Source organism: Cornus florida, unplaced genomic scaffold (assembly GCF_030987335.1).
Source record: "Cornus florida cultivar Cherokee Brave unplaced genomic scaffold, ASM3098733v1 CherokeeBrave_3.0.0_Hap2_Chr05, whole genome shotgun sequence".
NCBI lineage: Eukaryota > Viridiplantae > Streptophyta > Magnoliopsida > Cornales > Cornaceae > Cornus > Cornus florida.
Genome location: NW_026775575.1, coordinates 14433509 through 14577687, shown reverse-complemented (window position 1 = coordinate 14577687; position 144179 = coordinate 14433509). Strand labels below are relative to the sequence as shown.

The 144179-nt window shown below is 36.1% G+C and overlaps 2 protein-coding genes across 2 annotated transcripts; one reads left to right on the top strand and one right to left on the bottom strand.

The window, feature by feature from the left end:
* Window positions 1-4871: 4871 nt before the first annotated feature.
* Window positions 4872-6137, bottom strand: LOC132309041 (uncharacterized). The gene has a single exon (XM_059807393.1). It carries the CDS (start codon window positions 6135-6137, stop codon window positions 4872-4874), a length of 1266 nt encoding a protein of 421 aa, XP_059663376.1.
* Window positions 6138-42269: 36132 nt separating this feature from the next.
* Window positions 42270-89216, top strand: LOC132306136 (histidine-containing phosphotransfer protein 1-like). Its single transcript, XM_059803382.1, has 9 exons — window positions 42270-42367; window positions 44888-45018; window positions 45118-45186; window positions 61713-61784; window positions 76103-76175; window positions 86097-86172; window positions 87589-87669; window positions 88503-88783; window positions 88918-89216. Exons 1-6 carry the CDS (start codon window positions 42308-42310, stop codon window positions 86136-86138), a joined length of 447 nt encoding a protein of 148 aa, XP_059659365.1. The 5' UTR covers window positions 42270-42307; the 3' UTR covers window positions 86139-86172; window positions 87589-87669; window positions 88503-88783; window positions 88918-89216.
* The last annotated feature ends 54963 nt before the right edge of the window (window positions 89217-144179 follow it).

Here is a 144179-nt window from a genome sequence, read left to right as displayed (position 1 = left end):
TTTTTAGTTTTTCCTTTTGATGGTGGAGAGACTTCTTCATTGGAAGAGGAAGAAGGAATAGGATCAGCCTCAATGGTTTCTTCAACATTTTCAGAAGAGTCTGATTGATCTGAAAGAGCATAAATATGCTCATCCTCAGATGTATTTTCTTCATCAGAGGAGCTGGAGTCGGCGTTTGGTGTGTAACCAAAGTGCGTAAGTAGATTCTCATTTTGGAGTGAGATCTGACGCATTCGCGTGATGATATGGGCGCTTTCGTCGAACGTGAGTTGTGGGGTGACGTATAGAGCTTGTAGGCAGTTGAGCTGATCTATGATGCTGTCATAATCTTCGCGTTTGTACGTAGAAGAAGAAGGGGTGGAAAAAACCTTAAGAGTTTCGACCTTGTCTTCATGTCCATAAAACAAAGGTTTCACTTTGTACCGGATAGAGTGGGTAGGTGTGTTACCAGTGGGTTCAACTGGTGGAGACTGAGTATCGGAGGGAAGCGCAGAGTCCTTTGCTGGAGGATCCGGTGGATCTGGAGGATATAGATCAGACATTTTAGCTTTTTAAAGTTTGGCTAAATCGATAGTCATTTGATTAAGTTGTTCCTGAAGGGCTGCATCAGGAGTAGAGGAAAGAGTGAAAATCTAGGTAAGAGTTTCGAGTTTGTCATTTAAGGAGATTATGCCTTGTTGGACATCGTCAAAAGAGGAAGCCATATGGGTGTTGGTTGCCTCTAAATTGTGTTGGAAATCGATTTTCCAATCGGTAACCATGTCGACAAGAAAGTTGAGTCCTGCCCCGACTTGGGTAAAAGAACTAGGTTCTGTTAAAGTAAAATGGGAGATATGGCGATAATTATCGTTATGCTGGCCGGTAAGATTTCGAATACAGTTTACAGAGCTATTTTGTGCCATGAGAATAGTGTTTCTGATATCGAGAGAACTGTCGTGGTGCCTAAAACCAAAGGGTCCTGCAAGCAGCTTTAGAGATGTCTCAAAAGTTCAACAGACACAGACATAAAAGCATAAACAGGATAATCTGGGCTTTTAACAGTAATCAAAACATAAGAGCACTATAACTTAACCACAAAAATAGAAATGAAAACTTTATTAGAACTTACAGTGGTCCAGAATCGTGATAGGCTCTGATACCAATTACAAAAGCATGCGAAAAACACAAATTTTTACAAGGGGTACAAACTTGAGAAACAAAACAGAGAAGGAAAAACAGATGCCAAAACCATTGTTAGGTTTGGGTTTAAATAACATTACAAAAGGTAAACAGTTTGAGAGAAGATAAGAGAGAATCTTTTCTTTTACTGTTTGAAAAAGAGTGTCGGCAACTTTCACTGTTGATGAATAGTGTGTCGGCAACTTTCGGCTACTTTAGCTTTTGGGAAAAGGAGACTAAGACATGTCTTCTGTCGTGTGCTGGATCAGGGTTGCAGTCGATTGGAGAAGAGTGTCGGTTATCCTTCCATAGCATTGATGATATTATGGAGTTCATATTCATCAAGTGGAGGGGTACTGGCAGGCGACTGTGCATCAGCAATATCCCATTCAAGATTAAGACGTTCAGCACCATCTTTAACCCTAAAGGGGATATCAAGGGGGGTTAATCTGACGATATCTTTTAAGAACTCAGTCGCAGTCCGGATCTGGTGTTCACCATCCATCTCGGTCCCATAGTAACAATACCTTTGATACACTCTATAATGGTAAACATGTTCTTAAACTAGACTTCTTTATCATTCCAGGCCTCGATTGGTCTATGGATCCTGTTGACTGGGGATTAGTTAATAAACTTACTTTTTCCTCTCATGATTCTTATCAGACGTTTCCGGCTATGATAAAATCTATGATTTACAAAGTCAGTCAACACTGGCAATACAGTCGTCACCTAACGTTCTGGATTTCCAGTTCCATTGGGAGTTACGAAAAAACTCGTTTCTTTCAACCCTATCAGATATGGTATCTCAAGCTCACCGACAATGATGAATATGAGCATAGCAAACTTTTAAACTCTGAGGAACTCGCCAACAGTATTGATCCTTACTACTTTGAAATCCACAGTTTCTTACACCTACAAGACACTGCCTGACGAGTCCTTGATGGTTCCTATTACAGACAGGAGCCCATCTTTTATTGTTGTGATGGACGCAGACTCTTCATCACTACAATTCGTTGTTACTATGGGACCGAGATGGATGGTGAACACCAGATCCGGACTGCGACTGAGTTCTTAAAAGATATCGTCAGATTAACCCCCCTTGATATCCCCTTTAGGGTTAAAGATGGTGCTGAACGTCTTAATCTTGAATGGGATATTGCTGATGCACAGTCGCCTGCCAGTACCCCTCCACTTGATGAATATGAACTCCATAATATCATCAATGCTATGGAAGGATAACCGACACTCTTCTCCAATCGACTGCAACCCTGATCCAGCACACGACAGAAGACATGTCTTAGTCTCCTTTTCCCAAAAGCTAAAGTAGCCGAAAGTTGCCGACACACTATTCATCAACAGTGAAAGTTGCCGACACTCTTTTTCAAACAGTAAAAGAAAAGATTCTCAACAAGGTCAACGCCAAAAAGATGCCCTTTTAAATAACTTCGATAAGCTCGATGGCGTTTTAAGAGGTTTTGTCAAAATCCTTAAAGAAGAATTGGTAGGCCACACAGGGGAACAACTTCTCACTGATGATGCAACATGTGCTCTTTCAAAAATCGAATTATGCAACATATGCCAATTTCCAGAATACGTCAAATTATTTACTAAATATTTTAGACGCCTCCCACCTAATGCGATTGAACATTGGTTACCCCAATTCTTTCACAAACTCCCAAATCCTTGGGATGAACTTGCTGCCAAAGGCTATCCAGACTTTCTTGTTCGGATTCAAAAACCTGATAACATCGGTTTTCGTACAAATTTTGTCTATCGTCTCATCAACGAAAAATGTCTTGAGACCAAAGCCAAAAAACAGGTAAAAAACCAGATCAATGGCACTGCTGAAGGACAACGCTGCTGCGACAAGATTCTCCAAGAAACCTGGAAAATCGGTTGTGCTCCATATAAGGCTACCCCTGCGAAACGCCACAAACAACGTAAAACTTTTCGTTGGAAACAATGGAAAGGACGGCGCCCTAAAGCCTCCAAGAAGTATGTTACACAAACTCCTTCTCAAAAACCATTCAAGGGCAAAAAGACCAAAGGATCCAAGAAATCCTCCAAAGCCTCCAAATCCATTGAAACCAAAAAGGACTGTAAATGCTACATTTGTAATGAAGCTGGTCATTACGCCAATGCCTGCCCCCAAAAGGGCAAAAAAGCTTCAAAAATGGTAAAACACTTACAGACAGATAACCTCTGTGTCGTTTATGGTAGCGATATCACCGATCCCTCTACCATTTTGTATGAGCTCTCCAGTACAATTTACACTAGCGACTCGTCTAGTATTACCCAAAATTCTACGGATAACGATTCCTCAGATATAGAACAAATCTGTATTGGAAGACCAGGATCATAGAAATTGTTAATTTCTGTAATATCTGGGGTTTGTGAAAACATTTTGTGAGAGGCTTGGCCCACATTATAGAAAACGGTTTGGGCTTCTATAAGTGTGTCATAAGCTTTAAAGCAAGAACCGTGGAAGGAGCGAAGCTGCTTGTGACAGTCGGTCCAATTCTCATAAATGCCAGGTTGGTGGCCTGCAAAAAATTCAGACAACATCTGAGTTCCCTTACTGCCCTTATAGCTGAACAGTCAGCTATGACAACTGAGCTCAAACAGCTCTGCATACAAAGTTGTCTTTCTATTGACTGGGAAAAAGATTTTTCACTCTCTCAAATAAATTGTTTTCTTAAGCTCGCCCAGTTAATAGGAGAACAAGATTTTCCTAACAATACGTTTGCCAAAATCAACCGTATTTGTCTTCTGGAAAAAGCCAGAGATATGTTTCCACCCGATATCTTTCGGTTCATTTATCGACAGATTGAAAATCATTATGCTATAATAAAAACCTATTATACCACTTACCATGAGGATATCAATACCTTTGATACACTCTATAATGGTAAACATGTTCTTAAACTAGACTTCTTTATCATTCCAGGCCTCGATTGGTCTATGGATCCTGTTGACTGGGGATTAGTTAATAAACTTACTTTTTCCTCTCATGATTCTTATCAGACGTTTCCGGCTATGATAAAATCTATGATTTACAAAGTCAGTCAACACTGGCAATACAGTCGTCACCTAACGTTCTAGATTTCCAGTTCCATTGGGAGTTACGAAAAAACTCGTTTCTTTCAACCCTATCAGATATGGTATCTCAAGCTCACCGACAATGATGAATATGAGCATAGCAAACTTTTAAACTCTGAGGAACTCGCCAACAGTATTGATCCTTACTACTTTGAAATCCACAGTTTCTTACACCTACAAGACACTGCCTGACGAGTCCTTGATGGTTCCTATTACAGACAGGAGCCCATCTTTTATTGTTGTGATGGACGCAGACTCTTCATCACTACAATTCGTTGTTACTATGGGACCGAGATGGATGGTGAACACCAGATCCGGACTGCGACTGAGTTCTTAAAAGATATCGTCAGATTAACCCCCCTTGATATCCCCTTTAGGGTTAAAGATGGTGCTGAACGTCTTAATCTTGAATGGGATATTGCTGATGCACAGTCGCCTGCCAGTACCCCTCCACTTGATGAATATGAACTCCATAATATCATCAATGCTATGGAAGGATAACCGACACTCTTCTCCAATCGACTGCAATCCTGATCCAGCACACGACAGAAGACATGTCTTAGTCTCCTTTTCCCAAAAGCTAAAGTAGCCGAAAGTTACCGACACACTATTCATCAACAGTGAAAGTTGCCGACACTCTTTTTTAGTTTTTCGGAAAGATAGAGCAGATGTTTTTTATGCTCATCTCTGGTTTTAGAGAAAACTAAAATATCATCTATATAAACTACCACAAAATCTTTAAGATCATTAAAGATAGAGTCCATCCAGCGCTGATAGATCTGAGGTGCTGTGTTCAGACCAAAAGGCATAACAGTCCATTGGTAGTGACCGTGAGGAGTACTGAAAGCCGTAAGTGGTTTAGACTTTTTTCGTAGTTTGATCTGCCAAAAACCGGCTTTACAATCAAACTTACTGAAGATAGTGGATCCGCGAGTTTGATTAAGGAGAACATCTTTGCGTGGGATAAAATATCCATCAAAGATGAGATGTTCATTAAGCCGTTTATAGTTGATTACCATGCGGGCTTTTCCTCGTTTGAGTTCACTATGGTTTCTTACCATAAAGGCAGGGCTACTATGTGGACTTCGAGTACGCTCTATGAGTTTTTTCTCAAGGAGATCTTGAAGTTGTGCATCAAATTCATCGATGTCACGGCGCAGATAGATCATGGGTTTAACCCGAATGATGACATTGCGATTTTTGAGTTGTAGTCTACAAAACCGAGGACTTCTTTTCCACAGGGTAAGTGGATTTTCAGCGAAGTTTTGTCTGAGGGAGTTATAGAGCCAATGAGTGTCTTGTAGCACTAAGGCGTCAGAGTCTCTTTTAGGTGGAGAAAATTTTTCATTACAAACAGAAGCTAAGTTTTCTTGGATTGGAATTTCAACAACTGTTTGGTCTTTCTGGGTTAACGAAATGGTTTTTTCGTTAAGTTGTAAAGGAAGATAACTGTAAATAAAGTTACATCCTAGAATGAAATCACCATGCATATATGGGAAACATAGAATCTTTGGAATAATGAATTTTTTATCATTAAGCCAAATTGCCACGTCTTTGGCCTTAAACTGAATCACATTTAAAGGTGCTTCGGCATCAATGCCTTGAACCCCAATGGGATGCTTCATTTGCTGCCATTTTTCGGATGGCAAAGCATTATAGTGGCAACAACTGGTAGTTGCACCGGTATCTATTAAAACACAGAGGCTATAAGGTTTATAGCCTTTGAAGTTAAGAATGCCGTTAACATAAGTATACTTCCGTTTTTTGCCTTGCGACGGAGCAATCAGAAATTCGTCTTTTCCGGTGCGGAAATGGAAGAACTTGGCAGAGTTTAACTGATGAGTTGATCCAGGCAAGAAAGGAGCATTTTGCGAGGTCATAGGGGTTTTACCTTTTTCTGTCCAGGTGAATCGTCGGCGAGGAGGTAGCTCGACTGACTTTCGTGGGGGAAGGATTTTGTCCCATCCAGGATTTCGTTCAGATACAGAGCGCTGTAGCTGGGGTTGTTTTGCTTTATTTGTAATATAAAGATTAGCTCCAGAAGCTTGTATTGTGGCGACAGTGGGTTCTGATCTATGATGCTGTCATAATCTTCGCGTTTGTACGTAGAAGAAGAAGGGGTGGAAAAAACCTTAAGAGTTTCGACCTTGTCTTCATGTCCATAAAACAAAGGTTTCACTTTGTACCGGATAGAGTGGGTAGGTGTGTTACCAGTGGGTTCAACTGGTGGAGACTGAGTATCGGAAGGAAGCGCAGAGTCCTTTGCTGGAGGATCCGGTGGATCTGGAGGATATAGATCAGACATTTTAGCTTTTTGAAGGTTGGCTAAATCGATAATTCTTTGATTAAGTTGTTCCTGAAGGGCTGCATCAGGAGTAGAGGAAAGAGTGAAAATCTGGGTAAGAGTTTCGAGTTTGTCATTTAAGGAGATTATGCCTTGTTGGACATCGTCAAAAGAGGAAGCCATATGGGTGTTGGTTGCCTCTAAATTGTGTTGGAAATCGATTTTCCAATCGGTAACCATGTCGACAAGAAAGTTGAGTCCTGCCCCGACTTGGGTAAAAGAACTAGGTTCTGTTAAAGTAAAATGGGAGATATGGCGATAATTATCGTTATGCTGGCCGGTAAGATTTCGAATACAGTTTACAGAGCTATTTTGTGCCATGAGAATAGTGTTTCTGATATCGAGAGAACTGTCGTGGTGCCTAAAACCAAAGGGTCCTGCAAGCAGCTTTAGAGATGTCTCAAAAGTTCAACAGACACAGACATAAAAGCATAAACAGGATAATCTGGGCTTTTAACAGTAATCAAAACATAAGAGCACTATAACTTAACCACAAAAATAGAAATGAAAACTTTATTAGAACTTACAGTGGTCCAGAATCGTGATAGGCTCTGATACCAATTACAAAAGCATGCGAAAAACACAAATTTTTACAAGGGGTACAAACTTGAGAAACAAAACAGAGAAGGAAAAACAGATGCCAAAACCATTGTTAGGTTTGGGTTTAAATAACATTACAAAAGGTAAACGACACAGAGGTTGGAATTGAATGCGAAATCAAATAGTGGAAGACTTGGACATCATAGCTCGGATTTCTGCCAAGACAAGGCAAATTTGGAGCTACTAACCCCCAGTCAACCTACCCAACACGCGAACTTTATAGGGCTAATTTGGAGCTACTAACCCCCACGCAGTCTACCCAACGCGCGAACTTTTGACTTACAGGACTCTTGTCCACGTACTAGAGCCAATCCCTAGCCATCACAGCTTAACAATGTCCCAAGCAACTCTAAAATAAATAAGTTAACAACTTATATACATATTAAACAGTACACGAAACTACCTTCATGCACAAGTAGGTTGTAACCACACAACACATGCTCTAAATCCACAACAACTATAGGATGACAATGTCGAATCTTCAGAGCGCGATTCGTTACGCGCTATAATAATATCACATGTCGAATCTTCAGAGCGCGATTCGTTACGCTCTATAACAATATAATCCAATATTGAAACATAACTCATAAATCCATTATAAGTCAAAAGTCATGCTTTAAACATACTATCAATGTCAAATACATGAGTTAATCTATAATACAATATAAACGGAATTTAATCAATAAACTAATTAAATTCCCTAAGTTTCAAATCTCAATCAAATGGCCTCCAATTAATACATAATAAACAATATAGCATGATCATTACATACACCAAATCAAAACACGATTTAAGCCATAAGAACAATAAAGTGGAATTTAATTAAATCATGATAATCAAATCCCTAACTTCTAAAACAACATCAAATGGTTCCAAATGGTTCCAGAATACGTCATAGTTATCACAAATATCAAGTTAAACACTTAATTAGGCCAATGGAACCCTTAATTAGATTTTGATTAATCATTTTAATTAAAATCTCTAGATTATCATACTTGTCCAAATGCTCTCAAAGTAAAGTGTGTTAAACAACATGCCAAGACATGATTTAAAAGCATATCACAAGTCAATTTCATGCAAGGTACGGCCATGGGATTTAATCTTTCACAAAAGATAAATATTAAATAAAATATGCAATTTTTATTCAATCAATACCAATTTAATATATGTTAATAAACATATTAATACATAATTTTCTAGCATGACACAATTCAAATCAAAGTTATATATCATTATGAATTTTAAATCTTATACAAAGAAATAAAAATTACTAACTTTCTAAATTTGATACAAGGCATACATATAAGTTGTATAATTATGAGAAACACTCAATACAACACATATAAAATCCTAAAACATTTCCTACCTCAATTTGAGATGAAAATCTCAAAACCACCAAATGGAAACTGCTCTGAATCCGACGAAACTTCTAGGTTTTGTCAGGGACTACACCGTGCACATAAACCCCATGGAAGCCCCATCAAAATCACAACTTGACTTCAAACCCAAACTCAAAGAATGGTCAGAAATGGGTTCTAATAAGGGTGAAAGAAGCGCGTAGTCAACACGAACACTAAACGCAAAAGCCCTTCTATGTTCTGACGAAGGAATGAAGCTCAAAAGAGGAGAGAGAAGATAGCAGCCTCCCTTGGGCTGCCATGGAAGCTTCAGGTCGTGCAAGAGAGTGGGAAAGATGAAAAAATTTAATATCTCACCCCCCTTTTATAGAAATCTCAAAAAGTGCCTTGAACGGGCCCCGCCGGGTCTGAAAAAGTGAAATTTGAGCAGACGCGCTCAAATGACAAAACTCTATGAACAAAAAAGATTCAAAATGAGAAAATATGAATAACGGAAGAAACTGCATCAAAAACTGACTCCCGAGCAGAAAGTTATGCCCCAAACAAGTTTGGCGCTAACCGGAGCCAAAAACCCTGATACTGGAAAACAACGACCAGAAGGAATTTCTAAGAGTACACGACTAGATGAAAAGTGAAAATGAATCCCGTACAACGATCCAGGCTCAAAACAAGGCATTTAGCAATAACTTTCATTAATTGCACAATGGCCCCTCCAAAAAGTGAAAACTGCACTAATGGCCCAGAATGAAAATATCTTCCAAAAATATTTTCTTAAAAACCCCTAAAATAAAATATCTTCAAAATATATTTACGAAAAACACCCTAAGAAAAGAAAATAATTTCAAAGAACTTTGCATCCATGCCCCTATGGATACCGGGAGCAACCAGAGTACTTTCTTGCAAAAGTAAAGATACGTATTTCGTGGAAACCACTCAAGATGGAGATACATGAAGTCAAAAACCAACTTCGAACACAAGAAGTGTGGTTACGCCAACAAAGTGTCAAACGGGGAAAAGACAAAATAGGGAAAAGGACGAAATAGGGAAAATGACGAAAAGTCAATAGTGTCGAAAAACGAAAAATGTGGAAACGACTCGGTCCTCAAAGGAAGTTGTCAATCCACAGAAAAGAGTCTCAGAAATCACTCCAGAGCACTCGAGAAGACACTAAGCGAAGAGGAACTGAACTCAGAAAGGAAAGACAACGGAAAAAAAATATCCGTGAAAATCCGGGTTATTACAACCTTTCCACCTTAAAGGGATTTCGTCCCCAAAATCCAGCCCCAACCAAAACAAAAAGGCGAAACGAGGATAACTACGGAGTACATCTCCGAGTATCCCACACAACGCGATACAAAAGCAATCCCAAAGCTGAAAGACAACGCACAAACCAATGTCATTCGCACCCACGTACTAATGACAGGACAACCTCTCAAAAGGAAGGTGACTAAATGGCCACCGAATAAGTCAGAACTCACACACAGAACCCAAGGTGAGACAAAAGAACAGAAGATAACAACCGTAAACATCCCTCTAGATGAACCATCATACCGATCCAACAACGACCACCAAAAGATCTCCAAGATAACCACGTATCATATCAGGGTACTGAACAAGATGATGCGGCAGTACGAATAGCGACCCGAACCCGCCCACGACGTACTCAAATGTGTGGTAGCAATGACAGTGCCTAGATCTCGCCCACACTTACTCGTCAGTAAGGTAGCATCGACGGCAACTAGTACTCGCCCACAACACACAACTTTGTACGATAGCATGGCAGTATAAGGCACTAATTCATAACCTACCCCCCACTAGGTCTACCCAAGAAACCTCTCGATACAAATGACATCAATGTCAAAAATGATCATTACCAAAAGCACTACGGGGACTAACATTTTGTACCAGAGTTGAGATATGGTCCAAAGATGTCCAGTCGGACCATCCTGGCCAATTCCAAAACTCTGACAACAATGCTATAGGTACCGCTATGCTTAAGGCCTTAAATCCTCAATACAACAAAACCAACATCTCCAATGTCTCAAAATACCTCTATTAACAACATTAATCAGGAATCTAAAATCTGACAGATAAATCAACCCCACCATGAATCAAAACGAACCTCAATACAAGACATTTCATCGAAAGTCCCACATATCTCCCTGAAATAGATCAACTACAAAACTACACCGAAATCAAACATCAGATCCACATCCCTATCACGGATAACTAAATCCTCAAAATACAAATCCACCAAGTGGCACACACATCAAAATGCCAACAACTAAGGTCACAAGATGAATCTCTCAAAACCATGCTTGGCAATACCAACCTAAATCAAAATTCCTCAATTTCTATCGATCCATAAACAACCACTAGAACTACGATTCCTCAAAACCATGCCTAGTTATAACTAGGACAAGAAACTCCACAACAAGCCATATCCAACAGCGATCCTCCAAAACTACTCCTAAAAGTTAACCACATCTAGACCTCCAAAACGGAAACAAGTCTCTAAAAGACATTCTCAAAAGAGTATCGAGCTCACCTCACAATCAAATAAATCCTCAATGATATGGACACAAGTCCCCATAAAATGATATCACACCAATTAACTCACTCTGAGCACCACAATTTCGTCAACAACCATAGTAAAAACTCCCCAAGGAAGACATGAAAGAAAGGGAACCACTAGTCCTAAAAAGGACAACACCACAACCCCATCTCTGAAATGAAAGACAACAAGGTCAAAGACTTCACCCCTTACGTGGAAGTAAGTCGACCAAAATTCATCAAATCCTCACCAAGGACTCAAAACAACAATGGTGATCCTCACGGACTAACCAACCAAGAACTGTGCACAACACAACGAAAAGAAGAGACTCACTCCTTGTAAAGTCTTTAATACAAACCAAGAAAAGAGAAGAAACCCTATCCTCCTACAAGTGTCGATATGACAAACACGAAAATGGAGCATCCTTCCCACCTTAGGAAAGTGGACAGCTCAAAATGGAACAAATGTGACAACTCCTCTACAAGGAATCTCACAACGAAACTCTTACGGAAACCCACATACATACTACGTGCGACTGAGGAGAAACAAAAGGGAACCCAAACTTGGAAGTCATGCATGTGACAAGGAATACAACTACCAGAAAGAAATCTACTCACATAGATAAAAATCAAAGGTACATGCAACACGTCTCCACGTAAGCACAAAAGCATGTCATTACAGCATAATAACAGTATGGCATCTCTAAGCATATAAGGAAGGCATGCTAATGCCACACAACAAGAAGGCAAATGTGGATACACCTCCATCTACTCATGCATCACAACATCATAAATCATACTACTAACATGGTAGTAAACGAAACTGCAAAAGACAAAATGATGCAACAATGAACCCTATGGACATCATGTCCTAGAGTTTCTAAGCAAAAGGAAGGACCAGTCCTAGCCATTGTGACAGCCCAAGGTTTTTTTTTAACCCGGTGCGTCAGTGATGAACCAAAAGATGACCCGATAATAGATCCGAATTGCGGAAGCAAAAGATGAAACGACATCCCTAGGGACACAACATGTCTCTAGAACACCAAAGAGACCCTCAATGAGATCATGGAACCCAAAGAAAACAAATACGGAAACAAGATCTCAAAAATGGACAAAAGGAACCCAAGGGTAAAATGGTCATTTCCATCCTAAAAATGAGTACTACCAAGCACACCGTTGGAAAGACAATGAAAAATAAATGAATTTAGACTCAAGAATCACTTGATTCGGAGTCCGGACGGCAAAGATATCAAATCTTAAAGTCGAAGGAAGAAAAACCCTATCCCGATTCGAGCCAAAAACTAACACCCCTCCACTAAAAACTTGAATAACTTGAGCTACCAAAGGAATCTGAAACTCTAATTGGTATCATTGGAAAGCTTATTTCGATGTGGTCAATTTAGACTCAAGAACGGACCAATTTGGAGTTAAAACGAGGAAGATATGACAATTTGAAGTTGGAGGTGCAGTGCTGAACCAAGACACAAAAACACTTTGTGAACAGTACTTTGAGCGCTCGAACTTAGGACTTTGAGCGCTTGAACAGTACCTACCCGAGGCCAAAACTTTCTGCCCAAACTTCGAGCGCTCGAACTCCCATTTAGAGCGCTCGAACTCCTGTAGCTGCACCTGAAATGCGACCTTGAAATGCCATTTTGAGGACTTTCTGGGACTTTTTGGGAAAAAGTTGTGAAGTAACCCGCCTTAAAATCATGTTTTCTGGTCAACCATGTCAAGACCAACATTTATTTTTCAAGTGAAATACCAAAAATGCCCTTGAGGTCTCATTTAGCAAAAATATGTAAATGAATGCTACTCTAAGTGTTCATTTCTTCAAGAATGGTGTTGTGTGGTAAAGTGAACATGCACACAAATGTAAAATGAGAAAACGCATGTGTTCTAATAGCTCATGGTCACATAACATGTCATATACAAAATTACAACCTGTCAAACCTCGAATTCTCATCATTTCATAAGACAACTATGGGATTAAACTAGCATACATGTGATATAAATGTATATGTCACTTGGCCTCATGTATGCATACAAAATAGACATCTTCAAGTGTTCTTAGATATACATTACACATCAAGGAAGCCATTTTAGCTTTTACAATACCATACATCTATGGTGTACAAAATTAACATCCAAAAAGGAAGGCATGCTAAACAAGTGCATGTCAATATACAAAAATGCTTCAAATAACTCAAAATCTTCTAAGGATGATGAGCATCCAAGAACATGGTCTCTTTACCTGAAAAATAACCCAAACCACTAGGGTGAGTAATCAAGTTACTCGTAGGAGAAGCATATGCGTATACCCTAAAGTTTCAATATCATTGTAAGATTAATATAGACGAATACAATGGAGCATTCCACTTAACGTCTATGTTCAAGGTGTTCTAAGGGATCATCTTAAGCTAACTTAAATGTTTCTTAGCAACACAATATCAAAATGGATGTACTTAGCAATATCAAACCGCATATAACAAAATTTACAAGTTACAAATAGCATTGATTGTCAACTTGGAAATGAATGCGAAATCAAAAAAAGTAGGATCCTTGGACACCTAAGCTCGGAATTCTGCCGAGACCTCAACGGTTATTCCGGGCATTAACCCGCAGGGAAGACCACCCTAAGTGCGCACTATCTCGATTGGGGAGAACTCATACCTCCCGCACTAGAGCCAAACTCTAGCCATGTTACTAGTAACCATGTCCCAAGAGAATCCAAAGTATATATCAAGTTCAAAACTTATATATATATAACAAGGCATATAAACCACCTTCCATGCACAAGTACTTTGAAACCATACAAACCATGTCTTAGGGTTCCAAGTCTAGAATGACATGATAGATGACAAGTTCTTAACATGATATTATACACAAAACAATATCATTAACTTATCAATTTAAGCATGCCTCAACAATAAGCCATATATACTAAATGTTTGCATTTTAGCAAATAGCTTCTAAAACAACCATGATTATCAATAGTAGTACACTAGAATGTAGGATTTCCATCACAATAGCATGGTAATTCAAATCATTAAGAATTCTATACAACTTCAACAATCCTACTCAAGATATATACACAACATACATGCTTGATGAATGAAATCCTAAGTCAATCATAAGGATTTCCTATAGTATGCAATACTACAATTCTAAAAGCATGTATACAATATATATTAAACCCCAAAGGATTTCAAAACACTTAGAAAATAAACATACTACCACCCCTACCTCAATAGAGAATTGTATCTCTATAATCCAAGCAACCAAGCACTAAATGGAAAACAAGCTTAGGGTTAATGAAGAGGAGAATGAGAGGAAACTTTTACTAGTTAAGGTTCTTAGTCTAAGATGAATGGAAGGGCACCAAAATTGAAGAAGAAAGCTATTAACCAAGCTTTTCTCCAATGGTGGCTAGGTTAGAACTTTGAAGAACTAAGGGAAAATGAAGAGGATAAGTGAAAAATGGTGAGTGGAAGGGCTAGAGATCCTCCACTCACTATGTGCTCTTACACTACCTCTCTCACACACACAATGCAAGACTAGATCATGGCCTTACACTTGTCACTAATCCAATGGTTACATGTGCACCAATCTAAGGCCAACATATGGATGAATCTCCACCCACCAAATGTCAAAAGATCATGGTGCCAAGTCTCTTCACGTAAATGCCAACAAATGGCTCCATGAGAGTGTGACACTTGTCACACTTTCCAAAAATTACAAAATGGTCCTTTTTCAAAATATTTTCTAAAATAAATTACAAAAAGGTCCCTCAAATGAAAAATAATAATTTTGCATAATTACACTAAAATCCCAAAAATTATGTATAATTACACTAAAGTAAGCATTCATGCCCTTTATGAAAAATAAAAGCAACTAGTATGCTTTTCAATAAAAGTGAAAATACCAATGTCATGAAAATCAAGTATCATGAATGCATGAAAAACTGGAATCAAATCCGAGCACCCGAAGTGAGGTTAAGCGAGGAAAAACTATAAACGAGTAAAAGACGAAAAAAAAGAAAATCACAAAAAATGAAAAAGGAGGAAAAAGTCCGGGTCATTACAACCTACCCTCCTTAAAAGGATTTCGTCCCCAAAATCGAGCTGTACCTGAAAGAGAGAACAAATGGGGATACCGAGAGCGAACCTCCTGCTCGAGCTCCCAGGTAGCCTCCTCAACACCATGATGTCTCCACAAAACTTTAACCAATGGGATGGTCTTGGTCCTCAAAACCTGCTCCCGTGAATCAAGAATCTGGATTGGAACCTCCTCGTAGGTTACATCCTCATCAACAACAACATCAATCCACCGTAAAACATGCAATGGATCCGGCTCATACTTCCTCAACATGGATACATGAAAGACGTCGTGAACTCTATCCAGGTCTGGCAGTAATGCCAAACGATAAGTAACTTCACCGACGCGCTCCAAAATCTGAAATGGCCCAATGAACTTAGGAGACAACTTGCCTGTCTGTTTAAATCTCAGAAGTCCCTTCCGTGGAGAAATCTTGAGAAAGACATGGTCCCCTACCTCAAAAGATAAGGATCTTCTCCTCTTATCAGCATAACTCTTCTGCCTGCTCTGAGTTGTAGCCAACCGCTGCCGAATCAACTTGATCTTCTCTGTAGTCTCAATGACAATGTCGGGACCCAAGGCGACTGTATCACCTACCTCGGTCCAACAAACTGGAGATCTGCAAGGTCTGCCATACAACGCCTCAAAAGGTGCCATGCCAATACTGGTCTGGTAACTGTTGTTGTAGGCAAACTCAACCAAGGGTAAGTAGTCCTCCCAACTACCCCCAAAATCCAAAATGCAAGCCCGTAGCATATCCTCCAATATCTGAATGGTATACTCTGACTAACCATCAGTCTGAGGATGGAATGCCGTGCTAAAGTGAAACCCTGTGTCAAGAGCCTCTTGAAAACTCTGCCAAAAGTGAGACGTGAACCTGGGATCCCTATCCGAAACAATGGATACTGGAACCCCGTGAAGCCTGACAATCTGCCCCACATACAGTCCACTAAGTCTCTCTGTATCGTCCGTCACCGCAATAGGCAGAAAGTGAGCCGTCTTAGTCAATCTATCAACAATGACCCAAACGACAGCATTCCCTGCCTTGGATCTCGGAAGTCCCGTCACGAAATCCATAGTGATGTGCTCCCACTTCCACTCTGCCACTGGTAGTGGTTGCAACAAACCTGCTGGTCTCTGATGCTCCGCCTTCACTTGCTGACAAGTAAGGCATTTAGCCACGAATTGAGAAACATCCCGTTTCATACCCTTCCACCAAAACTGTCTCCGCAAATTGTGATACATCTTCGTACCACCTGGATGAATTGTGAGTCGAGAATGGTGAAAATCCCGAAGAACAACGTCACGACAAGACAAAAGGACAAACATCCTCCCCTTGTACCTAAGACCACTGTCTAAATGCAAGGTCCAACCCTCTACATTCCCGCCGCCTGAAATCTGATCATGGACGGACTTCATCTCCCCATCCTCTTGCTGTGCCTCAATAACTCTGCCAACAAGAGCCGGTTGAACCACAAGGCTAAATAAAATAGCCGGTGAAACATCCTCATACAACTGCAAACCAAGATCTACAAGCTCTTCTAGCATCTTCCATCTGTGAATGGAAATGCTAGCTAGAGTACCTCGTGACTTCCTACTCAATGCATCCGCCACCACATTGGCTTTCCTCGGATGATACTAAAACACAAAATCATAGTCCTCCATGAACTCAACCCATCTGCGCTGTCTCAAATTCAAATCCTTCTGAGAGAAGAGATATTTGAGACTCTTGTGATCGGAGAAAACTTCGAACTTCTCCCCATACAAATAGTGTCTCCACCCCTTAAGGGCAAAGATAACTGCTGCCAACTCCAAATCATGTGTCGGATAGTTTAACTCATGAGTCTTCAACTGTCGAGACCCATAAGCTACCACCCATTCAGTCTGCATCAGAACACAACCTAAACCTTCCCGTGAAGCATCACAATAGATCACATAACCCAAACCACGTTCAGGTATGATCAATACTGGAGCTGATGTCAACCTGACCTTTAACTCCTGAAAAGCAAAATCATAAGCCTCATTCCATATGAACTTGACTCCCTTGCGAGTAAGTCGAGTCATTGGTGCCGCTAGACGAGAGAAATCCTGAACAAATCTCCTGTAATAGCCGGCTAGGCCAAGAAAGCTCCGAATCTCAAACACTGTCTTCGGCTGCTCCCAATCCATTACAGACTCAATCTTTGACGGATCCACAGCAACACCGCCCCCTGACACGACGTGTCCAAGGAACTTCACCTCCGGTAGCCAAAATTCGCATTTCTCAAACTTGGCATACAATTGGTTATCCCTAAGGATCTGTAAAACTACTCTCAAGTGATACTCATGCTCTTCCCTTGAAGCTGAGTACACGAGAATGTCATCAACGAACACCACCACAAACTTATCAAGATAGTCACTGAATACACGGTTCATCAAGTCCATGAAAGCTGCTGGAACATTGGTCAAACCAAATGGCATCACCAGAAACTCATAATGGCCATATCGTGTACGAAAAGCAGTCTTGGATATATCCTCATCCTTAACCCTTAACTGATAGTAGCCCAACCTCAAATCAATCTTCGAAAAGCATGTCGCTCCCTTCAACTGATCAAACAAGTCATCGATCCTAGGCAAAGGATACCTGTTCTTGATCATAGCTTGATTCAACTTGCGATAATCGATGCAAAGTCTCAAAGACCCATCATTCTTCTTCGCAAAAAGAACCGGTGCTCCCCATGGTGAAGCACTAGGATGAATAAAGCCCTTAGCTTTCAAATCATCCAACTGACCCTTCAGTTCATCAAATTCTGCCGGTGCCATACGGTACGGTGCCATAGAGATGGGTGCCGTGCCGGGAATGACATCAATGGCAAAAACCACTTCCCTTAAAGGAGGTAACTCTGTCAGTTCCTCAGGGAAGACATCAACAAACTCCTCAACAACTACCGGAAGAACATGGCCTAAATTGTTATCCTCGTCAACTAGCAAACTAGCCAAGTAGGATCTGTGGCGACTCCAGTCACCAATGCTGAAAACCATTGCCGGGTGGGAATCGCTTCGATCTCCCACAAAATGGAAACAATCTCCCTTGGGAGTGCAAACAGACACCCTCCCACTGAAGTAATCGATCGTAGCCCGGAAGATTGACAACTAATCCATCCCAAGAATGACGTCAAAACCCGTCATGTCAAGAACAACAAAATCGAACTCCAAAGTCCCTCCAGCTATCTCAATAGCACAACCTCGACAAACACGATCCAAAGACACTGGACCCCCTACTGGTGTGTCAACACAGAGAAAACTATCCCAAAGTGTGACCTCCAGACCCAATGAATGTGCAAATGATGCAAAAATGAAAGAATGTGATGCACCCGTATCAACAAGAACTCGTGCCCAAGAACTAAAAACTGGAAAGATACCTCAAACTGAAGAGGTGCCTGCGGAAGCATCCGCCTGTGGAAGAGCGTAGGCTCATCCCTGAGTCCCTGAGCCCTGATGTGAATTGCCCTGATGGCCTGACTGATGTGTAGAAGCAGTAGGTGTAGAACCTCTGGCTGGATAAGTGCCAACTAGCGCCACTGCCTGTGGTGCCTGAGGAACTCTGAAACCAGACTGAACCACTGCAGACTGTGCCGGTACCATCTGTGAATCTGTGCCACTACGTGACTTATTCAACAACTTTGGACAATCCTTCCTGAGATGACCTGGCCGCTTGCAATAGAAGCAAGCTCCCTGCCCTATCTTTGTAGAAACTGAAGTCTGACTGGCCTGTGCCCGAAGCTATGGGCAACGAGGCTTGATGTGCCCTGGCTGCTGACAATGGTAACAAACCACTCCCTGGGTTGATCCCGAAGATACATGAACTGTGGGTGCAGAATGATTCTGCTGTGATGCCCCCTATGAGTGAGTACTGTTCCCAACCTTAGCCTTCTTCCACTGACTCCCGGAAGATAATGGATTATCTCCACGAGGCTACTTGCGTGAACTCCTGATCCGTAACTGATCCCGTTCCTCTACTTCAGCTAGCATAGCCCTCTGAACCACCTCTCGGTAGGTCCTCAAATCAAGAATTGAGACCCGTGGCCTGATATCAAGATGTAGCCCATCCTGAAACTTCATTGCCCTGGCCTCGTTTGTTGCTACCATATCCTCGGCATAACGAAAGAGAGAAGTAAATCATGTCTCATACTCAATGACACTCATAGTGCCCTGATAAAGACTTGCGAACTGTGTCCTCATCTCCCGCCTCATAGCCCTAGGAAAGAAGTGCTCGAAGAACAAACCCCTGAACTCATTCCAAGTCATCAACTCAACATTATGGACATTGGTCATAGAACTCCACCAGATATTTGCATCCCCCATGAACAAAGAAGCAGTCAAAGAAATCCTCAACCTGTCTGTGGATACCGCCATACTGTCTAACTTGCGAACCATAAGGTCCAACCAAGCTTCTGAGACTAGCGGATCTGAACTCCCCGCAAATGGATCAATCTTGACCCTCTGAAGTCACATAAAGTACTCTAGCGCCTCATTGACAGTCGGTGCCGGTGCCGGTGCTGGAATCTGTATCCCTGCCACCTGTCTGAGTATCATCTCCCGTAGGGATTCAGCAATTCCCTGAGTGATACCCTGAGCTACTCGCTCCTCGTAAGTCTGTGCCCGCGGTGGATTAGCATCCGCGCCACGAACTGGAATCCTGGGCCTCCCCGGACCCCTCGTGAACTCTGTGTCAGCCAACTGCTCCTCAATGCCCTGACGTGAAGACTCTCCATGCATGACAACCATGATTCTAAACGTGTAAAAGAAAGGAAGCCAACAATAACACAAGTTATTATGACTAAATGCAACTCATACTATGAATGCAATGAAGCAAGAAGCAAGACTAGGTATGCAACATACTATCATGCTAAAGCAATTAACAAAAGCTTCTTAAATAGTTAAGCACTTAAACAGATAAGCATACATGTTAAACAAAGGCACTCTTAACCACATAGGCATATAAGCACAAAGACATGTCATACGACTAAGCAGGTTATCACGAAACATCTAAACATGTTATAAACTCAAAAGATGTTATCAAAAGCATGTGAATGCATCAAAGTACATCAACAAAAGCATGATATGCACCCAAAACCCATCGTCCTGAGGTGTTCAAACCTAGGAGCTCTGATACCACTTGTGACGGCCCAAGGTTTTTTTTTAACCCGGTGCGTCAGTGATGAACCGAAAGATGACCTGATAATGGTTCCGAATTGCGGAAGCAAAAGATGAAACGACATCCCTAGGGACACAACATGTCTCTAGAACACCAAAGAGACCCTCAATGAGATCATGGAACCCAAAGAAAACAAATGCGGAAACAAGATCTCAAAAATGGACAAAAGGAACCCAAGGGTAAAATGGTCATTTCCATCCTAAAAGTGAGTACTACCAAGCACACCGTTGGAAAGACAACAAAAAATAAATGAATTTAGACTCAAGAATCACTTGATTCGGAGTCTGGACGGTAAAGATATCAAATCTTAAAGTCGAAGGAAGAAAAACCCTATCCCGGTTCGAGCCAAAAACTGACAACCCTCCACTAAAACTTGAATAACTTGAGCTAACAAAGGAATATGAAACTATAATTGGTACCATTGGAAAGATTATTTCGATGTGGTCAATTTAGACTCAAGAACGGACCAATTTGGAGTTAAAACGAGGAAGATATGACAATTTGAAGTTGGAGGTGCAGTGCTGAACCAAGACACAAAAACACTCTGTGAACAGTACTTCGAGCGCTCAAACATAGGACTTAGAGTGCTCGAACAGTACCTGCCCGAGGCCAAAACTTTCTGCCCAAACTTCGAGCGCTCGAACTCCCATTTAGAGCGCTCGAACTCCTGTAGCTGCACCTGAAATGCGACCTTGAAATACCATTTTGAGGACTTTCTGGGACTTTTTTGGAAAAAGTTGTGAAGTAAACCCCCTTAAAATCATGTTTTCTGGTCAACCATGTCAAGACCAACATTTATTTTTCAAGTGAAATACCAAAAATGCCCTTGAGGTCTCATTTAGCAAAAATATGTAAATGAATGCTACTCTAAGTGTTCATTTCTTTAAGAATGGTGTTGTGTGGTAAAGTGAACATGCACACAAATGTAAAATGAGAAAACGCATGTGTTCTAATAGCTCATGGTCACATAACATGTCATATACAAAATTACAACCTGTCAAACCTCGAATTCTCATCATTTCATAAGACAACTATGGGATTAAACTAGCATACATGTGATATAAATGTACATGGCACTTGGCCTCATGTATGCATACAAAATAGACATCTTCAAGTGTTCTTAGATATACATTACACATCAAGGAAGCCATTTTAGCTTTTACAATACCATACATCCATGGTATACAAAATGAACATCCAAAAAGGAAGGCATGCTAAACAAGTGCATGTCAATATACAAAAATGCTTCAAATAACTCAAAATCTTCTAAGGATGATAAGCATCCAAGAACATGGTCTCTTTACCTGAAAAATAACCCAAACCACTAGGGTGAGTAATCAAGTTACTCATAGGAGAAGCATATGCGTATACCCTAAAGTTTCAATATCATTGCAAGATTAATATAGACGAATACAAGGGAGCATTCCACTTAACGTCTATGTTCAGGGTGTTCTAAGGGATCATCTTAAGCTAACTTAAATGTTTCTTAGCAACACAATATCAAAATGGATGTACTTAGCAACATCAAACCGCATATAACAAAATTTACAAGTTACAAATAGCATTGATTGTCAACTTGAAAATGAATGCGAAATCAAAAAAAGTAGGATCCTTGGACACCTAAGCTCGGAATTCTGCCGAGACCTCAACGGTTATTCCGGGTATTAACCCACAGGGAAGACCACCATAAGTGCGCACTATCTCGATTGGGGAGAACTCATACCTCCCGCACTAGAGCCAAACTCTAGCCATGTTACTAGTAACTATGTCCCAAGAGAATCCAAAGTATATATCAAGTTCAAAACTTATATATATATAACAAGGCATATAAACCACCTTCCATGCACAAGTACTTTGAAACCATACAAACCATGTCTTAGGGTTCCAAGTCTAGAATGACATGATAGATGACAAGTTCTTAACATGATATTATGCACAAAACAATATCATTAACTTATCAATTTAAGCATGCCTCAACAATAAGCCATATATACTAAATGTTTGCATTTTAGCAAATAGCTTCTAAAACAACCATGATTATCAATAGTAGTACACTAGAATGTAGGATTTCCATCACAATAGCATGGTAATTCAAATCATTAAGAATTCTATACAACTTCAACAATCCTACTCAAGATATATACACAACATACATGCTTGATGAATGAAATCCTAAGTCAATCATAAGGATTTCCTATAGTATGCAATACTACAATTCTAAAAGCATGTATACAATATATATTAAACCCCAAAGGATTTCAAAACACTTAGAAAATAAACATACTACCACCCCTACCTCAATAGAGAATTGTATCTCTATAATCCAAGCAACCAAGCACTAAATGGAAAACAAGCTTAGGGTTAATGAAGAGGAGAATGAGAGGAAACTTTTACTAGTTAAGGTTCTTAGTCTAAGATGAATGGAAGGGCACCAAAATTGAAGAAGAAAGCTATTAACCAAGCTTTTCTCCAATGGTGGCTAGGTTAGAACTTTGAAGAACTAAGGGAAAATGAAGAGGATAAGTGAAAAATGGTGAGTGGAAGGGCCAGAGATCTTCCACTCACTATGTGCTCTTACACTACCTCTCTCACATACACAATGCAAGACTAGATCATGGCCTTACACTTGTCACTAATCCAATGGTTACATGTGCACCAATCTAAGGCCAACACATGGATGAATCTCCACCCACCAAATGTCAAAAGATCATGGTGCCAAGTCTCTTCACCTAAATGCCAACAAATGGCTCCATGAGAGTGTGACACTTGTCACACTTTCCAAAAATTGCAAAATGGTCCTTTTTCAAAATATTTTCTAAAATAAATTGTAAAAAGGTCCCTCAAATGAAAAATAATAATTTTGCATAATTACACTAAAATCCCAAAAATTATGTATAATTACACTAAAGTAAGCATTCATGCCTTTTATGAAAAATAAAAGCAACTAGTATGCTTTTCAATAAAAGTGAAATACCAATGTCATGAAAATCAAGTATCATGAATGCATGAAAAACCGGAATCAAATCCGAGCACCCGAAGTGAGGTTAAGCGAGGAAAAACTATAAACGAGTAAAAGACGAAAAAAATGAAAATCACAAAAAATGAAAAAGGAGGAAAAAGTCCGGGTCATTACAGCCATAAACTATCTCCAAAAACCAATACGACATCAACCTGTCTCAAAACAAATGTCAGCCCTTACCACAATGGTAAGACTCTAACAATCTAACTCCAAATCTAGAGGTGACACTACAAGTGACGCTAACAATGCAACGCTCTCTTTACCCGAAACATCAATCAATCGACTTGATCCCAAAAGCGTCATCACTCAAGGAGAACTCCAAAGAAAATGACAACTATAGCCATGCCAACAACAACCAAATCAATCACCACGACTGATCCCTAAAACAACCACCATCATCATCAATCAAAAGGACAACGCCTATCAAAACAAAATCGACATTGATTCCATCCGAACTGCACATATAGCATGCCAGTACGGTAGCATAACAGTGCCATGCACCAGCCTACAAACGTACCCGCCCATGAAAATTGCAATCTCAGAGGAATCTTCCTAAACAACCAAGGATCCTAAGAGGTCCACAACTTCATCATGGCCCAAAACCAACAAATCCAGTACTACGGCTACGCATAATGGCTCACCCCACGAGAGCCTAAACAAAAGGTGACCATCCACCTATCCAAAGCCAACGCTAGGTCAACAATGACCAAAACTACCATGAAACCAAACTGACAATTGCTAACAACATCTAAGAAGAGTGCCTAAACAAAACCAAAACACACCAAATATTGCACTAAGTGCAAACTCACCAAACAACCCAACCTCGAGTCAAACATCCGTGACTAATCCCAAGTCCTATCAAATACGCAAAACAATATGCATATACAAATCTAACCTAGCATACATCAATAGCCATGCTTCTTATACTAGAATAAAATCATGCTTTAACCAAACGATATACTACATATACCACCTAGGCACATAAACATGTTATCAAACCAAAACATGTTATCATAAAGCATATAAACAAATAGAGTATGGCAACACAAGCATGATATGCACCCAAAACCCGTCGTCCAAGGTATTCAAACCTAGGAGCTTTGATACCACTTGTGGCAGCCCAAGTTTTGTAAACCTGGTGCGTCAGTGATGACCAAAAGATGACCCGATAATGGATCCGAAATGCGGAAGTGAAAGGTAAAACAACGGTCTCTAGAGATACAATGCGTCTCTAAGACACCAATGTGACCCTCAATGAGGTCACGGAACCCAAAGGAAACAAATGCAGAAGTGTCGTTTCAAAAACGGACCAAAAGAACCTAGGGGCAAAATGGTCATTTAACAAAAAGTGGATTCAAGTGCTATCGAGCACACCGCTGGGAAGACAATAAAAAATTAATCCTAATGGACTCAAGAATTTCATTATTCAGAGTCCGGACGAAGGAGAAGATCAAAAACAAAAATGATGTCGTGGCGGCCCGACGATGACAACCCACCACTACTGCAACTGAGAGTAAAAACAGGCATATAAATGGACTTTTTTGGAAAAACTCAAAGAAGAAACCCCCCCCTAAAATCAAGTTTCCTACCCTATTCGCAAATGGAAACAAAAAAAAATGCATTATAAAATGCCCAGAATGCTCCCAAGAAAATCAGGTCAAGAGGAAAAAAACTAATCCGAACTACTGCCCAAGTTTTTGAAATAGGGCTTCGGGAGGTTTTTAAATTGTCTAAATTGAAAATTCAATCTTAAAATGCACCCACAAGACCTCCGAAAGTTTCAAATCGGTCGTGACGATTTTCAAAAAAAAGTCGATTAATAGTACCAACTACATTTGTACTAAAAATTTGCAAAACCTGGCAGCAAGGATTTTCTGAAAAAATATGGATTTTTGAGAGCCAAGATGATGTTTTTTGGAAAAATAGAAAAAAGAAACCCCCCTCGAAATCAAGTTTTTTACGTGACTCACTTAGAAAAATGAAAAAAAAAAACTCATTGTGAAATACCCGAAATGCCCCTGTAACAGAATAGGGTCAAACTAAAAAATATGCAACTTTAGGTTTTGTTTCATCAAGGAAGGTATTGTTTTCCAAAGTGAGCATGCAAGTGTATGTAATATGATAAAATAGATGTGCTACAATGGCCTATGGCCTCATTACAATACATTTACAAGATTTGACATGTCAAACCTCCAAGTTAGGAAAATTACATTTCATAGACAAATCATGAACATGTTAACACTTGCATGTGAACAATAATGCTTCTAAAGAAGCTCAACTCAGCAAATCACCCAAGCAATTGCAATCTCCAATCTTGTATCCTGTACCTGAAATATGCCCCAGTATCGTAGGGGTGAGTAACATAAAGCTACTTGTAGGAAATGAGAATGCATCGACCTAAAGTTTTACAAGTTGCATGATTTAATTATTGTGGTTCATTCCACCTAACGTCTATGTCAAGGTGAGACTTAGGGAGCATCCTAGCTACCTAAGATCATTTCTAGCATCAATCACCTCATTCATGCAATTTTAACAACATAGGGTCATGCTTGCACAAAGCAACAACATAGTGGTTCTCAAGGTTATCAACTTGAAGTCTAAAATGCAACATCAACTAAATATAACAATTTAGCATAATTAGAATATCTAATACCACACATCAAGACATAGATTCTCTAGGTTATCAACTAGCAATCTAAAAGTGTGAAATCAACTAAATATATCAATTTAATACGGATGTACTTAACAACATCAAATCGCCAATTACCAAAACCACAAGTCACAATTAAACATTGGTTGTCAACTTGGAATTGAATGCGAAATCAAATAGTGGAAGACTTGGACATCACAGCTCGGATTTTCGCCGAGACAAGGCAAATTTGGAGCTACTAACCCCCAAGCAGCCTACCCAACGCGGGAACTTTATAGGGCTAATTTGGAGCTACTAACCCCCAGGCAGCCTACCCAACGCGCGAACTTTTGACTTAGAGGACTCTTGTCCCCATACTAGAGCCAAACCCTAGCCATCACAGTTTAACAATGTCCCAAGCAACTCTAAAATAAATAAGTTAACAACTTATACACATATTAAACAGTACACGAAACTACCTTCATGCACAAGTAGGTTGTAATCACACAACACATGCTCTAAATCCACAACAACTATAGGATGACAATGTCGAATCTTCAGAGCGCGATTCGTTACGCGCTATAATAATATCACATGTCGAATCTTCAGAGCGCGATTCGTTACGCGCTATAACAATATAATCCAATATTGAAACATAACTCATAAATCCATTATAAGTCAAAAGTCATGCTTTAAACATACTATCAATGTCAAATACATGAGTTAATCAATAATACAATAGAAACGGAATTTAATCAATAAACTAATTAAATTCCCTAGGTTTCAAATCTCAATCAAATGGCCTCCAATTAATACATGATAAACAATATAGCATGATCATTACATACACCACATCAAAACTCGATTTAAGCCATAAGAACAATAAAGTGGATTTTAATTAAATCATGATAATCAAATCCCTAACTTGTAAAACAATATCAAATGGTTTCAAATTAACATATGCTAGAACATAAGTCATAGTTATCACAAATATCAAGTTAAACACTTAATTAGGCCAATGGAACCCTTAATTAGATTTTAATTAATCATTTTAATTAAAATCTCTAGATTTTCATACTTGTCCAAATGCTGTTAAATTAAAGTATGTTAAACAACATGCCAAGACATAATTTAAAAGCATATCACAAGTCAATTTCATGCAAGGTACGGCCATAACATTTAATCTTTCACAAAAGATAAATATTAAATAAAATATGCAATTTTTATTCAATCAATACCAATTTAATATATGTTAAGAAACATATTAAAACATGATTTTCTAGCATGCCACAATTCAAATCAAAGTTATATATCATCATGAATTTTAAATCTTATACAAAGAAATAAAAATTACTAACTTTCTAAATTTGATACAAGGCATACATATAAGTTGTATAATCATGAGAAACACTTAATACAACACATATAAAATTCTAAAACATTTTCTACCTCAATTTGATATGAAAATCTCAAAAGCCACCAAATGGAAACCTCTCCGAATCCGACGAAACTTCTAGGTTTTGTCGGGGATTACACCGTGCACATAACCCCCAAGGAAGCCCCATCAAAATCACAACTTGACTTCAAACCCAAACTCAAAGAATGGTCAGAAATGGGTTCTAATAAGGGTGAAAGAAGTGCGTAGTCAACACGAACACTAAACGCAAAGGCCCTTCTATGTTCTGACGAAGGAATGAAGCTCAAAAGGGGAGAGTGAAGATGGCAGCCTCCCTTGGGCTGCCATGGAAGCTTCAGGTTGTGCAAGAGAGTGGGGAAGATGAAAAAATAAAATATCTCACCCCCCTTTTATAGAAATCTCAAAAAGTGCCCCGAACGGGCCCCACCGGGTCTGAAAAAGTGAAATTTGAGCAGACGTGCTCAAATAACAAAACTCTATGAACAAAAAAGATTCAAAATGAGAAAATATGAATAACGGAAGAAACGGCGTCAAAAACCAAGTCCCGAGCAGAAAGTTATGCCCCAAACAAGTTTGGCGCTAACCGGGGCTAGAAACCCTGAAACTGGAAAACAATGACCAGAAGGAATTTCTAAGAGCACACGACTCAACGAAAAGTGAAAATGAATCTCGTACGAGGATCCAGGCTCAAAACAAGGCATTTAGCAATAACTTTCATTAATTGCATAATGGCCCCTCCAAAAAGTGAAAACTGCACTAATGGCCTAGAATGAAAATATCTTCCAAAAATATTTTCTTAAAAACCCTTGAAATAACATATCTTCAAAATATATTTACGAAAAATAACCCAAGAAAAGGAAATAATTTCAAAGAACTTTGCATCCATGCCCCTATGGACATCGGGAGCAACCAAAGTACTTTCTTGCAAAAGTAAAGATACGTATTTAGTGGAAACCACTCAAGATGGAGATACATGAAGTCAAAAACCAACTTCGAACACAAGAAGTGTGGTTACGCCAACAAAGTGTCAAACGGGGAAAAAACAAAATAGGGAAAAGGACGAAAAGTGAATAGTGTCGAAAAACGAAAAATGTGGAAACGACTCGGTCCTCAAAGGAAGTTGTCAATCCACAGAAAAGAGTCTCGGAAATCACTCCAGAGCACTCGAGACGACACTAAGCGAAGAGGAACAGAACTCAGAAAGGAAAGACAACGGAAAAAAAATATCTGTAAAAATCCAGGTCATTACAACTAAACATTCAACTATACCAATGTATTCATCTAACCTATCATTTATCAAACCATTCAATAATAATTAATTAGGAACAAAAAAAAAAAAAACATTCAATGCACGTTCAAAAACTTGCAGAAACTGGAATAGTTAATGCACCAAAATAATCATCCTAAACAAAACCCAGTTTCACCTTCAGTAAAGGTACCACTTTTACCAAAATAAAAACCCATGTACAACCATTTTCATCAACTACAAACTAGAGTTAAACAGCCTATACAAGTCTTCCTAGTAAAAAAGTAATACCAGTTTCATCAACTCCAAAAGTAGTACTATTTTTACAATCATACACAAAAGTAATTGTTGTATTAATTTAAGTCATACCATTCAAAAAAGTTATATTGCTAAGATTCCAAATTCCATCAATAGTCCCTGCAAACTAGCCAATAAGTAATGACCTGGAGCATTAAACAAAGTATGAATAAGAACGCAATACAAACTGTCATAAAACTCAATACAAACTGATGAGCGCTGAAAAGTGGGCATTTAAACCCCTTAAGCTCGAGTATTCTAGGACCTTTATCTATCTTCTTTTTTTCCATTTTAGATTAATTTCGTGTTAATGCCCTTTTCAAGTGCTTATCCCCAAAATAAGTCAATTCAGCCAAATTAGAGCTTAAAATAAGCTATCTCAAGCTGAATAGAAGAAAGGAGCAAAAAGGAGCAAAGTGGTGGAAAAACAGTATGGTTAGATCAATCAAACATACCTTCGATTGATCTCACTATGATCGATCTAGCCTCGCCAAGATGGATCAAACCCCTTGTCTTTATCTTCTTGAATGTCTATCTTCGATCGATCTAACCTTTATTTCAATCGATTGAAGTTTTTTGATATTATCCCCACCTACCACTTTTGTCTTTTTCCCAAAATATCCCAAAAATATCTCAGACTTGTCCTATTCCAGAAAGGCGCTACCAAGGTTTGATCGATCCAGCCAAGTTTTGATCAATCTGTCCATTCTTCGATCGATCTCATCACAATTCGATCGATCGAACTTCCTCAAATGCAAAATAAAACAGAGTCCAGCTCATTTAAAGATAGCTCGTGGTGCAATCATTGAGAGGACCCTAGTGCACAAGACCTGACCATTTGGTGTAACACTTGAGCTACCTATATAAGGATTTTGAGCCATTTTTGATCATATATTATACACAAGAGAAAAGGAAAGAGCCTAAAGATAAAGAGACATACACTACTTGGGAGTTCTTCTATTCATCTAGGGTTTCCATCAAAGAGAAGATACTTCCTACCATGGAGATTGCCCTTGAGGGTTGGATGACTACATCAATGAGTGGCTAAACATCTTCTTGGGGCTAAAGTTAGCCCTAAGCATGCCTTCTAGATCTTGATGGTTGGTATTTTAAGGGGATTTGTGTTGTAATCATGTCTTGACACTTGATTTATATATGAATCTTATTTTCACAATGATTTGTATTGTTTAATACTTCCAATTGATCATTTCATTCTATCCATATGTCTATTTATGCTATAATAGATGTTCATGTGTTCATCTCTTGGTTTTATGATATTGATACATGTCTATGTGTGTTAATGCTATAAATCTAGAGATTGTCAAGGCATAGTGCTTAAATAGAATACTCTTGTGGTTTGTTTAATGGTTCATACTCATTTCTTGATGGATTATGCCTCTACCTTAGTTTAATTAGTTTAATTTTCATGCCTCTAGCTTAGCTGTAGTGTAGTTGCTTTATTTTCCTAGATGTGAGGACAATCCATGCTTATTGTTTGATGTTCCATACTTATGAATACAAGTAGTAAAATTCTCTAACTTGTTAGTGTGTGATTGTGAGCTTAAAGGAAGGAATAATGGCTTAGTTAGATATATTGTGCTATTCACTACGTGGTCTAGACAATGTATGCTTAATTAGTCAATCCATACTTGTTGATTCAATCATTCACACCTCCTTGTATTGCAACACATATTTCCCCTCATTCGTAACACATTGAGTATCTAGAATGGTGATGTTTAGTGGTGACCTCTAAATCCTAAGAGTCCTCACTCTTGTTCTTTACCCCTTTATTTACTTTAGTTGCTTTATATTGAATTTATCTACATTGTAGTTTAATTAATCAATCGAATCATCTTTTGATCACTTGACCTACTAGTCCGACCTTATTTGCATAAAATTTTGCCCTAGATCCCTTGGGACGATCCTTACTCACCCTAACTATATTAGTAGTTAGAGGAAGTAGTGGCACTTTACAAATTTAAACTTGGCCACTCTATAGCACATTTTAGTTGGTTGCCTACGACACACACCACAAACTGTCATAAAACTAAATGCAAACTGTCCTAAAACTAAATGCAAAAATGGAAAAAATAAAATAAAATAATGCAAATTGGCCAACAAGTAATGACCTGGAACATTAAACAAAGTATGAATAAGAACTCAATGCAAACTGTCATAAAAGTAAATGCAAACTATGAATAGGAGTCCTAAAAGTAAATGCAAACTATGAATAGGAGTCCTAAAAGTAAATGCAAATATGAAGAAAAAAAAAAAAAAAAAAAACCTCCTGTGCATATCACCTAGCAATGCCCCAATAGTCATATAAAGGTAAAGTTCAGACCCTTAAAAAAAATTACATTCCCTTTGCGGAGACTGGATGCTAACTTTCAGAAATCCAAGCTAAAAGGCAGTTAAATTTCCCTCTCCACAATATGTTGGGCTTGTTGGCATATGAAGTATAAAAAAAAAATAATGCAAACTATGAATAGGAGTTCTAAAAGTAAATGCAAATATGAAAAAAAAAAAAAAAAAAAAAAAAAAACCTCCTGTGCATATCACCTAGCAATGCCCCAACAGTCACATAAAGGTAAAGTTCAAACTCTTAAAAAAAAATTACATTCCCTTTGCGGAGACTAGATGCTAACTTTCAAAAATCCAAGCCAAAAGGCAGTTAAATTTCCCTCTCCACAATGTGTTAAGCTTTTTGGCATATGAAAAAAAAATAATAATAAAAATAAAAAATAAAAAAAATAATGCAAACTGTGAACAGGAGTCCTAAAAGTAAATGCAAATATATATATATATATATATCAAAAAAAAAAAAAAACCCCTCATGTGCATATTACCTAGCAATGCCCCAACAGTCACATAAAGGTAAAGTTCAGACCCTTAAAAAAAATTACATTCCCTTTAAGGGTGTACAAAAGAACTGTGGAACCATGAGAACCGAACCGAACCGAACCGTGGGCTTCGGTTCCTGTTCTTACGGTTCCGGTTATCCCGGTTTCAAATTTAGGTACCGTGGGCATACGATTCCGGTTCCGGTTCGTGGGAACCGGTAAGAACCGGAACCGTATATATATATAATTTAATTATATACTAAAGAGTAAACTGTAAAGACACTTAGACACATGAAAAAAAAAGCATGAAAAACATACTTTTTTTAGTTTTTTGCCCTAAATCTCTCACTCTCTCAATCCTCGACGCCACCTCTCAATCTCTCATCTAAACAGACTAACCCTAACTTCCCTAAGCTAACCCTGACCTCCTCTGACCTCTCATCGCCCTCGCCTGAGTCGCCTCATCTCATCTCCTCAATCCTCATTGCCCTCGTCTGCTCTCAAGTCTTATCTCAAGCTTCCTCGTCAATTCAGTCCATATCGCCCTCGCCATCTCAAATTTTATCATTAATCGTCTCCGACATAGACACCTCGTCCCATTACTCAGCAAGTCCTTAATCGATCTGTCACATATGTTGGTTTTTAAACTATTATTTCTATCTATTCCTTTTTTAATATCACTCCTATCTCATATTTCTCATCAGTCATTCGTTAGAATTTCAGAATTTCATATTTCAGAATACAATTCAGTTTATTATTACCATGGATGGGATGTAATATTATATAATTTAGATTATCAGACTTAAGTATCAGTTTTATTTTATGTATTATGTATTTATTTATATTTATATTTTTGATATTGTATTTTGTTAAGTGTTAAGTAATGGAACACTACTAAGTACTGATTCAGGGAACAAGTTGAACAACAGTGTTATAACTTACAATACTACAACAAGAAAAAAAAACCAAACAGTTAACAGTTCTCATATTCAGTTCCGGTTCAGTTCCATACCTATACGGTTTTGGTTCTGGTTCCGGTTCCAACCGGAATCGTAAGGAACCGAACCATGTGCACCCCTAATTCCCTTTGTGGAGACTAGATGCTAACTTTTAGAAATTCAAAAAAAATTTTAATGCATACCTAATACCATCAGTTTTGGCTGTATTGGGTGGCTTATGATAGGAGAGTAGGCAAGTCAACAATTTGAGATTGTGTAACATTAATAACCTGTTAATACAATTTTGACTAAATAATTAGGTCATATCAAAGGCATAAATAATATTATTTAATGCAAATAGGGTGTTTAAGCACAATATATCTCACTAGCTGTGACTAGAACATCTACAAAGTTGGAATTCTCAATGTCAACACTGCCCAATGCACCCCTTCCTTGTGATGTCGGTCAACATTGCCCAATGCACCCCTTCCTTGTGATGTCAGTCCACTGCTACCACTGCCCTTACCACTGCCAAATGCACCCCTTCCTTATGTTGTCAGTCCACTGCTACCACTGTCCTACCATTGCCAAATGCACCCCTTCCTTGTGTTGTCACTCCACTGCTACCACTGCCCCAACCACTGCCAAATGCACCCTGTGTTGTCGCTCCACTGCTACCACTGCCTAATGCACCCCTTCGAATCCCTCTAATATTCCATCTAACAATCCCATCACCTCTCCCTTGTCTAGTCCATGTAGCTCTTCACAACCAATCATATACCTCACCATTGAGTTCCTTTATACTCTGCGTATGTTTCTCAAACTCAGGTCTATTGAATGCATTTGCAGCATTCCACACCATTTGCTTTAACTCCATGCCTGGATATTTCTTCTTAAAGTTCTCATGCAAGTGTCTCACACAAAACCTGTGATCTTGACCACCATCCAAAGATGCAAGTGTGTCCACCAAGCCCTAAAGATAACATATAAAACAATTTCTCTGTTAGCTTTACATATAAACTACATATGAGTACATTTGAACAGAATAACTGAATTGCTTCAAAAAAATAAATAACAAATTTACCTTCGGTCTGTCTGAAATCCAGGTTATTGCTTTGTGGGGACTAATAATAGCTATCAACTCCTCTATGAACCAATTCCAGCTGTCCTTAGTCTCTGCTTCAACAACAGCAAGTGCAATGGGATAAAAACTACTGTCCCATCTCTACCAACAGCACTAAGCAGAATCTGATTATAAGGAGTCTTCAAAAAACACCCATCCAATCCAATGAAAGGCCTACAACCCTCCTTAAACCCCCTCCACATTACATTTAAAGAGAAAAATACTCTCTCCAATCTTATTGACATCCTATTAGGCTCCAACTTTGCCTTTACCTTGCAAACACTACCACGATTTGTCTTCATTCCAGGGGTAAAATATTCTCTAATTTTGGAAAACTGGTCCTCATGGTGACCTTCAATAATCTGCAAGGCCTTCCTCTTTGCCCTCATCACTTTGAACCTAGACACTTCAATCTCCAAGTTATCAGCAACATGGTGTTGGATACCATCATTTTTCCATTCAGGTAGCTTACTAAATTTGTGCACATACTTCTTTACAATGTAGGTGGAAGTTGCTTGCCTATTTATCTCAGCTTCAGGGCAATCAGGATCATGAGGTTTAATTGTACTTAGCTCAAAGCTGTCATTTCCTCTCAAAGAGCTATGTATCCTCCATCCACATCCATTCACACATATAGCAGTGACCCTTATTCTTTCATTCTTCTTAAACCTTATGTTATACCTGTTAGCAATAGCATGCTCTCTCAAAATAGCTTTAAATTCTTTAGCATTGGCAAACTTCATGCCTATAACCAATTCTTTGTTCCTCTCATCCCTTGCAATTTTGGTTTTTGGTTGTCTAGGTACACTATTAATCTCTTCATCATCAGATGCACTGTGAATACTCCATAACTCATCATTTGGTGCATACAGGGACACATAATCCAATTCCTCATCATCCACTTCAATATTACCAAACTCATCTTTCTCAGCATTCTGATTTTCAGCATTGCCATCACGGTCAGCATTCTCATTCTTAGCATTTTGATTTTCAGCAATGCTATCACTGTCAACATTCTGATTTTCAACACTGAAAATACTGTCATTATTAGTGTTAACTTCTTCTTCGACTGATCTAACAGGTTCATTATCCTCTTCATTTGGCTTATTGACATAAATGTGGATCAGTGGAATATTTTTGTATGTCTCAAACATAGCCATCATTCTTAGGTCATTAAAAACTTGTAATAAATGCCTATGGATAGGATCCATGTAGAAAATCTTGCTGTGTGCATTAAAAGAAGGCTTTTAAGCATGCTTTGAAGTTCAATATATGACATTGTATCACTGACCACATTATTAACAACTCCTAGTCACCTCCAACATACTTGTTACACTTGTCGAAATTGCCCGAATGATATGCAGATGAATTAAATGACTTGTCTTGATCTACTAAATAGTTACAAAGTACACAACACCACTAACAATGAGTAAAACTCTGAAACTATCCATGCATATCAGAGCGGGATCTATAGATCTGTCATACAATATGTATGACATGGACACTAAAAAACATAGTTAGTATACATGTACAATAAAGAACAATGTGGATATTAAAAAACAATATAGTTATTATAGACATGCAATATTAAAGTCAGTACACATGTATAATAAAGAATAATGTATAGCAATAAACAATAAAGTCGCAGAGTTTTTGGAATAATTATTCAAATACAAGAACAAAAAAATCTAACTTTTTAGGCTATGGGGTCCACCATTATGAGAACCAACAACTCTTAACCACACAAACAAACAACATAAACATATAAAATGCCAAAAATGTATTGAATGAAGATAGAAATAGCCATTTTGACAACTTATAGTAAAAATATATATAAAAAAATAATCTGCCATGCTAGGGACCACAAAAGCAATCAATCTGTTATGCTATGGACCACAAAAGCAATCAGAACAAAATCTGAAACAAAAACCCTAACAAAAAAGGGAAAAAAAGCACTGTAATATGGATCACAAAATCAATCATTTGTATCAAATGAATACAAATTTAGCCTTTTGGACAAACCACTGTAATATGGATCACAAAATCAATCATTTGTTATAAAGTCAAAAGGAAAAAAACAGAGTCGTAGCATTCAATCAGTCAATTACAAAATAAAAAAAATAAAAGCTTAACTTTGTAGACATACTATAGAGAGAAAAAAGAGATATATAGAAATACTAACATATATCACATATATTATAACTCTAATAGAGAAAACAAATCCTAACAAAGATGAAAAAAAAGCTTAACAGAGAAGGAAATAAAATCCTAACAAAGAAGAAAAGAAACCCTAACAGATAAGGAAATTAAAATCCTTACCGAGAGAAGAAAAAAAAAAAAAAAAAAAACTATGTAATTGGTAATATAGAAATTTAAATCAACAAATCACATGGACATAAATAAAATAGAAAGATAAATAAGGGTACAAAGAACTTACATTCAGGTTTCGCACAAGGACACGAACCAACTTTCAATCTTTAAACGATTTATACGTTTGGGGTTAATGGAACTTAAGGCTAGGGTTTTTGGTTTGCAATGGAAAATCGTGATCACGATCGTAAAGTGTAATACCCTGATATTTTAAAGGATTTATTAATATAATTTATTTACTTTTATTTTATTTTAATGATTTGTTTGATTTAATTGAAATTAATTGGTTTTATTTTATTTTTAAATGATTTGTTTTATTTAAATTGAGTGCTTAGATTAATTATCTTGTTTTAATTAACTTATACTTCATAATTGATATGATGATTGTTGTGTGTGTGTTTGATTATTGATTGAATTATTGATATGTTGATTTTATTAGTATGGTATGACTTAATTGTAATTTCTTATTTTGTTTAAGTACTTCATGTAATTAGTTATTTTAATTTAAGTATTTATTTAATTATTTGATTTAGTTAAATTAATTGGTTTTGTTCTTTAGGGGAAGTTGGATCAAAAGATGTGGTCTTGGGCTTATATGAAGCCTTATTGGGTTAATTAATAAAGGCCCATGGTTATTTGATTATTTAAATGATCATTTTTTTTGTACAATTATAAATATAATTAATTAATAAGTGTTATGGAAGGATATATATATATATATATATATATATATATATATATATATATGTATGTTTATAGATATATATTATTTAAAGATTATTATTTTAATTTATAGTCCTAGTTGGAATAGGATTTGGATTTTAATGTAGATAAATATACACATAAGGCTTTAGGGCTAAAAGTTTACACTTAAAAAAAAAAAGAGAAGTAGAAAGAGAAGATGAGAAGGCTGACAAAGAGGAAACCGGATTAGAGAAAGAAGATGCTGAAATTGGAAAAAACAATTAAAGCGTGAAACGTCGGTTTCGTTTCGAAATCTTTAGACAAGTTCTTTTCTAACTCTCCTCTTAGGACCCATAAATTTATCACCTTGAATATCAATGTTAATATTAAATTTATTTGTTTAAAAATCATGGTTAGATCGGATTAGTTAAAAGCATAAATTATTATAATTGATCTTTTTAAATTTTGGATTTTAAATTGATATATATTAGGTGTTGTATATATATTTTAAAATCAATGTATAGGTAGATTTGTGACCCAAGAGGATTAATTAGGGTTTCTATATTTTCTGGTATTTTTCTAGAATTTTTTTGTATTTTTTTATATTTTTCTGAAATTAATAAGATTCATTTTTCTATTAATTGTTTGAAAATTTACATTATATATATATATAATATATGGTTTATATATATATATATATATATATATATATATACACACACGTTGGGGAATTCGGCTCTTCCAATAAGGGGTGCGCTACTATGTGGCGTGGCATACAGCACTACAGTGCGCTCAAAATCAGGACCTTAGGATGAACTTGATAATCAAAGGAAGATTCAGTGTGGTGCGGTGCATGGAGTGAGGGTGCGGACGATGATCTGAGCCGTTGGATGAAGTGGATTAGTATAGGATAATCCAGTGCATCGCGGCGCATGGAGATCGGATGCGCGTATGTATCTAGACCGTAGATGAGGTTTGGTCAACAGAAATTGATCCGCTATGGGTGAGTGCACCAAAACACAAAAGGACAACTAGTTAGAAGGTGTCACATCAGCCAGAGGAATAATCAAGCACGTGGGCAGCGCATAAGAGCGAGCGTGGGCGCGTGAAGGCACGTGGCTGTTTGTGGTTGCGCGTGCAGCAAGTGTAGGAACATTTGGCGGCGCGTGGGGGCGCGTGTGGACGTGTTTGGGGTTCCGGAAAGTTGCTGTGGAGTCCAGTAATGTCCCAGAGTTGATTTCAAGTTTATAAATGTTGAAATTAATTATTAGAGGATGTATTTTAGGTGTTTGAGGGTTATAGGATGCTACTACGATAATTAGTTGCATTTGATTAGCGTAATTATAAGTAATTAATATATTAATTATGGAAGGAAGTGTACATTTATATATATATTTATTATTTATTTATATATATATATATGTGTGTGTGTGTATATGTTTTAAATAATTAAGAATTATTATGGAATGTAATATACATATATATATATATTGTATAATATATGTGTTTGTATATATATATCATTTAAGATGATTAATATTATCATTCTTATTTGGTATATCTTGATAGGTTGATTATATATTTATTATATATATATATATATATATGTGTGTGTGTGTGTGTGTGTATATGTTTTAAATAATTAAGAATTATTATGGAATGTAATATACATATATATATATTGTATAATATATGTGTTTGTATATATATATCATTTAAGATGATTAATATTATCATTCTTATTTGGTATATCTTGATAGGTTGATTATATATTTATTATTTATACATATATATATGTGTGTGTGTGTGTGTGTATATGTTTTAAATAATTAAGAATGATTATGGAATGTAATATACATATATATATATATATATTGTATAGTATATGTGTTTGTATATATATATCATTTAAGATGATTAATATTATCATTCTTCTTTGGTATATCTTGATAGGTTGATTATTAAATTAATGATATGCGTATAATATGCATGAGATGGCTATGTATGATTTAGTGTATTGTTAATTTTAAAGTTGATTCATGGTTAAAGAGTAGGCATGGATGAATTGCCAAAGGATTAAATATATTAACTAAATATTTGTTTGAATAGAATACATACATGGGAAGCATGGATGAGTTGCTAATTAACTGTATGAATAAATATACTTATGGAAGTATGGTTGAATTGCCAAAGTATAAATAAATATACTTAAGGAGGCATGGTTGAGTTGCCAATATATAAATAAATATATTTATAATTACATGGTTGATTTGCCAAAGCGTAATTAAATTGCTATATGTTAGATGATTAAAACTTCATCTATGACTATTGTATTTATAGGTTGGATTAGAACTAGATATTCTTAAATTAGAATAATCTAGTAATTACAGGTTAGTATATTATTTTATGTGTATTAATAAAATAATATTGGTGGAGAAATGGATGAATTGTCAAAGCTTAGATATTGGCTGTGTGATTTAAATAATTAAATCATTATTGAGTTGGATTAAATATAATATTATTTAATTATATTGTTTAAATGTTTAATTACTTGTCTAGGACGGGATGGAAATTAAGGAATTTTTCTTTAAAAGAAATGGTGAATTGGTTTAGGAATGATCATTATTTAATCATTGTTTTAATGGATTTAGGAAATTAATGAACCTAATAATAAATGTGGTTGTTGTATTATATATAATTATTTATATATATACGTATCATTGTATATTAAATATAAAAACGTTATTAGGTTTGGTTTTGATCAGAAATGATCTGCTTATTAGTTTTCAGAGGCCTGATAGGGAGAGCTTGCTCATAGGGTTTAACCCGCGATTTGTTTTTCAGGTTATTAGAAGTTCAAGTCTCAAGGTTGAGGATCCGCAGCTGGAGGACTTATCCAGTCTTTCTTCTTACTCAATGTAGGATATTTTTCTTATTGTTAGATGATAGACTTAATTTAGAGTTCACCGGATTATTGGAATATGTGATCAGGGGTCCTTAATTTACAAGATTCCCGAGTTGTAACTTTTGGAGAATTATTAATGAAATTTGTATGTAATAGATTTTCCTTCAGCGAGTTATTTATTTATTTATTTTATTATTCATCTTTGTATTATGTGCTTGTTTAAATACTTTAATTGTTTTGATATCCCTTAATTTTGTGCGCTGATTTGATCAACCCGTGTTCCGAAATTAGGGGTTATCACATAAGGGTTCTGGTTTATCTCTACAGAACGCGACCCCTCCTTGTGATGATGAGAATAGATCTAGGGTTTCTGGTATCTCTCTCAACAATGTGAGGTTGCGATTGCAACCGGCTAGGGTTTGTGGTTTGTGGTCGCTCTCTCAAGAACGCGAGGCAGTGATGATGTGGAATGATTTAAAGTTTTAATGAAAATGGGTGTGCAGCTTACAAAACGACGTCATTGCTTTACTATCCTTTTTGGTCTTTTTACAAAAAAATTTATTTTTATATATTTAATAAAATGCTTTAGTAAGGGTACTTTGGTCAATTTAAGTTTTAAATGTGTGAGGAGGACTTAATTGTACCAAATTGAAACTTGAGGGGTGTTTTTTGCACGTGAGTGATGTGATATGGACTCTAAGCATACTTTAGGAGTGTTTTTTGCACTTGACCCTTTTAATTGAGAGTAAATCAAAATCTAAGGATAGATCAGAGACAATAGTTGTAAATTGACGTCACATAATCTAAAGGTTGTAACGACTTTAACCTCCACAAACTTTATATATGAATAATTTTTCAAAATTTTTTTTGCAATAGATGACCATTAAGAAAAGCGCTACTTAAATATTTTTCAAATTTTTTTTTGCAATAGATGACCATTAAGAAAAGCGCTACTTAAAGAAAATTCTATGTCACCAATTTCAACTTGGAAAAATTACAACATCAAGTATAATTTCAAACTTTATTGATTTATCTCATGAAGGATCTCAAGTGAGTTGTAACTTGAGACAATCTTGGTTTGTGTTTAACTATCTTGATTTCTTTTAAATGCAATTTCAAAATGCTCATCACCTCATTAAGATGCTTCTTCATTTCAAAAAGTCGGTCTTGAGTAAGGTGTTGTTTCATAAAATTAAAAAATTGAGTATGAAAATAAGAGCTGAAATTTAAGTGTTAGAAGTTTTTAATTGGTAAATAAAAAATAAATATTTTTGATATATTTTTAAATTTTCAGGATTCAGCATTAATTTAATAATAAGTGATGTCACCATTATTTAAAAATTTTCCTTACCTTTTCCTTTTCAGTCATATTCAAATTGTGTTACCAAACACACTTAATCCTGAATGAATTAAGTGCTAATTCTTAATAAATTCAATAGAAACATTACCAATAAATGTCAATCAACGCTTTCTTATATTTTTCAAAGTACTTATTTTTCTCATACTACTCATTCCTAGTTGATTCCATCATTATAATAAAATGACAGTTATAGACAACTACCAAACAATCTTGTAGCATATAATTGTTAATTGAGAGTTAACGAGGATCTAAGTATAGAACATGGACATTAGTTGTAAATTGACGTCACATAATCTAAAAGTTATAACGACTTTAATCTTCACAAACTTTTTATGTGAATATTTTTTTAAAAGATTATTTGTAAACAAAACGATTGATGATCAAGAAAAGCGTTATCTAAAAACAATAGTGTTTTATCAATTTTAACTTAAAAAATAACTACATAGAGTATAAATTCAAACTTGATTTGAGTATCTTACAAAAGATCTCAAGTGAGTTGCAACTTGAGATAATCTTTATTTGTGTTTAACTATCTTGATTTCTTTTAAATAGAATTTCAAAATGCTCATATCGCCTCATTAAGATGCTTCTTAATTTCAAAAAGTCGTCTTGAGTAACTCTTTATTAGAACAAGTCATTAACCATATAGGAGCAATGCATTTTAATAATATTCTGTTAGTTGAAATAATAACAAAATTATATGTCATATTATTTTGTATGTAAATTCTGATTAGAAATTATGTTTTCAATAAAAAAAATGTTTTTCAAGTTAAAATTCTCAAGAACTGAAATTTAGATCATTAAGAAAAAAACTGCATTGGTGTAAAATCGTTGGGTTTAAAGAAGGGAGCCTAGTTTTACAAAATTTGTATGAGGATCCCCAGGGGCAAAATTGGCAAAGCAAATGATCCACAGGTCCTTTCGGTTGCCTGTTACTACTGCTGCCAAGTGACAAGAGTAGGGCCACTTCACATTCCGGAAAAGCCATATAAAACCCCTCACTGTTACTCATCACCTCCACTCATGCAAGCGTATCTCTCTCTTTGCAACTCTCCTCCCTTCTCTCTCTAAAATGTCTTTGGCTATTCAGAAAGAACGGCTTCGCCGTTTAGTTCAGGCGATGTACATTGAGGTAACATGTTATTTCTTCTTCACTTCGATTCTGATTCACTTATCTGAAATTTTTTAAGGTTATGTTTTTGATTCTGCTGAGACAACACTCTCTGATGCTTGAATCGCTCGTTCATTATGATTATGCATTTTGATTTTTGTTTCCGAAATCATCTCAAAGGCTTCTTGGCGATTGAAGCGATATCTGATCATTTGTTGTGATCGTTTTTTAAGTGTTCATGGTGATATGGCTTTTTTATTTTGATTTTTGATTTTTCTCTTTTTCGGTTTCTTATTGTTATTGATTCTTCAAAGCAAACGATGTGCGTGTTTAATTTTAGAAACACTCTATTTTCGTTCTTGTTTAAGATGGAGTCTAACCCTTGGTTTTCGGCGGGGAAGATGAAGAATAAGGAAAATAAAGAGAATTAAATCAGACCCTGATCATGAATTATGTCTCTTGTTGTTTTGATTTCCAAGAAGTAAAAAATCAATTCAACTAAGCCAGCTAGCTGAATCATCGGATTATTTATTTATTTATTTTTTTACATGAAAGAAATTAAGATTCAAAACTTCAATTTCTAGTCCCCCACAAAAAAGAAAAAAAAGCTTGATTTTGTTTTATTTTCGTTCATGCAAAAAGTTTGTTGCTTTTTTATTTTTTTGTTTTTAGTTTATTGATTTTTTAATTTTTTTTTGGAGGAGGGGGGTTTCTTGCCAATTTACATGACATATAATCATGTTTCACTAGTATGTGTCTATTGCGGACGATTTATGCATTTTCTTTGGTTCATCTTGTTTTAGATTCTTCAAACAAAAGGTTAGCTTGTTGATTTTTCAATCTTTCAGGAAAAACAAATTTATATATTTGTAAAGCTATATCTCTCTTATATGTTTAGATCAGACCCTAACATTCCTTCTGGTTGAGGACCAAATGGAGAAAATGAAAAGATTGAGGGAAAATTTTTCATTCAGAGATGCAAAAAGTTTAGATTATTTACATTTTCCTGAAAAAAAGCTCCTTTTGCTCCAATTTCATTATGTATTTGAATTTTTTTTTTATTTTGAAATCATTTGGAGATTTCTTTGCAATTTGAAGAAATCCGGTCATGTTTTAGTAAAACGAGTCTCTTGGTGTTGACATAGTTTTTTGCATTTCATGTTCTCTTTGATTTGTTAACATTTAGTTTCAGTAGAACTAAAGATTTTTCTGTTGATTTTTCAGTACATTTGGTTTCATTTTTTAAAGTTATGTTGCTCACATGTGTTCAGATGTAACCCTAAAATTCCATTTGGTTAGTGGGAGAAAATGGTGGTGACTCCATTTGTTTTAGCTGTTTTGATTTCCAATAAGTAACAAAATGAACACTTCAATTTCATTCTTTTAAGCTATGTTTTTTTGTCAGTTTAGACCAGACCTAAACATTCTCTTTGTTTTCAAAGAAAAATGGAGGAAAAGAAAAGAAAAAAGCAACAATAAAAAGAGAGAAGACAATTTTTCTTTGAGTAGTGATACTCACACTGCTACTTGCAGTGAATTGCCTAACCGAACAATTTTTAATTGGTTATTTATACCAAATACAATTAAGTGGAGGGCTCCACTTTCTTATTTGTTGCATAATTGACCAATTACAAGAGTAGGTCTAGCAATTCACTGCAACTATTCGTGCAAGAATCATTTTCCTTTTTCTTTTTTCCTTTTTAGGTAACTGAACAGAAGACAAATTTTCTTCATTTATTTTTTATTTTTTTTAATTTCCATGATGTAACAAAAGCTTATTTTTTTTCTTTTGATAAGTCATGATGTAACAAAAGCTTATTAATGAAGTCAAGTAGTTGTGCCATGCTCTTCTGAGGAGTGGTTTTTGTTTCTCATTAGTCCTACTTAATGAAAAATCTAATGTTTTTTTCTTTGATTTTGTAGCAATTTTCCATAAAAAATAAAAAAAATAAAAGACTTCTGTTTTGCTCAGTTTTGTTTATTTAACTGAAAAATATATTTACTAATAATTAAATGCTATCTGATACTGTTTGAAGGTTAGTCATCTTTGTTGATTCAGCCATTCTTTTTTTATTTATTTATTTTTTCCTTCAAATTTTCTTTAATATATATATATATATATATATATATATATATATATATATATAAATATAGATTTTCTAAAGCCAAGGATGTATGGGTCAATTTTTATCTTACACTTACTCATTTTTTATTCTTGTTAAACCAGCTTTTGTATCTTTGTTTAGATTAAGCCCTTCCCTATCTGTTTGTTGATAAATGAAGGAAAAGAAAGGAAAATAAAAATGTGACTCTGGTACCTCTGTGATTTTGGTTATTTAGGAAAGCTCTTAGTCTTATTGCTTCCTAATATTCTCAACTTTTATTTCATCTTTTTCCTACGTTCTCTGAGTAATAAATGGAGCATAAGCTCAAGGCCATTTTCAATAATTGAGATTTTATGATTTCTGATGGAATACTATAATTACTATTTAAAGAGAGTGCTGAGTGGGTAATGATGTGTATCGGTCTCATACCTTGCAGGGAATTGTTAATGCTGCCTTCTGTGAGTTGCAATCAATGAAGGAAGTTATACAACCTGACTTTGTTGTGCGAGCAATCACTCTGTACTGCTTAGCAGCCCAAAACCTGTTTTCCCTTCTCACCAGTCAGCTGTAATTCAAACTGATCAACCTTTGTAATGGAGTTTCAATTGCATGGGAGGTTTTTTATAATCTTTGACCCCATTGTGACCTGTTTTTGTATCTTTACAGTGATCAAACTGACATTGACTTCTATCAAGTACAAGTTTATGCTCGTGATCTGCTTGAAAGAAGCAGCAGGTATAGTAGTGGTTTTTTCTTTTTATTTGGTAAATTACCCTGACCTCCCTTGAGGTTTGAGTTAATCATTGTGAGATTAAACTTAACACAAAAATACCTGTGACAGCCCCTGTCAGACTTAACAGTGTTAACTTTAATAATAGTTACATGTTCATTTACTATTTTACCCTCAATATTATTATATACAAGATTATCAAGTTCTTAAGAATATAATTATGGATGCACCCTTTCTCAATACCTTTATTCTTCTTTTAATACTCCTATATTTCTTTCTCTAAAATTTCCGCAATTTCATCTCCTCTCCCTCCATCACAACCACCGTAATCCCCATTCACTTTCTCTCTCTCCAGTGCTGCCACCACTGCTACTGCCATCGCCATGATTACAGATTCCCCCATCACCTCTCTTTCTAACCACCACTGCCTCTTCTCTCACTTGGTTATCTCATTACCCCACCTCCATGACCACCACTCCCTCCCTTGTCTCTCCACTGCAAATACCATCATTACTCCAGTGAGCTCTGTAACTCACTTTCGCAATAATCACATCCTCCGACTCCTACTGTCTCTCTCAAAAATTCAAAATTATAATTTCTCTTATTTCTTCATTTTTTTCCCTTTAAAAAGAATACCCAATTCCACTATTAATCACCCTCTCCACAACTTTCTCTCCCAAAATCTTCTCTTCTTTCTTCTCTTTTCCTTCTTGACAAAACCATCTAACGACATTTTCGTCCACTGTTTGCCACCACAGTTTACTATACTCTCTCTCTCTCTCTCTCTCTGCACCCTCATATTTTCTCTCTCACTTTCCCTCTCTCACAACATACAGTGGAAGTAGATCATTGAGTGTTCTGGGATGGCGTTGGTGGGATTGGGATTTGGAACTACGACGGTGGGAAGAGGTGATCGATTCTGGTTCGGTTTTCAAATTTCATCCGAACCATTTTCATATAATATGTATATTATATAAATATTTGTATCTATATACATATGTTGTAATACATGTGTCAAACTAAATAGTTTTTATTTTCCTGTTATATGTTCGATATAATAAAATCTGGAAAAGGAAATTATATTTATATATACTTTTTTCCTAGTTGGTACTCACACACCCTCCGTCCAAGGAATTGTTTGCACCTAGCAGGAATAATTATATTTATATATTGTATATATACTTCACAAAATTTTCTCAGTTTTTAATTAAATTCATATTTAATGTCTAATAAATATATATAATTTCTATTTATGTATTTAATAGAAAAAAACAAATATTGATTATGTGAATTTGGGGTAACTTTCCTCTTTAAAATTTGCAGTAGAGGGTAGAACTGCGATTTTAAAAAGATGAGCAAAGGCTCTTAAAGTCTTTTATCAAATAAGGGTAAAATTGCCATTAACAAAAATGTCTATAACGGACTAGATGGTTTGTTAACTGTAGGGGAGGTAACAGAAAATTAATAAAACTTTAGGGGAGGTTGACTACCATGTTTTTTAAGGTTTCATCTGGGAGTGATTTACTAACACCTCTGGGGAGATGAGAGTAATTATCCTTTTTATTTTCATTCCTTGAGTTTTTAACTAAGCAATTTACAAGTACTTTTACACTTATTAAGGTATTCCTGTGCATGTACTAACCTAAAGGCTTCACTTTAAACTTAGAAGCATATCTTGTAATGATTTCTTCTTTGTTTTTAAACATTAATCAGAGTGTCCAATTCCATTGATGATCCATCAACCCAAGTGTGAAGTTGCCTTCTGTACTTGAGTGAATGTTTTAAGATAGGGTTTTTCCTTACAAGCAACATGATAGCATTTTTTAATTTTTGATATGTAAGTGAGGATTTTATAACAACAAAGAGGCAGCATCCATATAGCCATTACAGAGGGCATACCCTCCAAAATACAATGGGTCATGGAAACTCCAAAACCACCAAATCAATAACAACCAGACTGGGGACACATAATATGATACATTTTTGTTAGGCGCTGCTGGGCAGCTAGATGGGGTGGCGATGTCATTTCCGGCTATGGTCTTCCACTTATTTAACATTAAAGTTTTGTCACAGGTCTAATTATATAAGGAATACATTATGAGGGTAGATATTTTCCCTCATTTACAATGAAGTTCAAAGTGGAAATTTTGAACCTTTAGACACTGACACGCATCCAAAACCACGGTTCTACTATTACCTTGATATTATTTTTATTAGTTGGTAAAAATTTATATGCTTCTTTCAGATGGAGATTTTGGTAATACTCCAATCAAGGAAAACCATCTAGGAATAACAGCTCATCATAATGCAGCTTTAGAACTTCTAAAGTCCTAGTTGGCTTTGCTTGTTTAGTTGTCACCAAATTCTTTTAAATAATTTTCTGTTTCTTTTATTATTGTTGTAAATTTATTGCAACTGGTCCGAAAATCTGCAATAGGATGGATGATGTGAATTTCCAACTGGTTTCTCCATGGTGATTGTCAGTCAGTGCAGCAACAAATTGTTAAGTGATATTAAAAGTCATACTAGGAGGCTGTATTGTATATTATAATCCTACAAGCCAGGAATAACTGCTCATCATATGCTTTTTTAAAATTTACAATCTTAAGTAGCTCTGCATTATTGGGGTGTGATCGAATTTTTGGTAACTGTTACTACATCAGTGTTGAATTTATTGCAATTAGTTCAAAAAGGCACAATAGATAATTGTTTTAATTTTCCACTTGGATTATTCACTATGATTTTAAGCTATGTTATATGGACTCTTCAAAAGTAAGTGATGTATCCTAGTCGGACACACAATATTCAAACATGGGTTTGGGATATGTGTGACACTATTGGTTGGGCATGCACCTAAAAAACATATCCAATAATTCAATTTTATTATATTATTGTTTCAAAACAAGTGAAATTCCTATATTGGAAAGAATGTTTGCATAAAGGTATAATTTTACTCTAAAAAATAAAAATAGTAAATAATGTGAATAGTTAGCAGTGTCCTTCTGAACGTGGATTTCGATATGCAGATATATACCCATACCCGACACATGTAACCGAGTCCATATAAAATAGATTTTAAGTCCAGTTGTTTTTAAAATGTGTCAAAGGGTGTGGTAACATCCGGAGAATGAGATTATATTGTTACATATCTCATGTTATACCCTAAATTGGCTATTTTAGTTTTATCTAGTGATAATGGTATAATTGATTCAACATTGCCCACACCATTTTACAGCTTGCCTTTTTCTTTTTCTTATTCATTTATGCCTTTTTGACAGGTTTCTTTATTTAATGTATACAACATTTGTGGAAATACAAGTTACTGGAAAATATTGAAAGCTTTTTTCACAGACTTGCTAATGCCCATAGAAGGAGTAATCACATAGGGCGTATTCGGGTGGCTGGTATGGAGTTGTGGAGGGAGGAAGAGGTGCGTAATGGGATCGTTTATTTTTATGAGAAGCTTTACACCGAGCCGTTAGCTTGGAGACCCAGGCTTGATGGCCTCCATTTTGAGGCTATTTCTGAGTTGGATAGAGATGGGCTTAAGATTCATTTTTTTGAAGAGGAAGTTCTAAAGGCTTTATCAAGTTGCAATGGGGACAAAGCTCCGGGGCCTGATGGATTTACTATGTGGTTTTTGATGGAAAGTTGGGCGGTGGTGAGAAACGAGGTGATGGGTACATTTTAGGAGTTTCATTCTACTGGCGTCTTTGAGAAGTCGTTAAATGCCTCATTCATTGCCCTTATCCCTAAGAAGGGTGGTGCTTCTGACATTAAAGATTTCAAACCAATTAGCCTAGTGGGCTGCATTTACAAGCTCATGGCCAAGGTTCTTGCTTTTAGGATGGGGGATGTCATAGATGGGATTATTTTGGACCCCAGAACGCTTTTCTCGGAGGACAGCAAATACTAGATTCAGTTCTTATTGTAGGCGAATGTGTGGATTCCAGACTGCGAAGTGGTGTGCCAGGAGTCTTATGCAAACTAGACATTGAAAAAGCTTATGATCATGTGAATTAGAACTTCCTGCTGTACTTTAGATAATGAGGTTTGGAAGTTGATGGAGGAAATGGATAGAGACATGTCTTTTGTCTGTAATGTTCTCTGTTCTTGTGATTGGGTCTTCTGTTGGTTTCTTTGGGTGTTCTCGGGGTCTAAGACTGTGAGTTGTGCGCAGCGGAATGGTTGTGGAATATAATATGGATAATTAACCTAGAAGGATGGTGAATAGATATAACTTGCTCCTTTATCCAGTTTTTACTTATTTTAATTTTACCGAAATAAAGCTAAAATCAAACCACAAAACAAAAATAAAGTGCAAGTAAAGTAAATACGGTTTGAGAGATGACACCAGGATTTTTTAGCGAGGATTGGTAGAATAGACCAATTGTTGCGGGAAAAACCTCGTGGACTGTGCAGTCCAGAGAAACACAATTCACTATGTTTGAAGCAAAGTACATCGAACTTTAACTCAGGTTCACACCTTATCGTTTTACCAAAAATCAATCGCTGATAATCCCTGGCTTTGCGACTCCCTCGTCCAATAGCTCTCGAGCTCAGGCTTACTCTTTATCTCTGTAGAAGAGTTGCATGTAGATCAAACAACACTCCACGAATGCTTTGACCCCTTCAAAGTGTGATCGCTTCACCCCTTTTCTTTAAGATCTGAATTTGATGAAGAACGAATGAATTTTGCTTTTCGGAATTTCTGAATCTTCAATTATTCTCCAATTCCGATGAGATAGAGAACAACATTCCTAAATCACTCTTATGTTTATGCGTGTGGTCTCAAAAATAAAATTAGAAAAATCAGATTGATTTTCTGAATAAAAACATCTCTCAAAAGGCTCTCAATTAGATCTAAATTTTGTATGCAAAAGCCATGAAATCCTAATCGAGAAAATGTGTTTTTATAGACTTTTGAAAACCTAATTGTACTTAGAAAACAAGTCAATTTCGTGCATAGGATTTTGGAATGAAGTCTAGACCAAAAAGGAATCAAAATAAACCAGGAAACTAAAGTTACGAAAGCAGTTCTGAAGCCTTGAACCGGTACTGGATTTTGGCTACCGATTCAGGATGGACAGAGAAGAATCCGACGTGGTTGGCTACCTGTTCCCAAAGTTGGCTACCAGTTCCAATGGATAGAAGTGAATTCTGCTATTTGGCTACCAATACCCAATGGACAGAATAAAATTCTCTTATTTGGCTACCAGTACTAGATTTGGCTACCAATACTAAATAGGCAGAATGCAAACTTCCTAAGAACTTCAAACTTCCAAAGCTTCCTAAGTATTCTCACACACTCACATACCTTTCTAAAGTATTGTTCTCATCATCCCGAAGTGTATTAAAGTATGAACACTTAAACTTCTTCAATTCCGCATCCGATCTTCAATCTTGAAATTCTGAACCAAAATATTACAACTCGATCAGACTTGTTTTGACAACGAAATTAGTCAATTAAAAAATATATATTTTTCACAATCTCCCCAAAATATATATATCTCACAATCTCCCCCTTTGGTAATTTCGTGACAAAACCCTAAAAACAACATGTAATCTACCCAAGCAGAAAAAGCAAATTACGATGATTGTCAAAAACCAATAAAAGCGGAACTCTTCTTGAACCACATGAAGCTTCAACACTTGTAGTATCTCCAACCTGTAATCTACACATCAACTCAACAAAACTACTCGTGAAGTTTAATTAAGAAAGATAAACAATCAACATATATCAATATGTGAATATCAATATATATATGTCTCCCCCTCACTTCTTCCCCTTTTTGTTATGAATTGACAAATAAAGCTCAACAAAGAAGGAAAAGAAATAATGTGGGAGAATTAACAAGAAGAGAGATCAAAACTATCATCCATGCATAAGATATTGCAATAAGCACAAAAACAAGATGATATCTAGTAGCAATGGAATCAATGACAAGTATCCAAGATAACACATGTTCCATCCACAAGATAAATAAGACCAATCATGCTCAAAATCACACACATGATATCTTCATCAAAAACGAAAATTCCTAAAAAAAAACTAAAAGGAAAATCTTTTTGGATTTTTTTCATTTTTCAATTTTTTTTTTCCTGATATTTGAACAAAAATAATGAGATAGCAATTTCCATGAATTTCAAGCATACATGAGATCCAAAAATTTTTGAAGAATTTAAGAGAATTAAAGAACACGAAATTTTTAGACACTACAAATTATTCAATCAATTCAATTTTCAAGCATGCAATCACAGCATGAAATTCAACTTCCAATTTTTTTTTTTTTTTTTTGAAGATTTAGAAATTTGCCTAACAAGTTCACATATGTGTGTGTGCAATCCAACCTCATCAAATTTCAATCAAATCACATTGACCAACTGTTTAAATCATATTAATCGAAGAGCATCAAGATAAAATTGTTTTGAGCAAATTTTACTAAGCAAGGCGGCTTTCACTTTAAAGAGTAGACAACAATTCCCTATTTCGACTTGTCTCCTCCTTTCTTTTTACTCAATTAGCTCCTCTTCAAAGTCTAGTAGGAGCTTTCGAACTAGTCTCAATAGGTAGCTTTTTCCTTGGCAAAGATTTTCAGTATTTTTTTGATTTTTCTTTTCTTTTCATGCTGAAATTTTTCATTTTTTTTTTTATTATAAAAACACATGGTTTTTTTTTTTTTTAATAAAAACACAATTACCGTTATAGCTTTCATGAGCAATAAGACCTAGTCAACTTCACAATGATTTTCAACTAAATTTTCTCAGAGTTAGATTAGTGCACGTGAAAAACAAAGCAAATTGTCTTTCAACATATAGATTACACATCAAGAATTTTTTCATCAAATAATCATGTGTCCCCAATTTGCATTCAAAAATATTTAATTCAAGAGAAAAAATTATCACTTATGTATTAACAAGAAAAGCATGATCGTTACTTTCTAAAAAAAAAACAACCTAAATCCTAAACTACAAGATATGGTCTAACGGAAACAAGATATTCATCAAAGCATAGTCCATGACCATAAATCCTTTTTAGGAATTAGGGGGGTTTGCACCCATAGACCTAATAGGAACAAAGTCACATAGCATTAATAGGCACATAATTAACCAAGTCTTCCTTTTTGATCCACACAGTCTATAAATTCATCTTTAGAAAAGACTTTTCAATTCCATCCTTATTCTTATTTGAGTAATTCTTAGCATGAGAATTTTTGGGTTTATTTACAAAATTTTGCTTTCTAGCATAAACCCTATTCTTAGCATACGAACCATAAGCATGAAATTCAGAAAAAGATTCTCCTCTCTTCTTGTAACAATAGTGTTGACTATGTCAAATTCTACCACAATAAGAACAATAAAGTACCTTGGACACATTCTTAGCATGCATAGGATCAACAAAAAACTTAGGCTTAACAATAGGCACATTCAAGTTCATGGGTTTAACAAAAACAGTTTGACCCTCTTTACTAGATGAGCTTCATTAAAACCTAATCCAGTTTTATCACTTACATGCTTACCGACACTAATCATCTTATCATGCTTAATCTGCCCAGAAGTAAAAGCAATCAATTTTTGTTGCAACTTTTTCAATTCAAGCTCAAGAAAATTAAATTTGGCAACAAGAGATTCTTTAACAGAATTAGCTTGACTTATCTCGCTCTTGAGAATTTTTACCTTTCCTTGAAGATTATGAATTTCAGGTTTGTTATCCTCGAGCAATTTATGTTTTTGCTTATCTTCTTTCTTCAAGATATTATTCTCCTTTTTTAAAGTATCTCTATCTTTTTTCACCAACTCCAGTTCCTTAGACTGCTTCTGACTAGCCTTTAACATTGCCTCAATATATTGCTTTCACTTGGTTCTCCATCAATTTTCTGATCATCCGAATTATAAGAACCAACCTTGCTCAATGTCACAAATTTGTTAGAATCTCCTACACAAAAAGAAGAATTATTAGCAGTATCATTATCAACATTAGCAAGAAAAGTACTAGAAGCATCTTTCTTATTTTTCTTATCTTTGAATTTAGAAGAATCACCTTTACTAAAATTCTTATTCTTTCTATTTTTAAGGAGTCTTCCATATCTTTTAGATAAACGAGAAAGTTCCTCACCAGAGCTTAAACCATCAAAAACAAGATCCAATTCACCTTTATTCATATGATTTTCCATCATGAATTTTTGAAAACAAAAATAATTTTATTTTTCAAAAAAAACTTCCACAAGGATCAACTCAATTTATAGAGGATGGCTCTGATACCACTTCTGAGTTGTGCGTAGCGGAATGTCTTGGACCGAGGGGGGGGGGGGGGGGGGTACTTTCTCTCTTTTTCACTTAAGAACAAATATACATAACATGGAAGGTAGAACCAGTGCAATCAAGCAAATCAAATGGACACAAGATATACAAGGAAACCCTATCAATAGGGAAAAACCTTGGTTCTTGGCCTCAGCCAATAAATGCCTCCACTAGTAGTATGAACCTTGTTACACACTCAACTATCTCACTCACTGTACACTCTAGTACAAGAATAGATACTAGCTTTCACAACCAATCCACACACACTAGCTCACCATCTTCACTTGCTGCATGCAAGTAGTTACTCACTCAGCTGCCCCACTTTCCAACCACCTTGTACTCACTAGGACACTGACTTTCACAGCCTCTACACACACACAAGATCAAACAATGTGCACAGAGGCACTCCCCTAGTCCACAGCCCCTTTGCTTGGACACTTACAGCTCTTAATAGCTTAATCAACAATGTAATAAAGGTGTCAACACACCAGGTACAATATACTTAAGCTGCAACACAAGATAATAATGAATACTCAGCTCTAAGTATCAAATGTAAGAAACCCTAGCTTCACTACTCTGCAGCAAGTTGGATAGAACTGTCAAAACACAATGCAGCTTCACTTGATGATCAAACTAGGTTCCCACAGTCTTGAATCAGTCAAATACACTTGCTTGTATGGATTACACAAGTAGATAAGCAAGGTAGAACAAAATAGCTCCCACAAGGCAAAAACCCTAAAATCAAGGGTACTGAAGTAACTTCACAATGCAGCTTCAAGGATGGCCTGCAAAGGACTTCCACAGCTCTGTATAGCCAATATACACTTGCACAAATGTCTTCCACAATAAACTCAGCAAGGTACAATAGTTTTGATGCACAATAGGACAAAACCCTAAAACCAAGGGTAAAGAAGTAACTTCACTTTGCAGCTTCAGAACTGACCTGTACTTGACACCCACAGCCTTGATATCTTCATATAACTTTGCTCAACAAGGTTCACAGTGATTGGAGCAAGGTATCACAATGTCACTTCACAAAAGGCTTAATTCACAAATTCAAGGGTAGAATGGTCTCTTCACAATGTAGCTTCAGTTCAGCCCTGTAAATGCCTCCCACAGTCTTGTATCAACAAAATATACTTGCTTAATTGATGAGCTCAATTCAGATAGCACGATATAGCACTCACTTCACAAGCAGCCTTAGTCTCACCAAACCTTAGTATTCAAGCTTTCAAGGGCAGCTTTGTAATTCAGCCTTTAGGACCACCCAAACACTACTCCCCCAGTCTTCAATATGTCACATACACTTGCTCACACAATGAACTCATTCAACACAGCAAGGTATAGCTCAGTTTAAGTGAACGGCAGCAATATTAAGGTTATAAAACTGATTCTCAGCAAATGCTACACACAACATTAGTATTGTTCATATTCTCAGCAGCCAAAGGTTCTCACAGCTTTAAAATGATGAATCAGACTTGGTTTGAAGCTGAGACAAGATAAATCAACTAGGACTCAACCTTGCAGCTCTTAAACCAGCAAAATAACATATTGCAGCAGGCCTGTTTTCAGCAACTGTGAAGTTCTTGGTTTGAGGGGCAATTCTGGAAATTCATGGCTGGACTCTTTTAAAAATAGCTCTCACAGCTTACACTTATCATAATACATTTGCTCACATCACTGCTTCTCAGGTTATAACAAGTAAATAGCAAATTTCAGTCCAAATAAGGCTTCACAAAACAGTTTTCTCTGCAGCAATGTTACGAGGGCAAATATGGTATTTCAACACTACCAACTTCTAGATTTTGGCTCTCTCAAGTGTATTTCAACTATATGAATATGCTCAGATGAATAGAACATTAATCATAGCAATGTATTTCAATTTCAGTTCACACAGCAGCCTTTAAACACTAGTAAAACCTGATTTGTGAGGTTAACCAAACCAAAATCTGAGATGGTCATTTTCTTGACCAAATCTCAATTTGTTTAGCTTCAAATCATCTATTCAGTCATGCTCAGATGATGGACATTCAAGGTATAGCATGATAATGACATATAAAGTTCAGTTTATGAAGCTTAAGCCAGAAAATCAAATAAAACTTGAGGTTTGAGGTATGGAAGATTGTACCAGCTGCTATATGAAGTCCTCAGCACCTTCAGCAGTTGTAAATCATCAAGTTAAGTATGCTCAGACCTTGTTCAAGCATCAGAAAAGACCACAGCAATGTTGAACCACCTCAGACTCTCTTTACACCAGAAAAACAGCTTCAACCAGCCTCACTCACCTTCACAGCAACTGTGTACTTCTTTAGGCAAATTTCTGAGAATTATTAAGCTCAAACATCATGAAATTTCTCAGAAATTGTTCTTCATTCTCAGCTCTCGAATAGGACTCTCTCTCAGTTGCTGCAGACTTAACTTTTACACTTAGAGGCACACCTTGCTGAAAACTTATCACAACACCTTTATAGTGACTTCAATGAAACCCTAATGTGGATAAGATTGTCTCACTACAGCCAATGGACAGCCATGCACCTTTCTCTCTACAGGACCACATTCTCACGTGACAGCAAGGTGATCTTCACACGGAATTGACTGGAATACCCCCACATAGACTATATCAGAAAACTGTGCTCTTCTGTGCTGCAGCTTATATAAATGATTGTAACATATTAAATAAAAGCCTGTGGCTATTCCCAGCAATGTAGTAATGTCACACACACATGTAGAAAGACCTAATTGCCCTTGTGACTGAATAGATGTGCAACATAAGTGCTGAACCTTTAATGATTGCCCCTGTGACTGAATAGATATGCAACATAAGTGCTGAACCTTTAATGACCCTTGGCAGCCCTCTTGCTGAACCTTTAATGCTGAGAATGTAGTATAATCTCACCAACATGACATGGTGAGGTAAAGACTGTAATACCCTCAAGGTTATAACAAATGACATTGAAAGTGTAAAACCATTGATCAAACATGGGATCAACAGAATGGTTGTGGAATATAATATGGATAATTAACCTAGAAGGATGGTGAATAGATATAACTTGCTCTTTTATCTAATTTTTACTTACTTTAATTTTACCGAAATAAAACTAAAATTAAACCACAAAACAAAAATAAAGTGAAAGTAAAGTAAATAAGGTTTGAGAGATGACACCAGGATTTTTTAGCGAGGAAACCTCAATTGGTAGAATAGACCAATTGTTGCGGGAAAAACTTCATGGACTATATTGTCCAGAAAAAAATGATCCACTATGTTTGAAGCAAAGTACATCAAACTTTGACTCAGGCTCACATCCTATCATTCTACCAAAAACTAATCGCTGACAATCCCTGGCTTTGTAACTCCCCCGTCTAACAATTGTCGACCTCAAGCTTACTCTCGATCTCTGTAGAAGAGTTGCAGGTAGATCAAACAACACTCCACGAATGCTTTGAAGTTTGACCCCTTCAAAGTGTGATCACTTCACCCCTTTTCTTCAAGATTTGAATTTGATGAAGAACGAATAAATTCTGCTTTTCAAAATTTTTGAATCTCTAATTATGCTCCAATTTCGATGAGATAGAGAACAACACTCCTAAATCACTCTTTTGTTTATGTGTGTGTTCTCAAAAATAAAATCTGAAAAATCCGATTGATTTTTTGAATAAAAATATCTCTGAAAAGCTGATTAATTTTGTATGCAAAAGTTGTGAAATCCTAATTGAGAAAACATGTTTTTTATAGACTTTTGAAAACCTAATTGTACTTGGAAAACAAGTCAATTTCGTGCATAGGATTTTGGAAGGAAGTCTAGACCAAAAATGAATCAAAATAGATCAGGAAATTAAAGTTACGAAGGCAGTTCTGAAGCCTTGAATGGTACTGGATTTTGGCTACTGGTTCAGGATGGATAGAGAAGAATCCAATGTGATTGGCTACCTGTTCCCAAAGTTGGCTACCGGTTCCCAATGGACAGAAGTGAATTATGCTATTTGGCTACCAGTACTCAATGGACAGAATAAAATTATCTTACTTGGCTACTAGTACTAGATTTGGCTACTAGTACTAAATAGGCAGAATGTAAACTTCCTAAGAACTTCAAACTTCCAAAACTTCCTAAAGGCCTGTTCACTAACAAGAATAATTCCTATTTTTTATTGCCAATTCCTAAAATGTATAGTAAAAAATAAAAATCATGTTTATTAATATAATTTCACTTTTCAACTTTTAGAAAGTACTTTCACATTTAATGAATGAAGGAGAAAGTGAGGATTTGTTACTTTCTCTACTTCCTACACTGTAAAATACTTTCTATTACTGTAGCATTCATTCACCCATCATCCTTGTATAACCCATTCTCACCTGACCATCACCCATCATCATCTCCCTCTCTATCATCATCATCTTATCCGACCCACCAGCGACGATGGAAGACACCACCCATCGGCAACACCGAAAAACAGCACCACCGGACTTTCTATCAATACTGCTCTCTCTCTCTCTCTCTATCTGGACGAAGACAAGACGATGCCGACGAATTTCAGACCACCGGAATCGGAGTCTTTCTCTTTCTTTAAACCACTAGAGTTTGGAGTCTTTCTCTTTCTCTCAACCACTGTAACTTGAAGTCTTTGAATCGCAGTCCATTGTGTTTGCAATAGTTTGTTGGGGCTTTGCTTAAGTTTGGGTTTTCTGGGTTTTTTGTTGGGTCTTCTCTCTCTCTCTCTCTCTAAAACTCACTCGCTTTCATATCTCTCTCTGTAATCACTATAATCAAACCCAGATTAAACTTTTTTTTTTTAGAGAGGGAGACCCAATTTGGGCATTGGAGAGGGAGACCCAAATTCGCATCCACAAGCAATTCATACTCCAAAGTTCTATTCCCAATCAGTTTTTCAGGGGATTCCGAATTTGGGTTTGATAGGTTTGTTGATGATTCTACTTGTTGATGAATTTGGGTTCAAACATATAAAAAACAGAAAACATTAGAATTCGCATCCACAAATGTGTATATATATAGATGTTTGATGGGTTAGTTGGTTTTCTTTTCTTGTTGTTGGTATGTTCTTTGGTGAGAATTGCGGAGAAGGATATTTGCAGAGAATGAGATTGTTTTTGGTGACGAATTTGGGTTTGATGGGTTTGTTGATGATTTTACTTGTTGATGAATTTGGGTTTAACATATACAAAACAGAAAACCTTAGAATTCGCATCCATAGATGTGTGTGTGTATATATATATATATATATAGATGTTTGATGGGTTTGTTGGTTTTCTTTTCTTTCTGTTGGTATGTTCTTTGGTGAGAATTGCAAAGAAGGATATTTGCAGAGAATGAGATGGGTTTTGGTGAGCAATTTTTGCAAAATCAAAATCATAATTACTGAACTTGATTTCTAATTTTTTACTTTCAAAATATTGAAAGCATAAAATATTATTGAACATGATTCTACTTGGTATTTCAACTTTAGAAATGAAAATTATGATTTTACTTTTGGAGAAAGTAAAAATAAGAAAGTAAAAGCGTTAGTGAACAGGCCCTAAGTGTTCTCACACACTCACATACCTTTCTAAAGCATTGTTCTTATCGTCATGAAGTGTATTAAAGTACGAATACTTGAACTCCTTCAATTCCGCATCCGATCTTCAATCTTGAATTCTGAACCGAAATATTACAACTCGATCGGACTTGTTTTGACAACGAAATTAGCCAATTAAAAAATATATATTTTTCACAATCTCCCCAATATATATATATATATATATATATATATATATATATATATATAATCCTCTGCCCTCCTCATAAGTCTGCTCAAACCCTCCATTACAATGGATCTCCTTGTCTTTGTGAGATATATACCTCCTCATAAGTCTGCTCAAACCCTCCATTACAATGGATCTCCTTGTCTTTGTGAGATATATATATATATATATATATATATATATCTCACAAAGACAAGGAGATCCATTGTAATGGAGGGTTTGAGCAGACTTATGAGGAGGGCAGAGGATCTCGGTCTTGTCAAGGGCTTTAGTGTGGGCAGAGATCTAGTCCATAAGTTGGAGATCTCTCATTTATTGGTTGCGGATGATACCCTGGTTTTTTGCGATGCTGATGTGTCTCAACTTAGATACTTGAGGTGCATTCTGGCTTGTTTTCAGGAGGTTTCTGGGCTGAAGGTCAACGTGGCTAAGAGCGTGCTTGTCCCGGTTGGGGATGTTCAGGATATTTTCTCCTTAGCCGCAGTCCTTGAGTGTAGGGCGAGTTCTTTTCCCATTCCTTACTTGGGCTTGCCCCTAGGGGTTTCCTCTAGGAGAGTGGGGAGCTAGGACCCTATGAAGAGATTGGCAGGATGGAAGAAGCAATATCTGTCCAAGGGGGGGAAAGTTACTCTTATAAAGAGCACTTTATCGAGTCTCCCTACTTATTTTTTTTTTATCTATGTTCCAAATTCCATGTTCTGTTGCTGAAAGGATTCAAAAGATCCAAAGGGATTTCCTTTGGGGCGGAAGGGGCGAAGAATTTAAGTATCACCTTGTTAGATGGGAGCAAGTTTGCAAGCCAATGAAGTTGGGTGGTCTGGGTATTAGGAGGTCGGTTCCCTTTAATCAAGCTCTCTTGGGTAAATGGTTATGGAGATTCGAGAGGGAAAGGCATCGCCCTTGGTGAAGGCTTGTTTCATGTCGCTTTGGGGAGGAGAGTGGCGGTTGGTCTACTTGTCTGGTTTCTATTGTGGGAGTAGTAGTTGGTGTTTGGAAATCCATTCAGAAGGGTTGGGATGTTTTCTCTTCCCACATCAGATTCAAAGTTCGTGATGGCCGATATGTTTGATTTTGGGAGGATCTATGGTGCGGTGACCAGCCATTATCTTGTACCTGTCCCAGATTATACAATATTGCAGTTGATAGACATGCCTGCGTAGCTGACTGTTATCGGCTTGATAGTAGTGGGATTATGCGGGATGTGCATTTTTGGCGTTCTTTTCAAGATTGAGAGATGGACGAGGTATGTGTTCTTTTGGATCTGTTGTATCGGCAGGAGACAGGTGGCAGAGGTAGTGATGATCTTACGTGGATCCCCTCTTCCCATGGTCGATTCGAAGTACGATCCTTGTTCCTTTGCCTATCCGACTTTGATAGCCTTGATTTTCCATGGAAGACCATATGGCGTTTTATGGCTCCAACTCTAGTGGCATTCTTTGTATAGACTGTTGCATGGGGTAAGATCCTGACGATTGACAACTTGAGGAAGAGAGGTAACTATATCGTTAATTGGTGTTGCCTGTGCAAATGAGATGGTGAGTCAGTTGATCATCTTCTCCTGCATTGCTCTGTGGTGTACGACTGTTGGAATCTTATACTTAGTTTATTTGGCATGCTTTGGGTAATGCCCCAATCTTCTAAGGGACTGATTCAGGCATGGAGGGGATGTTGTGTGAGAAGTAGTGTTCGCGACTACTGGAGGATAGTTCCACATTGCTTGTGGTGGTGCATTTGGAAGGAGAGGAATAGTAGAATGTTCAAAGGGAAGGAGTCGTCCACGGCGACACTGAAACTTCATATTATTCGCTCTCTTTTTAGTTATGTGCAGAGGTGTTCTTGCTCCTCCTCCGAAAATAATTATTTTTTTGGATTATTTGGGGCCTTAGATCCCGGTTCCACTTTTGTACAAGGGACGCGTTCCCCTTTTGAACGCCTTTTATTGAATTATTACTTATCAAAAAATATATATATATTTTGAGGATTGTAAGTGACATACTGATTATGTTAATATGACTTAAAAGAGATTGAAAATGTAATTTGAAGTACAAGACATAAAATAAAATCCTGTAAGATAAACTTGTTCACCATCATGCGTTCTTGTATTAGTAGTGGTGGTGAGCATACCATTTTATAGAGAGATGGGATGAAGTGGGCTTAGGTTATGAAAGCGTTGTTCTCGTTTGGGGAGAGGTAGTACTACTAATGCAATTTAATAAAAATAAAAAAAATATAAAGAAAATAGAAAAGTACAAATTTTTTTTTAAAAAAAAATCTAAGCTGATGTGCTTCAATCAATCATAGCGTAAATGTTATGTAGATCTTCTACCTTTCATTTAATTACTATCAATTGTAGTGCCAGTTTGCGTCTTTGAATAAATGTGCACCATAATCCACCATTCTCCATGTAGATTATTAGTCTTCTCTTCCTGCTTTTGTGGTATTACTCATTGATAATTACTTATACTCTTGGTACAGTGTTGGTGCGGAGAATGTTATGATTGCATGTGCTGACCTCATTCTCGCTTCCCAAGCAAATGATAAAGACTAGTAAGCAGAGTTTTTCTCTAATGCACTCACTAATTTTGTGTCCATATCTGTTGCTTAGTTATTGAACTACTCTTTCATTCTTTCCTTTCTTCAACTAGTTATTTTCTTCTCTTCTACTAGAATTTATAAGGAATTAAGATGTATTTTTTACCAACATTTAGTTTACTTTGCCATCCTAATGATGACTAAGAACTGAATAAGTCATTTGTTAGCTAGATTTTATGAATAATTATAAAGCACTGAGGGTGGAAAACTTTCCTTGGATTGTTGTACCGTGTTGTGGTGTGTTTCATGATATTGCATCTAAATGCAATGGAAAAATAACTGGGTTGTTTTCACACTCCCAAAATAGTTTCATTCTTGTTTTAGTTTATGCACACTGAAAACCAAAAAGCTGAATAAATGACTCTGAGTCATTGATAGGGATTGTGAGGTATTTCAGACTAATGTCAGGTGTAAGTGCAGGGACATCTTGTTAAGGATATTTTAGTATTTTCATTTGAGTGTTTACTGGCCATTTTAAATATTTTTGGGTATTTTATTTTATTTTGGTGTTTTCCTATAAAAGCTTTTCATGCAACAGAACTTATCAGTTTTTGGAGAATATTGATTATTGCTTCTTCTCTGTTCTTCTTCTCCCTATTTCTGTTCTTGCTTTTCTTAACCTCCCTCTGTCCAACCTATCTATTCAAACTATTTTCTCACCCCCTTCGTCTGTCTTCTCACCCCTTTCTTCTAGTCTCATATATTCTTCTATTTTCTCACCTCCCTGCTTTCTTTCTGGTTCTGCATCAGTCATAGTTCTCAATATTGGTCGAGTCTCATTGACTTGGCAGGGTGGTAAAGATATATCAGAACCAGGATCACATGAAACTCGGCCGAGTCTCGATTGGGTCCCTAGGGAACCGAGTCTCTTTTGAGTCCCTAGGGAACCAATCGAGTCTTGTCCAAGTCCCTTGCAACTCAGCTGAGTTAGCGCTTATGGTGGTGTGCTAGGTCAATAAAATCATGTTCGTGATAATTGATTCTGTTACGTAAAGCTCAACAAGGCCTTTCGCTCGTTACACCGTGTTTAGTTCAAGTCAGTGGTTGTGTCTGTTTTTCAAACCTTGCTCTAGATAGAATCATAATTTGTATTTTCATCTTGTAGGATTTATTTGATGTTTGGTAATGACAACCATGTTGTCTTATTGCTAATAATTAAAACTGAATTACTTGTTTCTTTCTAGGGCATGTTTAATTTTGCTTTGAATTGTATGACACTATTTTAATTTCTTCGTTTCAGATCCTAAAACCGCCTTTCCATTTTTGTATAATCAGCCATTTCTTGATTCCTTTCTTGCGTATCTCATCCACTACATGGAGATTTTTTTTAAGTCTTAAAGTGCTGATTGAATTTGTGAACTTTATATGCCAGGTGCAAGTTAGGCAGGCCCAACCCGGTCCCGGTCCCAACCCGATCTCGACCCGAATCCGGTCGGACTAGGCTGGGCTGCGGTCAGTTAGCGTTGGGCTCTACCTGTAACACGAACCCGAATATTTCCGGGTCGGGCGGGTTACCCTGGTTTTTGTTGTTTTAAACAAGTAAATATGCAAAATAATTTTTTTCTTTTCCTTGTTTGAAAACATCAATTTTTTCCCCAAAAAAAAAAATTTTCAATTCATTATTACTTTGCCATTTTTCCTGTTTTAATTTCTTTACAAAAACTGATCAAACGATTGGTATCATGACTAACGTATTCGATTATTAATTTTTGTGTGCTTCCAACTCCAATTTTATTTTCCTTAATACACAAAAATAAAATTCACCTTATTTTATTTTAAATATAAATATATGACACAAATTGGGCTGAAATTCAATTGTTTGAAATCACAATGAAATTACATTGTTATATACACTTCAGAGGATCTAAATTAGGAAACTCTAAAACTAGGAATCTGTCTAATCCTAGAGATACTAATTCCCTAAAATCAGGGATTACAATGACTAAAATATTACAAGATCTCCTAGCTAATTATAGCTATACACACACCGTTTCCTTAGCTAATTACAGCTATACACACACGGTTTCCTTATTTATGGAACTGAATTTTCCACACTCCCCCTTAAGCTGGTGAATGGATATCATCCATTCCAAGCTTGCTTGCTAGTCTCTGAAAAAACATCCTAGACAGTCCTTTGGTGAGTATGTCTGCAAGTTGATTGCTAGTGGAAACAAATGGCGTGCAAATTAGGCCACTGTCAAGCTTCTCCTTTATAAAGTGCCTGTCAACTTCAATGTGCTTCGTATAGTTGTGTTGCACTGGATTATGTGCAATATTAATGGCTGACTTATTGTCACAATAAAGCTTAATTGGACCTTCCCACTTGACTCTTAGATCTTCTAAGACAATTTCCAGCCATAATAATTCGCAAATCCCAAGTGCCATTGCTCTAAACTCGGCTTCTGCATTGGATCTTGCCACAACATTATGTTTTTTACTCCTCCAAGTCACAAGGTTGCCTCCTAGAAAAGTGTAATAATCCGAGGTAGATCTCCTGTCAATTACAGACCCTGCATAATCTGCATCAGTGTAGGCTTCAAGAGTTAGCTCCTCCCCCTTCTTAAATAGAATACCTTTGCCTGGTGTGCCTTTCAAGTACTGTAGGATTCGATACACAGCCCTAAGATGTGACTCTTTGGGATTATGCATGAATTGACTTACAACACTAACTGCATAGGCTATGTCTGGTCTAGTGTGTGACAAGTAGATATGCCTTCCCACAAGTCTCTGATAGGAGCCTTTATCTACTGCCGTGTCTTCTAGAGCATCTCCAAGCCTGTGGTTGAACTCTATAGGCGTTTGCTGCTGGTCTGCAACCTAACTTGCCTGTTTTCATTAGCAAATCTGTTACATATTTTTGCTGAGATATGAAAATTCCTTCCCGAGAATGTGCTACCTCAATGCCGAGAAAATACTGTAGTTTGCCAAGCTCTTTAATTTCGAATTCTTTCACTAAACACTTCTTTAAATTCTCCATTCCTTCCAAATCGTCACCTGTCACTATAATGTCGTCTACATATACTAACAATGCAGTCACTCACCCTGAAGCCGAGTGCTTTACAAACAAGGTGTGATCGCCTTGGCTTTGTTTGTATCCCATATCGAGCATTACCTTGGCAAACCTTCTAAACCAAGCTCTTAGAGACTGTTTTAATCCGTACAACGCCTTTCTTAACCTGCATACCACCTGTCCTGTATTCGAACTAAACCCCGATGGAACTTCCATATAAACCTCCTCCTTGAGATCACCATGTAAAAAGGCATTTTTGACATCGAATTGCTGTAATTTCCAGCCCAGATTAGCAGCCAATGACAACAACACTCTAACGGTGTTCATCTTCGCAACAGGAGCAAATGTCTTAAGATAATCTATTCCATACGTTTGGGTATAGCCTTTAGCAACTAACCTTGCTTTGTACCTCTCCAATGAACCATCTACATCCCACCGGTTTCTTCCCTCTCGGCAATTTCACCAAGTCATATGTCTTGTTCTTCTCAAGTGCTTCCATTTCGACCTTCATAGCATTCTTCCAATTCTCATTACCTAATGCCTCGGATATGGTTTTGGGAATGGAGATTGTGTTTAGGCTTGTGAGAAAGGCTTTGTGGTTATGGGACAGATTCTTGTATGACATGAATAAGCACAGAGGGTGTTTGGTGCATGCTCTAGTTTTCTTTCTAATAGCAATGGGAATATCATAATCACTTTGATCAAGAACTTCAATGACACCATATTCATTAGAAATAGGTTCAGTAATTACCTCGCTAAGTCCAAGAGTAGGGGTTGATTTGGGTGATTGAACCTGCACAGATTAAGTGATTGGTGCCCTTCTTGAAAAAACCAGCAGTGGACGAGTAGAGTCTTGAATTTGGTTTCCCTTTATCATCTCTTGTGACTTGGGTGTATGAGGCTCGGTTTCAGGTTGTATGGATTTGGACTGAATGTTTGGCTCAGGCTGGACTAGCTCAGGTTGATCAACAAGAACGGACTGAGTGTCAATAGGAACGGACTGAGTGTTTGGTTGGACAATAGAGATAGGAACCGAGGAGGAGGACAATGGAAAATCAAGCAGAAAAAGATCCTTGTCCTTATCTTCTGTGAATGAGATCTCCCCTTGAAGATAAGGACGAGTAAAGTAATGATCTTCTTTGACAAAAGTGACATCAACTGACACATAGAATTTTCTTGTGGGAGGATGATAGCATTTGTACCCCTTTTGAGTGGAAGAATAGCCAATAAAGATGCATTGACAGCTCGTGGATAAAGTTTTCCCCTGTTTTGAGAATGCACATGGACAAAAGCAACTCAACCGAATATTTTGGGAACAAACTTGAAGCATTGAAATTAGGAAAGAATTTCGTTAAAATTTGCATAGGACTTTTAAAATCAAGAACCTTTGTAGGCAATCTGTTTATCATATGAGTAGCAGTTAAAACCGCTTCCCCCCAATATTGCTTAGGAACATTTTTTTGAAACAAGAATGCTCTTGTAATAGCTAAAATGTGACCATTCTTTCGTTCAGCCACACCATTTTGTTGGGGTGTGTTAACACAAGAAGATTTATGTATTATGCCCTTTTCTCGGAAATATGGTGAGAGAAACTGATTAAAATAGTCGTTAGCATTGTCAGAACGAAATCTTTTTATTTCAGTACCAAATTGTGTTTTGACCATGTTGTAAAAAATAGGAAAGACAGAGCTCATATCAGATTTATTTTTCATAAGAAAGATCCAAGACACACGAGTGCAATCATCAATGAAACAAACGAACCACCGAGCCCCAAAAATGTTAGAAACAGTGGACTATGAATAAGAGTAAATGGAACAGATGTTCTTTTATCGCTTATTGGAAAAGAAGCACGTTTGTGCTTTGCAAGTTCACAGACATCACAGTGAAAATTTTCAACATCTAATCCTTTGAACAATAAAGGAAACATAATTTTATGGACTCTAAATGACGGGTGACCAAGACGGAGGTGTTGAAGCCAAATCTTGTCTTTATTGGATTTAAAAGACTCTGAAAGAAATGATAATGGTGAGGAATTCGCAACACTAACTTGACCACTAGGTTCTTCAAGATGGTAGAGACCATTCCTTTCTTTAGCATGTCCAATCATCCTCCTCGTGCCCTGTTCCTGAAATACACAATGAGAGGGATAAAACACCACACTGCAATTAAAATCTTTAGTGAGCTTGTGGATTGACAAAAGGTTGGTAAATAATTTTGGTACATGGAGAACATTTCTAAGTGTGAGGGTTTTGCTTATAAAAACATCTCCCTGACCAGCCACTGTTGTCACAAAACCATCGGCTGTTGTTATCTTCCTATTGCCAGGACAAGGTGTATATGAGATAAATTTTTGTGACGAGTGGGTCATGTGATCTGTAGCTCCTGTGTCAATGACCCAGGAGCTTGTGGTGGATATATCCGAGACTTAAAAAGTATGAGCAGAGGAAGATATACCTGAGAACGCCAAAGTGCAAGTACCTGTTGTAGATGGTTTCTCCAAAGATCCCAGCAGATTTTTCAATTTCTCAATTTCCTCTCTATCGAACTCAATAGATGATTCTTGAGATTTACCTTCTCCAGCCTATTGTATATTTGCCATATACGCCTGCCCCTGTCCCTTTGGCTGTTCACCTTTGGCCGTCCAATTTTTGTTTGCCATCTCTGGTTTGCCGTAGAGTTTCCAGCATTTGTCCCTAGTATGGCAGGACTTTTTGCAATATGTGCACCATAGGGAACCTTTATTGACTGTCCTTGTAAAATCTGCCCACTTGTTGTCTTCATTAGATGGCTGCTCCCGGCCAAAGTTCCTCACATTTGTGGCTTTTGTAACCAAGGCCGAACTGTCCACTGGGTTATTCTCAATCATAACTCCTCTTCTTCTTTCCTCAGCACGAACAATTGCAATTGTTTCATTAAGTGATGGCAGATCTTCTTTTCCGAGTATTTAGACTCTTACTGCATCAAATTCAATGTTCAGTCTTGCAAGAAAATCATAAGTTCGGTCTTTTTCGACAAACCTCTTAAGTAGGGCTGCGTCCTCGCTGTATTTCATTTGAATGCACTGGTAATGATCCATCTCTTGCCATAAGCTCTGCAAGAGATTGGAGTACTTTGTGATTGATCGACTTCCTTGCTTGGTGGATGAAATCTTGGTCTTGATTTCATAGATTTGTGCAGCATCCCGGACTTTAGAGTAAGTCTGCTTCACGGCCTCCATATTTCTTTGGCTGTGTTAAGAAACATACATGTATCACTGATTTTTGGTAACATAGAGTTCCATAACCAAGACATCACCATAGAGTCTTGTTCATCCCAAGCATCAAATTTGGGATCCCCTTTGTTAGGCCCAGTACCAAGTAAGTGACTCAGTTTGCCTCTTTCCTTCAAGAACGTGCGAACCAATTGAGACCACTTTAGATAGTTCTTCCCGTTCAACCTGTACGCTGCCTGGATGTTCTGCAATTCCCCTATTGGAATCGAGTTGCTGCCTTCAGTCAAAGGAACCTCCGAGGTAGTCGTAGTGTTGCTGTTGTTGGCTATTTCTGACATGGTCTTTTGGTAAAAGGGTTACGGTCTTGAGGAGTGATAGTGTGGGGTTGGAGATTGATAATAATCAGTCCAGCGATATGAGAGTTTGCAAGACCAGAAATACAATTCCCAGAATTGAGCCTACTGCTCTGATACCATGACACAAATTGGGCTGAAATTCAATTGTTTGAAATCATAATGAAATTACACTGTTATATACACTTCAGAGGATTTAAATTTGGAAACTCTAAAACTAGGAAACTGTCTAATCCTAGAGTACTAATTCCCTAAAATCAGGGATTACAATGACTAAAATATTACAAGATCTCTTAGCTAATTATTACAAGATCTCCTAGCTAATTACAGCTATACACACTCGGTTTCCTTAGCTAATTACAGCTATACACACACGGTTTCCTTATTTATAGAACTGAATTTTCCACAATATAAAAAACCTTTTTCTTTTTATTTGTTGTTAAATAAACTTTTATTTTCAATTTATTCCAAAAGAAAACCCTAAAACAAACTTATACATATATACATGTATATAGGAGGAAATCCTAACACAAGCCGCCCGTGGAGACCAAACCAAAATTTTCAAATTATTCCAAAAGAAAACCCTAAAACAAACTTATACATCTATACATAAGAAGAAATATAAAAAGAAGGAGAGAATTGTGTAAAGGCTTGAATGAGATGAATTACTCATTCACATCTCCAGTATTTATAGATAAAAAGAGCACATGTTCATATTATAAGAAAGGAAAGTAAATCAAATCTAAATCAAATCACAACATATTCTAAAGCATATTCTATAGCATAATCAATCTTTGCTAATATGGTAAGTCATTTCATAAATCGTGGCTATCATATATGCTAATATATGTATAGTGAAATCTCTGCTATTATGTAAGTCATTCCATAAATCGTGGATATCATATATGCTAACACTCCCCCTCAAGTTGGTGCGTGGATAACTGAGACGCTCAACTTGGACAATGCATCTTCAAACACGGTCTTGCTAGCACCCTTCTTCAGAATCTACAAGTTGCAGAGTGAAAATCTGACTAGCGATGATTTTCTCTCAAATGAAGTGCCAATCAACAAATAAAAAATGTCTCCTCGGTCCGTAAACAACCAATCATGTCTCCTCAGACCGTAAACGACCAACAATGTCTCTTCAGACCGTAAACAACCAACAATGTCTTCTCAGACCGTAAACGACCAACAATGTCTCCTTAGACCATTTCCCTTTATACACATGTTTAAAACATGTAGATGGAAGGATCAACAATGTCTCCTTAGACCATTCCCCTTATACATATGTTTAAACAATGTAGATGAAAGAATCAATAATGTCTCCTCAGACCAATAAAAAGAAACAACTATGTCTCCTCGGACCATTTTTGAATGGGTGGTGCCAAACTCGCAATGCCTTCATTGAGGTTGGACCACCCTGCCTACCCGATACCTCCCGGATGGGCGATGTCACCTTAAACCATTCCCGAATAGGTGGTGTCGAACTCGCAATGCCCTCATTGCAGTCGGACCACCCTGACTCTGATACCAAGAAGAAATATATAAAGAAGAAGAAGGAGAGAATTATGTAAAGGCTGAATGAGATGAATCACTCATTCACATCTCTAGTATTGATAGATAAAAAGAGCACATGCTTATATTACAAGAAATGAAACTAAATCAAATCTAAATCAAATTACAATATATTCTAAAGTATACTGTATAGCATAATCAAATCTATGCTATAATGGTAAGTCATTCTATAAATCGTGGCTATCATATATGCTAACAACATATTTATATATACATGTATATAGGAGGAAATCCTAACACAAGTTGTCGGAGACAAAACCAAAAGATTTTGAACAAAGGTAAGAGAGAGAGAGAGTGAAAAGACTTATTGGTCATTAACTTGTAGCGACCAAACAACTGACCACCATGGTCGCTGGCAGAGACCAAAGAGGTTGCCCTTGGCGGCGACCATCGTCCCTGAAGGGCGACAGCTCGCTGCCGGCGATTCCTTGATACCCCGTTTCTCTCTTTATTCTCTCCATTCGGGTTCTCTCTTTATTCAAGTTAAATCGGTAGGAAACCAACACCTTCGAGTACCACCTAAGAAAATCTAGTCGTTGGATTGATGATCCGACTTCACCAAGTAAACTCCTGGCATTTGATCGTCAAATAACAATATAATGGCAGTAACCCTTGATTTGCCATATCCCATAATCCGAGAGTCGGATCTTAAATCCGACTACACCATTGCATTCAGGAGGTCAGAAAACCCCCAAATCCACCTTAGGGCATTGCAATTGGGAATAATGGCAAAATTATAATTTTCCCTTGTCTCAAAATCTAACCGTGTGATTGAAAGTCTTACTTCACGAATGAACTGAGAAGGTCTGAGAGACTCAAAATTCACTATAGTCACCCATCATTCCTCACCTGAGGAAATCGGGCCTAGTGGCAAAGTTACATAACTGGAAATCCGATCGTTAGATTAAAAATTTGACTTCACCATTCTTCTTAGATTATCCAAGAGACATGGTATTGACCCATCCATGGGTCTAATCTATGTCGGGACCCACTTTTACCAACATAGGAGTAAAACGATCATTTAAGGAAATACTGACTATTAATTCGTCGATCCGACTGCGCCACGACGCTCAGATTGTCCAAATCCAATAAGATAGTGGCACAGATCATGGAAATTTGGCAGTCAAAATTTTGACGGTCGAATGGCCCTCGCCCCGGCAGTGCCACATAGGCACCATGCAATCAAGATACCGTCTCATGGTCAAAGTTGACTTTAAAAAGTCAAAGTTAGCTTTAAAAAGTCAAAGTTAGCTTAAAATAGCAATTCTAGTGCCATATGGGCGCCACATAGTCAATGTTGGCCAAAAAGCCTAGGTAGGCAAGTCAAAATTGGTCAAAACTGATCAAATTAGTTGTAATTGGTCAACGTTGCTCAAAATTGAGCTAATTAGTGAGAGTCCTCATTCATAGTGAAAAGTCACAAAATTAGCCTATTTTGCCTCTGTCCTCATCACCCTGGTGAGAATACATCAAAATTAGCCTATTTTGTCACTATCCTCATCACACAAGCCAATTTTAGCCTATTTTGGAGGTGTCCTCATCACCCTGTTGAAAGCATGAAAATATAAGCCTATATAGGAGGTGTCCTCATCGGCTTGATGAGGACACAACAAAAATGACTAAAAATTAGGAGAGAGAGGACCCTAGTTGTGGCCACCTTGCCCCTCATTAATTGTCTTTGATTATTTCCACTCCATTCTTCTGTAAGTAGCCCCATAACATTTCATCCAACATCCATTCTCTCTCTACAAGCCTTTGTAATGCCTATATAGCTCTAAGAGAGTCCCTCTCCAAAACCCCACTCTCTCTAGCCATGTAGAGAAAAACATTAGCCAAACACTCCATTTCTTGCATGCATTTCACTTGCCCATCAAGGTACTAGATCTCTTCTTTCTAGAATTGGTTTAGTCCTTAGGCGACGTTACATTCACAAGCATTATGAAAGGTAATGTAAGTAACTGTACTTGGTACGGGTGTCTTGGGGTGCCTAACACCTAATCCAAGTGAAAGCCAACTCCCAAACCCATCGATTTGATTCACGTCGACCAATGGAGAGTCGTACTAGTGCCCACACTATATTTCATTCAATTTTTGCTCATTGGAGCTCCCTTAGGTGACCTAGCACACCAAAACTCGATGTTAGATAGCGACTCCAAACACATTGGTCCTATCCATCCATATACCACATTAACACCTTCCACCTCTGTCACATTTAGGTTCATGATTTTCCTCCAGCTAGCTACTTACTCCATGTGGGGGAACGGCACCCGCGGGTCTGGGCAGAAAAACACGGACGAGACAAAAAGGTTAGTGATGGACTAACTTAAAAATGGCAGTTAGCCAATGTTACAGGGGTGGCTGAATATAATTTGAGGTCTTAGGCCAAAAATATGAACGTGGCCTTTATGATGTAATTTATTAAAAGACCACAATCTCACACATATCCTTTTCTTTTTTTTAAGTCAATAAGGCCTATTTGGTATGCAGGAATGGAATGGGTATTCCATTCCAACCATTCGCTTGTTTGGAATGACGTTTATAATGGGAATAACCATTCCCTTAGAATGAAAATCCATTCCACATCTAAATCGATGGAATGAAAATTTTGGCCACCGCCACCGCCTTTCACCACAACCACCGCCACTGCCTTTCATCACAACCACCGCCTTCCGCCCCCACCACCGCCGCTGCCACCATCCTTCACCACTGCCACCACCGCCGCCACCACCTTCCACCATCACCACTTTCACCACTACTATTGTCACTGCTGTCGTTGCCATCGCTTCCACCACCACCGTCTTTCATTGCTGCCACCACACCACCGCTACCGCCTTCCACCGCCACCACGGTCATCACCACCTTTTGCCACTGCCACCACCTCCTTCTGCCACCTCACTGCCTTCCATTGTCACCACCACTTTCCACCACCACTATCGCCTTCCATCACTTCAACCGCCATCGCGTTCCACCACCACCACTTAAAATGGTGATTATCATTTCATATTTGCTAACAAACAATAGAATGAGAATGACTATTCCATTCCATTCACAGGTTAATTCTATTCCCATTCCATTTCATTCCCGTATACTAAACTAGGTGTAATATCTTTTTCTTTCACCATTGTATATTCTTCTAATTTTTTTTTAGATGATTTGGTTGTTCATTTGTTGAATTTTAACCTAATTTTTTTGATATGTTTTGATTATTAGTTCTAACAAATTTATCAAGAGCTCCCTTTTGAAATTGAATTAGTTTATCTATTCTCCACTTGTTTTAAAGTTTTTCATATCCTGATTCATACTTTTTATTGAAGCAAAAATCTACATGATCCGGAGCCGGTGACGATTCCTGCAAGACGAGAGAAGTGATGACTGGCGTGGTGCTGGCCAGGTGCACTCCGATGGTCAAGTTAGTACTTGATGATTGAATGTCCGATAAAGGATTAAATATGGGATTTATCGCCTCCCTTTTTAGGTTGACTGATGACCTCTTTTAAACTTGTCCATTACGGATTTAAGAGTCATTGGAGAGGGTAATAGTTGTTATTTCTATCTCCTTAAGTTTATCCATGCCCTTTGAGTCTCCATGTCACTTGGAATTCTTATCTAGTCGAATATTCCGTATCAGTAGCCCCCCATTCCCGAAATCTTGCTTGTTAAGCGTCGGGAATGCCAAGTCCTTCCAAGCTAAGCATGCTTGATGATTACTTTCTTGCCCCTTTTAATATGGGAGTGGATTTGCTCAAGCTTTGTGAGCTCACCCTTTAATAAGGGAGTAGTTAATCCCTCGTCTCTCTAGTAAATGAAGAAAGCTTTAATTATCTCACCCTTCTGTGTAGAGGGAGTTGTCTGATTCTAGTAAACCTTTAATAAGGTGTAGTCGGCCTCTCGTCCCTTTAATAAGGGAAGTAGATTAATACGAGTTTCACTCAGCTCGTCTCTTTAATAAGGTAAGTAGATTAATACGAGCTTCACTCAGCTCACCTTTTAACAAGGGAAGTAGATTACTATGAGCTTCACCCAACTCGCCCTTTAACAAGGGAAGTAGATTACAATCACATCACTCTCTCTTGAGAGTACTCAATCAATTTATATGGTTTGACTGAATGAGTGTCTTGTTGGAGTTTTCTTGTACGCTCATTATGGTGTGGGGAACCCTATATTCGGTGTCAACCATAATTTCTTTGGAATTAGTACATCGTTTCCCATAGATGCCGCCAACTGTTGAAGCAAAAATCTGCACGCTCTGGAGCCGGTGACGATTCCTGCAAGACAAGAGAGAAGTGATGACCGGCGTGGTGCCGGCCAGGTGCACTCCGATGGTCAAGTTAGTATTTGACGATTGAATATCCGATAAAGAATTAAATATGGGATTTATCGCCTCCCTTTTTAGGTTGACTGATGACCTCTTTTATAGAAGCATTAACGGTAGTAGTCTTCTATCACAAAACAAATTTACTTTCCTTATCCATTACGGATTTAAGAGTCATTGGAGAGGGTAATAGTTGTTATTTCTATCTCCTTAAGTTTATCTATGCCCTTTGAGTCTCCATGTCACTTGGAATTCTTATCTAGTCGAATATTCCGTATCAGTAGGCATACTCAATAATATAAATAAAACTGGACACAAAATAATTTAAGTTAAAGAACAATAGAATCTGATGGTCCAATGGTCTAACAGATTATTCAATCCTTTTATTGCTATTTTGTAATTTCCAATAAACTTATGACACCCAAGTAAAAAATATTGTAATGGGTGGAGAAGGAAAAAAATGTTGTGAAAAGAATGTTGTAATGAGAGAGGAGGGAGACGGAGAACCTGTAATGAGATTCAAAGTGGATGATAAAAATAAAAAAAAAACGTTGTAGTGAGAACTTGAGGAGTAAGAGAACAAAAATAAATATTAATATGAGAAGATGGAAAGCTTTACCATTTCCCACAATTATGGGTTAAATATATAATTAATACTGCTCGGGTAACTACAGAGGAGTAAAAAAAAAACATGATACGAGGAGAGAAGGAAAAAAAAAAAGAGGTGGGATAAGGAAAGAAATAAGGAGTTTTAATAGAAAGTGGAATGAAAAGTTTTAAAATTAAAGGAATTCTTTGGGCCTAGTCTACTATTGATTGGGGTCTAATAATATAAGGAAATATATATTTTTTATTGGGCTCTAGTAATATAAGGAAATATTTTATTTAGAAAATCTATGTAAGGAAATTAAATCTTAGGGGCCTAAGGCGACCCGCCTAAGGCTTGAGCCGGCCCCGCCTCCCTTTTTTTTTTTTTTGGGGGGGGGGGGGTTGTGGTGGTGTTGGTGGACTAGTTACAACCCTAGTTTTAGTGTTATTTACATGTTTCCCTTAGATTCTAACTTGCATCCTTGTACCCATTGCACTGAACCACAATTGCACCTTAACAGACTCACTTTGTGGTGTCTTGAAAAATGCGTATAATTTACTTGAATGAATACTATATGTTAGCACGACTATTATTCCGTAATACTCTAGTTGAATCATAATCAAAGACCAAGTCAATCTCAAGTTTTTCACTCTCCATATATATTCCGCTTCCACTCTGTAATGGAAATGGAGCTCTAATTTCCATGTTTCGCTCAGTTAGCTCTTGTGTCTTAGGTGAAGGCAAGGATGATGATGATGATGAACTCTTGTGACTTACGTCAAGGTTCTCCTGTGTTTTAAACATCCTGATCTATTGTTGCAGTTCAATGATATTGCTTTATATTTGTGGGAACTAAAATTAAATGCTGGAAACCAGATTACCTATTAGCAGTTATAGCATGTGTCATTGATGACCTTTTGACCAATAAATATCTATCCTAGAAACCATGTGGACAATTAAAAGAACATCGAAACCATGTGGACATGGTTAGATTTAATTTTTATTTAATCATCCATTTTTTATTAGTTATTTTCATCCATTATTCTTTCAATTAAATTTTCCAATATCTTCATGTTTTTAATGACCTAAAGACATCTGAATTATGGCACTATAACCTTTTTTACCCTTTTGGGTCACTTTCGTCTTATGTAGACCTGTTTCTATCTAGACATTTGATTTACTGGATCTTCCTTTTCCTTCTGGCACCAATGTGATCCTTTCAGTTGCTCTCGGGCTTTGAATTCGACAAAGAATGATTTTTCTCGATTGCGAAGAGATTTGGAGACCATTGTTCAGGTACTATACAGTGGTGAACCAGTAATGCTGCACATTTATTATTCCTTTACAGTCTCGTAATAATCTGGAACTTAAAAGGTTGTATTCCTTTTTGGTATTAATAGTGAATTAGTATAAAAGCTTCATTCGTGGGTCACAATAAAGGATGCTATTCAATATATTGTCCTGGCAAGTTCCCTTGATAAAATTATCTAATCTAATGATCAGACCCTTTTCTTTTGTTACTTTGCACCTCTAGAATGATGGTGAAAGAATGATTATCATCATAGATTTAGTGTTATACATAGGTCAGATTGATCTGGACTTCTGTACTTTGCTTCATTGGTTCATTTGTTTATTTGTAAAATGGTATCATTTGTAGACCATCCTCTCTCTCTCTCTCTCTCTCTCTCTCTCTCTCTCTCTCTTGGTTCAAAAAGTTGTAGGCCATTCTCTTTTAGAACTAGTATCTGCTAATCTACATAAACTCGAACACAATTATTACCTTCAACTGCAGAAACTGACAATTAAACTTGTGCCTGACAAACAAACACAACCTCCAAAAAAGAGAGAAAATCAAGAAGAAATTGTAAAATGTTTATAGCCATTAGCTAGCATGAAACTTGGAGTATACCAATTGAAACATGTTAAAGTCTCCCACTTGTGAACCTTTTGTGCACTAACATATAGTAGCTTGGTTGATGCAAAACCAAAAGAGAGAGGAAGAAGAAAATAAGAAGAATCGGGAAGAAGCAGCAAAATAGGGAGGTGATTACTATATGCAATATTCAATAATCAATTCATCAAAAAAGGAAAAGCCAATGTATTAAACCCTATATGTCATTGTCATCATCATCCTAGCCTTAATCCCATGTGAATGGTGCTGTCCACAAAAATTCTCCTTTTCAACTCTTTTATATTACAAGCTATCTCATCCATAATATTTAACTTTTAAAAATCATTTTTAATAATTTCATCCATCGTCCTCTTTGTCTCTTACCTTTAAAGAAAACTAATCTACCTCTTCTTACTTGTGCATCTATATAGGTATTCGTTGTATGGGTCCATACCATCTGAATTTACTTTCTCTTATTTTTCCCTGATGGATGGCACTTCTAAGCAATGCTAATATATGGCTTAAATTGGATTAAGTTATTGAAATTATAAATTACCACACCGCACGAGCAAGAAATTGGAATACAATGGAAGTGAATATACAAAAATTATTGCACAGGGTGTGGGCATTTAGGTGCAAAAATAATGTGTTGTATGGTGATTGCAAAAAGAAGAATATAGTAGAAAATGGAAAAAATAAGGGAGCAACTGGGCAAATAATCAATAATGGAGGTTGGTTGAAATAGGACTCTTTGCATCTGTTCCTTACCAAAGTGCCGTATAGTTTCTCGATTAAAAGAATGCTCCAAAAGTGGCTTGGGAAGTTGAAGAACTTTTTTCTCTGGTTCATTGGCTAACGAGCTGAGCTGGACTTGTTGCTGAACTGATCTAGTTCTGGCCTGGCTTCGTATTGGGTTGGCGGTAAATTGGCTCCAAAGGTGGTTGGACTGTATTTTCTGAATTGGACCCGGGTCAAATCTAGGTTGCAGTCTGGTGAATTCTGTGTCAAATTTGGAAAAATACTCAAATCATTGCAACGAGATTGATGACCCTTGATAATGTTGTGCAATTCAAATTGTGGTGATGACAACGGCTGACAATGTGCAATAACAAAGCTGAGGTGTCACGCCCCGAATCCCAAGGGCCCGATTTGCAATGAAAAAAAGGATAAAAGAAACGAAAGAATAAAAAAAAAAAAAACAAGAAAAGAAAATCAAATCTTAATTATCAACACCCTCAAATCTAGCATATGAACGCATACAAATGTCATCTTACAAGGATCAAGCGTTGCCACAATCATCACCCATCAAATGCATCATAAAACAGCCTCTAAACCACTCTTCAGCACAGTTGGACCGGTCCATAAATGTTGGACCGGTCCAACTGGACCTGTTCCACATTCCAGCACAAACAACACCCTGTTAGACCAGTCCAGGATTGTTGGACTGGTCCAACCTGACTAGTCTTGAAAATCCTGCATCTCTCAATCCCCATTCTCCCTCCCAACTCAAGGTCTAAGCCACAACTCATATGGGACATATACAAAATCCTCTAAAACGATCACTTATGATTCAAATGCAATTAATAGCATGGCAAATTCTTCATTTACATTTAAATTTCAAATACACATGAAATGAAGCAAGGAGTACAAGTTTAAACTAGATGGAGCCAAGGGGTAGAAATTACATGAGAACACCCAATTTAACATGTTTTGTTTAAGATTCATTTACCCATGCTCTCATCTAATTCTCCCCTCCTTTACAAAATCAAAAGACACAAATATCCACTTACAACAAAAATAAATCAAAAGCTTCCAAAACAAGCTCCAAGTCCAAAGTGAGTCTAGGCACCACCCGAATCATGCTCCTTAATTGCAAAATGGTGCGGTGAGCAAATTGCCCAGTAGATGGCATGGTAATTAATGTAATCAATAGTCCAACAAGTCATGCAAGCATGACATATTCCATATGGCAGGTTAAGTACTACAAGTCGTGCTCCCTACTTCTAGTTCGAATATCAAAGCCATAATACTTCAATTCATAATATTTATTTCAAGACATGGATTCCCAACATAATCAACAATAAGTACACACAAATATCATTTTCAATTCAGTAACCTTCAAGTTGAAAATCACATCTCCAATTCACAACTTGCACATAGCAATCACATTTCAAATCATACAAATCCAGGATTGATCGTAAAACCAAACCGAATGCAGGCCTAAAAGCCACGCACCCCTGCACTCGCTGTACGGGCTACTAACCCGACGGTAATGACACCCGCTTGTCCAGTTTTGGGACACAACCCTAAGGCTCTTCTTATTTTCCCGATCTAATCCTGAAAATCATCATCCAATCAACCAAGTTCCAATTTCCACATAACAATCATTTCCAAGCAATGAATCAACAATTCATAGCATGTTTTTAACCAAAAAGAATCATCATGCAATACATCTATTATATTCAATATCTATCTCATGAAATGATTCAACGCTACATCACCAAAACTCATTTTCAATGTAAAATTCCTCACTTGAACATTTTATCTAGCACGTAGTAGATATATTTATCCTCATGTCAACAATTTGCATATAAAAGCATATAAATGACATTTTATACATTTCTAGCATCTCTAAAGCATGCTAAGATCCAAATAAACACATAAACACAACTTATAAACCATGGGATAAATAAATTAACACACCCCTACCTCAAATGTTCAAACCCCCAAATCCCAAATGCTCCAGATCGGATATTTGAATCGGTGAAAACGTAGAGAAAAGAGAGAAGAGCAAACTTCCCTTCTTGAGCTTCCCCAAAATCCCACTTCTAATGCCTCAAAATCTAGAGAGAAGGTGGAGAAGAAATATGGGTGGAAGACAAATGAAAAGAACGAAAGAGGAGAGAAAAGGGTGTTTTTCCTTATTCCTGATAAGACAATTAATAAAGAGCCCATCATTATTACTAACCATGAACCATTTATGATAACACAATTTTCTCAATTTATATTTTTCAGATATGAACACCCATCATATACATATAAATTACTTGAGTTGAGTGGGTACCTCGATCCAACACCGAATCGACCAATACACATCGTTCACCAATTACATATAAATCATCTTATAAACCACAAATTCATACATGAGACAAAAAAAATGTCGTTTAACAATATTTTAAATTTGCTATGCTAGGGCATACAAAACCAACACCTTGTGCACCGGGCTAGCCCTTTATCTAAACACACTAAATAACTAATAAATAAAAAGAGTTCAAGATGAAAAGGTATTTCTTTCTAACAACAACTTGAGTACCAGTATAGTATTCCTTTATCATTAAAAACAATTCTCACCTATATTAATTGGATTTGGGGTTGAATCATGCATACCGCTATTACTCGTGGTAGTTTTGAACTCAAAGAAAGTTCGTAGCTTCAAAGTCTGAGAAAGTTACACCCTGCATCCACGTTTTTGTGATTGGGATCACGATTTAGAAGCTCTTTCTTTTCAATTATGCTTTATTACTGCAAATTGGTTTAGAACATAATTCAACATCATTAAATTTCTCAACAAATAAGCACAAGTCTTATGCTAAGGATTTAAATTACTTCGTGGTGGACATTATGGTCTCAGTTGTAATGTGCTGATGTAGGGTCTAATGGATGTCATGTAGCGAGCTCATAAATTGAAGCCCTGATTTTTTCTCACATACGTTAAATAATAGTGACCCGTGATTTCACCCCATAATTCCCTAAATTTGGGTGTGAGATATTTTTAGTGAATATGTTCAATTTTCCAACATGAGTTAATATGGATAATGAATCGTACATTTGGTTTAAGTCACTATCATGAGTAAGTACTTTTGTTTCTCTTTTCAATCTTTTACTTCTTAAGAATAATCAACTTATTACTTATTGTTCAACTCTCACTATCACCTTGTTATTCAAATTGGAACATGTGTTGGACCAAAAAGAATGCAACACTTTTGTGGGGGGGTTGGTGGGCGGCATGTTAGAGGATTTAAAAATTAAAGTACACCCTCTTTAATAGCTTAAGAGGGTGTTTAACATGGTATCAGAGTAGGCAAGGTCCTGTTTTTAAACCTCACCGTCACTTTGTTAATTAAAATTGGAACACGTGTAGGGCTGAAAAGAAGGCCACACATGAGGGGGCATGTTAGAGGATTTAAATAATAAAGTTACACCCTCTCTAACAACTTAAGCTTTTAGGAGTGATTTATGGGATTGATTTTAAAAATCCTCCATCAATTTATTTTTTCATATTTATCACTTGTATTTTTTCACCTAATTAAGATAGAATATAATAAAAGTGATGTAGCCCTTTGGGCTTGTGTGCCGTGGTTGTAGGCAGTAGTGGCCAAACCACGTATATCCTTGTGTTGTTTTATTCTTAATTTCTCTCGTCAATCTTTTATTTATTTATTTTTATCAACACTTGTGTTTATATAATAACTTTTATATACCTTATGGTTCATTATTAAGTTAGTATTTGGGTTGAAACATATTGTAAAACGGAATTTACTTCAACAAGTATCCATGGTATAGGTGTGACTCTTTTTCACTACCCATTCCATCTCTTTAAAGTCCACTACCCCCTTCCCCTCCCCCACCACCACGGTTGAGTTTGATAAATTTTCAATATTTCTTCGAGTCTTCCTACTTCCTCTGAACTTCTACCCACTTCAGCGCTAGGTCTCTCTGCCTTTTAGGTCAGAACAGTAGAAAGCTAGAAGAGAAGAGGGCAGGTTTTCTTTGTGACTAGGATGACTCAGCCTTAAAAATTTTCCAAGCTAGAACAACAAAAGCCAGAAGAGAACAAGGATGGTTTCCTTGGTGATTGGGATGACTCAGCAATTACAGTATAATTGGGAACCCATGTATCAAATGTCATTTATTGTAGATTCTAATATGCTTAACAAATATTATGTTTTGCTTTTGAACGCTCTTTGATACATTATTTACTTAACGAAAAAAAATAAAAATATGCGTAACGAATATCAAAACTGACCTATATGTTTCTCAATGGGAATTGTCTCAAACCCTATGATTCTAATCCGATCCCAACCACTTATACTTCATTCTGTGTTCCTTTTTTCTTTATTTGTATGACCTGAAAATTTATTTTCCAATTGGCTTTTGGCCATTAATACCTTTAGATTTGTTTTCCCTTTCTGATTGTATTTATTTATTATTATTATTATTTTTATGGGGAATTCTGAGATGCAGATGGAGAGGAAGATTATTGACCTCGAGAATGGGAATGAGACAAGGCTTTTATCCTTTAGTAGGTCCACCTGAACTCCTCAGCTGAAGCTGATCAGGTTAAATGCCTTTTTTTTTGGATGGCGCGCTGTAGTCTCTTGTTTGAAAAAGGACAATGTGTTGGATCAGTCTTGTGATATTTATCACTGTGTGTACATTTTTGTGTGTTGTTTAGGTAAGGAACTTAGTGAGAGAGTGCACATTAAATGGTGTTACTTCCATATCTGATAAATTGTATTGTGATGGTTTGGAGTATCTGCATCTGGTTGTTTCATATTTCTTGATTGCCTGGAAGTTAGTAACTTATCAAGCTCTAAGTTTAAAAGGTTAGTTTCACTATTTCACATGAATTCTTTGATAAAGATGCTGGACTGGCCTAGATATTGTTATAGTTGGGGTCAATGGTGGACAATAAAAACAGGGAAAATGTTTGGTTAATTTTTTTGTAAACTGAACTCATTGATTTGAGTCCCCTTTTGGATGGCGTCACAAGTTATTTGCAAAAGGATCTCAATTTGGTCTCCTAAAACGTGTCTTCTATTCTACCATGTTTGCCTCAAATTCTCCTCGATTTAATAAAAATAATGGGAAGTAAGTACACACACACGCGTATCAATGAATGCATTAATTCAAGCATTTGTTGCGCTATCTAGCTGTAGGAGTAGGATACTTATTTGTTCCTGCAGTGAATCTATATTTTTGAATGACATGGTTCTTTAGATCTTACTTCTGCGTCTGTGAGAGAAAAAACCACTCCTTGCTTAGAAATTGGAGCTTCATAAATTATTTGATTTTAAAAATTTTGATCTCTGTTTATAATAATATCTTTACATATGTCCCACATGAACTTGGAGTAAAGCTTCTGGTTTTGTTACAACCTATTTTTTGTGAGTTCCTTCCTTCTAATCTATGATAAATATCATTACACAGGTTGGATTTCAACGCTACAGTTTGTTGACAAATAAGATTTACGTTGATATTAAGGGTGCTTACTAAGTTTTATGGGTTTGTTCAATGCTGTTATTATCAGTTGCAAGATCATTGAGGATTTAACTCAAGAAACTCTTGCCTCGGAAAATTTCATAACTGATTCGCTAGCTACCACACCTCACTTCTTTGATACTCAGAACAGCCTGTAACCGAGATGAGAAACTGGGATTCTTTTATTTGGTTGGGCATAGTTAGCTTAGAAAGACTAACATGTACACACACACATACGGGTGATATATATATGTATATATGTATAGGAATATATATATATATATATATATATAGAGAGAGAGAGAGAGAGAGAGAGAGAGAGAGAGAGAGGGGGGGGGGGGGATTAGAATGATATAATTTATTGGAATAACAATAAAAAACATTAATGGAACTCCATTATGAGTTTAAGAATTTGTAATAATTGCTAGATTGACATATTTGTTTTGTATTCTGACTTTAACCGTCTGGTCAAACTATCTTATGCCCCTTTAATGGGTACTCGTGCCACTACCACAAGGTAGCAATGTAGGAAAAGTTGTTGACACTATCATAAATTGTTGTAAAGCAAAAAATGGAAGCGAAGAGATAAATGAAACAAGTAGAACACACATATAGTACGTGGTTCGGCCACTAGAGCCTACATCTATGGCACAAAGAGCCCAAAGGGCTACATCACTTTTATAAAACTCTCTCAATTCATATACTATACAATGGTGGAGGCTCTTTTATATAGGAGAAGAAATTATGAGAATGGAAAGAATTAGAGAATAGGAAACAAGGCGGATTTTTCTCCACTGATTCCTCTAGTAATACCAAATCTTCAATAGTAGGAAACAACATCAATTATTGAAAGATTTTCCTTTATTGATTCCTCCATTAAAAGTTCAATACTCCCCCTCAAGTTGGAGTATGAATGCCCAACTTTCCATTGAGATGACGAGTAACGACAAGTGTGAATGATGAAGAGAGAAGAGAGAAGACAAAGAACAATGCTACCGAACACACCAACAACCCAAACAAGTCAACAAAAATCTGCTGGAGACACGGCAAAGGCGATGACAATGCAACCGAACACACTGGAAGCCCAAACAAGTTGATAAAATTGCCGGAGACACGATAAAGACGAAGACAATGCTACCGAACACACCGGCAACCCAAACAAGTCAATAAAAATTGCCGGAGACACGGCAATGGCGAAGAACATTACTGCCGAACAAACTGGCAGCCCAAACAAGTCACAAATTAGCAACATTTCAGATGCTAAGGGAATACCCCAAAATAGGTGTCTGAACCTAGGAAGAGAAATTAGGCTCTGATACCATGTTGCAAAGCATAAAACGGAAGCGAAAAGATAAATGAAACAAGTAGAACACACATATATTACTTGGTTCGGCCACTAGGGCCTACATCCACGGCACAAAGAGCCCAAAGGGCTACATCACTTTTATAATACTCTCTCAATTCATATACAATACAATGATGGAGGCCCCTTTATATAGGAGAAGAAATTATGAGAATAGAAAGAATTAGAAAATAGGAAACAAGAAGAATTTTTCTCCACTAATTCCTCTAGTAACACCAAATCTTCAATATAAATATATAGTAAGAAGTAAGAAGATGATATTCTAGCTTGGACCAATTTTTTGTAATAATTGGTGAATGTTGTTTACTAATAACATAGTGCTATTGGACACTTCTAAAGAAAATTTAGCAATAAGAAAGGTGGAGAAACGTGTTGGATCGAAAGGTTTAAGAGTTGGTTGGATTAAAACTGAATATGTGGAATGTAAATTTAGTAAATAATCAGATATTAATGATGTAATGATGACATATCAAAACCAAGAATTATCTAAGGTGACCATTTTCGATGTTTAAGGCTATTTGAAATTCAGTACTAACCTTCAACAATTTAAAGATCTGCATTATTCATTTGAAAAGTATTCGATCATAACTTGGGAAAGTTTCAAATTTTGTACATTTGGTTTTTTAAAAGGGGCATTTATTTTGGTGCATCCCAAAAAGGTAAGAGGGACAATTATTTTGTGGTAAATGGAGAAATAAATAGTAGCCTAAAACACATTAATTGCAAAATGATTTCTGCTTATTTAAAATATGTTTCTATAAATGCTAGAATAATTAAATGTATTTTAATGCAACTTAGTTAATGCCTTTTACAGTGTAATAGACACTAACTACTTATCACATTGCACAATAAAAGATTGGTGAAAAACATGTTGATAACTTACTAGCCATTGATTTGAAGGGGAGTGATTATAAATATACTTTTTTGTTGAGATATTGCAATATGCGACAAAAAACTACATATAATCAGTCTGCACATGTACATTCCATTAATCATCTTCTATGGATTAACTTATTTAACTAGATTAAAGTTTTATTTTGATTTTGTTTCAGCTTTTGGGGTTCGTTCTAATAAACATACTCATTTTAATTCAAATCTGAGTTTACAAAAGTGTGCTGGTAGAAGATAGAGTCCAGCGTGAACTTGTTTTTATCATTGTAATTGTTAACAACCATCTACTCTAAAAGCTTAAGCTATTAGAGAGGGAGTAACTTTAATATTTAAATCCTTCAACTCACCCCCACATGTGGCCTTTTTTGGTCCAACACGTGTTTCAATTTTAATTATGAGGGTGACGGTGAGGTTTGAACATAGGACCTTGCCTGCTATGATACCATGTTAACAACCATATACTCTGAAAGCTTAAGCTATTAGAGAGGATCTAACTTTAATATTTAAATCCTTCAACAGTAATCTTTTCTAACTTTACGGTTCTAGATCATCTTTATAGGAACCCTTAGTTTGTATTCAGATAAGAGGCTTAAATTGGTAAACTGATTTTATGATAGAAGAACATCATAGAATGAAAAAGTAAAGAATAACTATAACAATTACATGCTTGTTAATAAGCCAAACAGATTTAACATGCCTTCTTGCATTAAACCTTCTTTCGTTCTTTTGTGTAGGAGGTCTGTATTGAAAAATTTTGGGTTTCTTTCAAATTTATTTTATGTTTTCTTATAATTTGACATTTTCTGTGCAGGTACCTGCAAAATCTATGCAGTTGGTGTACGTTAGAATATAGGTCCAACCTCTGTGCATGCAAAGTCATCAGAAAGGTAGGTGCAGTGTTATGTAGTTAACTAACAATGCATGCTGTTCACTTGAGACACCTTGTGGTTGGCTAGAAATTAATGGAACTTTTTTGAAGGGGCAAGTTTTGGTCTCCTTAGTGAGAATTATTGTCCTTTGTGACAAATTTTTTGCCTGAAGACTTGTGACAAAACCCAAATAATTGAGAAGAATTTAAAAGAAACTTAGTTGTACTGATCTTTTTCGCTTTTATTTTTGTTGAAGTAACAGTTTTTTTGGTGAGTTTATAAATCTTTGGTGAAAAATGAAGTGGCTTGAATAAAAATATTAAGGATGGTTTTTCTCTAATCTTTTTTGTTAATTTTTAAATAATTGCATTAATAGTTATTCAATTAGCAATCATCGTTTTGAAGTTGCACAAGTGTCTATGATAGCTGGTACAAAGATTGACTGTCTAAAGGTGACATTAGAGTCATACTCAATATCTACAAGTTGTTTCATGTGAGTCTTTGACCTGATTTTTTTCTATGTTTTGAGGAGAGTCATTTAATACATTAAAATTTGGAAAATGAGAGAATCCTGAGTGCTTTTATTCTCAACTATTAATTAGGCAAACAATTTTGCAAGCACTTACTTCCATTAATGTCATCTGAATAATTCAACTTGTGCTCATGATCTGGAACTTGGAACTATGGGTTCAAAACTTTGTATCTATAATCAAAAGTAGAAGATTTGTATGAATTCTTGGTGCTTTGGTTCAAATTTCGGAATGACTAAGAAATAATTTTGATTATTCATTCTCATAAACTTAAACAGTGGAACTTAATCCAACTGATCATAAAGATTAAAACATGACCTTTAAAACAAGGTGATGCCAAATAAAGAGAAAGGAGAGGAAATGATCTTCAAAATTGAGATTGTTAGAAGGCACAAAAGTCAAATTCTAGGAAAGTTCCGTACAGTTGTACAAGCAACATAAATCTATGAAGAACTCTCTCTGAAGGCCCTAATTCTTCTTGACTAGATTTTATTTTAAAGAATAATAGGAAGTACATTGCTTCTCTGGTAACCATTTCAAGAAAGTAAGTAATAAAGTTAAAATGAAGAAGTAGTAGCAGAAGTCTTGATATACTGGTAGCAAATTAAAGGAATTAATTGATTAACAAAAAAGGTTATCTGATAAGAAATTTTTAAATTTGAGTGGGACCTACAAAGAACCTGATTTTATAGTGGGCCTATGTCATTAATTAGCACTTATGAGGCAATGAGAACGACAAAAACTGAAAGAATGAGACTCTACAAGTCAGTGATTGAATTTATTCTCCGTCTGTTTACGTGTATGGCCGAGGTTGAGAATTGTGAAAACCTTATCGTCATTTGAAGCAGATATCTATAAAAATTGACATACTTGTATAGGAGCTTAATTTGTTAATGGAATATAGGCAGGAGACCAATTGCCTAGCTGACGGAGTGTAAAAATCATCAGAATTGGTGATGGACAAGTTGAATGCACGTACAACCAGGTACGAGTTCTTGTGTAGCTGTTGCAGTTATGACAGTGTGATATGTTAAAAGCTTAGGCTATTATGTGTTTTCACCTAGCCTTGGTGATTGGAATTTCCTCAATGGACTAACACCGACTCTATTATGTGTTTTCACCTAGCCTTGTGACCTTTTTACCTCTCTACTCTCTCCTAGTCAAGTGCTTCAGTTAATGAAAAAATAACATATATAAACGAGTTTTTCCTTAATCAAATTTAATATTTATGGTGTTGTGGCTTCTTGTTTATTCACCTACCAAAAAAGTCTTTTTGTTCGTTCCTTTTCAGTAGGGTGGAGGGAATAATAACTTTACAGTAAATAACACCTGCAATTTGACACATGGGAGGTGGTGAGGAGAAGGATGTGAAGGAAAGTGCAACCAAGTAAAATGCCACGGATGAAGCTTTGTTAGACGAACTTGGAGAACCAAAAAGAAAAGCCATTACCTAGGGCCAGTCCCCATTAATGGAAGTGTTGTGGGTTGGATTGGGTGCAGACCTCACTTTTGACATTTGCACGAAATGTGATTTGAGAAGGTGGGATCATTTTATTTACCATTTGGGAATAACATGTTGATAATTTTTCCAGAGAATGGTCTTCATTTTATAAGACTTAAAGGGGAGCCTTGTATTCACAATCATTACCATGTTTCATGTACTAAACAGTGTAAAGTGTGTATCCACAGAAACTTTTTTATTTATTTATTTTTATTTATTTATATTTTTTTGCTGTTGTCACTTTAGGTATCTGAGTGCAAACTTCAGTATCTCTATCTATCAATTGAGCTTTACTTGTGTTAAATTTGTTGTTCCAGGTCCAATGCAGGTAGGAGATCAAGACGCTAACCGTGGCCAAGAACTGTTTGTTGTTCCAGATCCAATGCAGGAAGGAGCTTAGTGCGTGCTTTGTAAAGAGAGGCGTGAACGGGGCTCTCCCAGAACTGGTTGAAGGAGATCAAGTAATGCCAAACCTATTTCAAAAATGTATCTTTTAACCATCCAAGCTTTCCAAATGAGACGAGTAAAAAATTTCGATTGAAATACTTATATTGGGGATAACATAAGCTGTGTACCAGTCAAGATCATTGAGTGCAATGTAAGTTCATGATTTTATTTTCATGCATACATGTATATTAATAAACTGAAGAACTTCATATTCAAAAGTACAAAGAGCAAGACTGTGACTAGTTAAGTCACGATTTCTAATTATTTGATTCTTTTGTCATGTAGAGTCAAAGGAATTCTTAATGATATCAGGGATGGGTTGAATTCTTCTGACTGTTCCTGAAGTTCGCTTTGTGGTTTATTTATTTATTTTTATCCCGGCAAACTAGGGGGAGGGGGGTGACCAGAACACGGGCACATTTGCTCAGGTACATTTGCTGGGGAGCTGGGCGCTCTGCTAGCTAGGCCACCGGGTAATGCCCATTTACTTTCTCATATGCAAGAGAAGATAATTTAACAATTCAATTTTTGCAAGGTGGTTACAGTTCTTATAATAAATGTTTTGCTCCATCCCTCCTGTTTTCCATTTTGAGTTGTATTATACTAGTAATTATTCACTCTTCTCTTTAAATATTTAAAATTTCAACTTTCTTTGATTGCCTTTAGATTTTTTAAAATATTTTCAAATCAATAAATTAATAAACATAAATGTTCTATTAGGTTAGTTTTGTAATTTTCAGACGAATAATGCATCCCTTTAAAATGGTAATGCTTTTAGAGGCCAGCACTTATGGGACACAGCAAATATGTTAGTTTTTGCACGGGAAATAATAGTGCGAGTTAATGGCTTACCTTTGTCCAAGTCTTAAAATTTTTTCTTACCTTTGTCCAAGTCTTAAAATTTTTTACTCTAGGTCAAGATTTGGAGATTGTTAAAGAAAGAAGAACGAGAAACAAAATAATAGTAGGACAATACTTAATTTCTCATCAGTGATGATTTACTGACTATTGATATAGACCAATAATAAATAAACATGTATTTTAATGAACTTTACAAAGTTTGGATGATGAAAATAATAAAAAATAGAGGTTGTAGTTAATGTAATGTCTATGTGTGTGTTTAATATTGATCTATTCTGCCGATTGTATTTAAAATTGAAATTATAGAATTGGCATATTTTGAATTGGAATTGAAATTATAGAACTGCCATATATTTTGAAGTGTAATTGTAGTTTGCAAATCTGAAATTTTTTTTTTCCCCTCCACGTAAAAGTTTCCTGATAACCAGGGCGGAGCTAGGATTTTATTTCAGAGAGGGGGTATAATGCACTTGTTAAAAAAAAATTTTTTTTTTTAATAAATATGACAATATAAATTTTTTAAATAAAAAAGGCAAATAAGAAAAAAATAATTGTAAAATAATATGTTAAATAAATACCGTAAAAAAATATAGTTACAAATATAAGAATCAAAATATTAATTAATAATATTTTAATTAAATATAATCACAAATGTCATCGATAAAAAGAAATAAGTTTTAAAAAATAGAAAAATACATAATTATACATAAGTGAAAAAAGCAATTTTTTGAAAAAGGAAACAAAAATTAGAAAAGGAAAAATATGTTGTATACTTGAAGAAGGGATATATATAATTTTTTTTTAATAAAAAAAGAAATTAAAGAATTTGAAAATTTGAGGGGGCACTATTTAGAATTACCATGTAAGTATATATATATACCAAAAATATATACCTATGTATAATAGATTAGAACAAAGTGAGGGGGGCACGTGCCCCCTTTAGGCCTTAATTGGCTCCGCCCTTGGCGGCAACTAAGATGAAGTCCAATGGGCTCGAGGAACCCATTTTCTGCAAGCCCAAACCCATTTTCCACAAGCCAAGCTGCCAAGGCACTCCAACGGGCTCGAAGAAATGTGGGCCCATTTTGTAGGCTCGCGGACCGGATTGGGAAATTTGGTGATCCGAATAGCGATCACGAGACTATTTTGTGGGCCGGGCTCTTTTTTTTTTTTAATTATAAAAAGTCCAGTTTTTTCAAAATTGGGCAACAGTCTTAAGGGTGTGTTTGCCCCAGACCGTTGCCCAAAAACAGTTTTTTGTGCGTTTGTTTTGGTCTGCACTTTACTGAAAATAAATAGCCGTTAGGCACCGTTTGTCTGAGCCTAATAGTGAACGACTTAAATGAGCCAAACAGGCTTTTATGTCCAAAAAAACCCCCCAAAAAAAAAAAAATGTTTTATTTCAATTTTTTTTTTCTTTTTTTCTTTTCTGCAAGCCAAAAAATTAGTTTTTGAATAATTTTTTTTTAAAAAAAAAAGTTGTAAAAAATTTATTATTTTTGAAGGACAAAAACATACCATTTGATAGCCAAAATTTGAAATCTTCAAAACGTGATTTTTGAAAATACTGATGTGGCTGTTAGAAAAAGCTTCCGTGACAAATTTAGAGAGTTAGTGTCCATCGAAAATGCTCTAAATAAACTCTTGCGGATTCTCACGTCTGTCCACATATTCCCATGTGCACGTCAAAGTGCTTTTTATCCTGTCTAATTCAAATCCAAATTGTTGTAATCAGATGTCTCCGGAAAACTTTAAAAATTAAAAACACAATCACCTAATAATAATAATAATAATGAGCATGTGTAAATAATAAAATCTGAAAAGAAGAAAACGAGTTAGAAGTAGCTTTCATGGACAGCTTCCCAACACAAAGAAGAAACACTTCACGTGCGTGGGGTATGCTTCCCGCGTCAAAACACACACAGGCGGCAGCGGCAACTCCATCACGCAACGCCCATTCTCCAGCCCCTCCGCGCTCCATGCTTTCGTTTTTGTCACATTATTCACCATCATTTGTTCACACCTTGTCCGCATCTGATACCCCCAACACTGGCTTTCACTATATATACGGTATTATAAACAAGTCCTACTTTTATATTATAGAACAATCAACGTTGTTCCATTATGAAATTTTATTTTATTTTTTTATTTTTGTTTATTTATTTTTTTCCAGCTAGATAATGTTAAGAATAAATTCATAATTTATTATATTGATGGTAAAAAATTAAGATAAAATTTAAATTATTTAAATTATTATATTTAGTCATATCTAATATTTAAAACTTTTATAGTAATTCACTTTTTTTTTTTCTCTCCTCCGCCCATTTTTGGACGGATTAAAATTTATAAAGAATGAAGGATGTGACATCCTCCTATTATCATTTTTTTCTTTGTATTGTCTCTATCGAATAAAAGAAAATTTGTTCCTTTTTTTTTTTTATTTTCTTTTGACACCTCTTCCTTCTTTCCTACCGAACAAAACATTTGACTTCTTAATTTATTCAGTTTGATCACATAAAACTTATTTTAGAATACATGTATATATCAAAATCATGGATCCAGTGTTGTGTTTTGTTTTGTTTTTTGTTTTTTGTTTTGGGCTAAACAAACAAACCAAGTCAAAATAAATAATGACACAAGCTTACAAATTGGATTAAGCTCATGCCATGTAACTCAAGTTGAAGATAAAGTGATAGTATGTGACATGATGATTCAGGCTCAAACTTAAGACTTTTAACTGTACCTAAGCAAAAATTTCTACCTATCGTTTTTACGGTCCTTTAAGAAAAACGGCTTGCCCCAAACATTCAAATGGTTAAAAAAAAAAAAATGGCAAAGAAATTATTTAGGACTCGTTTGGCACGGTGTTTCTTAGTCTTTTGGGTGTTTTGGTTTCGTATTTTGAGCCCATATCACATTTGAGATGGGCGGTATTGAACAGAACCAAAAATGATATGAAAATTTAGGCAATTCCCATATCACCGAATTGGTGATACTGGGTGTTATGGACACTGTAACAGCCATATCAAGGCCCAAACTAAAAACATACTTAAACCAAATTATTGTAGCGGACATATCATGTATAAAAACATCGTTGTAAACCCCAGGGCTCATTTCTGCCTCCCGTTTCTCTCTCTTCGTCTTTGCGCATGTAAGGCAACTAAGGTGATTCCGTTGAAACCCCATTGTGTGCTCTCGATTGTGTTCCAGATTGATAAATCACTGACCTGCAACGTTTTTCTCTACAATCTCCGTTGATGTTTCCTCTCGACTGTTTCTGTTCTGTGACCTCTATGAGGCGATTCAAAGTATATTTCACCGAAACCTTAGTTCGTGGTTGCTAGAGGGAGAATCTCACATTTTCGTATATTTTTCTCTGATTTCTCAGTTTCATTAATCACGCGAGACAAAGGCAAAAGCTTCTGAACCACACGGTATATGTGTCCGTATATATGATTTGTGTGTGTGTGTGTGTTGTGTTTTTGTCTCTGCAATTCCAAAAAGATGGGTTATTTTATAAATAACATTCATGAAAATCCATTATTTTATTTTCTTCTCTCCTTTTACATTTTAGAACTTTTATATGGCCATATGATTTTGGGTTACAAGTTCATCACAGATGCGAAGAAGTGTTTTGGCTGTATGATTTTGGAATAAAGCAATTCGAATGTGCATATATAATATATGATTTTGTGTGTGTGTGTGTGTGTTGTGTTTTTGTTTCTACAATTATAAAAAGATGAGTTATTTTATAAATAATTGTGGCCACCTTGTGAGTGTGTGTGTGTGTGAGTGTGTGCGGGTGGCACTAATAGGCTACTACATTAGGCGAGTTATATGTGTACAATCCCACATCACTTGGGTGTAGATGGGGTAAGTGCTATATTTAGATTCAGTACACTTCTATGACACAATGCGTTTTAAAGCCTTAATAGTTGTGAACCTATCGGAACTCTAGAGTTAAGTATGCTTAACCTGGAGTAGTATTAGAATGGGTGACCCCTTGGGAAGTCTTTGGTTTGGGGGAGTCAAAAGCGGATAGTATTGTGTTTGGATAGAGTGAGGGTTGTTAGAAATGACATTATAATTTAATTCAGCCGGAAGTGTGGCCAACCAAAATGTTGGGCCTCAAAGGGAGGTGATTGTGGTAACCATGTGGACGGGTGTGTGTGAGCTTGTGCAGGTGGCACCAGTAGGCTATCACACTGGGTGAGCTATAACTTTCCATCACACCTATTGACAATCTACACATCCTTTATGCTTATAGACATAACCATTCACTCATTACATCTTTCTAGTTCAACTGATCATTCCTTCGGTTATTGGTTAATTGTGTGATGACCGTGTCATCTTTTCCTTTTTCGGGATTTTATTTATTTATTTATTATTATTTTAATTTTTATTTCGCTTCTTATTACCTTAGGATTTTGTAGGACCTGAGGTAGGGTTTAGTGTCCGGACTTGATTTTTGTAATACCCCTAATTTTAAAAGAATAGTCTCGGTATTATATTAAATGTTTTAATTGCATTTTTATTTATTTATTTAATTATTTGACTATTTGATTACGTGTTTAATTGAATTAGTTAATTAAATATTTTATTTGTTTAAATGTTTTATTTGAATTAACTGATTAATTGAAAGTATGTGCTGAATGTTATTTGAATTAGTTAATTTAATGGATGTGTTTGTTTATTTGCAATTAATTATAGATTAAATAATTAAATATTTATTTTGCTTTATTTTATTTTATGGATATGGTTAGTAGTAATGAACAACCAATTGGGTCCCATGGACTATTTGGATAAGAGGTTTAATATGTATGGATAATTACCCATGGATAATTTTATATGTATGTGTATGTGTATATATATATATATATATATATAAGGAAAGTAATTTATTTATTAATATTATGGTAACTTTAGTATTAATAAATAATTTGATATATATATTTAATTTATATATTTATATAATAAGGATATACATCGATTATATATTTTAGTTACCTTTTTAATATTTTAATATTATAAGGAAAGTAATTTATTTATTAATATTATGGTAACTTAAGTATTAATAAATAATCTGATATATATATTTTATATTTGTATAATAAGGATATATATAGATTATATACGTAACATATTTTTAGTTACCCATGGATAGTTTATATATATATATATATATATATATATATATATATATATAAGGAAAGTAATTTATTAATTAATATTATTGTAACTTAGTAGTAATAATATGCATATATTTTATATATTTTTATAATGAGGATATACATAGATTATGTACGTAATATATTTTTAGTTACATTTTTAAAATTTTCTTTTATTAAGTTGACTTAGATTGGGAAAAGGATTGGGTTATTTTATTTAGCCTATAAATATATAAATATAGAAATTAAATCACGTAGTATATTTTGGAGGAAAAAGACAGAGAGTTTATAGAGAGAAAGAAGGAAGAAAAGGAATAGAAAAAGGAAGAAGGAGGCTAGGGTTTTATCAAAATCCTTAAGGCAAGTTCTTTTCTTCTTTTCTCATTTGATTCAAATTATATACATGCTAGATTAATTTCAGGATTAATTAATTAAATTAATTGAACTTATTTGCATGATTAAAAACTGAAATTACAGTGTATGTATATGTGTAATGGGTTTGTGTATATACTTGGTAATTTGGACAAATTGATGCATGGTGTGTATTCTACAATGTTTAAATAATGTTTATGAACTGTGCTGGAATTATTTGGGTTTTGTTTGGAATTTTGCTTACTGTTCACAATATGTTATTAAATCTGTTTTAATGATTTTTAAATTGTTAAATTAGATTTATGGGGGATTTTAAAAACATGATTTAAGTACACATGTTAAGTATGAAATTTAATTAATTTAAAAGGTGGGGTTTAAATGTGCACTTTTCAGCGATTATCACACCCCCAAAATTAAATATTGCTAGTCCCTAGCAATGAACTACGAGCTAAAGAAATGAAATAAACAACTAAATAACTATAACTAGAAAACAATAAATGGATAACGCCACTTTCGTAGGGAACACGATTGCATTTAGCACATGTAACTAGGTTACCCCTAGTGGACGAGTGAAGTCTCGTGAGGGTTTCTAGAAATGATACCCATAAACATTAAGCTCTTTTTCACTAAAGAGGCACCAATATTTGAACAAGCATTGGGAGAAAATTACCTCAAGTATGCAATTTTTCAACCATTTCCAAGCAATCTCCCAAAATTTCAACATCAAGCAAGCAAGTGTGGTCCTCCACACATCAAGAAAATGATCATACAAATCAAAACAACTCTAGAATCCTTTTCAAGTGAACCGGCATCAAATATGTTATTATCTAAGCCAACTAAAGAAATAATCCCATCCGGCCTCAAACTAGCACACAAATCTAGTATCGATCATCAAGACAAAGAATGGACCGTTTATTAAAACTTTATTAATCTAGGTGCACTTTTTCTTTTCACTCAGAATTTTTTTTTTTTTTTTTTTTTCTTTCCTATCCCTAAGGATCAAAGATGGAAGCATAGTGCAATGTGTTGATCTATTAAGTTTTCTAGGAATACATGAGGTTGAACGTTAGGTCAATGACTCCCAAACCGGATGGCTTTAGGGCATTAGGTGTTTAAATATCCCTAAGGACTTATAAGCTCAAATCAACTAGGCTACAAATCAAAACAACCTCCATCTAATCATTTCTCACTTCTCACCTTTTGGGAGAAGTCCTTACTTTTTTATTTGCTTTTGCAACTCTCTTTTTTTTTTTTTTTTTTTTTTTTTTTTTTTAACCTAGAGTTTGGGCTCTCCACCTTTCGGCGCGAGAAATTCAGTGCTTGATGAGGCTAGAATCCTGGCTATTTACTAAAAAGGGTTTGTTATCCCCCTTTATCAAGAATGAAAGTTTTCAATGCACTACTAGCTCAATTAGGATATAACCAAATCGATAATCAACAAAGCATGTACCCCACAAATGAATGCTAGTGTGCGCCTGTGCTAGTGTAGAATCATAGAGTGAATCTCAAAACAATCACAAGACCAGGATAATGTGGATCACAAATACAAGCAAAATATCAATCTTTCAAAAAATTTACTCCTAAATGGCATCCACAAGGCATACAAGGAGTATTGGACTCTCAAGTCAAATAGTTTTTAAATTCTAAGAAATATAGTCCTCAAAAGATCAAAATCATAGCTAACATGGATCTCCAATCTCAATCATGCATTTAAGTCTCAAACTTAAGTAGAATGCAACAAAGTCACCTTATCCCCAAATTTAAACCGCACATTGTCCTCAATGTGCAATGAGAACGATGAAAAAGATGGAAAGAGTATACTGTGGTGGCAAAAACATGAAGCCCGACAATGATCCAATATGAAAAGGGTCTCCCCCAAACTTGGAATCAACAACCTATTTGAATAACCACACTAGCAGACTCACATCAAATATCAAATAAGACAAGAATAATCAAATCATGCATTCTAAGGCAATATAGCACAATATGAAAGAGAGATATGAGATCAAGCCCTAACTAAAGCATGAAAGTAGCATTACTACACATAAGGGCACAACGTTGAAAAGTTTTTATGTTTTTTATTTTATGAAAGTATGTACAATGAAACAAAATGCAAGAAAGATAAAAAAAAAAAAAAAAAAATGAACATGTATGATACACGAGATAAAAGACACAATGTGTCATGTGGGTGCTAAGTTTAACGTCTCTAGCAAGACGGAATACTACTTTTGAAAAATTATTTTTTGGTATTTTTTTATTTTTTTATTTTTTGGATATAACAAATATATACACAAACAAAAATAAAAAGGCAAGTAAATAAAAATGCAAGAAGTATAAATGCAAGGAAAATAAAGAATGCAAATAATATATATATATTTTTTATTTTTTATAAGAGAAAAGTAACTAAATAAAAGAAAAGAAAATGAAAAATTAAAAAGAAAATGAAAAATAAAATGAAATAAAAATAGAAAGAGGAAAAATCAAAAAGTCAAAAGGGCAAAGCTGTGATCGATCCGGACTTGGATCGATCATTCCATAATCGATCTCTATGCTCGCACAATGGACAGAGGGCATGAAATTTGCAGAGCTTCAAAATTTTTTGTAAGTATGGAAATGAGATCGATTGCAGGGACAATTGGATCGATCGCAGGGACAACCGGATCGATCGAAGTACACTTGGAACGATCAAACAGAAAGTTTGCACGATGGACAGAGACCTAAAATTTGTAAAGAATTGACTGTAGAGCGGTTCGATCGATCTAGGGTACACATGTGATCAATCGAACTAGCACTAAATGCCTAATTTTGAACTGAAAGTGTAGAAAATCCTATGCTGAGTTCCAATGATGGTAACAAGAATGGAGATTGAAAAATGGATGGAATAATGTACACAAGAACAAAAAAAAAAAAAAAAAAAATGAAAAAAAAATAAATAAAAAAGAAATGAAGAAGGAATAGAGTTTTAAAACTCTACGAAAAACTAGTGTTTAACGTCTTTAGCAAGACGTTTGTTCGACTCATTAGTCGAACGTATTAAAAATTGGATATGAAACATCCTCATTGACCCTCTTGTCAATTTTCCCAAGTGGATCCTCTCTCACAACAATGTAAACAGCTCCCAAAAGAATGACTTGAAAAGAAATTATGAAAGATGCAATTTGCATCCACGGTCTTGAAAATGAAATCAATAATGGGTGGCCTTGCACTTGGCAAGGCAAAGTCTTTCAAAGACTCAATTGGATTAATGGGAATTTCACTCTTTTCATCCCTTTCCTCTTCCTCAATGATCACCATCTCCTTACTTTCCAAGTTAGCTAAGGAGTCCATTAGAGAGTTCACTTCATTTTTGGAGCTTTAAGGTTAAAACCACAATTTTTATGCATTTCAAAAAGGTATGTCTCAAGAGGGTCTTTGGAGATAATAGAAGGAAGGTTCTCTTCAACAAGTTCCTCCCCATCCTCTCTTACCTCTATAGTGGTCATTGTCTCCTCACTCTCTAGAGTAGCAATGGCCGGGATAAAATCATGATCAAAACAAGGAAAGTCTTCATTAATCATGTTATGCTCTATTGGATTAGCCACTAACTCACTTGCCACTTCCTCCTCTATACAAGATAGAGTGTTAGGCATTAGCTAACTTGTTACTTCTTCCTCTTCACTCTCATCATCCTCATCCATATACATTGAAGTTCTTGCCATTTTTTCATTTGCCTCTTCCTCCTCCTCTTGACGAGAAAGAGTACTTGCAATTTGCTCAACTTGAGCTTCTAACTTCGTTAACATTTGAGAATGACAATTAATAAGTGGAGTTTGTGAAATATGCACATCAAGTAAAACTAACACGTTTTCTTCAAATCCGGGTGAGTACCTAGAAGGTGGTGGATTTGGTTCTTCATAAAATGTTGGGGGAGGGTAATAGTCATAAGAAGGATTAAAAGAGTGATTAAGTCCATAATAAAATGATGCATGTTTAACATTGGACTCAATATCATAAGGATTATAATATGATGGAGGGGCATAAGGTGAAGGGAAGAAATTCCCCCCCAAACTTGGATCAAACAGTGGCTCCATTCACATTAAAAATCTAAATACAAGAAAAAATTTTTTGGCCTCCACACAGACCAATGCTTGGACAAAAATTTAAGCAATAAAATGAGCCTCAACAAGGGCTATCACAAGCATGTAAAGAAGTGAAACAATTAAATTACGAGATTTTCAAGAAATGCTCACAAAGGTCCTTAAGAAACTTCAAACTCTAATGCTAACTTTAAGCTCCAATGATTGCTTTAAGATCCAATGTTTGCCTTCCTTGTAGTCAAGTACCTAATTGACAAATAATATCAAGAATGAGAAATGAAAATACAATGGAAAATAAAATAAAAATAGAATTAATCAAATGAACACTATTGTCTAGTCTAATCTCAACAAAACCGTTAATTCCCAGCAATGGCGTCAAAAATTGACGAGCCTCTTCCTATGTGTTTAAAAAATGAACTTTTTAATATGAGAGGTCGCTTCGCAAGGTCAAAATATGAATGTGGTTTTGGAAGCCTTTCTAGTCAAATTTACGTTAATAAAACCACTACTACAACTAATGAAGTATAGCGAGTAAGGATCGTCCACATAGATTATACGTGTTAGAATTTAACTTCGACTCTAGCGAATCAAAAGATTGCAAATGAGGGTTGGTTGTTTGATTACACTAAGATGCAATTAATCAAAATGCAAGTAAAGTAAACTAGAGAGAGATAGGGATTTAAGAAATATGAAGAGAGGTCTTAGGGTGTTGGAATCACCACTAAGCTCATTTGTGTGATGTGTCGTTAGGACCTACCAAGTTGCATGCAAAGTGTAGTGTGCCAAGTTTAAATTTATGAAATGCCACTACCACTTCTAACTAAAAATATAGTTAGGGTGAGTAGAGATCGTCTCAAGGGATTGGAAGCGTACTTTTGTTTGGAAACAAGGTCGGATTAGTAGGTCGAGTGATCAAAAGGTGGTTTAATTGGTTAATTAAACTACAATTTTAACTAAGTGAAAGCAATGTGAAACAACTAAATTAAGTAAGGTGTAAAGAATAAGAGAGAGGTCTTGGGACCTAGAGTTCACCACTAAGCACCACCTTCCTAAACATTCAATGTTTATTGGATAAAGGGGAAACATATGTTGTAAATGAAATTGTGTGCAATTGATTGAAATAATAGCATGGATGACTAAGTAAGCATACATTGTCTAACCAATCTAGTGAATATCACAACATATCAAGTTAAGCCATTATTCCTTCCTTTAAGCTCTTAATCAATACACACTCACAATTTAGGGAAATATACTACTTGCATTCACAAGTATGGAACATCAAAAAACAAGCATGGATTGTCCTCCCATCTAAGAAAGTAAACCAACTACATTACAACTAAGCTAGGGACATGAAAATTAAACTAAATAAACTAAAGAAGAGGCACAATCCATCAAAAAATGAGTATGAACCATCAAACAAACCACAAGAGTATTCCATTTAAACACCATGCCTTGACTATCACTAGATTTATAGCATCAACACAAACAGATATCCATCAATGTCACAAAACCTAGAGATAAACGCATGAACATCTATTCTAGCGTACATAGACATATGAATAGAATGAAATAATCAATCGGAAGTATTAAACTACATAAATCATGGTAGAAACAAGATTTATATATATCAAAGGTCAAGACAAGAATTACAACACTAATCCCCATTAATTACAAAACATCAAAGTCTAGGAGGCATGTTTAGGGCTAGCTCTAGCCCTAAAAAGATGTTTAGCCACTCATTGATGTTGTCATCCAACCCTCAAGGGCTATCTCCATACTAGAAAATCTTCTTCCTCCTTGGTGGAAAACCTAGAAGAGAGGAAGAATTTTCCCCAATTTGTGTATTCTCTCTCTAGTCTCTAACCAAGTCTCTCTCTAACTAATCTATCTTTTTTACTCAAAATAGCCAAAATCTTTATATAAAAGGCTCAAATGTCACACCCAATGGTCAGCCCTCGTGCACTAGGACTTCCAAATGATTGCACCACGAGCACACCTTTTATTTGGCTTGAAATCAACTTTTTCACGCATTTGAGGATGTTTGATCGATCTCAAGGTTGGTTCGATCATTTGAGGATGTTTGATCAATCTCAAGGTTGGTTCGATCGATCGAACTATGTCGGTGTCTTTTTGGAATAAGACAAGGCTGATATATTTTTGGGATATTTTGGGAAAAAGACAAAAGTGGTAGGTGGGGATAAGATCAAGGGTGTTCGATCGATCAGAGAATTGTTGGATCGATCGAAGAAGGTATTTTTTGTGAGGAAAATGATAAAAGGCTCGATCCATCTTAGCCTTGTTGGAATGATCACTATGTGATCGATCTAAGCTTGGTATGATCAATCAAAAAATGCTGATTTCTACCTCTTTGCTTCCACTTTGCTCCTTTCTTCCATTGAGCTGGAGATTGCATCTTTTATACTCGAATTCAGCTGGATTAACTTATTTTGAGGATAAGTGCCTGAAAAGGGCAACAACATGAAATTAATATAAAACGGGAAAAATAAGATAGATAAAAGGTCCTAAAATACTCGATCTTAAGGGGTTTAAATGTGCACTTTTCAGCGCTCATCACTCATGTAATTAACCACTTACTTTCTATTAATGGGGAATATATTCTTGCAATCTAGATGTGGCCACAATCATAAACACAATTGCATGTAAAAGTGTGAACTTTCTAATGCAAGAGTGAATTGTCTACCTAACCAACAAGTAAACTAAGTGTAGAACAACCCACCAAGACAAAGGCATAATCCATCAATTAATTAACAAATGTATCTAATTAGAGCATACATCAATCTAGAGAATCTTGGAATTTGCAATAATAAGTGTAGAGTATCAAACCAAACAAAGATTGTCTACCTACCTACAAGCATGAATTAAATTGTAGAACAACCCATCAAGTGCAAACATAATCCATTAAATTAATTGACAAACCCATTCAATGAAAACCCATGCTTAGCCATCACTAAATCCTTAATTAATCACACATAGACATGTAACCAACATAGAGAATCTAGTGTAGAGATCAATTCCTAAATAATCACATATAAGACAACATGTAATTGAAATAGAGAATCATAAGGAAGAATTAAATCAACAATCACAAGGCTAACTACTAATCACAACAATATATATAAATCCCCAAAAATAGAAATACAAGGGTTTAGATTACACAAAACTTAGGGCTCATCTAAGCCTTAAGTGTAGATCTAGCCAATCATGGAGGAGGTGGATGTGGACATGAAACCCTCAAGGGCAAGCTCTAAACATGGCTCTATCTTCTTCTTCCTCTTCTTTGAAGCTCAAGAGATAGAGAGTATGTGGATCTAGAGATGTGTTCTTGAGATGTGCCTCCACTTCCCTCTTTTCTTCTAACCCTAATCTTTAACTTTATAAAGAGAGAAACTACAATAATATAGAAATTACAATGTAAAATTATGAATCTCCTACAAAAATGGTTCAATCTCTCATATATACAAGGCTTTTAGAGCCCAAAAATGTGAGAACTCGGCCCTAGGATCTCCCCTTTCAAGCACAGCCCGAGTTGGTTCGAAATGAGCTTTAGATTTGCTTTTTAATAACTTCGGTGAATAGTTCAATTGATCCAACCAACAATGTGATCGATCAAAGGTATGGTGTGATCGATCTGGGTTTGATCGATCCAACTTGGCAGTTTTCAGCAGCAGCCTCTTTTTTGCTCCAGATCAACCTCCTTTTGCTCCAGATTCTCACTAAGACTTAGTTTGACTCCAAAAGGGCCTTAATGGATCGAAATTAGCCCGTTTTAATCTTATTGACCTGAAATAGACAAAAACATGAAATTAGACTAAAATGAAAAAATAAGATAGAATAAGGTCTAGAATACTTAAGCTTAAGGGGTTTAAATGCACATTTTTCAACGCTTATCAATTGCTGCGCAAAAAGAATCGCTGGGTGCCCTACTTGCTTAGAATAATGAAGAACATAAAGAGAAAGCCTTGTATTACTTAAGTCGTAGGCTCACCCCGATGGAGCAAAATTATCCTCTAATTGAAAAAACATGCCTCGCACTTGTCTTTGCCTCTAAGAAATTGAGGCATTATTTCTTGGCTCATACGAAACATTTTATTGCAAGAGCTGATCCTCTCAAATATGTCATGTCTAAACCAGTCCTTTTCAAACGCTTGGCGAGGTGGTCAATTTTATTCAACGAATTTGAAATTATTTATGTGCCAAGAAAAATAGTGAATTGAAAAAACCTAGCAGATTTCTTCGTTGACCATCCTATTCCAGTCGATTTGGAAATTTCTGAAGATTTTCCTGATGAAGAAGTCTTTCTTGTGGACATCCTCCCTCCATGGATGATGTTTTTCGATGGGGCAGCACGATCAGACGGGGCTGGAGCAGGTGTAGTTTTTGTATCTCCAAAAAGACATGTTATTCTATACTCTTTTACACTTGCTGAAAACTGCTCAAATAATGTAGCTGAATATCAAACCTTGATCATCGGCCTTTAAATGGCGAATAAGATGAAGATCATGGATCTCAAAATATATGGAGACTCTAAATTGGTGATCAACCAACTTTTTAAGGAATATGAGGTTAAGAAAGATGATCTAGTGTCATACCATCGTTATGCATGGTTTAATAGTGTCATGCTAGAGCACATTCTGAGGAAAGAAAATCGGATAGCTGATGCTTTGGCAAATTTAGCTATAACGTTGGCATTAACTGATGAAGACCTAGTTGATGTTCCTGTATGTCAATGATGGGTTTTGCCACAAGTCCTAAAAGATAAATTTGAAGAAAGTAATTTGGTTTCTTGTTGGACACAAGAGGAAGAAGATTTGAGGCTTATCATTGATATCTGGAACATGGAAAGCTTCCCGAAGACCTATGCCACAAGACTGAAATACGAAGGCGAGTACCTCATTTCATCTATTACAACGATACGATGTATAGGTGTTCATATGAGGGTCTTTTCCTTCGCTGCTGATAAGTGCTGAAAAGTGCGCATTTAAACCCCTTAAGCTTGAACGTTCTATGACCTTATTCTATCTTATTTACCCATTTTAGTCTAATTTCATGTTATTTCCCTTTTCAGGCACTTATCCCCAAAATAAGTCAATTCAGCTGAATTAAGCGTAAAAGAAGCAATCTCAAGCTTAGTGGAAGAAAGGAGCAAAGTGGATAAAAGAAGCCCTTTTCGATCAATTGAACCAAGCTCCGATCGATCACACAGTGATCATTCCAACCATGCCAAGATGGATCGAGCCTTTTGTCCTTATCCTCAAGAAATTTCCCTTTTCGATCGATCCAACATTCCTTCGATCCATCGAATATTTTTGATCTTATCCTCACCTATCACTTTTGTCTTTTTCCCAAAATATTCTGAAAATATCTCTACTTTGTCTTTATTCCAAAAAGGCGCCGCCATAGTTCGATCGATTGAAGCACCCTTGTAATTGATCGAACTGTCTTAAGTGCGAGAAAAATAGAGTTCCACCCAAATAAAAGGTGTGCTTAGGGTGCAATCATTTGGAGGTCCTAGTGCATGAGGACTGACCATTGGGTGTGACATTTGAGCTACCTATATAAGGATTTTGGCCATTTTTACAATCATATACTTTTAGAGGGGAACCATATACAATATAGACTTGAGAGCCCAAAACTCCTTGTATGCCTTGTGGATGTCATTTAAGAGTAATTTTTTTTGAAAGATTGATATCATTCTTGCACTTGTGGTCCACATCATTTTGATTTTGTAATTGTTTTAAGATTCACTCTAGGATTCTACACTAGCATTTATTTGTAGGGTATATGCTTTGTTGATTATTGATTTGGTTATATATCCCAATTGAGCTAGTAGTGCATTGAAAGCTTTCATTCTTGATAAAGGTGGATAACAAACCCTTTTTATTAAGTAGTCAGGATTCTAGCCTTATCAAGCACTGAATTTCTCGCGCCGAAAGGTGGAGGGCCCAAACTCTAGGTTAATAACTTGATACAAAAAAAAAAAAAAAAAAAAAAAAAGGAAAAAAAAAAAGAATAAGTTGCAAAAGCAAATAAAAAAAGTGAGGACTTCTCCTAAAAGGTGAGAAGTGGGAAATGATTAAATGGAGGTTGTTTTGATTTGTAGCCTAGTCGATTTGAGTTTGTAAGTACTTAGGGGTGTTTAAACACCCAATGCCTTAAAGCCGTTCGGTTTGGGAGTTATTGACCTAACGCTCGACCTCATGGATCGCTAGAAAGTTTAATAGATCAACACATTGCACTATGCTTCCAAATTTGATCCTTAGGGATAGAAAATATATATATATATATATATATATATATATATATATATATATATATATATTCGAGTGAAAAAAATAAGTGCACCTAGATGAATAAAGCTTTAATAAAAGGTCCACTCTTTGTCTTGATGATCGGTACTAGATTTGTGTGCTAGTTTGAGGGTAAGGATGTGATTATTTCTTTAGTTGGCTTAGATAGCAACATATTTGATGCCGGTTCACTTAAAAAGGATTCTAAAGTGTTTTGATTTGCATGATCATTGTCTTGATGTGTGGAGGACCATATTTGCTTGCATATTATTAAGATTTTAGGAGATTGCTTGGAAATGGTTAAAAAATTGCATACTTGAGGTATTTTTTTCCCAATACTTGTTTGGAATATTGGTGCCTCTTTAGTGAGAATGAGCTTAATGTTTATGGGTATCATTTCTGGAAACCCTCACGAGACTTCACTCATCCACTAGGGGTAACCTAAGGGTTTAAAAGGCTTGTTGCATGTGCTAAATGCAATCGTGTTCCCTACAAAAGTGGCATTATCCATTTATTGCTTTCTAGTTCATAGTTGAATAGTTGTTCATTTCTTTATTTCCTTTGTAGTTCATTGCTAGGGACTAGCAATATTTAAGTTTGGGGGTTTGATAAGCGCTGAAAATTGCGCATTGAAACCCGTTAAGCTTGAATGTTCTAGGACCTTATTTTATCTTATTTTTCCTTTTTAGTTTAATTTCATATTATTTCCCTTTTCAAGCACTTATCCCCAAAATAAGTCTATTTAGCTGAATTAGAGTATAAAAGAAGCAATCTCTAGCTTAGTGGAAAAAAAGAGCAATGTGGAAGCAAAGTGGTGAAAACAACCCCTTTTCGATCGATCGAACCAAGCTCCGATCGATCGAACCAAGCTCCGATCGATCGAACCAAGCTCCGATCGGTCACACAGTGATCGTTCCAACCGTGCCAAGATGGATCGAGCCTTTTGTCCTAATCCTCAAGAAATTTCCCTTTTCGATCGATCCAACATTCCTTCGATTAATCAAATATTTTTTATCTTATCCTCACCTACCACTTTTGTCCTTTTCCCAAAATATCCCAAAAATATCTCAGCTTTTGTTTTTATTCCTAAAAGGCGCTGCCATAGTTCGATCGATCGAACTGCCTTAAGTGCGAGAAAAATAGAGTTCCAGCCAAATAAAAAGTGTGCTCGTGGTGCAATCATTTAGAGGTTCTAGTGCATGAAGTTTGACCATTGAGTGTGACATTTGAGCTACCTATATTAGGATTTTGGTCATTTTTACAATCATATACTTTTAGAGGGGAACCATATACAATATAGAGGTTGGAGGAGTCTAGAGATTAGAGGGGGATACACACCATTTGGGAGAGCTCTTCCACTCATCTAAGGTTTTTACCAAGAAGAAGAAGATCATTTCTACTATGGAGATAGCCCTTGAGGGTTAGATGACTATATCAATGAGTGGCTAAACCATTCTCTTGGGGGCTAGAGACAGCCCAAAGCATGCCTCCTAGACTTTGATGTTTTGTAATTAAAGGGGATTTGTGTTGTAATTATTGTCCTGACATCTTATATATATAAATATTTGTTCTACAATGATTTGTGTAGTCTAATGCTTCCAATTGATCATTTAATTCTATCCATATGTCTATATATGCTAGGATGAATGTTAATGTGTTTATTTTTAGATTTTGTTACATTGATGCATATCAATGTGTGTTGATATTATGAATTTAGTGATGATCAAGACACGGTGCTTAAATAGATTACTCTTGTGGTTTGTTTGATAGGTCATACTTATTTCTTGATAGATTGTGCCACACCCTTAGTTTAATTAGTTTAATTTTATATCACTAGTTTAGTTGTAGGGTAGTTGCCTTATTTTCTTAGATAGGTGGACAATCCATGCTTGTTGTTTGATGTTCCATACTTATGAATGCAAGTAGTATATTTATCTAATTTGATGATGTGCATTAATTATGGACTTAAGGGAAGGAATAATGGCTTGATTTGATATGTTGTGCTATTCACTAGTTTGACTAGACAATGTATGCTTAATTGGTCATCCATGCTTGTTGATTCAATTAATGGCACACACTTTTATTACAACATATAGTCCCCCTAATCCATCAAACATTGAATGTCTAGGAACGTAATGCTTAGTAGTGAACTCTAAGTCCCAAGACTCCTCTTTTATACTCTCTACACCTCACTTTACTTTAATTGATTTACATTACATTTACTTCGTTTATATTGTAGTTTAATTCTACCACCAAACCATCTTTGATCATTCGACCTACTAATCCAACATTGATTTCCAAGCTTAAATACACTTCATTTTCCCTTGGTATGATCCCTACTCACTCTAGCTACTTTAATAGTTAGTAGTGGTAGTGGTAATCTATAAATTCAAACTTGGCCACACTACACACTTCATCATCTTTTGCATGCTTTGGTGTATTGATGACTCACACCACCAGCTGCCTTGAAAACGATGAAGCAACCCACGTAATGAAGGAGGCACATTCTGGGATTTGTGGAGCCTATCAATCTGGTCCAAAGATTCCCTTTCGTGTCAAAAGAATGGGTTATTATTGGCTAACCATGCGAAGAGGTGTCAAGCCTGTCAATTCTATGATAACTTCATACACCAACCACCGGAGCCGTTACACCCTACTGTGACGTTATGGCCATTCGATGCATGGGGATTAGATGTAGTTGGTCCTCTAGAAAAGTTTTCAAAGGGCCACTTGTATATCTTGGCTGTTATTGATTATTTTTCTAAATGGGTGAAAGGTGAACCATATAAACAAGTAAAAAAGGAGATAGTTGTTGATTTCATCAAGTCTAACCTTATTTATCGATATGGTGTCCCTCGATACATCATCACTGATAATGGGACGAATTCCAAAAATAGTTGGGTAACTAACCTTTGTGAGAAGCTAGGCTTCAAACAACGTAAATCCTCCATGTACAATGCCCCTGCAAATGGTCTCGTGGAAGCATTCAATAAAACTCTTTGTGAGCTATTGAAGAAAGTAGTCAACAAGACAAAGAGAGATTGACATGAGCGAATGGAAGAAGCATTGTGGGCATACTGCACTACGCATCGTACACCTACTCAAGCAACTCTGTATTCTCTAGTCTATAGCGTAGAAGAGTTTTTCCGTTGGAACAACAGATCCCTTCATTAAGGATTGCCATATGAGAAGGTCTTACAAGTGAAGAAAATGCCATCTTACATCTTTAAGAACTGGAAGCATTAGATGGGAAGAGATTAGAAGCTCAGCAACAGTTAGAATGTTATCAAGTTCGACATTCTAAAGCGTTCAATAAGAAAGTTCAACCTCAGTCATTCCAAGTTCAAGACTTAGTACTAGCTGTTCATAGACCAATTATTATGAATCATCGCAAGGGAAATAAATTTGTATCAAAATGGGATGGACTATATGTTGTTCGCGAAGTTTATACTAACGACGTATATCTCATTATTGATGAAGATGGAGTAAGAGTGGGGCCCATTAATGGTAAGTTCTTGAAGCTCTACTACCTATGAAGGCTATGCTCCTAATCGTATGAGCTTAAACCGCACTATGCTCTTGGCCCACATGAGTTAAAACCATGATCGCAAAAAAATAAAATTAAAAAATTTGAACTACGTGATGACTTGATCCCTCTTTTGAGGGTACATTGGCGGCTTAGAATTTTATTCTAAGTTCAGTATGACGCTAAAAAAAAAAAAAAAAAATCCTCAGAGTATGCAAAATGGCAAAGTTTGTTCGTCACAAGATATCAAAAGGGCTAGTCTCAATTTGTCAACTTCAGTTGCTGTCAAGATATTCTTGTCACTCATCATGCAATATCAAAAGTGCTCATCGTACCCTGTCAACTTAGCACGCCACCGAATTGTAGTTGTAAAGAAAATTTTGGTCTGTTGCCCAATCGTAGCTGCAAGAAAGAAATTAGGCCCACCGCTAAAGTGTAGCTGCAGACAATAATTTTGGTTCGTCACCAGAATTACAGCTGCAAAGGGAAATTTTATCCGTCGGCAAAATGTCATTGCAAAGGAAAAGATCTTTGGCTTTTCGTTGAGCTGTCGTTTAAAAAAAAATTCTGCTTACCGCCGAGGTGTTACTGAAAAAGATCTTTGGTTTTCCATTGAGTTGTCATTTAAGAAAAAAATTCTGCTCAAGGTATTGCTGAAAGGAAGAAGTGGCTTTACATATTCAATGAAGTTAAAAATTTAATATCAAGTCCAATGGATTCTTCATTAATCTGATCAAGACCAAAGTTAGTGAGTTCACATGTAGCCTTGCGTGTCTAATAAGATGAACAAAGTTTATTGTTAGGATCAGGCAATTGAATGCGTGTCCAAAAAGATGAACAATGTTCATTGTCAGGATCAGGCAATTGAATGCGTGTCCAAAGAGATGAACAATGTTCATTGTCAGGATTAGACAATGTTTATTATCAGGATCAGGCAATTGAATGCGTGTCTAAAGAGATGAACAATATTCATTATCAGGATCAGACACTTAAATGCGTGCAATTGAATGCGTGTCCAAAGAGAAGAACAATATTCATTGTCAGGATCAAGCATTTGAATGGCATTGCGACTGAGAAGTGACTCAGATATACTTAATGTGGTTCTTTGGCCTCTTCGATTACTTTTGCTCTCTAAGATAATCATCTTTTGCTTTGTAAAACACTTGAATAACACCATGATGTGACAACAAATTTAAAGATTCGATCGGTGTTGTCTAAAAGGAAGACTTCAATTTCTACTATGGTTGACAAGAGTCTTGTTGGTGCTTTTGGAAAAAAAAAATCCCTTAGAATCCTAAAAAGGAAAAAAAAAAGAGCGTGAAAAAAAAAAAAAAAGATTGTGAAAAAGAAAAAAGAAAAAAAAAGAAAAAAAAAAGAAAAAAAAAAGAAAAAAAAAGAAAAAAAAAAGAAAAAAAAAAGAAGCTTGAAAAAAAAAAGGTTGATATAATTTTTGGGATGTACTCAAGTGAATAAAGACGAAACTAAGGAAAGTTGCTAATATTTTGTTTTCTCATTTCGTGTGCATAATGATTATGCGTTATACATGGTGTATATGTTATATATGATGAATGTGGAAGTGACCATGTGATTAAAGTGAATAAAAAAAAAAAAGAAATAAAAAAGCCATAAGAAAAACAAAAGTTAGTAAATTCTTTGTTTTACGTGATGTCATATATTATGACATTGAGAAAACTCGGATTATATGGCATAGAAGTTTGTTATATATGGCAATACCCATGTGTTGCAATGGTTGTATATGTCTATATGAGAATCAAATCAAGTTATGGTGCCAAGTGTCAAGCCTAAAGCCATGTGCCAGTTATGTTATCAACGCGACGTACACTTTGATATAGATTTTGGAATCAAAATTTGAAAAGAAAAAAAAAATACTTCAGTTTTGGACAAAGAAAATCATACCAGTAGTGCTCAGCAGTCTTCAATGTGTGCAGATTGGATCCTTTGAAGAAGAAAATTTACCAGTGGATTCAAGACTATGCCAAACCCAATAACATTGGTGGTATATATAGGCAATAAAATACATCCTATTTGTACTGGGATTGTGACGACCCTAGATTTTTCAACCCAGTGTGTCCTGTGATGACCCGAAGCGGATCCAAAATGTGGAAGCAAAATGAAACCAAGTCCATAGAGATATACATCATCCCTAAGACACAAGAATGGCCCTTCAAGGAATTTCGAGACTCAGCGGAAGCAAAATGAAGACAAGGGTATCAAAACCCTACCAAAAGAAGGACCAAGGGTAAAATGATCATTTTACCCTAAGAGGAAGGAATTTGAATCTCAACAAGTCAAATGAGATCAAAAACATCCAAAAACATCCTTTGTTAACTTCACATGAAGTCCCAAGGCTAAGGAAAGAGAAATCCCAGATGAACCCAATCCCGGTTCAAACCAAATCTGACACCCTCTCACTAAAACGAGGATATCATGAGCTAGGAAAAGAATCTGAAATTGAAATTCATACCATTGGAAAGCTTATTTTGACGCGGTCAGTTTAGACTCAAGAACGGACCAATTCGGAGTTAAAACGAAGAAGTTACATCAGTTTGAAATTGGAAATCCAAAACTGAAAACTCTGGAAGACTTGAACCGGTTCAACATTGGCAGTACGCCCAAGCTGAACCAAAATGACACCTTGAACCGGTTCAACTTGAACAGAACACCCAAAATGCAGCAGAAACAATGTTTTAGCAGAAAAATGAGTTTGCGACATTGTTTTTGAGGTCAATATGACATTTTTCGGAAAAATGTCGTTAAAAAACTCCCCCTAAAATTACATTTTCTATGTGACGGGGTCAAAAACGGAATTTATTTCCAAAAGGAAATTCCCAAAATGCCCTTAAGCTGAATTTTTCAACAAAAAGGTGAAACGAGTCCATAGGAGGCTCAAAACACAAACGAAAGGGGTTTTCACGAAAATGATCATTCACGCAAATGTAAATAGTGATTTTGAGCGCGCAAGACTAGTCCGCGGCTCCCGGAAATGGCCGAGTGAAAATTCGACCCCTCGACGGCTAAAAAGACGAAAATGAACTTAAAATGGAAACTTTTAAAACCAAATCAACAAATGACTTCAAATGACCGTTTGGCCCTTGGCTACACTTCATACATGATTAATAAGACCCTATGAAGAATGAAAGTGGAATTCCCACACCCGATGCACCCATGGTGAACCAATAACTTGTGATTTTTCAATATTTTCATAATATTTCATGAAGTCAAAATTTACATTGGATACAAAATACATGTCATTGGCCTCCAGCCTCATCTTATACATGTTGAATACATTGCAAGGAGTGCACTCATGTACACACTTCATATATGGAATCAAATATACACATTTTGACAATTAATGTTACAAATGGCATTCCAAGCCAACCTTCACAAAGATGGAAACCTCCAAGTCCACAAACCATCCAAGCATAATGAGAGTCTCAACTTTAATTCCTGTACCTAAAAAATGTCCCCACAACGTGGGTGAGTAACATAAAGCTACTCGTAAGAGATGAGCATGCATCGACCTAACTTTTTACAATTTGATCACCTTAAGGTGAAACATGTTAAAGGGGCTCATGCCACCTAACGTCTATGTCAAAGTGTGACCCAGGGAGCATCCTAAGCTACCCTAGATCATTTCTAGCATAAATCACATCCTTCATGTAATTCTAAACAACATAGGAACATGCTATACAAAACAACAAGATATAGATTCTCAAAGTCATCAACTTGAAATCTAAAATACGAAAATGACAAAAGTGGGTCATGCCACCTAACGTCTATGTTCCAAATGAATCTATAGGATCATTCCTAAGTTGCATTTGAACAATATAGCATAGATGTACTTAACAACATCAAAATTCACAATGATTCACTAAAATCATAAAATATAGATGTACTTAACAACATCAAAATGATTCATTAAAATCATAAACATAGGTGTACTTAACAACATCAAAATGATTCATTAAAATCATAAACATAGGTGTACTTAACAACATCAAAATGATTCATTAAAATTATAAACATAGATGTACTTAACAACATCAAAATAATTCATTAAAATCATAAACATAGTTGTACTTAACAACATCAAAATCGCCAATAGCCAAAACCACAAGTTACAATATAAACATGATTGTTAACTTGGAATTGAATGCGAAAACAAGTAGTGGAAGACTTGGACATCACGCTCGGAATTCTGCCGAGACCTCAATGGTTATTCCGGGCACTAACCCGCAGGGAAGACCACCCTAAGTGCCCACTATCTCAATTGGGGAGAACTCATACCTCCCGCACTAGAGCCAAACTCTAGCCATGCCACATGTAACAACAATGTCCTAAGAGAATGAAAAATATACCAAATAAGTTCACAACTTATACTTAATTTATATAATGCACGAAATCACCTTCCATGCACAAGTAGGTCAGAACCACACAATCCATGCCTTAGAGTTTCAATTCTAAAATGACATATATAATGTCAATTACAAAGTGTGCAATTCATTACACATGGCATCAATATATTCCATAAGGAAAACATGTTCTCATGAATATAAATATAACAACAAAGTTGTCCAATGCTCAAAACACAACAAAGTGAATACATAACAAGTTCAAGTCTATGATTTAAATATAGAAACAACTTCTAAAATACCAATAGATCCATGGAGCCATTAGGTATAACTTAATTAAATAAGATAATCAAATTCTCTAGATTTCAAATCAAATTCGGATAACCTCAAATTAATATATGTTAAACAACATAGCATGCTCATTACATATATCAAATCAAAAGTGTCAAATGAGCAAGATAGAATCATATAGAATTTAATTAATTTAAATTAATCAAATCTCTAGATTTCAAAAGTTATTCAAATGATCCCAAATTAATATATATCAAGCACCAAATCATGGTCATACCATATCTCAAGTCTAAAATGGAATACAAGTAAAATACAATTTACTAGAATTTAAATCAAATTAAATCCATTTAATCTCTAGATTTGAAAACTCATCTAAATCGTCCCAAATTAATATATAACAAAGATCAACTCATGGCCATGCATTTACTAAGTCTAAAATGAGTTATATGCAAGATATGATAAATCACTAATTTCTCAAATTAATAAAGGACATGCATACAACTTATAAAAGCATCAAAGGCATGCAAGATAACAAAAATACAACCCTAAAACATCCCTTACCTCACTAGAGAAGTGTCTCTCTAAAATCCAAGGAAAATCAACACAAAATGGTAAACCCTTCAAGGGTTATGAAGAGGAGGATGAGGGGAACAAAAAGTATTCCCAAGTTCAAGCTTGGAAATCAATGGTAGGCTCTCAAAAATCAAGGTCAAGACCTAAGGCTTCAAGCTCCATCCATGGAGGCTAGGGTTTTTGGTGAGGAAGGAAATGAAATAATGTGAAAAAGTGTGAGTGGAGGAATTAGAAATCCTCCACTCACTAGGTGATCCTACACCATGGTCAACACACACATCAATGGTCAATTGCACAAAAACCCTCCTTTAAAACCATAATCTCTAAGTGGACCAAAAACAATTGCAAGACTTAATTTGGAGCATACACTTGTCACTCATCCAAGGCTTCATCCTAGGCTTAATCCTAAGCCTACACTTGTTAACCATCCAAGCCAACAAGTGCACCTATCCTAGGTCAACAAGTGGTTAAATCTCCACCCTCCATATGTCATCATCCAAGGCATCAAAGTGTTTCCACACAAATGTCAACAAGTGGACCAATGAGAGTGTGACACTTGTCACACTTTCCAGAAATTGCAAAAAGGTCATTTTTGAAAATATCTTCCAAATTAAATTGCAAAATGGTCCCTAAGATGAAAAATAATTACTTTACAGTAATTACACAAAACCCCAAAAGTTAGGAAAATTACAAAAAAGGTTATGCATCTATACCCTTTACAAGAAAAGTAAGCACTTAGCATGCTTTTCTACAAAAGTGAAAATACACATAGTATGGAATTTAAATATCGTGGATGCATGCAAAACCGGAATCAAATCCGAACACAAAAAGTGAGGTTATGCCAACAAGTGACAACCGAGAAAAAGACGAAAGGTGAATAGTGTCACAAAAGTGAAAATGTGAAAATGAATCGATCCTCAAAGGAAGTCATCAATCCACGGAAAAAAGTCTCGGAAACCATCCCCGAGCACTCAAGATGACACTAAGTGACGAGAAACCGAACTCAGAAAGGAAAAGATCAACGGGAAAAAAATATCCGTGAAAATCTGAGAAAAGGAAAGGAAAGAAATGACCGGGTCATTACAGGGATTTGTATAATTCAGTTCAAATGGGAAAATAAAATTCTAATCCAAAGTTGAATAGAAAAGGGAAAGAGGAAATCTTATAATCTAAAGTTGGATAGGAAAACTGGTGTGGAGTCGTTGTCGCACTTCAACTAATGCTCGGTGTGATAAAATATGGCCAAGTTTAAATTTATAAAATGCCAATACCATTACTAACTACTAATGTAGTAAAAGTGAGTAGGGATCATCCCAAGGGAAGAGCAAGGTATTTTGGAATCAGTGTTGGATTAGTAGGTCGAATCATCAAAAGAGGGTTTTGTTGGTTGAGTTATACTAAAATTTGAGCTAAAGTAATGCAATGTAAAACAACTAAACAAATGAGGTGTAGAGAATACGAAAGGGTTCTTGGGATATAGAGTTCACCACTAAGCCTTGCCTTTATAGACATTCAATATTTGATAAATTAGGGAGATTATAAGTTATAAAAGAAGTGTGTGCCATTAATTGAAATATTAAAGTTGGATGGCCAAGTAAGCATACATTGTCTAATCAATCTAGTGAATAACACAACATATCAAATTAAGCCATTAATCCTTCTATAAGCCCACAATTAATGTACACTCAAGAATTTAGAGAAATATACTACTTGTACTTATATGCATGGATCATCAAACAACAAGAATGGATTTTTCACCTATCTAAGAAATTAAAGCAATTACACTACAACTATGCTAATGACATGAAAATTAAACTAATTAAATTAAGGAAATGGCACAATCTATCAAGAAATAAATATGAACCATCAAATAAACCATAAGAGTAATCCATTAAGCACCATGCCTTGACCAACACTAGACCCATTATTTTAATACACATAGACATGCATCAAATGTAAAGAATCAAGTGTAAAGCACATGACCATTCATTCTAACATACATAAACATATGAATAGAATTAAAAGATCAATTGTAAGTGTTAAACTGCATAAATCATGTAGAAACAAGATTTATACAAATATGAGGTCAAAACAAGAATTACAACACAAATCCCCACTAATTATAAAGTATCAAAGTCTAGGAGGCATGCTTAGGGCTATCTTTAGCCCTAAGAGAATAGTCTAGCACTCATGGTTGTTGTCATCCAATCCTCAAGGGCTCTCTTCATGGTTGAATTCATCCTTCTCCCTTAGTGTTCTTAGTAGAAACCCTAGGAGAATGGAAGAACTTTCCCAAAATATATTTTCTCTCTCAAATCTTTAGCCAATTCTCTCTCTAACTAACCATCATCTTTACTAAAAAAAGCCAAATTCTTATATAGGTAGCTCAAATGTCACACCCAATGGTCAAACTTGTGCATTAGGACCTCCAAATGATTGCACCACGAATACACCTTTAATTTGGCTTGAAATATGTTTTTCACGTATTTTGAGGTATTTCGATCGATCACATTGTTGCTCTGATCGATCGAAGTATGGCGGCATAATTATTTGGATAAGGACAAAGGCTGAGATATTTTTGGGAAATGGACAAAAGTGGTTATGAGGATAAGATCAAAAGGTTTAATCGATCGAATGAAAGGTTAGATCGATTGAATAGGAAATTTTCCTGAGGATAAGGACAAGGGTTCGATCCATCATGGTAGGATTGGAACTATCATAATGTGAATGATCATAGCTGGGTTTGATTGATCGAAGAGGGATTTTTCATCACTTTGTTTCCACTTTGCTCCTTTTTTCCACTAGACTTTAGGTTGCTTCTTTTAATGCACTAATTCAGCTGATTTGACTTGTTTTAGGGATAAGTGCCTGAAAAGGAGAATGACATGAAATTAGACTAAAATGGGGAAATAAGATTTAATAAGGTCATAGAACATTCAAGATTAAGGGGTTTAAATGCGCACTTGTTAAGGCTTATCACACCCTCAAACTTAAATATTGCTAGTCCCTAGCAATGAACTATGAAGTAAAGAAAGAAATGAACAACTAAACAACTATGAACTAGAAAGCAATAAATAGATAATGCCACTTTCGTAGGGAACACGATTGTATTTAACATAAGTAACAAGCCTTTTAAACCACTAGGTTACCCTTAGTGGACGAGTAAAGTCTCGTAAGGGTTTCCAGAAATGATACCCACAAACATTAAGCTCTTTCTCACAAAAGAGGCACCAATATTCCAAACAAGCATTGGAAGAAAACTACCTCAAGTATGTAAATTTTCAACCATTTCCAAGTAATCTTCCAAAATTTTAACATCAAGCAAGCAAGTATGGTCCTTTACACATCAAGAAAATGATCCTACAAATCAAAACAACTCTAGAATCCTTTTTAAGTGAATTGACATCAAATATGTTTCTTTCTAAGCCAACTGAAGAAATGATCACATTCGGTCTCAAGCTAGCACATAAATCTAGTACCGATCATCAAGACAAAAAATGAACCTTTTATTAAAGCTTTATTCATCTAGGTACACTTATTCTTTCCACTTGATTTTTTTTTTATTTTTTATAATTATTTTTACTAACCTAAAGAATCAAAGATGGAAGTATGGTGCAATGTAGTGATCTATTAAGCTTTTTAACGATCCATGAGGTCGAGCGTTAGGCCAATGACTCACAAATCGGATGGCTTTAGGGCATTAGATGGTGTGGTCAATACCGAAGCAACAAAAAGTGTATAATGTGGCCAAGTTTAAATTTAGAGATTGCTACTACCACTTCTAACTATAAATATAGCTAGGGTGAGTAGGGATCGTCCCAAGGGAAATATAGTGTATTTTGCTTGGAAATCAACGTTAGATTAGTAGGTCGAGTGATCAAAGATGGTTTGATTGGCTAATTAAACTACAATATAAACTAAGTAAATGCAATGAAATGAGGTATAGAGAGTATAAGAGAGGGGTCTTGGGACTTAGAGTTCACCACTAAGCATTACCTTCCTAGGCATTCAATATTTGATAGATTTGGGGGATTATATGTTGCAATACAAGTGTGTATCATTAATTGAATCAATAAGCATGGATGACCAATTAAGCATACATTGTCTATCCAAATTAGTGAATAGCGCAACATATCAAATCAAGCCATTATTCCTTCCCTTAAGTCCCTAATTAATGTACATCATTAAATTAGAGAAATATACTACTTACATTCATAAGTATGGAACATCAAACTGTTGGGATTTTATGCCCTACAAGCCAATTAATTAATTCGATATTTTATTTATAAATATGATATTCATGCATTGGGCTTTACATATATTTGCATGAGATGCATTATTGTCCTCAAGTTGCATTATAGGCGACTTAAGTGTGTAAATGAGATTTACACGCAGGAGATTTGGGCTCACCGGTTTCTTGCACCTTGGCATTGTTCGCAGTCAGTGATAAAAGTTGGGTACTTTTATCTGTAAGACTGTAACACCTTTGACCTCTATAAGATAGGATGGTTTGTCTCGACCATTGGGGTAGTTGACTCTAAGGCAGTGTGTTAGTGTGCTTGGAGTATACTGAACTGGATCACCGTAAAATCACACCATACAAATTACTGTTATTAGTTTGGTGTGATTCTTAACTACTAGATATATTAAGCTCTAAATCCTGAGAGGTTTAGTGGACTCAAGTTTCAGTATTGGTCACTTTGACTTACCAACATGTGAGATCTTTTAAGGTCAATACCACGGTATCTTGGGAGGCTAATGTTGGAGCTCTGGGAACACAAATGCTCAACATGGAATCCACACTCTTTATAAGAGTTAGAATATCCTCTTGGTGCAATTTAATAAGTTTGATCACTGGAACCTGGCCAAGACATTTTAGTAAATGTTTACTAAATTATTTTTCTACTATTTATTTTGAAAAATTCTTTTATAAAAGAAATTCAGTGATTATAAGGGTTAAATTGGTTACTCAAGGAATATAAGAAGTAAGCATGCCTTAGGTGGGACAATATTTATTTTCCTTGGGGCTACTTATGGATATTCGGTAGTGGAGGGACTTATATCTAGTTATTTAGTATGACAGGGCCTTGTTGTAATTTCTAAATCCTAGAGTGCAATTACAATATTATTGTGGTGCTTATTGTAATTAATTAGATAGGATAGAGTTATGAGATCTAACTCTATCTCTATCTAATTAGATAGGATAGAGTTATGAGATAACTTTATCTCTATCTAATTGGAGCTAGGATAAGAATCCCTTTTGATCCTCATCTCTAGCCCTATCTATATACACGATATATCTCTCTTATTCGGAGATACACAATCTGACATTATATAATAGTATAACGAAAGTGAAAGATATATGGTTTCCACAAACCTGTGTATTCCGGGGATATAGAGGTGAAGGGTTACTGGTGTTCAAGGAAAAAGAAGAACCAATCTAATTCACCGTTGTTCTCGAAGTGTTGATGATTAATCAATCGTCTAAAGGTATGAGATCCCTTTACAGTATTAATTGATTTGATGAAATATCACGTGGATATGATCCTTGAAAAATTATTAAATGCTTCTGTTGTGCCAACAATTGGTATCGGAGCCTGACCCAGCCGGAAGTGTGCCGACGGGGACGTTGGGCCTTCAAGGGGGGTGGATTGTGATGACCTTGTGGGCGGGTGTGCCGTGGACAGGTGCGAGAGACACTGTCAGGCTACCACACTAGTGAGCTACGGGTGCACAGTCCCACATGGCCTGGGTAGAGGAAAAGGTGAAGTGCTTATATGTAAGTGTGTTACCTCCAATTGGTATGGGGCCTTTTGGGGTGAAGCCTAAAAGCAAAACCGTGCGGGCTCAAACCCAAAGCGGACAATATCATACCATGTGGTTGCCCAGATTAGTTGTATATAGTTTACATGGATATAAAAATTATTAAAAGAAAACTAGTGATTACCAGATTTATGTTCCTTTTAAAAAATATATGGGATTTTAATTTTTTTTTCTTTTCATTATGACCTTCCAATAAAAGACTTTCTATGTGATGGATTGTCCATATATATTAGAAAATATATTGATATAATGAATAGGTTGCTCTATTTGCTCAACACATTCATTTGATATATTGTTGATGTTCAGTTGGATATATGCATGTATTTATATATATATCAAAGCTCACTTGCTGGTGCAGATTAATTAATTTACTCTCTCTCATAGCCTGGTATAATTTTAATTTATTATTAAATTATATGTGGTGTAATTAATTAGAGGCGGCCTTGTAAAGGGTTGATCCAATAAGGGTTAGTTTTCCCTAGCCGGATAAGAATTAATTATTTATTTATTTTATCTTGTTTAGGATTTTTGTAAGCCCTAAATTGGGTATAAGGAAAAACCTTGTATTATATTATTAAATTTAGGGTTGAAGTTCTTGAAAAGTTCAAGAAAGGATTCAAACAAGATAAGAGTCAACGGCTTCCAATGGAGGAATTTGGAAGTTCAAGGTGATCATGAGATGATATTTAAACCGGCCATGAGAGGGGATTAGCACTATTGATGATGCAACATGATTTTTTGCATGCTTATATTCATGTGATGGTTATATGCCTGAATGTCTTGTTTAAATCATGAATTACTCTAGTTATGTTTTAGTTAATTTTAAACTAAACAAAATTGGAATTATTGATTTGGGTTGTTTTGGGAAAATTAGCACTTTCCAAAATATTTTTAAAAATTTGATTTTTAGAAAATTAAATATATAAATATATATATTTTTAAATTTTGTGGAAAGTGTAGGATTATCCCATAGTTAGGCTCAAGAAATTGAGCTAAATTGACCTAAATGGATTAGGCTAATTGAGCCTAAAGGATTCCAATATTATTTAGATTAAAATTAACATTGTTATATGATGATATTATGCATGAGATGTATGGAATTTAACGAAAACTCTCTAATTTTAAAAATCAAGTGGGAGCGGGATTTAATTTTAAATTCCACAGCCTTCCATTGTCAATCTATTGTAAGGTGTAACAAGTACCTTGCCACCAATCTTGGGTGCTCCTCCGGAGAGTATTTGTTTCACTGGTTACTAGATATAGATTTCTCATGATAGAACTAGCGGCAGGCGGATGGGGATGATCACCATTAGGAGACGGACCTTATTCAATTGCACTACTTCTAGACAATGGTATACACTTGACTAAGTGGGAGTACGCTCCACCTCAGGGGGTATTTTCACTTAGAGGCCAAGGTTGAATCGGTTGCCGTATTTTATTTGGCATGAGATGCCTAGATAGTGGGATGTGGTGAAAATTGTTTCCGTCTAATCAAGGTAGTGACATGATCTCTTGGTAGTGGCATGTTCTTATTGCCCCCTGAGAGAAATGAGTGAATACCTACAGGGATTATGATTACCGATGTTTTCATTATATCTGTGGTTTAGAGAGACCCATGGAGTGGTTATATGAAAACTAAAGTTCATTTTTGTTTTTGTATGTATGCCATTTTATTTATTCGTGAATGTTTATATATATTTCAGATGTTGAATGTTTTCAATCCACTTGCTGCTATGCTTAAGGACAACAAATTAACCGGGTCAAACTATGTTGACTGGAAGAGAAATCTCCACATTGTACTTACTGTACAGGAGTACAAATTTGTGCTCACTCAAGAGTGCCCTCCTATACCTGGCCTTGATGATAGCCAGGAGCTAAAGGAAATGTATGAGAAGTGGCAAAAGGCTGATGAAATGGCCAAGTGCTATATTTTAGCTTCAATGTTAAACGTTTTACAACATCAGCATCAGTCTTTTGTCACTGCTCATGACATTTTGCTGAACCTTAAGGAAATGTTTGGGGAACAAAGTAGAGCGGCACGACAAGTCGCAATGAAATAGATTATGAATGCTCATATGCCCGAAGTAACTCCAGTTGGCGAACACCTTTTAAAAATGATTTCTTATTTTAATGAACTGGAGGTTCTTGGGGGCAGACATAGATGGTGAGACCCAAGTTGATATAATTCTGCAATCATTGCTGGAGTCATTCAATCAGTTTAAACTAAATTTTTCTATGAATAGTATGGCTCATTGTAATGACCCGGACTTTTTCCTCCTTTTCCATTTTCGGTGATTTTCTTTTTTCGTCTTTTCCCTATTTCGTCTTTTACTCATTTATCATTTTTCCTTGCTTTACCTCACTTCGAGTGTTCGGATTTGATTCCATTTTTGCATGCATTCATGATACTTGATTTCCATGACATTGGTATTTTCACTTTTGTTGAAAAGCATGCTAGTTGCTTTTATTTTTCATAAAGGGCATGAATACATACTTTAGTGTAAGTATTCATAACTTTTGGAGTTTTAGTGTAATTATGCAAAATAATTATTTTTCGTTTGAGGGACCTTTTTGTAATTTATTTTGGAAGATATTTTGAAAAAGGATCATTTTGTAATTTTTGGAAAATGTGACAAGTGTCACATTCTCATGGTGCCACTTGTTGGTAATTAGGTGAAGAGACTTAGTACCATAGTTTCTTGACAATTGGAAGGTGGAGAGTCGTCTATTTGTTGGCTTAGGATTGGTGCACATGTAGCCATTGATTGTTGACAAGTGTAAGCTTAGGATTAAGTCTTTGAAGAGGTATTAGATTAGTGACAAGTGTAAGCTTAGGATTAAGTCTTGGAAAAGGCATTGGATTAGTGACAAGTGTAAGGCCTTGATGTAGTCTTGCATTGTGTGTGTGTGAGAGGTAGTGCAATAACACATAGTGAGTGGAGGATCTCTAGCCCTTCCACTCACCATTTTCACACTTTACCTTCTTCATTTCATTATCACATGAACCCTAACAAGTCCACCATTGGAGGAAAGCTTAGTCCATAGCTTACCCCTTCAATTTGGCTCACTTCCATACACCTTAGACTAAAAACCTTGGGAGAGAAAAGTTTCCTCTCATTCTTCTCTTCAAGAACCCTAAACTTGTTTTTCGTTTTGTGCTTGGTAGCTTGGATTATAGAGATACAATTCTCTATTGAGGTATGGGTGGTAGTATGCTTATATTTTAAGTGTTTTATAATCCTTGAAGTTTAATATATATTGTGTACATGCTTTTAATATGATAGTTTTGCATATTATAGGAAACCCTCACTTCTTGACATAGGGTTTATTGGTTTAAGCATGTATGTTATGTATAAACCATGTGTAGAGGATTATAAAATTTAGTAGTATGTAAATTCTAGAAATTTCACATGTGTTAGTGATATGAAAAACTTATAGAATTATTAATGTTATATGCAATCTCTATTGATATGAATTGCTATATTTGTTATTACAATAATTCTATGTCCTTGTGAATTACTAATTGTAATTATTTGGAAGCTTATTGCTGTAATGTTGATATTTAGTAAATGAAGCTTATTGTTGAGGCATGACCTAAGTGATTAAGTTAATGGTATTTTATTGTGCATAGTACCATAATGAGGAATTGTCATTTGGCATGCCATTCTAGACTTGGAACCCTAAGACATGGTTTGTATGGTTTCAAAGTACTTGTGCATGGAAGGTGGTTTATATGCTTTGTTATCTATATATAAGTTTTGAACTTGATATATATTTTGGATTCTCTTGGGACATGGTTACTAGTAACATGTCTAGAGTTTGGCTCTAGTGCGGGAGGTATGAGTTCTCCCCAATTGAGATTGTGTGCACTTAGGGTGGTCTTCCCTGCGGGTTAATGCCCGTAATAACCGTTAAGGTCTTGGCAGAATTCCAAGCTTAGGTGTCCAAGGATTCCACTTTTGATTTCGCATTCAATTCCAAGTAAACAATCAATGCTTAAGTTGTAACTTGTAATTTTTGTTTCATGCGATTTGATGTTGTTAAGTACATCCTTTTGATATTATGTTGTGATAGAATCATTGCATTAAGTTTAAGATGATCCCTTAGAACACCTTGAACATAGACGTTAAATGGAATGCTCCTTTGTATTCGTCTATATTGATCTTGCAATGATATTGAAACTTTAGGGTATATGCATATGCTTCTCCTACGAGTAACTTGATTACTCACCCTAGTGGTTTGGGTTGCTTTTCAGGTAAAGAGACCATGTTCATGGATGCTCATCATCCTTAGAAGCTTTTGAGCTAGTTGAAGCATTTTTGTATATTAGCATGCACTTGTTTGGCATGTTTTATCTTTTGGATGTAATACTTTTGCATACCATAGATGTATGGTATTTTAGAAGCTAAGATGGCTTCCTTCATGTAATGTGTATCTAAGTACTCTTTTTGATGCTTGTTTTGTATGTATAGCATGAGGCCAAGAGCCATTAACATGAAGATTACAAGCATGTTTTCTTCAAAACTCAAGTATTGCCATTATAGCTTATTTGTGAGAAATGGAGGCTTTGCATGCTAAAACTTGTTAATGGAATGTAAAGAGGATTTATGCCATGTTGGTACATTTATTTTATCATATTGCATGCACTTGCATACTCATTTTGGCAAACAATACCTTTTCTTGATGAAACAAAAACCTAAAGTTGCATATTTTTGAATTTTGACCCTATTCTGTTCAAGGGGCATTTTGGGTATTTCAAAATGCAATTTTTTTTTTCCCTCAAAAGTCATGTAGAAAACTCAATTTTGAGGGGGGTTTTTCCAGAAAATGTCATCTTGGCCCTCAAAATCTCATTTTTTGCTGAAAAATCCCTGCTGCCAGTTCTTTTGTCGACCATTCTGTTTTTTTGCATCTAACCAGTTACATGGGGCTATGTAAGCGGTTAGATGTGTGTGAGCAGTGGGTTGGACATGATTTTTAGCCTTCTAACCGGTTAGAAAGGCTTCCAAAGTGTTTAGATGACCTAGGGTTAGCTACTTTTGACCTTTTTACCCTATCTTCTTCCGTTAGCCATAACTTCTTCATCCGGACTCCGAATCAAGTGATTCTTGAGTGTAAGTTCATTGAATTTTTTGTCTTATTTCCAATGGTGTGCTCGGTAACACTCACTTTTATGTTAGAAATGACCATTTTACCCCTAGGTCCCTTTTTTGTCCATTTTTGAAGCGTCACTTCTGCACATGTTTTCTTTTGGTTTCGTGACCCCATTGAGGATCATATTGGTGTCTTAGAGATGTGTCGTACCTCTAGGGACTATTTTTTTATCTTTTGCTTCCGTATTTCAGATCCGTTATTGGATTGACTTTCGGTTCATCACTGATGCACCGGGTTGAAAAACTTGGACTGTCACACTCATTCTTTATCAGAACTGATGAATGCTCTGCAAGCTACAGAAGGAATTTTTAAGGGTCAAGGGAGTGTTCATACAGTGGAAAAGGGTTCTTCTTCTCATGGAAAGCCGAAAGGCAAGAACTATAATAAGAAGCAAGGTTCCACTATCCCCAAAAAGGTTAGTACTAGTGGTGGAATTGTCAAGGCCAAGGGCAAGGCTAAAATTAAGGGAAATTGTTTCCATTGTGGTAAGGAAGGACACTGGAAAAGGAATTGTCGGGTGTGTCTAGCAAAAAAGCACACTGAAGGGGTTCCAAGAAACTAGAAGACTCAATGAAGGGGAGATATCTATCTTTATCTTGCTTCACAAGCAAGGATAGCAGCAGTATTAGTAGGAGCAGTTATTTTGGAAAAACTGATAGGAGTTTATTATTAAAGATTGTCTTTATGTACTAGAGAGTAGAAAATACTTGATTTCTATTTTAGTTTTTTCAAAATCTGGGTTTGTCAATATCTTTTGATTCAGAAGGTTTAAAAATAATAAAAATAAAAGGTTTATTTATTCTGGTACATTAATGGATGGTCTTTATTTAATTACTCCTACACCTCACTCCTTATATGATACTGAAATAATTGATATGATGATCAGTTATTCAAGTCTACCAATATTCTTTTAGGGTTCTTTCTTAAGCAGTTCCAAACACTACCAAGGAATTATAAACTAGGTGAAAGCCTTGTTTACAAAATTTATGTAAGTGGGAGTGTCTTGCACTTGTGTGGAAAGGAAAGCTTGAGAAGATAGGACCGAGATTAGATGTTTGTCTATTTGTGGGCTACCCAAATGGTACAAATGGTTATTCATTTTATGATCCTAAGGAGTAGAAAGTGTTCATTAGTACGAATACTACATTTCTCGAGGAGGATTATATAATGAATCACTATACTCGAAGCAAGATTGTTTTAGAGGAGATGATAGATACACTAATCAATCCAAGAGTGGATATGACAGTTATGGATTATGAGACATCAGAAACTATGAGTCCAGAATCTCTTATTATATCGGAACCTTAATATAGTGGGAGGGTTATCAGGCTATCTGATAGGTTAATGCTCTTGGGAAAGTCTGACGAGGTGATCCCAGAAGAGCAAGATCCCTCTATACTTATGAAAAGGTTACGAATGATTGTGACATACAATATTCGGTTTGATTAGAATCTGAATGGGCTTTGTGTATACAAGAAGGGTGATGGAAGCGTGGTGGTGTTTTAAAGAAATAGTTCAGTATGGGGATATTGTTGTCACTAAGATTGCATCTGCAAATAACCTTGTAGATCCTTTCACTAAGACTCTACCAACTAGGGTTTTTGAGTCTTATATTGAAGGGATGGGTGTTAGATATAATGATAATTGGCTTTGAGTGCAAGTGGGAGATTGTTGGGATTTTATGCCCTACAAGCCAATTAATTAATTCGATATTTTATTTATAAATATGATATTCATGCATTAGGCTTTACATATATTTGCATGAGATGCATTATTGTCCTCAAGTTGCATTATAGGTGACTTAAGTGTGTAAATGAGATTTACACGCAGGAGATTTGGGCTCACCTGTTTCTTGCACCTTGGCATTGTTCGCAGTCAGTGATAAAAGTTGGGTACTTTTATCTGTAAGACTGTAACACCTTTGACCTCTATAAGATAGGATGGTTTGTCTCGACCATTGGGGTAGTTGACTCTAAGGCAGTGTGTTAGTGTGCTTAGAGTACACTGAACTGGATCACCGTAAGATCACACCATACAAATTACTGTTATTAGTTTGGTGTGATTCTTAACTACTAGATATATTAAGCTTTAAATCCTGAGAGGTTTAGTGGACTCAAGTTTCAGTATTGGTCACTTTGACTTACTAACATGTGAGATCTTTTAAGGTCAATACCATGGTATCTTGGGTGGCTAATGTTGGAGCTCTGGGAACACAAATGCTCAACATGGAATCCACACTCTTATAAGAGTTATAATATCCCCTTGGTGTAATTTAATAAGTTTGATCACTGGAACCTGGCCAGGATATTTTAGTAAAATGTTTACTAAATTATTTTTCTATTATTTATTTAGAAAAATATTTATTTTTAAAAATTCTTTTATAAAAGAAATTCAAGGATTATAAGGATTAAATTGGTTACTCAAGGAATATAAGAAGTAAGCATGCCTTAGGTGGGACAATATTTATTTTCCTTGGGGCTACTTATGGATATTCGGTAGTGGAGGGACTTATATGTAGTTATTTAGTATGACAGGGCCTTGCTGTAATTTCTAAATCCTAGAGTGCAATTACAATATTATTGTGGTGCTTATTGTAATTAATTAGATAGGATAGAGTTATGAGATAACTTTATCTCTATCTAATTGGAGGTAGGATAAGAATCCCTTTTGATCCTCATCTCTAGCCCTATCTATATACAAGATATATCTCTCTTATTCAGAGATACACAATCTGACATTACAGAATAGTATAACGAAAGTGAAAGATATAAGGTTTCCACAAACCTGTGTATTCCGGAGATATAGAGGTGAAGGGTTACTGGTGTTCAAAGCAAAAGGAGAACCAATCTAATTTACCGTTGTTCTCAAAGTGTTGACGATTAATCAATCATCCAAAGGTATGAGATCCCTTTACAGTATTAATTGATTTGATGAAATATCACATGGATATGATCCTTAAAAAATTATTAAATGCTTCCGTTGTGCCAACACAAACAACAAGTATGGATTGTCCACCTATGTAAGAAAATAAGGCAACTACACTACAACTAAACTAGTGACATAAAATTAAACTAACTACAGTGTGGCACAATCCATCAAGAAATAAGTATGAACTATCAAATAAACCACAAGAGTAATCTATTTAAGCATCATATCTTGACCATCACTAGATTCATAGTATCAACACGCATAGACATGCATTAATATCTCAAAATCTAGAAATAAACACATGAACATTCATCCTAGCATACATAGACATATGGATAGAATTAAATGATCAATTGGAAGTATTAAACCACACAAATCATTATAGAACTAAGACTTATATATATAAGATGTCAAGACCATAATTACAACACAAATCCCCTTTAATTACAAAATATCAAAGTCTAGGAGGCATGCTTAGGGCTATTTCTAGCCCCAAGAGAATGGTTTAGCCACTCATTGATGTAGTTATCCAACCCTCAAGGGCTATATCCATGGTAGAAATGGTTTTCTTCTTCTTGGTAGAAACCCTAGATGAGTAGAAGAACTCTCCCAAATGGTGTGTATCTTTCCCTTGATCTCTAGTGTAACGACCCTGGATTTTTCAACCTAGTGTGTCCTGTGATGACCCAAACTGGATCCAAAATACAGAAGCAAAAGATGAAATAATGGTCTCAAGAGACATAACACATCCCTAAGACACCAATGTAACCCTCAATGAGGTCATGGAACCCAAAGAAAATAAATGCGGAAGCAACATTTCAAAAACGGATAAGAATGAACCTAGGGGAAAAAGGTCATTTCCAACATGAAAGTGGGTGCTACCGACTATGCCATTGGAAAGATAACAAAAAATCAATAAACTTAGACTCAAAAATCACTTGATTAGGAGTCCGGATGAAGAAGATATGACTAACGGAAGAAACAGGGGTAAAAAGGTCAAAATGGTCAACCTATGAACATCTAACCGGTTACAAGGCCTTCCTAACCGGTTAGAAGGCAAAAATTCATGACCCCAACACTGCCCCAAGTTATATAACCAGTTACGAGATCCATCCTACTTGCACACTTGTACTATAGTTCAGCAAAAAGTTGACAACAGGGATTTTCGGCAAAAAATGGGTTTTAGAAGGCCAAGATGACATTTTTTGGAAAAACACAAAGAAGAAACCCCCCTCAAAATCGAGTTTTCTACATGGTACCTTGGAAGGAATGGAAAAAAAACTCACTGTAAAATGCCCAAAATGGCCCTCCATGAAATCAGGTCATGAAGGTCCAAAAAGCTGCTAAATGAAAAACAGAAAGCTGAACTTTGCGATGGATTTCCGATACCAAGACGACATTTTCTGGAAAAGCACAAAGAAGAAACCCCTCCTAAAATCATATTTTCTAAGTGGCTATGTCAAGACTGGATTTTATCTCCTTAAGGAAAATCCTAAAATTCCCTTGAACCGGATTATGCAATAAAAGTGCAAAATGAGTCCATAGGAGGCTCAAATTGCCAAGGAAGTGGTTTTGCCTGAAAATGACCATGCATGCAAATGTAACTTACCTATTAGGACGTGCTGCAATGGTTCATGACTTAAAAACACCACCGATGCGAAATCCAACCCCCCAACGGCCAAAAAGGCAAAAATGGACTTGAAAAGGAAAACATGAAATCCAAAAATATAAAATGGGGTCAAATGACCGTTTGGCCCTTGGCCACACTTCATACATGATTAATGTAACCCTATGAAAGAATGAAAATGGAATTCCCACACCCGATGTGAACATGGTAAAACAATGACTTGCGATTTTTCAAGGTTTTCGTAATATTTCATGAAGTTAAAAAGTACATAGGATGCAAAATGATGATCATTGGCCACCAGCCTCATTTCATACATGTCAAATACATTGTAAAGAGTATACTTATGTACACATTATATTCATGGAATCAAATAAACGCATTTTTACAAAAAAGACTACAAGTGGCATTTCAAGCCAACATTTACAAGAGTTAAGACCTTCAAGTCTACAATCATCCAAGCAATGATGGACATCATGAACCAAGTCTTCGTACTTGAACAAATCCCCTAGTAACTTCGGGGTGAGTCAACAAGTTTACTCGTAGAGAATGAGCATGCATCGACTCGATTTCTTTAGAGATTTTTACATTAACTTGAAACAATTCCAAAGGGTCATGCCACCTAATGTCTATATCAAAGGTTAGACTCAGGGAGCATCCTAAGCTACTCATACAATTGAAATGAGATACATGACATACAAGCATACCGGTTACAAGTGTACTAAACGAAGATGAAAACATGCGAGGTAAGTATACAAAACACAGGTATACTAACGAGATTGGAAACACATAAGGCAAGTATACAAGGTACGAGTATACTAATTGGAATCTAGATACAAGAAGTAAGTGCACAGTTTCAAGTATGTTGAATGAGGTCTAAATACACGAAGTAAGCATAATGTCTATGCAATTACATAAGGTAGGAAATACTCTATATCACGACAAGGTTTTTAGATCTTTAAGATATGACACTTGAAATCTAAGGGTTTTGAGATTTTGCATGTTTATATGAATCATTACATGTGATCCATGTCACCTAGAATCTAAGTCAAGTTACATGTATAGGATCATTCCTAAGTCACGATAGCATAAAGTAACATGAAACGAGATAACTAAGAAAATTAACAAGATTGAGACAATTCAATTAACACGATAAGGACAAGGCATGAAATCAAGGATAATGCATAATATCTATGCAATTAAACAAGAATGGAACATTCCTCACAACATGACAAGTTTAATACATGAATCAAGAATAAGGCATAATGTCTATGCAAGTAAACAAGATTGGAACCTTTCAGATAACACGATAAGAGTTATACATGATATCAAGAATAGGGCATAGTATCTATGCAAGTAAACAAGATTGGAACCTTTCAAATAACACGATAAGAGTTATACATGATATCAAGAACAGGGCATAGTATCTATGCAAGTAAACAAGATTAGAACATTCCAATTAACACGGAAAGGTCTTAAATCTTCAAGGAATACAACACTTGAAATTTATGGAGTGAAATCATAGATGAAGCATAAAATCAATACAATGAAACAAGATTGGCGCATTTCATATAACACGACAAGTTTTAAATCTTCAAGGAATAACAACTTGAAATTTAAAGAGTGAAATCAACCAATGTGGAAACTCGGATATCGCCCGGATTAAAACTGTACTCTTAGGATCACTTTAGGGCTACTAACCCATGGGTACCTTCCCCTAGTGCGCACTATAGTTGTAGAGGGACAATCCCCCGTACTAGAACCAAGTCCTAACCATGTCAATTCTTGATTGATATCCCAAGTTCCAAAATCAACAAGTTGTGCAAGTCAAGATAGTATCAAGATACAAGAAATGCATAAACCACGTTTCATGCACAACCAAGATTTTGGAACACACAAGTCATGCCCTAAGTTTCAACTATAATGACATGTGAAATGTCAAGAAATCATAGAGTACATCTATATAGACCACAAACTAGGATTTAAAACACAAGGAATCCATTGATGTAATATACCACACGTATAAGACTAATGATTCGATTATTTGTTTAACAACTCTTGAACAATTAAATCATTCCAATGTAAGGATGCAAGTTCATTAACTACATTAATGGAGCTAAGTTGCAACAAGTCATGATACATGCTAAAAAGGCAAAAGCCCCATGAAATAAATGTCCAAAACATTAGAACACTAAGTAGAAATTAATTAACCTAATTAATTAATTTCTTTAGAAATCAAAGTTGTCCAAAAATTCTCAAAACAACATATGTGAATGTCCATTTCATGGTGATTGCAAATATCACATCAATTTCACAAAGTGAGCAAGATATCATCATGTATAATTTAATTAATTTAAAATCAATTAAATCTCTAGATTTCAAAGGTTATTCAAATGGTCCCAAATTAATATATATCAAGGATTAAGTCATGGCCATGCCATATATCAAGTTAAATATGAAAAACAAGCAAAGTACAATTAAGTAGAATTTAAATCAATTTCTAGAACTTGAACAAATGCAAGCATACAAGTTGTATAAGCATCAATAACATGCATGATAACAAGAATATAAACTATAACACCCCCTACCTCAATTTGAGATGAAAATCTCAAATCCCCACCGAAAGAAAAGTGCTCCGAATCCGACGATACCGCGGGGTTTTGTCGGGGACAACACGGTGAACAAGAATTCCAAGGAAGCCCCATGAAAATCCCAACTTGACATCAAACCCAAACTTGAAAAATGGTCAGAAATGGGTTCTAATAAGGGGGAAAGGTAGAGCATAATGAGGCCTACGATAAATGTTAAGGCCAAAGATTTTCTACCAAGGAAAAGTGGTTCAAAGGAGGAGAGAAAATGTGGCAGCCCCTTGGGCTGCCATTGATGCCGGCCAAGAGAGGGGAGAGAGAGAGAAAATCTAATTTATTGTCTTTAAGTCTCCTATTTATAGAAAAACCTAAAAGTGCCCCGAAAGGGCCCCGCAGGGTTCGAAAAAGTGGAATTTGAGTAAACGAGCTCAAACGGCATAACTCTATGAGTGAAAAGGAACCGAAATGAGAAAATATGAACAACAGAAGAAATGACATCAAAAACCGAGTCTTGAGCAGAGAGATATACCCCGAACAAGTTCGGCGGCAACTAGGGCCAGAAACCTTGAAACTGGAAAAAAATGACTAGAAGGAAATTCTAAGAGTACACGACTCGATGAAATGTGAAAAAGAATCCCGTACGAGGATCCAAGCTCAAAACAAGGTATTTTTGCAATAACTGTCGTTAATTGCATAATGGCCCTTCCAAAAAGTGAAAACTGCACAACTGCCCCAGTATGAAAATATCTTCAAAAAATATTTTCTTAAAAACCCCTAAAATAAAATATCTTCAAAAAATATTTATGAAAAACACCCCAAAAAAAGAAAAAGATTCTAAAAACTATGCATCCATGCCCCTATGGACACCGGGAGTAACTAGAGTACTTTCTTGCAAAAGTAAAGATACGTATTTTGTGGAAACCACTTAGAATGAAGGCACGTGAAGTCAAAAACCAACTCTGAGCCTGAAAAGTGAGGTTGTGCAAAAAGTGACAAACGGGGAAAAGACAGAATAGGGAAAAGGACAAAAAGTGAATAGTGTCCGAAAAGTGAAAATGTGGAAATGACTCGGTCCTTAAAGGAAGTTGTCAATCCAAATGAAAGAGTCTCAGAAACAATTTTTGAGCACTTGAGATGACACTAAGTGACGAGAAACTGAACTCAGAAAAGAAAATTAAACGGAAAAAATTTATCCGTAAAATTTCAAAAAAAGAAAAGGGAGGAAAATAATCGAGTCATTACATCTAGACTCCACCAACCTCTCTATTGTATATGGTTCCCTTCTAAAGTATATGATTGTAAAAAAGGCCAAAATCCTTATATAGGTAGCTCAAATATCACACCCAATGGTCAGACCTTATGCACTAGAACCTCTAAATGATTGCACCATGAGCACACCTTTTAATTGGCTGGAACTCTATTTTTCTCGCACTTAAGGAGGTTCAATCGATCACAAGGGTGCTTCAATTGATCGAACTATGGTGACGCCTTTTTGGAATAATGACAAAGTTGGGATATTTTTGGGAAATTTTGGGAAAACGGCAAAAGTGGTCGGTGGGGATAAGATAAAAAATGTTCAATCGATCGAAGGAATGTTAGATTGATCGAAGAGGGAAATTTCTTGAGGATAAGGACAAAAGGCTCGATCCATCATGGCATGGTTGGAAAGATCACTGTGTGATCGATCGAAGCTTGGTTCGATCGATCGAAGAATGCTATTTTTCACCGCTTTGCTTCCACTTTGTTCCTTTCTTCCAATAAGCTTGAGATTACATCTTTTATGCTTTAATTCAGCTGAATTGACTTATTTTAGAGATAAGTGCCTAAAAAGAGAAATAACATGAAATTAGACTAAAACGGAAAAATAGGATAGAATAATGTCCTAAAATGTTCAAGCTTAAGGGGTTTAAATGCGCACTTTTCAGCGCTTATCACACTCCCAAACTTAAATATTACTAGTCCCTAGCAATGAACTACAAAGGAAATAAAGAAATGAACAACTATACAACTATGAACTAGATTGCATTTAGCACATGCAACAAGCCTTTTAAACCCCTAGGTTTGCCCTAGTGGATGAGTGAAGTCTCATGAGGGTTTCTAGAAATGATACCCATAAACATTAAGCTCATTCTCACAAAAGAGGTACCAATATTCCAAACAAGCATTGGGAGAAAACTACCTCAAATATGCAATTTTTCAACCATTTCCAAGCAATCTCGCAAAATCTCAATATCACGCAAGCAAGTATGGTCCTCCACGCATCAAGATAATGATCATGCAAATCAAAACAACTCTACAATCTTTTTTAAGTGAACCAGCATCAAATATGTTGCTATCTAAGCCCACTAAAGAAATGATCACATCCTTACCCTCAAACTAGCACACAAATCTAGTACCGATCATCAAGACAAAGAGTGGACCTTTTATTAAAGATTTATTGATCTAGGCATGCTTAATCTTTTCACACTTTTTTATTTTTTATTTTTTATTTTTATTTTTTCTATCCCTAAGGATCAAAGATTGAAGCATGGTGCAATGTGTTGATCTATTAAGCTTTCTAGTGATCCATGAGGTCGAGTGTTAGGTCAATGACTACCAAACTGGATGACTTTAGGGCATTAGGTATTTAAACACCCCTAAGGACTTACAAGCTCAAATCAAAACAACCTTCATCTAATCATTTCTCACTTTTCACATTTTGAGAGAAGTCCTCACTTTTTTTTTTATTTGCTTTCGCAACAATTTTTTTTCTTTTCCTTTTTTATTTATTTTTTATTTTTTTATTTTATTTTATTTTTTTTGTATCACGTTATTAACCTAGAGTTTGGGCCCTCCACCTTTCAGCGCGAGAAATTTAGTGCTAGATGAGGCTAGAATCCCGGCTACTTAGTGAAAAGGGTTTGTTATCCACCTTTATCAAGAATGAAAGCTTTCAATGCACTACTAGCTCAATTGGGATATAACCAAATCAATAATCAACAAAGCATGTACCCCATAAATGAATACTAGTGTGCACCTGTGCTAGTTTAGAATCCTAGAGTGAATCTCAAAACAATCACAAAATCAAGATGATGTAGATCATAAGTGCAAACAAGATATCAATCTTTCAAAAAATTTACCCCTTAATGACATCCACAAGGCATACAATGAGTATTGGACTCTCAAGTCAAGCAATTTTTAAATTTTAAGCAATATAGTCATCAAAAGATTAAAATCATAGCTAGTTATGGACCAATCATAGAAAAATCCATTAAATACACAAGTCATGCTCAAAATCTTGAATTAAATACAAAGAACACATGTTACCCCTAAACTTAAATGGCATAGTGTCCTCAATGTGCAAAGAGAACTACAAAAAGAGGAAAGAGTATACCAGTGCAACTATGGCAAAGAATGGCCAAAACACAAGTATCCGAAGTGGGTGGTATAACCCCCCTAAACTTAGGATTAACTATGGTCCTGAAAAGATAGCACTGGGATAAAACCTCATCAGATAACAAAGGGGATAATAATGGTGCACAGTGAACATGCAAGTGCAAGTGGAATAGTAAACGAAATAAAGAGAGAGAGAAATAAGGGTGGTCTTGAAAAATTTGGCCAACACTCTCTCACTGAAGTCACTAGGATGCGTCTAATAATGGAGTCAATCAACAATAGATATATCAATGAAATAATCTGACATCCAAAATATCATGCATAAAAATAAAATAAAATAGTATGATGTACATTACAGTAACTGGGCCAATAGACTGGTCGCAAAAATAGGATAATAGTATCAAAGTATCAGTCAAAGAATACAGATATATATAATAATGAAGAGAGAGAGATCAGGTATAGGAAGTCGGTCTAGCGGGGCGGGAACCCCGGATCTTTAGAAATACTTTACAGTGCAGTCAGCACGTCCGTGCAGAAAGTAATCACATCATTGCTGAGAAAGGCCACATCCGCTCAGAGGGAGACGACTGCATCCTCCAATGTCTAGATATGCTCTCCCAAGCTGGGTGTCTAAGTTGGAGCATTTACCGGATCCTCGGTTGCTGCTGCTGCCGCCTCCTTCTCCTCGGCCTTCTTGGCTCCGAAGACTGCCTCCTTCTGTAGACTCTTAATAAGAGCTTTGTAGCTCTTATTTCAGTCCTTCTTGCCATAGTGGCAAACCCCAGTCTTAGGCTGCTCTTGCGGATGAAAAGGATAATGCTAGTCCTTGAGAATTTGAGTGATCAAATGTGCGAAAGGGAAGAACTTTGTCTGCTTGGGCCGGCTCTTGCTGATATAGTCTGTGTAAAGCTTCAACATTACACTCCAATAGAGTGCTGGAACTGAGAACCAATGGTTAGTATAGAAAGCATATAGGGCTGCCAAAAAGTCTGCCCGCCTCTGAATCTTATGCCCCGCCATAAAAACATTTCGGTATAAAACCGAATCAAAGAACAATAGGCAATCGGTCAAGTATGTCCTGATGGCAAAAGTGTCACCAAAACTGGCAGGGCTAGTAGGAACTGTGGTCATGTTTGTATCGTAGGGCCTTTGTAAAATTGGATAGTCTACACCGGGAGGGCATAAGTGTGGGCACTGAGAGGCTGTTGCCAAAGTCTCAACGGTGATACGGATAGGATGTTCATCTATAGAAGTCTGCAACTCAGCCAGGTTATTCGGAGCTGGCCGAAGGTTCTAGTAGAACAACCAGATGAGCCTCGGGTAAACTGGATTGGCCACCGGGGTCAAGATGGGAGAGATATTGCGTCGGTAAATCTCGTCATATACCCATTTGGCTGTGGCCGACCAGACAAAGAAAGTCTCATCAAAAACTGACTCGTGCAGCACTAAAAGGCGTAAATATCTGTCCTCAACCCTGTCAAGAACAATAACGGGCTGTGCGAGTGGTGGTGTTAGAATGGGTGAAGGAGGCGGCGTGGGCTTGACCTCCTGAGATGATGAAGAGGAAGAAGAAGATGCAGAAGAGGACGAATGCTAGGACTAAGCAGGAGCTGGCTTTACAGACTTCTCTACTTGCTGTCGGATCATGCAGTCAGATGTCCAGTGAGCCGTGGTCTTAAACTGAGTCATGGCCTGCGAAAAGAAAGAAACACTTGCACTTGAAGTCAGTAATAAGAAAAAGTATATGAAATACAGAATTGAAAGCACAATAGATAGAAACATATTTGTCATATGAAGATAGACAACTCAGAGTGTAAGCATATAGACCTATCTGTGCAAGTGGTAATGCAGCCAAGTATAGACAATGAATGGTCAAATATGTGAAACATGTTAGACATGATAAATATGGAATGCATCAAATGTGGAAAACACAGGCATTGGGCATAAATATGATAGTATGGACACAAATGAGGTGCAGGTGCATCAATATGCAAAAACAGTGAAGTTCGATCGATCTTAGAACAATGTGATCAATCCAAGTTGGATCAATCATGAGATGTATTGGATCAATCTATCTCTGATCGATCAGAGTTATGGTGTGATCAATTGAACCTACTGAGAAATGAATAGTCTCCCATTCGTGATGTAGACGACACGGGTCAAGTTCAAATGGTCACTTCAAGGCTCGTGACCCCCTATACACCTCAAGAATGCAATTTTGGTCACTTAAATCAGCACGTGACCCCTAAAATCAAATTCGAAAACAGAATATACATATATACACATATATACATATGTATACACATGCTTGCAATCTAAAAATATGGAAACAAATTCAATATGAAAGCTTAAAATCAAAGTATGGCAAGATGTAACAATTGTTTTAACTTTGAAAATGGAAAGATAAACCAAGAACTTACCAAAAGAATGGGAGAGAATTGGACTGAGAGAGAAAAAATGAAAATCGAGATCGGAGATGGAGTTTTGAAGCTTTGAGAATTCGCCGAAGGTTCGTCAAAGGTGGGGAAGACGAAGGGGTGATGCCAGGAGAGAGGAAGAGCCTTAGATCGATGTGGAAATCGATCCAAATGACCCTTGGGTCATATTTTAAAAAATTCTTCCCGACCTGTTCGATCGATCTCTTGGGTCAATGGATTAGTCAAATATAGATTGATCATGAAGGTGTTCAGATCGATCAAACCCACAAGTCAACAAAATATGTTTGAAAATTTTAAATTTTTGGAAATTTAAAATATTTTTAGATTTTTGGAATTTTTTTTTTTAGAAAAAATATTTTTATAAATTGAAAAATATTTTTGAAATTTTGAAATATTAATTTTTTTTTTTTAAAATAAAATTTGAATTTTGAAATTTGAAATTTAAAAAGTCAAAGTCAAATGGAATCACACAGATCGATCGCAGATTGATCGATCGAACTTCGATCGATCCAATGGGTGAAAACCTACAGAAATCTTCGAACGATACACAGAGAGGTGATTTTTCAGAGTTTCAAAAAATTTTCTAAGTATAGAACACAGATCGATCGAAAGGGAAACTGAATCGATCGAGAAAACTTGGATTGATCTGATGAAAAGTTCGCACAATACACAGAGAGATGAAATATGTAGAGATTTTTTGCATGATGAAACAGAGAGATGGGAATATGCAAAGACGGTGTTCGATCGATCAAACTTTATTTGTGATCGATCAAACAAGCACTAAATGCCTAATGCGAAGATGAAAGTGTATGCATTCCCTATCAAAGTCTCAAACAATGTGTATGATCCTAGAATATATCTGACGACGCAAGTAATGAAAGTAAAATAGAAATAAGGGAGGAATAGGGTTGAAAACCCTACCAACCACTGGTGTTTAATGTCTCTAGCAAGACGTTGGGCTCTTTTAGCCCGGATCGAAATCTTGTTATGTATCCCCTCCTTAATGGGGTGGAAAGAACCTTGAACCCCACCTAACAAACTATGCCCTAAGGAAGTTGTTGGATTTAATTCAAATGGAATTAACAGTCCTTGATCAAAATAATTCTTGGTCTTCCATGCTCTTACAACACTTAATTTGAAAACATTTTTCCTTGAAGTCTTTTTGGATAGCAAACTATTGGAAGTTTCAACATCACACAAAGACTCATTTTTTTTAAATTCACTTTCAAGGCATTATTCAACATCACACAAAGACTCATTTTTTTTAAATTCACTTTCAAGGCATTTTTCAACAACACACACTTCTTCATGCTTGTCCATGGAATTGGGGGTTGGGTTGAATATGTTCAACTTCACCTTCATATGTCCAAATGAAATTTTCATTATCCTCATCCTATAATTTATGTTGGCATTAGCGATTTCCAAAAAAGGGATGGCCAAGGATAACATGAATTTGGCTCTTGGGATTTGCGACTGATTCGTATCTATAACTACGAAATCGATCAAGAAGAAGAATTTATCAATTTTGATCAACACATCCTCAATGATACCCCAAGGCTTTTTGATGGATCGGTCGGCCAGTTGCAAAACTACGGACGTCGGTTTTAAATCTCCTAAGCCCAATTGAACATACACCGAATATGGAAGAAGGTTCACACTTGCTCCTAAATCAAGAAGAGCCTGGTTAATGACATGGTCACTAATAATGCAAGAAGTCGTAGGTGAACTGGGTCTTTGAATTTTGGAAGTGTGTTATGTTGCAAAATGGAGCTTACTTGCTCGATCAAAACAACTCTTTTTGGTGCTTGGCTCTTGTTTTTCCTCTTTAAGGTGTAAAGATCCTTCAAGAATTTGGCATAGGCCGGAATTTGTCTAATTGCATCAAGAGAGGAAGATTGATCTTCACTTCAATTATTTTATTGACTTTGCCTTGTTATTTTTCAAGAGAATTTGATCCTTTTAAGGCATCCGGAAATGGAGCCTTTAGCTCAAAAACTTTATCAAAATCCTTTTTAAAAGCATTTTCAACACAAGAATTTTTCAAATCATTTTGCAAATCTTTCTCAGCAAAAGGATCATGCACATGCAATGAAGGAGGAATAGGATGTGAGACGAGACGGGTGTCAACTTTTGGTTGCACCGGTTCACTCTCTTCATTTTGAATAACAACTTGATTATCTATAATTCTTCCACTTCTCAAGGTTGTCACCACATTGACATGCTCAATTTTGTGACCTTCTAATAAGGGATTGGTTTCCACAACAAATTATTGCTTGGGTAGTGGATTCAAAGGCATCTTCCCCTTTTCCTTAGCATTCAATGTACTAGCTATTTGCCCGACTTGGGTTTCTAGCTTCACAATGGATTGGGAATGAGAATGAAGTAATTGGGTATTTGCCTCTAAAGTACCCAAAGCGGTCAAGACTTTCTTCTCAAATGCGGGACTCCTAGAATTCCCTTGAGAATATGAAGATTAATTTAGAAAGTGAGTATTTGAAAATTGGTTTCCATGTGATGATTGATATGATGATCTATAACCTTAGGAACCTTGGCTTTGCATTGGGTTTGACCCTTCTCCTTGGCTTTTCCAAGAGATGTTTGGATGGTTCCTCCACCCAGGATTGTAATGAGTACCATAGGGATTATTCCCTTGGTTGACAAATACGGCATTCACTTGTTTATGGTTTTCACTTTGTACATGTCCACGGGGACAATTGGAAGTAGAATGTAAAACACTAGAACAAGTCATACAAGATTCATTGGAATTATTATGAGAATGGTTAGGGGAGGAAGACACTTGATTCACCAAATTTTAGCTGATAAAAAATTGATCAAACCTTTGAGATAAAGACTTGACTTCGGCGGCTATGTCATTGGAATTGTCAACTTAATATAAGCCGACATTCTTCCTTCCACCTGGATTTTTACCATTTTTGGAAGATAAGGATCGATGCATTGAATTCTCACTCATGCTCTCATATAGAAGCCATACATCATCCTCATGTCTATCAAGATATGAACCACACATGGAAGCATCTACCATTCCTTTATGATTATCCGACAAACTTTCAAAGAAAAATTGGACCAATTGCCATTTAGGAATATCATGATGTGGACACTTCCTAAGCAAGTCATTTAGGCGCTCCCATGCCTCATGAAACAATTCCCCTTCCCCTTGAGAAAACTCTTGAATTAAGGTTCTCATTGCATTGATCTTTGAAACCGGATAATACTTTTTCAAGAACTCTTGTTGCATTTCTACCCAAGTAGTTATCGAGAAAGGTCTTAGATTGTTTAACTAATATTTTTCCTTATCTTTAAGGGTAAGGAAAGAGTTTTAATTGCAAAACCTCTTCCGGCATGTATGTGTATTTCACGGTAGAACACACTTCAAGAAACTCATCCAAATGCTTATAAGGTTCTTCATATGGAAGAACATGATAATTGGGAAACATTTGAATAGTTTGTGGTTTGATATCATAATGATGTACTTTAAATGGGGGTAATTGAATGCATGTAGGTGCATTGTACTCATTTGTTACATAATGATCTCTCGAAGCAAGAGTGGGATTCACAACCGGTGGTGCTACACGAGCACCAAGATTTCCTTGAACAATGGGAGGTTGTGGTGGAACAAAATTTGGCCGAGGCATTTCCAATGGAACATAGCCTTGTTGTTGTGGAATGAAAGGCCTTGGCATGCCTAATGGTACTTGAATGTGGTCATGATGGTGCACATTAGGGTGGAGGATACCTTGTTGGTTGATGTGACCAAGGTCCTCCACATGGTCCTCATTAAGGTTTTCATTAATGTTCTCCATTGATGAAATAGAGTGATGAGAACTACCCCTTCCCCTAGGATTGTGAACAATGGATTCAAGATTCAAATTAAGTGGGACAAGAGTTCGATTCAATGATTTACGACCATGCATGCACTATCAAGACAAACAACAAATCACAACAAGAATATGGCAAACACTTCTCCTCCGAAACAAGTCAATCAACAAACCTCCACACATATTTATCCCATATTCCCATGCTTTGAACAATACGCAAGAAAAATAAAATTGCCTCCACGCAGACTCACGATTTATCTAAGAATTTAAAGACTTGCCTCCACGCGGGCCGACGATTTAACTAGAGAAAGAGTTTGGAAAAGCTTACAAAGGATCCTTAAGTAACTTAAAATTATTTTCAATTTTTTCCTTGCTTTGCTTTGCAATTTTTTTTCTTTTTAGCTTTTTATGCTTTTGCTTAGCTTAGCTTACTTCTTTGCTTTTGAATTCCCCTTTTACTTCACTTCACTTGGCTCGATACACCTAGCCAATTAAGAACGAACACAATAAGTAACCAAAATAAAAATAAAGATAAAGACAAGATCAACAGAATACTAATTCCTAATTGATTTCCAAAATACGACGGTGCCAAATCCCCAGCAACGGCGCCAAAACTTGGTGTGGTCAATACCGAAGCAACAAAAAGTTTATAGTATGGCTAAGTTTAAATTTAGAGGTTACCACTACCACTTCTAACTATAAATATAGCTAGGGTGAGTAGGATCGTCCTAAGGGAAATGGGAAATCAACGTTGGATTAGTAGGTCGAGTGATCAAAGATGGTTTGATTGGCTAATTAAGCTATAACGTAAACTAAGTAAATGTAATGCAAATCAATTAAAGTAAAGTGAGGTGTAGAGAGTATAAGAGAGGGGTCTTAGGTCTTAGAGTTCACCACTAAGCATTACCTTCCTAGACATTTAATTTTGATAGATTTAGGGGATTATATGTTGCAATACAAGTATGTACCATTAATTGAATCAACAAGCATGGATGGAAAATTAAGCTTATATTGTCTAACCAAACTAGGAATAGCACAACATATCAAATCAAGCCATTATTCCTTCCCTTAAGTCCATAGTTAATGCACATCATCAAATTAGAGAAATATACTACTTGCATTCGTAAGTATGGAACATCAAATAACAAGTATGGATTGTCCACCTATCTAAGAAAATAAGGCAACTACACTACAATTAAACTAGTGACATGAAATTAAACGAACTAAACTAAGGGTGTGGCACAATCCATTAAGAAATAAGTATGATAAAGCTGATATATTTTCGGGATATTTTGGGAAAATGACAAAAGTGGTAGGTGGGGATAAGATCAAAAATGTTCGATCAATTGAAGGAATGTTAGATCGATCAAAGAGGGAAATTTCTTAAGGATAAGGACAAAAGGCTCGATTCATCATGGCATGGTTGGAACGATCACTGTGTGATCGATCGGAGCTTGGTTCGATCGATCGAAGAATGCTGTTTTTCACCACTTTGCTTCTGCTTTGCTCCTTTCTTCCACTAAGCATGAGATTGCATCTTTTATATTCCAATTCAACTTAATTAACTTATTTTGGGGATAAGTGCTTGAAAAGGGAATAACATGAAATTAGACTAAAACGGGAAAATAAGATAGAATAAGGTCCTAGAACGTTCAAGCTTAAGTGGTTTAAATGCGCATTTTTTAGCGCTTATCACTAGGTGTTTAAACACCCCTAAGGACTTACAAGCTTAAATAAACTAGGTTACAAATCAAAATAACATCTATCTAATCATTTCACACTTCTCACCTTTTGGGAGAAGTCCTCACTTTTTTATTTGCTTTTGCAAGTTGTTGTGTTTTTTTTTTTTTGTTTTTTTTTTTAACCTAGAGTTTGGGCCCTCCATCTTTCGGCGTGAGAAATTCAAGGCTTGATGAGGCTAGAATCCTGACTACTTCGTGAAAAGGGTTTGTTATCCACCTTTGTCAAGAATGAAAGTTTTCAAAGCACTACTAGCTTAATGGGGATATAACAAAATCAATAGTCAACAAAGCATGTACCCCACAAATGAATGCTAGTGTGCATTTGTGCTAGTGTAGAATCCTAGAGTGAATCTCAAAATAATCATAAAATTAAGATGATATGTTCCGTAAATGCAAGCAAGATATCAATCTTTTGAAAAATTTACTCCTAAATGGCATCCAAAAGGCATACAAGGAGGATTGGACTCTACAGTCAAGTAATTTTTAAATTC

What these genes read in the sequence shown, in the direction of transcription:
- LOC132309041 (XM_059807393.1), bottom strand. Translation starts at nt 6,137, where the DNA reads ATGACCTCGCAAAATGCTCCTTTCTTGCCTGGATCAACTCATCAGTTA.
- LOC132306136 (XM_059803382.1), top strand. Translation starts at nt 42,308, where the DNA reads ATGTCTTTGGCTATTCAGAAAGAACGGCTTCGCCGTTTAGTTCAGGCG. An exon ending in TCCCTTCTCACCAGTCAGCT is followed by an intron (nt 45,019 to 45,117) that starts GTAATTCAAACT and finishes GTATCTTTACAG; the next exon opens with TGATCAAACTGACATTGACT. An exon ending in CAAGCAAATGATAAAGACTA is followed by an intron (nt 61,785 to 76,102) that starts GTAAGCAGAGTT and finishes TGATCCTTTCAG; the next exon opens with TTGCTCTCGGGCTTTGAATT.